Below are 143,754 nucleotides of genomic sequence, written 5' to 3' on the forward strand. Positions count from 1 at the left end.
TGACAAATCTATCAATTCAGACACCTAAAGTAGGGCAGCATGAGTATTTACTAAATATCCATCTCAGGAGCTGAGGGTTTGGTTCCCCACTTCCAGTTTCACCACCGGGAAAGCCCCTGTAAGTGACTTCCCACAAATACTCCAAAAATTACCCAGACAGGAGTCAGGGTTTCTTTTAAATCTGCAAATCTGTGCTGCCTCACAAGCTCCCGTGCTGCTGGAAAGTGTCTCCTGTGCTGAGACTGGGGAAGAGGAAGGGTGGATGGTGATGGCGAGGACAAAGCCTCTTATCTGGGGAGTTGTGACACAATACCAGGCCCTGCTTTCATACTCCCAGGGAAAAGCAGAGGAGGTTTTGTCTTAAAACCACCTTCACAGCCCATTAAGAGTTGTGCCAGTGCCCACAGCCCCTTTCATAGCGAGGACACCCCACCTTTCTGGAATGGACCAATATGGGCCACAGGAGAAGATTTTACTGCCAAAATCATGCTGTGCACTGAAGCTGTGGTGACACCAATATTCTGACTCTCAAAGATGCTCTACAGGGCAGTTGGAAGACTTTTTCTAGATCGAATTAAAATGTGTCAGTGACCAAAAAATACATGGTACAAAGAGCCAGGCAGATGCTGATGTTCCAGCAAAACATGGAAGTCTGGTTTACGTGTATTGATGCAACAAACTTGATTCAAGCTTTACCTGTTTCTACCCTTTTCTGTTCAGAGAGTGTTTACATCAGGTTACATTGGTGGGCCTGTCTTTTATACTGATGTAAAGAAGGGATAACACCTCCCACTCACCACAGTTCCTTTTATTGAGAATAGCAGTTAGAAAGTATTATTTATCCCTAGAGAAAAAAACCCTGTTATAAAATCTCAGCAGTAGAACCTGAAGGTCTTTAGTTATGCCTTGAGCTCTGGTCTGTAGTCAAAAAACTGAAGAATATTATTGAACAAGTCAACTGATGCATGGGGAACAATGAGGAGACAGGGAAGAGAGTAGGGAAGATAAGCAGCCATGTTATACTCTTCTCAGTTTCAACAGATCCACATGTTCAAGCCTCAGAATGTAATTTTCATGCTGTCTCTAGACATAAGGATAACTGCTCTTCAGGAGCTACTTTGTGTGTTAAACAAATATGACATTTACAGATTGTTTTCTCTCAGTATTTATTTATTATGTCCTGAGCTAATGACCTTAAAATTTGCTCTCTCTGATGGCGCTAGTGTGAGATGATTTCCAAAAAGCATGAAACTGCAATAAGCTGTCGAGTTTGCACAGGTGCATTAGAGATTAAGAGATCAGCCACAGAGCCATTAAGATCTGTGGCAAAACGCCCAATGGGACCAAGATCAAACCTTGAGAGTGTTTTTAAAAATGTCATCATTAGGAGAGAGATGCCTTGCCCAGCAATCCCAGGAGCTCAACATGATGTTGGATTTTAACCATACCCTTCTGCAGCTGCCAGAATTTCCTATTCATCTCAAAATAGATGAAGGACATATTAATTCTTCTGGAGCAAGGATCGGTGGCACATTTCCACTGAGATGCTGGTATCCACTACAGAAGCCTTGAAATTCTTTCTCACCTGTAGGAAGAGGGTACCTTACAGTTGCAAGAAACCCATTCAAACTCATTGCAGAGGGATATATTTTTACCTACTATGAAAGGTCTTGGGAAAAACCACACTGGCCACCAAAAGGTGGTTTTCTCATCAGCAACTACCTTCTCTGCAGACACATGAGCTTCATCCTTACCATACTACCTTTCCTACATAGAAGGACTCTGGTCCAGGGAACATCTGCTTATGGTGTGGCCAAGGGCCAGGGTGATCCTCTGAAGTGCTGGTCTGCACAAAGAAGGTGTGAAAAGAAAATAAGCAGTGTTCAAAATCTCCCACTGCTTTCCCTTGATCTTTTCCTGGAAGGACAGGCAAGTTTCATTTTAACTGCCTGGGAAAGAGCTCCAGAGCATCCCAACCCCAGGAGCCTCCAGGCTTGCATGGGCAAATAAAGAATCCTTGGCAGAGCAGGAATGCAGAGATTTGCTGAGCAGTGCTCACACGTGGGGTTGACTCTGCATACGTGATAGGTAAGAAGCAGAGTGTTTGTAATGGCTTGGGAATGCCTTCTCTGGAAAATGACATCATCGATGCTGAGGTTACATTTTGCTTCAGTTCTCTGTTGGCAAAATCCCATTTCTGTCCTTTTGTGCCGTTGGTTTTGCTCTGTATCGTAAGTCTTAGCCCACAAAGGACAACAAAGAATAAAACCTAATCCGGCTTTTTCTTTCTGCCCCAAACTTTCTCAAGAGAAAACCTGGGATGTTCAAAGAAACTCGCACCCTGTTGAGCACATACCTTCAGTTAGCTGTCCAAATATTTTTGTAAGATAGAAAAGCCAAGCAGGAGGCGGGAAAAGACCAGACCTGAGGGCACACATGCTCAGCAAGCTGAGTCACCCCCGAAACCCAGCCAGCTGCCTGCACACAGCTCCTCTGCTGCTCAGCTGCAAATTAGTTCTGGCCCTGCGCAGAAAATTCGTTAAACAAGATGTAATAGGTGCTAATTCTGTAGCATTTTATTGTCACTGATGTTGTCCTCATCTCCTGCCACTGTGGCACAGGACCTGAAGCTCTGCAGTTGACAGTGTTATCTGTGTGATACTGAGGGTGCTCTCTGCATGCCCATCACACAAGTCCAAATCAGACCAGCATCAGGTCTAGCACTGCCGACAAGAGACATCTCTATCCCAGCCAACACAGCAGTTTTCAGACTTTTTTCAATACAAAGGCCCAAACACATTTTCTAGTGCTTAATGGCCAGGAGAGGAAAGAGCAGAACAGAGGGAGGTGTCTGTCTTCACAGAAAGGAGTGAAAAGGGCAAGAAATGGAAAAAGATTCCCATCATCAGACAACTATGAGAACTTCTTCCCTGTCTCTGTTGTTGCATCCTTGGCCTTGGCTGCTATTCTGAATTCAAGGACAGTGAGATTTTCAAGGTAATAAAAAACAAAGCATCCCCTGCAGGGCAGAGGAAGGAAGGGAACCACAGCAAGCCCTTGGGAGAGGGTCTGGATAAACAGAAACTCAGCACCTACCTGTCTGCCTGCCTTCCTCTCTGCAGGCTGTGGCCATGGGGTAGACAGAAGGCACCCTGCCACAGCTGGGCAGCTCCTGGTGCCCTGGCTCTGCTGCTCTAGACAGGCCAGGCAACTTCACGCAGCACTCAGGTCACTGCTGCTGCTGTTCTCCCTTCTCAGTTCTGCTCTATCCCCTGCTGCAATCCCACACTCACTGCTGATGCAGAGAAGCTGAAATATCAGCCTGGTGGGTTAAGACAGGATTTGCAGCCCCTGCAATACAGGGGAGCATCACTGCAGTTACCCTGCTGTCAGTTTGTCAGAAATACTGCCCAAAGGTACCAGCAGATCAGAGGGATGGGGAGGCTGCTCCAAGACCCTGTGAAAGGAAGGAAGGGATTTTTTGAGACCTGACAGAGAGATGAGGGCTGCAGGGGTAGCACTAAAATGTGCTGTGCTTGAAGGCAGCTGGGAGATGTGCTGATCCAGAGGCAGAACAATGCTGTAGACTCCAGCAGCTTCTCCAGGCTCTTGCTAGCAGCAGGAAGAAAACACATGGGACATTTTCCAGTTTCTAAGACACACTCCAAGTCTTAGGTTGCCTGCTCCCTGACCATACCTTTTACTTTCCGAGAAAGCTGAGCTCCTCAAGAATGAACAGATTCAATATTCCAAAAGCATCCTGCCCTGACCCCTCCAAGGGAGGGAAGGGAGCCAGGTCTGCCTGTGCTGTGGCACAAACAAGTGGACACAAGGGCCACCCCAAAGCCTGGCCCACAAACAGCAGAGCATCAAGGCTGCAGGCAGCACAGCCACAGACAGTGCTTCTGCCCTGGGAGAGAGCTCCCCAGGGAGCAGACCAACCTCTTTGCCCTGCTCCAAAGGACAAGCTTTCCTTGACAAACTCCTGCTTCCTCCCCCCCTCACTTCCTTTCTCTCTTCCTCCATAAACGGAATCTCCTTCTTTCTACGTCACTGTGCTTAAGGGTTGAATCCTTGGAAGCAAGTTTCTTTTTTTCTCTTCCTCTTGGTGCCAGAATGCCCTTTGTCCTTTTGTCTTCCCTCAAGATATCCAGAAAGGATTGCTTCATGCTCATTTAGGATTTTAGCATCTCATTTAGGATCTTAGGATCCAATCTGAATTTATGTGAACTCTCCTGGGCTCACACTCCTTTTGGCACCCACATAATGCTTTCACAGCATGAGCCCAAGAGAGTTTACACAAATTCAGACTGCTGTGTGCAAGCTGGGCTGCAGATGGGTAGGAACAGCATGCCCAGGGCCTTCTTTTCCACTGAGTTCTCTGTAACCTGGCAGGAGCAACATCTCCTGGGCTGGAAAGGACTTGCAGAGATGGGTCCTCTTGGAAGCTTGCACGGTTTTCACTCAGTACCACGGGTGGACTAGCAGGTCAGTACAGGCCATGTCACAGCTACACAACCAAATCCAGAGCCAGTGGGAGGCTGGGAGCAGGATCTTAGGGACCCTCAATTCCTCTGGTTCCTTATTTTCCTTCCCTCTGACACCCACTACTCAGAAAGCAGTACTAGCCAAGCAAGATGAGAGCCTCCTCCTGTCTGCCAGACACTTTAGTCACTGATCACAAAGACTTTTGCAATCCAAATAAAAGCAGTCAGATTAAGGCAGGAAGGAGGAGAGTTATCAGGAAAAGAGAACCAAAGCAAAAATCTAATTTGGAGGACTGAACCTTCCAGCATACTCCCTCTGAAATCAGGAATGCTCCAACGGAAACTCAGCCCCTGAGCAAATTTTGTTCATGTGGCTTACCGGGGTACACAGGGAGTCTGAGTGACTACACAGGGAACTGAATCCACATCCCCTGAGTCCCAGACAAGCCCAGCAGCTATGCCCTCATCCTGCAGGGCTGCATCTCCAGCCCCAGCAGGAACCACGGAGACAACATCTCCTGGCCACCAGTGGAGCACAAGCTGTATGATCCTGTGCCCACAGAAACTGAAAGGCAGGTCTAAGAAACTAAAATTTAGTAGCAGCAGAGCACTTCAGTGGAAATGCTTAGTTTGTGTAGTAATCACTGCTTTTTTGTGGCATTACAGCAGTGCCTTAGAAACATTTTCCTGCCCTTTCCTCTGTGCTTTTCTTATGGGAGGGAAAACCTTTTATCAGTGAGAAGGTTGCGGGTGGGCCACCCCCTGCTGCAGACAGCCGGTACAGTAGAAGCTTCCTATCACTTCAGAACCCTCCATTATAATTAAAAATTAATGGCAAATGCACTTTCTCCCTTTCTCAGTCCTGAAAAATGTGAATCATTCCGGGGACAAAAGCTTGTGGGATACCAAACACTTTCCGCTAGAGGCTCAGTACGTAGCTCCGCGGCAGCTCCCGCATCAGCGTGGCTGTGCTCTCATGCTTGTAATGTGCCCTTGAAACCTCCCCTCTCCCCACGCCACTGACAGCAGCACTATTGTTTTTAGCAGCCCAGCTTTTCAGCTGACTGCAGGATCCCCAGAGGCCATCCCCTTTTTCCTGACTGTGCTCCAGCTTGCCGTCTGTGCTGTTTGGTCCCTCGGCATTTACAGCCAAGAGGGCACCTCCTTTCCTTTGGCTTCCTCCCCTGAGATCTGGCTGCTGCCAGATGAGCTGCCTGGGCACTGGAGACGCTGGCTGTGCCCGACAAGCAATCTCTGAAGGTTTTCAGGGCAGTATTACACGCTGTCAGCTTTGTTAGAGCTGAAAGCTCGGTGGTGAATCAGGACTGCACAGGACACCATTGCTAGAGAGGCTTCCTGAAGGGGCTTCCTTACTGGAACACGGGTGAGTCACCACGCTCAGCTGCTCTTGTCTCCAAGAAATTAAGCTGCTGCTGCACCAGGGTACTGGTGATGTTCACGAAAATCATCCTGAAGGAAAAAAAAAAAAAACAGTTACTGCAACACAAAGAAGAGAAAGGATGTTTGGGAAGAAGAGCCATCGCTGTCGGTGGCTTCTTGCTGCTGAACAATTTCTGAGTGCATGCAGAGCTCTGTGTCTCTTTGTGTCGGGTATGGGAAGAAGTGTCCGCTGCATTTTCCAAAATCCTAGCACCACTTTCTGGCACAGGCAAGGCCCTGGTGCTTTTGGTCATCCCTCCAAGATAAGGCAGCTCCGGACACTCATTAAGGTCCACGTATCCCAGTGCCCCCCAGCTGAGCAGAAACATGTTGCCCCAAGGCTGAGCACTGCTCAAATCCCAACCATGTCTGTCCCCAGCCCTCCAGTCACATCCTCAGAGACTTCACTCCCTCTTACCACTGGCTCCCAGCCCGCTCTCAGGCAGCAGGGGCCAGCCACAGCCTGGGGTCAGGAGTGCCTGGCTGTTGGCTGTGGGCTTCCCAGGGCTCTGCTGGGTGATTATGGCTTGTCTAACCCTCTTCCATGGCCACTCACGCTGTGGTAGCAAGAGTGTTTGCTTTGAAAAGCTCCAGACAGCCCACACACGACACGGCCCTTTTGCCAGAAAACCTCCCTGATGTTTCCTCCCAGTGCCATCATCAGCTGCGTGGAGGAGCTGCCCCTGGTGTGCCAAAGCTGTCTGGCACCTGCTCAGCCCAGCCCTGGGGCACCTGCCCAGCCCAGTCACGTTTAAAAGCAGCTGAGGAGGCAGACGAGGACAGAGTGAAGCCCTGTGGGTCCTCGAAGCCACACGTGACAGTTCCTTGTTGTCATCCCACGGCTCCCTCCAGGTCCAGCCTGCTGGGGCTCCCTCCCCCTCCACCAGTTCTGTGGAAACTCCCCTTTCAGCAGAAGCTGCCTTTCCACCCACCCAAAATCAGTCCCTTCCCCATTCACTGCACTCCTCATGCCAGGAAGCCCCACTGGGAGCTCCACAGCCCTGTGGGCAAGAAAGGCACTGCCTCGAGGGGCCCCAGCCCTGTCTGCCCTCAGCACTCCAGAGCTCTGCTCCCTGCTTGGACTGGCCTGAGGACCCAGCCCCCACGTCTCTCTTCCCTTGCCATCACCATGGCATCACCTCGTAGTTCTTCCTCCTCTAATCCAATGTTCTGGCACATGCCTTGGAGTACTGACACAGACTCAGACTCCCACCACAGGGACTTGGAGGACTTCTCACCTCATCAGGATGCCCTGACTGTCCCTGGGCTTTGGATGCCCACCATCCTCTCTTCCCCAAGCCAGCAGGTACCAGAATCCTACAGCCTGAAGAAGTTCTCCTGAAGACCTTGTGCTGCACTGAAGGGCCCAATCAGCCCTACAACAGCTGTGAAAACACCAGGAGCCACAACAGTAAGTGCTCTGGTAATGCTGCAGCACATCGCTGAGCTGCCAGGGGCTGGTTGCATTCACCAGCTTTCACACACACCATGGCTAAGCCAAAATGCCCTTGTGGTTGCCCCCTCCTTGGAAGTGTTCAAGACCAGGCTGGATGGGGCTCTGAGAAACCTGGTGTAGTGGAAAGTGGCCCTACCCATAGTAAGAGGGTTGAAACAAGATGATCTTTGAGGTCCCTTCCAACCCAAGCCATTCTGTTAATCTATGAAATTTATTCTGGACACCATAGACCCTGCTCAGGAGGAAGGGGTACAGATCCAAGAACTGAGCTTTTTTTCCTACATTCTCCATTTCCTGTTCTGTGCTAGTACAGGGTGACTGCTGCACTTTATTTGATCCTGGTAGTGATATAACCACAGAATCAAGGAGGTATTATCTCTGCAGAGAGCTTCAAGCAGCTCACTTGCTCTCCCAACACCCAACCCATTCTCCTGCCTCCGTTCAAAGCAAGACATGAAAGCCTCTTAGGCAGCTCAGTCAGACCTGACCTTCTTCATCCACCTGGCAGAACCTCCCCCAGGTCACACAGCACCTCACCCCACGCTGAGGCTCACACCAGCCTTGTCCTCAGGGATTGCTGCCTCTCCTGACTGCAGCCCAACAGCACAGAAAGTGAAAACCATGTGCATTCAGAGGAACTCAGCACCTGGCATTTGGAGTGCTTTAACTGCTGTCACGCCCACAGTAAAAATTATAGTCCCATAAATTACACGTGTAACTACAGTTTGGTCAAAGTCTTTTCAAGGTTTCCGACCGAGCAAGTTATAGGTTGTAAAGGTCATCATAAAGCACTGGAGAAGTTAAAATGTGTATTACCACAGGAGTTCTCTAATGACTTTTTATCAGCTGTAACTTGTAACTCATGTATACGAGAAGAAACCTGCAGTTGCCAAAGTTCCTGCACACAAACCAGGAAAATTACAGAACAACACAGGCATGGCCAGATGGAGCTGCAAATGAGATGCTGTGAAGAGAAAGGAAAGGGGCAGCTGTGCTTTGCATATCTCTTAACTTGTAGTACAAGCCTTGGGCAGGGGTAACAGAGGAAACAGAGGTTCTTTATTCCCCAGTAAAATTCCTTTCTCCCGCATCCTTGCAGGACTGGAGGCCATAGGGGAGATGAATCATAACAGTATTGCAAGACTTGTAAAATCTTATCAATTCTGAAGTCCAATTTGTGCTAATCAGTGCATATCACAAGTGCAAATGATAACTCAAAGGAGCAGTTGAACGGTGCAACCAGCTGAAATTGAATCATCTGAAAAGTTCACTTGTGGCCACAGGACCAAATCGCCACCGCTTTCCATGATTCCTCCCATTTTTCCTTAAGAAGGACTTAGTTCCCTCTCTTAAACAACCATAACTGGGCAGCTGGTTGCTGTTCCCACCCAAAATCTCACAGTGCTCTTTGGAGATGCCAGGCCACTCATGCACAGGGCACAGAGCCACAGGGGGAGCTCTGCCTTCACACTGGGCCTTGCTTTCTTCTGCGGAGCTTTTCCAGTTTCTTTTCAGCTGGCCAAACATTGACCTGAGACACCACACAAAGAACTGGTGGGGCAAAACATTACATAGCTAAATTTCTCAAGTTGCAGGAAAAAAGTTTAGGGGATCCTAATTTATTTTCCTTTTGCATCTGATTTATTGCCAGCATCAAATGTGAAGAGCCAGTACCTTCCAGGAGCATCAGCACGGACATCATTTCAGTGCTCTGTATATAGACTGAAAGGAGCCAAGTTCAATTTTAATCATGCAGATAAAACTGTGAGTAAACCCTTTCTTCTAAGAGTTTACAAAAGAGATTTTTCATCTTTTGAGATAGCTCAGCATGAGAGTCAAACTTTGCTTTCAGTTACATGGGTATAAATCTGGAGTAACTCTGATAATCTCAAAGGAACACCAAACTCACGTTTTCTCCTTCACTGAAGGTCTGAGATTGTGCAACAGAGGAAACAGCAATGCTAGATTAACTCTGGACTTTGAACACAGCTACTGAAACCAGAGCTTTGCCAGTGTGAACCCCCTTTACTCCTGTGAGATAGTAATGCAGTTAATCAATTACTACACAGAAGAATCCCAACTTTTCAACAGGATCTAGAAAAAGCAACACTCCAAAGCCGGTGTTTCCCAAAGCACAGGCTGAACTCCTGATTTTAAATGGGTAAAACTCCCTAATGGTCCATAGTTTCAGACTGGAGCAAAGTAAAAGCTGAGATTTACACTGCATGTGTTGACCAGTCTTTAACTGCAGCAGCCCTCTGTAGTGTCATATTGTGTCCTGTGTGCCACCCATTGTTCAACTTCATACATAAAGCTTTGGCATGCTCTGAGTTTTCAGAGCTTCTGTATCTAGAGACTTTCTTTTATTCATAACCTGTCAAAAAAATACATCTTTCAGGGCAGAGGAAGATTCAAAGGAGATCCACAGTTATTTAACAGCCTAATTTCTAGCACTAACCACATGAAGACAAATTAAGCCTTTAAACACTCTTCTCCTCTGATCAGGGATTTCTTGAGCTTATCAGCACACAAGATAATGGCTCATAGTGCAATCTGCAACTAGTAATATCCATCTTATTTCACTAAAACATTTAAATATGAGACACTTTGATGATATTTCAACATTCTGAAATGTTAAGGGTTAATTAAGGCTTATCCCTAAATTCTATCCACTCACCTTCAGCACAGTTTGACTCCAGTGACACTTTCTTCCCCAACCCAAAAACTTTTATGAATTTGCTTCCCTGTAATAACAAGTTGCCCTCCCCAAATGTTGTCTTTTTTCTTTTCCATAAACCCACATAAAGAATAAAAACTATAACATTAAATGTGAACTTTTTCTTATTTATCAGTCTTGCATAAGGATACACTTGGTACAGAAAAAAGACTTTCTCAAGGTCAGTGGATCGTTTGACTCTGAAGAAACAGTCCTGGCAAGCTACACCTGAAAATAAATTCACCTGGGAGACACTGAAAGACTCATCATCAGATCTCAGCAGCTTGCCAGCGAAAAACTGTGGTGTCTGAAATCACCTATTTCAGCACAGCTTTAAGTGCTGACCATGCAGTGGGCACACAATTAAAATGAACAGTCATGATGGTTCTGTTTCCTGATTTCACATGGAAATGAGGTGCAATTGCACTGCCAGTCCCTCTTATAACATTGGGTTTGTCAGTGGCCCATCACCCCAGTTTACTAACCTGGCCCTTCACACTGACCCTTGTGTGGACTTGGTTTCAGGTTGGGAAGGGCAGGGAAATTTTCAAGAAATATCTCAAGGCCACAGGACACGAGGCTTCATCAGCTCTTCTGTTCACAGAATTACTTTATTCTTCTTCTGTTATTTACTGGCTTCCAAAAGTTTGATGAAAGACCTTCGTGAGCAGATAGCAATTAAATGGAAAGTGGATGCCCTTCAGTGTTTCTTAAAATTGAACACTTTCATGAGCTGAGATTTCAGGAAATTACCAATTATCATTTTGATCCCTTTAGGATTAAACTCTAGGAGGATTAACTAGGATAGCAAGATAAGAAAACAAATCCAAAGAAATCATGCTTTACAGAAGATTTAAAGCCTTCCAAAAACCTGCACTTGGTAAGTTCAATGTAGTGCTGAATCAGACACAGCAGAACCCCAAGCAACCCGCTCATGTGTGTGAGATCTCTATCTTAATCTTCATCTTACAGCCCCAAATCAGACTGCTACCATCTGTAGCATTTGAGCCAAGTAATTTTAAGCTGATTTGTTACATTTCTAACTCTGAATACTCATCATTCTGCAAACAGTCTAATGGGAGATGCCCTAAACCTTAACTTACACATTTTACATTGGTCTTCCTCCAAAGCTGTCTGTCAGTCAAAATATTTAAATCCTATGTGTTTTCTATATATTTGAAGTTCACGCTGTATTTTGTTAATACATTGGGTTCCCAGCTGAGGTGCAATAACTTTAAGTGTGGAAAAAGGTGCTACCCCAGCACTGCACTTCTCATTTGCTGTTCCCTCGAACAGCCTCACCTAACTGGCCCTGGTTTTGTCATCACAGAAATGGATGCTGTTTTTTTCTTAAAAAATTGTGAATTCCACCAATGCCAAGTACACAAGTGTTTGCATTTACCCCTGAGGTAAGAAAGCTCTACTCAGAGGCTCTAACAAACACCATGGTTGAGAGAGGAAGTGACGCTGCTCACGACAGAGCAGGAGTTCATTTCAGCCTCTTCTCAGCACACAACTACCATGGGCAACAGCAACTTATTTCCTTTCTCAGGACTTTTCTAAAAACAACAGCTCAGTTTCTAGCATGCCTGGCAGCCACAGATCTGGGCAACTTGCAGGTAAGAGTGGATCTGAATACAAATTTTGCAACCAGAATCCATTACATGCTACAGAATTTCAGTTTTCTTTTATTAGAATAGCAAAAGAGAGGTGAGAAATAACAACAATAAAACTGGAAGTGGGGTCCATTCTGACACAGAAGAGTTATGAAAGGCAGCAAAGTTTTCCTCCCAGTACAATAATTCTTCAGGATGGACCAAAAGGATTTTTATCACTGCCATAAACTATGTATTATCAGTGAATGAGAAGACTATTTTACTCCCTCCAGACAGCAAACTGACAACATAACCTGGACCATTTTGGAAACCCGTTATCAACAAAATCCTACTCAAAGAAATTAAGTCTGTCCCATCTCTACCAGATCCCCTAAGATCATATTTGGGCAGCTAAAACCCAACATGTTTTCTCAAGTGTTATTTCAGTCGGGTTACCTAATTTCCAAAAAGGATTTTGTCAGAGGAACTATAGGCAGTGGTCTTTTTTTCAATCAAGCCCATCTCCAACAACTCTTGCAGCACAAAAATATAGGAGAGACGTTAGCAGTTGGTGTCATAAAGCCCTTCTATGCTTCGTACTCAAATATTTTAAGATCTTCAAGTAGTTCTTTTGCAAGTGCTTGCAGATCTGCATTGCGGCTCTTTGACAGGGCAAGGATGCGCTGGAATGGCAGAGTATCCCTCATCTCGGGAGCTGTCCTGGCCAAGACTTCTGGCTCCAGGATCACCGACTGCAGGAGCCTCAGAGCATGAAGGCAAACTTCTGTGTCTGGGTCTAAAAGCAGGAAACAAAAACATCCAGGGTTTGTTACGAGTCCAAAAAGGCAGCGTTAAAGGTGGCATTCCTCATGACCCACCAGGCGGACAGGGAATAACCCAAGGGTCATAATTCCCAGCTGGCATTTGGTGCTGGCTGGTTGGCTCTAAGAGCAACCTGAAAACAGCATCTTGATCCTCTCTCAGCAGCCTCTGCTCAGCAGTGTTTGGGAGGGAGAGATAAGCAGGAACCTTTCCCTTGTTTTTCAAATGTTGAAAATACTATAAAGCAGGGAATTTATCTACTTGGATTTATCCAATCAGTACCCAGGATGTACTGTTGGATGGAATCCAATTTAAGAGCAGAACAAGCTACATCCCATGATTATTCAAACTTAAAAAACAAACAGACCAAGGAATCAAATCTGCAGTAAATCATCAGGCTTTTCTTTCATTTCTTTTTCTGCGAGCCTTCGGATTTCTTCAAAGTTCAATAAAATATTAATCTTCATAAAACTTTTTAGTAACCATGTATCAACCTTCCAAGTGCTTAATTCAGTCAACACAAAATTGAAATGGGTACTGGAGCTAAGCACTGCTGCTCAGGAATGCAAGCAAAGACCTTTGACTGACTTAAGCCAGGAAGACGTGCAATAACTCCACTGCTAAGAACACAGGATGCATTTTTAATTAACTGAACCATTAGGAGCACTGTATTTCAATCATTCACAACAGTCCATTTGCATTTAGTGGTTTACAGCTTTATCAAAAGCACGTGGGAGAAAGACTTCTCTATTCTGTATATTCCAAATGAAAATGCCTAATATATTTTTACGGCTGAAGCAGTTATTTGCCCCACGTGCCGTGCATTTTTAATGCATTTTTCATTAGCATACCTAGTCTTCAGCATGCTTTAGATAAAGCATTGTGCAGAAACACTGAGAAAATTAATTCAGATCCCTTTGTGCACAAAATCACCAGAGAGGCCAAAATCTCACTGAAGGAGCACAAATGCAGTGCAGTGATAAACCACTCTGCACACTGAGGGTGAAGGAAGCATTTGTTGGGCTGAGGTGAGTTCTTTCCTTTCCTGGCTTATTTAATACCTAACACTGGTGACCTGAGAAAGGACTGAGGAGAATTATTCATTAAAGCACAAGGGTTGAAAGCACCCAGGGGGCAGAGAACAGAATGTGATGGACAGTGAAGAAGACTATGGTTTTAAGCATGACTGCTAAGATGGGGATTTTTAAGTAATTCTCAGTAGCATGTGGCTGAAGTACAATATTAAAGATTGTGACATCTGATCTACACCCACAAGCCAGACACTCTCTCTCTCTTCCTCCATTTTCCATCACAAATGGAAAAAAATCAAACCCCTAAGAAAGGAATTCTACCTACTCTTGGAAAATCATCAATAAAACCCCAATGATTAGTGCTGCACACCCCACAGAAGTGGGCACACCCGTGGTACAGCCACTCCTATTGCTGACACCCAGGCTGAAGGCTCCAAGGAGTCTCTGTCCATCATCATCTCCAGCATGATGTGACTTTCTGAGTGATAAGCAGCCACAACCCATGGAGAAATGCTGCAGCCCAGCCTCCAATTTTCTGGGCTGCAACACTTCAGTGAATCCTTTTAAAAAAACACTTGGGTGCAAGTTTTGGCTTTCAGACTTATTCTGAACTAATCAAAATATGACTAAAAGCCTCAAATTCATTCTCTCATTCCTTCCATTTTTGTCTCCATACCTGTCACAGTTTTTTCGGTTTTTAATGCCTCTTTTTTTGCCACATATAATGTTCAAACTCTGCACACATCACCTGCCCCCTTTTCCTGTACTTAGAATTTTATGTTTATTCACCAGAAATAGCAGCCACAAACTATAGCCCCAGAAGAAAGAAGCTTTGGGGAGCAAAATTTACGTGGTTCATTACAATCTTACTCCTTGTGACATTATTCCTCCACGAAATAAAGCCATTAATACTTGTAATGGCTTGCAGTACTGCTGGGAAGCTTCATATATGTAAGATAAAAAGAGCTTTTTTATCAATACTGTTACAGGCATCGATGTTACTGTTATCTGCAAGTGTTTGAGGGCTGTGGAAAGTAAAGAATTGATCAGGGAAGAAGCGTTAGCAGGGGAGCCAACAAAAGTGAGGATTTGTAGGAGATCAGGAAATGATTTCCAGCTTGACAAGCAAGGACATTTTCCAGTAAGAGCAAAGAGGTTCTAGGAAGAACCTCCAGCAGCAGCCAGGGAAGCTCAACGGCTTGAGTCACTCAAATGAAGAACAGATCAGGCACGTGGGCACACAGCAAAGGAAGGAAATGATCGTGCACCAGAGGATGACTTAATACACATTTAACCTCAGATTGCCATTGTTTTGAATGTATTCTGAGATGTTCCCAGTTAAATAAATACATATGCCTTAAAATACACTCCCTTAGGATTACATGTGGTTTTGAGAATACTACTTATTATGGATAATCATGTTTCCTAAGAGGATTTAACAAAAAAAAAAAAAAATAAAAAAAAAAAGCACAAACCAGAGAATCCTTTCGCTTGTCTCCAATATCATTAGGGACTTTTTCTAAAAGCCCTGTCTACAGAGCACTCAGGAAAATGTAAGGAATCTTCATTATTCAGCATTATATTTATCTCAATAGCTTCCAGATTTAGTCATTTCTACACTAGCTGAGTAACATTTTGTTTGTACAAGATCAAAAAAAAAAAAAAAAAATCCTTTTAGCTGTAATCACATCCCTGCATCACATCCTCCCAACAACCAGCACACGCATCTCCAGTTAAAATTTCAAAACTAGAGCCGTTATTTCTGGGGAAGAGGGGGAGAAATCAAGCTGCTTGCCTCAGCCAGGGATCACAAGCGTAGCACAAACCTGCCACCACCACAAGATGCTGATGTAATTTTACCAAGGTGTTGAAACTGCTGGAGTTTGCTGACGTCCTGCCAGTTGCCAGCTCTACCCTTTGATGTCACTGGTTGTCACTCACTGACAAAAGTACCCGATGGCGTGGACAGATTTTAGTCACATCTGTCATTAGCACCAAGCTCTCAGATGAACCGTTCCCCGCAGCAGGGTTTAGGTAATGGCATTACATCAGTGCTGAACAGCTTATCCACAGTTGCCTCTGAGCTGTGTGAACTCAATTTACACGTGGCCACACCGCTCCCTGGCCACCTGAATGCAAGGTTTATTGCCAGCAGGCTGTTTACAGCTATATCTGAGCACAAGAGCAGAGGAGTTCACAAGGCCAAGTGCAAGGTTCTGCACACGGGTCAGGGCAATTCCAGGCACAAATACAGTAAGGGGATGAATGGATTGAGAGCAGCCCTGAGGAAAAGGACTTGGGGGTGCTGGTGGATGAGAGACTGGAAATGCCCCAGGCATGTGCTCCGGCAGCCCAGAAACCAATGGTGTCCTGGGCTGCATCCAAAGCAGTGTGGGCAGCAGGTGAAGGGGGGATTCTGCCCCTCTGCTCTGTCCTCTGTCCTCGTGAGACCCCACCTGCAGCCCTGCATCCAGCTCTGGGATCCCCAAAATAAAGAGGACGTGGACCTGTTGAAGTGAGACCAGAGTAGGGACATAAAGATGATCAGAAGGCTGGAGCACCTCTGCTATGAAGACAGGCTGAGCTGGGGCTGTTGAGCCTGGAGAAGAGAAGGCTCTGTGGAGACCTTAGAGCCCCTTCCAGCACCTAAAGGGGCTACAAGAGAGCTGGACAAGGACCTTGTACAAGGGCATGTAGTGACAGGACAAGAGGCAACGGCTTTAAACTGGAAGAAGGTAGGGTTAGATTAAATATTAGGAAGAAATTCTTTGTGTGTGTTGTAAGGCACTGGCACAGTTTGCCCAGAGAAGCTGTGCCTGCCCCATCCCTGGAAGTGCTCAAAGCCAGGCTGGATGGGGCTCTGAGCAACCTGGTCTAGGTGGAAGGTGCCCCTGCCCATAGCAGGGGGGTTAGAACTGGATGTTCTTTAAGGTCCCTTTCAATTCAAACCGTTCTGTGATTTTACAATTTCAAAAGCTTCCCACCACTGCTGTAGGTGTCATTCAACTCATTTACTGTCTGATTCCAGCAGGAAGGGGGGATCTGCCACTCAGCCTTTCTTTTTTATGAGCCTGTCACACTTATCTGCATTCACAGAATATATCTAACAGAGACAGCCAGGGCCACAGCTTCCCCCAGGTGAGATCCCTTTGCTTTGCCAATGCTGAAGCAGCACCTGCAGCAGCAGAGAGTTTTCCAGGCATTTTTGTACTGCTGATAGGTCTGAGGAGATAAGAAATGTTGCAGTTAAGACGCTCTGTGGGGAAGGAGCAGGGAGAAAAATAACAGGCTGAAACGTGGCAGAAAAATAACAGACTGAGCTTTGCTGCTGCGATTCCTACAGACACAAATGCCCTTTCTCTCTGCAAAATATTCGCCCCAGCTCCTGTGTGACAGCTGGGTTTCCTTCAGCCTCCTCCCTGGCCAGGTGGCTGCTCTCACATGGAGCTCAGCTAACAAGAATTCCCCACTCTCCTGTGAGGACAGCCAGGCTGCACCCAGCTGGAGCTCCATCCAGGCAAGTAGCTGAGTATGGAAAAGGACAAGCATTCAGTGAGACTCCCCCTGGCCTCTCCTCCAGCCTCTCAGCTCACTGTGGCTCGGGGCCTTCCTGCGTCAGAGCTGACATCTTCACATTTACAAAAAGGGATGTGATTTAAAGGGCAAGAAGGCAATCCCCTTCTTAAGATTCATTGCATAGTCTGAAGGGTATGAAAGTGTTGAGCACTTGAAAGACTGGTAACCTGAGGTTTTGACTTATGAACGAAAATTTGTTTTAATACAGACATCAGTTTATAAATATGAGGGTTCTGTTTGTCCAGATGTCTTTTAAATAACATGCTGCCATGAAAATAACCCGAATTTTCAAAAACTCTCACAGCCATAATGAATTCAGGCAGAAGAGCAAGGCATTAGAAGCCTTCAGGGTTAGTCATGAAAAGCAAATATTGAAGGGTGCAGGCAGCAAAATGAGAATGTGCTTCATACATGCATTTATAATAGAGACCATCATCTGCAAGGAATTTGGATAAACAAGGTTAGATTTCCATGTGGAACTGTGGTGGAGGAAACTCAAGGGCAAGATCTAAAATTAGTCATACATCTCTTTTTGTCTTCTGTTTAATGAAGTACCTGGAGCAATTTCTCAGCTATAGACCAGAAATATCACCGACATAGTGACTCTGAATTCCACACTTTCTCATGTATCTGAAGATTTTTTTAAACTGCATTCAAAGAAAGGGAAAGTGGGGAAAAAAAACAAAATAAAGATGCACAACAATTCAAAAAATACAATTAACAAAAAACTGCACCCAAATGAACAAAGCAGAGAAGAGCCTAGACTCCTTTTCTCCAGCACTCATTTGCTGGCAGATGTTCTGCATGATCAAAAATGAAAAATCTAGTCTTTATTATTAATATGTGAGCTGACTGTGTCTTCTTATTCTTCAAAAGATCCTTGGCAAAGTCCCAGTCTACCTCTTTGGGAATTACAGGACGGAAGTCTTATTGCATGGAAAGCACCAGAAAAAAAAACCTGACAAATCCCAGGTGGATTTCTACCCAAAATGATAAAGCTTCTTTTTCTGTTGCTGAGGATGGGGCTTCTTTAAATCTGAAAGTTATGTGAAACTCTCAGTCAAGACATCAACACAGGGACAGCAGCTGATGGAGGAAACTAAAGCTGCCTGTTTTCTCCAAGATGGGAGCAGCTGCTCTGCAAACAAATGGTGCTCCATGAAAAGAGAACTCTGTTGATGCCACAAGCTGCTCCACGGACAGAAATCTGAGTCATCATTCATGTGTTTTATGCTGGCACCAGGCTGGGAAGATGTAAGGAGGCATAGCTGATACCTACACAGAGGATATTCTTCAGTGATCAGTGTTGCTTATTAAAGGGTGCCCATCTTTTAGACAGTTTTTAAAAGGCAGAAAAAAACAGAAGAAAAAGATAGCCCACTTCATAAAGTGCTAAAACTACAGAGATCTGCATTACCTTCAAAAAGTGTGTAAAACATTTGGTTTTCTCCTGTGATCAGTACAGCCTCCAGCAGAAAGAGCTATTAAGAGTTCTTGTTAGTGAACATGAAGCCAGCTCATCCACATTTTCCAAAGACAGTAGGACAGTTTGCTGTTCACATTCTTACTCCACTAGAAGCCTTCATTAGATTTTTTCTTCCTTTCTCTTCAATCCATGTACTCAACGTCAAGGTATGTCTCTGTCTCTTCAAAAAGCCTGCGAGACAACTTGAATCAAATCCCTCTTTGCTTCAGACACAACAAGGGGAAATAAAGAATATCAAGTCAATTATTTGCTCTCTTCACTCAATGGAAAGGACATTCTTCTTGGGGGGACAAGGATGGGCAGAGTCTGAGAATTCCAAGAAGGAATTTGAGGGATTTATCAGCTGCGTACAAGGCAACGGGAGAAAAACGGGTCTGATGTATCTGCTGAGGTCACAGACACTTGTAGATTGATGATGGAAAAGCAAACAGGATGATTCTCTGGAAATGAAAAAAAAAATAAATCAGAGGATGATTTTTGGGGCCTCTCTTAGTGGGAATGCTGATAAAAGCATACAAAACTGTGGAAAGCTGAGTCATCTCATAAGCCTTAATCAAAACACTCTTTGAAGAAGCTTCCTGCAGGCAGGCAGCACGTACAGGATACTCTGCCAACACAGTGTAGAGCTCTGCTCCTGCATGGAAAAAACAAGATCTTATGCTCTAGCAGCTCCAGGTGCTTATAAGCTGAATCATGACCAGCAGAGGCTGAAGATGCTGGCCAGGGAAACAAGACTGGGAGGAAGCTACTGAATTTTGCAAGTTGAAACATTCAGAAATAGATCGATCGTAGAGAAAGCTACGGAGATCCCACACAAAATGATGGGAACAAGGTTGGGTCTTGGATCTGACCTCTTATCTGATATACTAACTGATCACCTCTCTCCCTTGACAGTAAACAGACTTCCTCCAAAGTCAGGAATCTGAACCAGCAGAAGTGGTTTATCTGAGAATCTCCCTCCTTTGTTGTAACTGGAGAACTTTATTATCAGAAAGTGAAGGAATTAGCCATGCCTGTCTTTCCTTTCTACAACCCAGCCATACCCAATTAACACTTCCAAATTGCAGAGAAGCCTTTCCATTTCTTATTTGCATTAGGAGCTGCAAATTAATTACAACTGTGCCCCAATTTTCATCCTCTTGTGTGACCTAGGAGCCCTTTTCAGACAACTGACTGCATCAAATGATTATCTTGTTTCATCACAGCATTTAGAAGGGCATCTTTGGGAACTCAGACAGGATTCTGGAGGGTGTTTTGGATTGGTATTTTTTGACAGAACAGCTGATGAATATATTAGCCAACATGAAGTAAAAGGAAAACCTGGACTAACTTATGTTAAACTCCTAAGCACAGCTGAACAAAGGACGACGTATTTGATGTTCTCCGAGGATATCATTTTTCTCAAAATATATTTAAAAACTCTATAGAACTGGTGTTTTCCCTTACAAGGATTACTTAATTTCCTGAGACCTCAGAAGAGAGAGCCTGTGGCATTCCACAGCAGGAAATTATTTGATGAAAAGCATGAGTAGCTACATTTTCTGTAAAATAGTTCTGGGAACTGTGAGCAATACAAGTAGCTTCCACTTTACCAACCCAAACCAAAGCTTCAGTATCAAAATAATTTCTTCAAAAAAAGTAGAAGCAATCCCTCTCACTTCAGCTGCTCTTAGTATTTTACCAGTTGGATTGCAGCACAGAGGGATAATTAACCTCCCCAGTCCTACGAACTGCACACCAAAATCTTCCCACAAAAACCTGAGAAAGCCAAGACAGAGCAACTCCAGCAGCCATTCCTAGGCAGGAGAGTGTCACAGCTCTGTCCTCACTGCTGTCCTTGCTGTCCATCATGAGCTGTGCACACACTGGCAACGTCAGTCTCTGCTGGCTCCTGCTCAGGGATTTCCAGCCTCCCAAAGAGCAGAGCCTGGATGTCACTCACATACCTGACAGAGGCAACACGAGTCCTTGACGTCCTTCAAGTCCTGCACTGGCCAAAGACAGCTGGGAATAGCACTCAAGCCCTGCAAACCCAAATCCTATGAGAGCACAGGGCCTCTCCTCAGCTCCAAAAGGGTCACTTTTGCAATGGGTCAGTGTAATTACAGAGTTGGTTTCTTTCCCCAAAACGTGTACATTTTTCTTTGTTAAATGCTAGTGAACTGACACGTTGCTTCCCCTCAGGGTTCATTTTAAAGTTGGTATGTGAAGATACAGGTGGCTTTTTTTTTTTAATCCACTTCATCAAATTTCTCCATTCCCTATTTTTTAATTCTACCACCCACAGATTTTATATTAATGGAATGTTACACACAATGCCAAAAGTTTTGTGGGAAGTACACATCTCCCTCCAGCTATTTGCCCTTTTTGTTTACTTTTAATCTGTCACAAGCTAATCAGGTTACAGACACAAATTTCTGGTTTGTTATTTGCAACACCTATTGCAAATCTACGAAACCCAGAAAGTCACAATTTAAAAGGTTTTTAGAGCAACTTACCATTCAACAGCCACCAAAGCAAGGGAATAAAACCTGGACTTTCACTGATGTACTTCAAGCCTTTCAAGTTGATGCTCACATTGTAAAGTGACATTAGCATTAGCCTAGAATTGAAAGAAAAAAGATGTGAGGGCCTTTGATTTCTTTGCAGGTTTTAGCATTTTTTGCCACTTGTGTCAGGCATGTACTGATGCAGAGGCCCGTGCTAATAATTTATATTTTGGTAAAAGAGACAAGTCTCAAATTATATATAAGCAATGTTGTGCTTGTTTCTACTGTTTCTACTGTTAAATCGTGTATTCCAAACACAGGGAAAAACATGCTTTTCACACAGCCCCTGCAGCTCTTGGCTTCCAGAACACAAGCCCTGAAAAAAGGAGCACAGTCATAACTCCCTACAAGCAGGCAGACTGGAAATGCTCAGTAAACCAGTATCTTACAATGGCAATGTTAACATTTCTTGAGAAGGTCTTTCACCCTTAATCTGTCTGACATTTGCAGTTAGAAATAAAGTGACGCAAAAAGATACTGCTGTGTTTGTGTTTTTGTGTCACTTGTTTGCTTTGTGCAGACAAAAGGGACTGGTGGTGGTTTTCCAGGGAAGAGCTGAGGTTTTGGAGTGTTGGGAGATGACATAACCCCCAAGCCAGTGCAGTAGCATATTAATATCTAATAGCATATCTAATCAAACACACTCTCCTGGGCACAACATGGAAGCATTTCCAGGCCCTTTATACCACCTTCATCTCTAGTACCTGCACATTTTAGTAAGTATTTTTGGCAATATTTATTGCAAAAGTGCTTATTGAAGCAAACCCAACACACATAATTATGGGATAAACAATACTTTCTGGTTTGGGGTTTTTTTTTTTAACATGGAGGGTGTCTTAATCATGCACTTCATAATCTTCCTATTTAGGCAAGCCAAATTTAATTAACATCTTGTACTTCTGTATCTGTCAATCCTTTCTTTAAAATCTATAAAAGCACAGCTAAAGCCCCTTCTTGTCTGCCTAATACATGGGATTAGTACATAAAACGTGCTAATATCTACCAAAGTACATATTTCTTCTGGCTACTTTCAACAGCTGCATAAGCAAAGTTAAATGTTCTTAACTATTTAATTATAGCAATGAAAAATTACGTGTATGTTTACTGACTAACATTTACAAATGTTGAACAAACCCTACACCAGTGAGAAGAAAACCTGAAGTCTCTCACATCACTGCTATTTCAGAAAGGCAAGGACACCCATGAGATTTCAGTCCCAGCACTCATGTTGATGCCTTGGATATATGTATTCCATACATATATACAGTGGATATCATAGCAGCTTTGGAATAAATCATAGGTTCTCCATGTAATTTTTTTATTTATATATTTGTACAAGTAAAACACAGGATTGCTAGAACTACATAAGAGAATTCCTCTTTATCAGCTTGTTTTGATACTACTGTGTGTAGAATTAGACTCACGGTTTCCCCTGATTTGTCACACAGCAATGAAAAACATTTTTTAAAATAAAAGCTAGAAAACAATTGTAAAACCTCAAAACTAAGTAAAGGCCAACCATATCCCTTAAAATAAAAAGCCAAATATTCTCTTTAACTGATTAAATTACAAGTTGATGTCCTCCCATGTAACACCATGGTGTCTTTGAGAAAAATACATTGCATTTCCAAAATAATGAACAGACATTTTCAGTTGTGAGGTGTAGCTTTAAAAATGTGTCTGCCTGTGTGTATATGTATATAAGTGTATGTGTAAACATTATTTATGATAATTCCAGAGTCCATCTTCACATAACTCAGAAATTGCACTACAATTTATGGTAATTATCACATCCTTATCTCACAACTGTCCTTCATTTTGTCTTGCCTTATGTTCCTTATGGTCAGGAGAAGAGGGAGTTCTACTGACATATCTGCTTATGAAAATGTAGATTAAGGTTAATAAGCAGCTAAAGAAACTTAGAGGCAGAGAGCAATTTAAAAACAAATCAACCAACTCCCCAAACCCTTCTTTGCTGGGTTGGGAGACTGTAAAATTCCCCAAAAGGACAAGAAAAAAAAAATCCAGTGTTAGTAACTGAATAGTGACAAGACACACAGGGAGCTCATGGAAAAAAAGGAACCTGATCACGGACATGAAAGGCAAACACAGAGGAAACATTTTGCACCAGAAGATTTGAGCAAATTAGGCTCCCTTGTTCAATGACAAGGCCATGAAGAAACATCCTTTCTGGCATTTGCTTTAATGTCAGAATACAGCACTTTTCTTATCACATGACAAGTTCAGAGCAAGAAAAGAAAATGTTGGTTCTGTGGAACATCAGAAAACATTATCACTGCACTGAATTCAAGCTATTGTAACATATGCTTAACATTTCTCACTTATCAACTACCTTGTGCAACCTCTTTTCCAAGCTTCCCTCCATTTGTTAGCCTAAGAATCTGGCCTGTGTTGAATCCCTGGTCCCTGCTGAATCCCTCACAGGATTGTTTATGTTATGTATATTTTACCAGTAGTGCTGTATGGCAGCCAAGTTTATATTACCACGTGTAATTCTTCTGCAAGGCAGGCAGATTTGGAAATATAGTTAAAACCAACCCAAAACATAAATTCAAAAGAAAGGACCTCAAAATCCAATTACATCATCCAATTACATTAATACAAACTGAAATGCTAAAGAATAGTTTAACTGGACCCATATGCACATATTCACTTGAAATTCAAAGTGTGTGTTTGTGAGTGTGTGTAGGAATACTTTCCCCTCCCTTCTCCTCTCAAAGTCCTTTTTTTTTTTTAATTTACAGGTTCTGAAACAGTATAGGTGCTCTTTTCATGGTTGGTTTATTGTTTGAGCCTTTTTGTTTGTTTGCTTTCTTCTGTTTCATTTTACACAAATTACCTTTTCTTTCTTAAGTGGAGGTTCTCATACAAATATTTCCATTGAGGCTTAAAAAAAAAACAAACACCTACCGTTGACCTTCAAGCCCAACACCTGGGAAACACAGCAATTAACTGATCAAGCCACTACCTACAGCACAGGCTGTTCAGCTTTCCCCTCAATACCCAAAAGGGAAAGACAAACACCTCCAGAGGGCAACTTGTTCCCCTTCTCACACGAGCAATCACCTGACAGCACCAACTCCTTCCACTGACTGTGGGAAGAAGCCCAGGCAGTCAGCAGATGGTTTGACATCTCCCTTTCTGATAGCTGGGGTTAGGCCAGATAAAACCTCTCCAGAGTGAAGACTGAGCCTGATTCCTTGCCTATCCTATACAACCTGCCTAAATGTGTGCAAGGACATGGTCAGGCTACTGTGGCTGCTGTTTGTCAGCAGAGCTGTGACAGCTGGCAGGGGTGTGTACTGTTTGTGTGTGTGTGTGTGTGTCTCATTTATGAAAAAAACATCACAGTGGCTTAAACTACCTTCCTGACCAAATGAACCAGGTGTACAGGACCAGTGCCCACAGTTTAGCAGATGAGCCACTCATTAAGCCAAGGTAATTTGCTCAGTCAAGGCCATATACCCTCAGCTTGTAACATGTCTGTGGAAAAGGAAAAGAAAGTAATTTATTTAATCTCTTCACCAGCTGAAAACTACTTTCCAGTATCCAAACTGTGTAACATGGCCTTGCCTTTAATGCTGTATCACGAGGTCCCTTTAAAGGAATTATCTAACTTATTAACAAACTTTAGTTTGTAACCCTTACAAACTAAGAGGTGTGGTGAGTCTGGCTGCTAAGTAGCCTAAAATAATTTAATTTTTGCTCTTAGCAGATTCATAACTCACTTTCTTCACAAAGCAGATGTGGCATTTTACAGTCTTCATATTGGAAGGGAATAAATATGAGTCCACATTTCCCACATCCTCTGTTTTCAAATTCACATCTTCTTTATCTGCCACTCAACTCACGACCCCCTCCCAAGGTAGAAGGGGCATCCCCGCTCATCTTTACAGTATTATGGTGTTTAAGAAACTTCCAAAGAGACAAAAAAACTGGATAAAGCCTTGTAGCCAACTCTAGTATAGCTGCAAGGAATGCTACCAGGAAAAGAGCTTCCAAAAATTATGTTTCCTCTCCAGGAAAGGAATGATGGGAAAGTGGGAAAACTACTGTCACCACTGTGACCTACACTGCAAGATCATAGAATCATAGAATAGATTGGGTTGGAAAAGACCTCCAAGATCATCAAGTCCAACCCCTGATCCAACTCCAATTACTATATCATGGCACTAAGGGCCATGTCCAATCTCTTTTTAAAAACCTCCAGGGATGGTGAATCCACCACCTCTCTGGGTAGGCCGTTCCAATGCCTGATAACCCTCTCTGTAAAGAATTTCTTCCTAACATCTAACCTAAACCTCCCCTGGCAGAGCTTGAGCCCATGTCCCCTTGTCCTATTGTTGGTTGCCTGGGAGAAGAGACCAACCCCCACCTGGCTATAACCTCCCTTCAGGTAGTTGAAGAGAGTGATGAGGTCGCCTCTAAGCCTTCTCTTCTCCAGACTGAACAACCCCAGCTCCCTCAGCCTCTCCTCATAGGACCTGTGCTCAAGTCCCTTCACCAGCCTCGTTGCTCTTCTCTGGACCCGCTCCAGCACCTCAATATTCCTCCTGAACTGAGGGGCCCAGAGCTGAACACAATACTCAAGGTGTGGCCTCACCAATGCAGAGTACAGGGGAAGGATAATGCATTTCACTTGAAAGGGAAAAACAAGAAGTCATCATACACTTTAAATTTGTTACAGAGTCCTGGCTTCATGTCTCCCAGGAGGTGCATCATCGTGTCCAGTAATTCATGACTTGAGCTAACCAAGAACTCACGGCCACACGCCAGCGCGGCCACATCTGTGAGAGAGCACAAAACAGCACCATAAAAACCACATTTCAAACAAAGGTTTATGATAATTATCAGGACTGCTAAAAAGATATGCTGCTGTGAGGAATGAACTATGGCATTTATGTAAACTTCAAACTATATTCACATGTATAGCAAATACTGAAGCAGCAAGTTACACCAGCAGAGCTCCTTCCTAATTCTTCTTTGGTAATTAAAACATTTATTCAGAATGGCCGGTGTCCTAATAGCAACACAGGGAATTATGAAACAAAAGGCTCTATTCACCTGCAAATAAAGTGGAACTGAAGCAAAGCTGACCATTATAGGTTCCACTTCAAAGAAAGGAGATTGCAGATTGTTTTACAATTGCCCGATTCAATATCCTCAGCACATTACACAACCAAAGCTCTTTGCCCACCTCTCTGCAATTGTGGCATTACTCTTGCACAAACCAGAAAACAAAATTATTTCCAACTACTGCCCCAAAGCAGACTTGCCATTGGTATTTTTCCCTTACACCTGCCCCATACTTTAGGGCATCCTTATGTGCAAGAGGTGTCTTCCAGCAGCCTGAGCTCCTTCGTGCCGTGCAACTGGCCAAGCCTCCTCCAAAATTACAAAGCAGAAGTGTAACTAAGTAGTGACAGAACCTGGTAACCAGGTACCTGGTACAGCAGATTAAACAGGTTCCTGTTCCTGACTCCTCCTCAGATAGAACCCCAATTTCCCCTCCCCACCTCTCCCACCAGCCTTTAAACACTTTCTCTTTTCAGACTTTACTTTTGCTATTCCTATCTCCCTCCCCCCCCCTCCTCCCCCCCCCCCCCCCCCAGAACACACCCCCTCCCCCCCCCCCCCCCCCCCCCCCGCCCCCTTTACCCCTCTCTTTTCCGAACCTTTTGTTTTTTCTTTCCCCCCCCCCCCCCCCCCCCCCCCCAACGAAGCAGTTTGAGAGAACTGGATTCCTCCTCAGTACAGTGGCATAATGCATCACATATTGATTTTGTCACAACCTTTAATGGCACTGCAACAGCTGAAAATCACACATTCAGAAAAGTTATTCATGCAAGATTCACTTATTTGTATAAATAACCACAGCTTCATCTATCTTGCATCACGCCATTAGTGGCATTTCGATGGTTACACAGTTCCACAAAAATGCAGATGATGCATCAACCCTATTTCTCACAGCCTTCCAAGCCAAGGGGCGTCATACTATGACAGATCTGTGGCTTTCTACTTATTTTCTGGCCCTAAAAAACAAATACTTCACACAAAAGTCAGGTTTATTACCTTTTACTTTTCTCGGGACAGCAAAGGTACAGTCCATGTGACAGCAGCAAAATATTTAAGCAGTTTCAAAATACCTAGTCCATACCTTAAACTGGGGCTGATCTACTCACATCATCTGCAATCCATACATCTTGAGGGTGTTGGCATTACTGGCAATTCAGAAAGCAAAATTGCTTGACATTTACAAACAAAGGTGAGTGTGCAAGACCAGCAGAATGGTCCTTGTTTCGCTCCAGATTAAACAGATGTATTAGGTAATTTCAGAACTCAATGGCTCTTACCCACCTAATCCTTAAAAACGTCACAGACAGCACAGAGACTCACAGAAGTGGCAGTAACAAAAGCTGCTAGAACTCTAAAAGAACACTGACTAAATACTTAACTTTGAAAAGCTCTATTTACTGCAGCTTCTTTGAGGCAATATAGATTCCCAGTACACGTGGATTGCTGTTCTGAGGGATAACATGAACTTACTTGTCACAATCCCTGCCAAGGCTAATACAAACTGATTTTCATCAGAATCCAAATCCTGCTGTTTCATGTCTTCACTTAGTGACTTCACAAAGCTCTCCATGGTCTGGGCAGTGATTGTGAAAAACTTCCCTGCTTTACTCTGCAAGCACGGAGGAGAAATAAGGTTACACACACTACAGCAATTGTTATTATTAGATGATACAGTAAAACTAGACCATCTTCCAAATTATTAACACATCCAGTTACTCCAAAAAACAACAGAAAATACCAGGTATTCACTAGATGACGTTTGATCCCCTAAATTTGAAACAATTACCTCAGAAGAAAATAGGAAACTATTCAATGCTACATTTACTTATAAAACTAAACCACTACATATTTACCTCCTAAACTCCCAATAATATATATCAACCAGCAGAATTAAAGCTTACTTTCAAAAGTGAGAATATATCTCTTGGCCTTGCAGCAGCTGCACCAGGTGTTTTACATTTACCTGAGCTATTACAGCAGCTTCTGTCAAAACCAGCTGAAGACTGGAGACTTAACATGAAATTCCTAAGAAAACCAATGAAGTACCCAGAAAAAAGATAAGAAGTGAAAGGCAGAAGTGCTTTAAAAACGGAAATGGAGGTCTCTCTTGGGTCACAGGTTGAATTCAAGCCACCAATGTCACGTGAGAAAGATAATCATCACAAACAGGAGCACAGAAACAGGAGTACAGGCTGTAGTTATGTTAGAATCTTTTCCTCTCAGCTGGAATACTGCTCCATTTCCATGTCTCAGTTGAGGAAGCAGTACAAAGCTAAGGGCAGGTCAAGGAGCTTGGCCAGAGGTGCAGACAGAGTCCAGAAAAAAGGATGAAGAGACCTGTTTCTGTTTATTGGTAATTCTGACCAGTAAAACACTGTTGGAACGCTACTTCATGCTGAGTATGAAGGTTTTCATAACCAAAACAGGGTAGCAGAGAGCCTATAATGCTGGGTTTCCCAGTGTCTTTATTAATTTTTCCATTTGTTTCATGAAGCAGCTGAAACTCTTAGTCATTCCCAGCAGTGATCCAATGGAACAGTTCAAGAAACGCCTGAACTTTTATTCCTTTTTTTAAATCCACTGAAAATTTTAATACCTTTTCAAAATTACTGCTTTCACAATACATGCAAAGCTACTGATAACATTTATTTATTCCTCCACTGCTGCACATACACCACATCAAAGATGTTCAGTTGCTGTGGGGTGACTCCAGGAGAAACAGGGCACAAAAAGCAGGCTCAGCCAACACTCAGTATCTTCTGAAGTGATGCTGTGGTCCCAGAATAACAGCAACGAAGGGATCATGGGCAAAGAGGATGGAAACAACTGCATTTCTGCATGTGCTGGATGTAGTTTTTATACTTATATGGACACCACACCTCAAAGATGGTAATTTTAACACAAGCAGGGACCACAGTTCAGTAAGCAGAAGGTGCAAGAGAAAATGAAGAGAGCCTACTATGAAAATACATATTCACACGGGAACATAAGAGAGTAGTAAGCACACTGAGTAGTTGTTATTTTACACAGAAAACAAGGAGAACCTTCTCTGCTGATCTCCTGAGGTGCCACTGGTGTCCTCTCTGCTGAACCTCTTGTCCAAACAGCCATTACTTCACCAGTGCTGAGGTCTGAGGAGCTGCAGCAGAGACCCATCAGGTTTATAAATAGCAAACACTGCACACTCTGCACAGTGTCTTATTAGCTTGACAGTATTGTCATGGGACTGAAGAATGTCTCACCCGCAGACATTGAGATATGGGCAGTTCTGAGAGCAGCCATGAAGGTGCTTGAGCACAGATGGTGCATGAACCCTTTGCTGTCCATGTAACTCCTGTGTGAAACCATCAGTTAATATGAGAAATTGCTACCATAAAGTCATTTGTCACCACAGCAGACAACCAAAGTAGGAGAGCACCTTGTAGGATCCCAGATCTCTCAAGCTGAAGCAAATCAATGTCATTCTGAAATCAAACCTTCAGGCTGCATTTCCATGTGAGAACCACGTCATATCTGGTTGAAGCTTTTTGAAAGACATCTAAAACAATGTCATGGGAATTAATTTACTACTTTTTTGGCACAGGCAGGTAGGAAACCTTGAGAACTCTCTCTCACGCTGCTTCTCTGGATGTTTCTTCAAGTTCTCTCTAGGAACATTACACATGGGCAGAAACAGCCCCCAGTGCCTTCAAAACTTAGTTGTGTCACATTTCAAATCTGCTGCTGGAGTTTTGGTTTTCCCAGCCCATATGGACACAAATGGTGTACTGGTCACTGACACCATTTCAGTCCATTTGTATTACAGGACTGTAAGAAAGACCTACTTCTGTATTGCTGCAAATACAAAAAAAAAAGCTTGGGCATTGTTCCCTAAGGCATGAAATGATTCTGAATTGATGCCACCTTCCCCACACACTTAAACATCAGCATCCATTTTAAAGCACTCTTGGTGTTCTCATCCTTTTCTGTAGTTCATGGCACCTTCTCAGGGGAGGGGGAAGATGCTACAGGCTGTGAAACTCGTCCCAAAATAACCCAAACCAAAAGCTTTGTATGACAAATCTCCCATCATCTTTTAACGACCCGACTCATTGCCAGTTATAATCTATGGCTGACACAATGCCACACAATCCATTTGTGTTTTCCTAGTAGTCTTGTTGCAAACCCAGGCACGCTTTTTACCATGTTATGTGCACCATCACAAGAAAACAAAGCCCAGAAATGTTGCCATGAGCTTCACCAGAAGTTCAGCAGTTCAACGAGCTCTAATGGTTGCTGGAACTGACTACAGAAGTATTTTGCATTTCAAACCAACCCAAACCATCTACAAATCTTCAGGTAACAGTTTTGTTTTTACCTAATTCTACTGAATTTTAATACCTAAGAAAGCTTTCAACAACCTGCCTTTTGTTGTAAAATTTATCTGCTTTATATAGTGTTTTAGGAGACTTTTTTTCCTTAGTAACTGCTGCTGCTTGGATCTTGACTCACCAGAAGTTATCACCAAAAGGCATCATTGTACAGGTTTCTAATGTCCAATATTGTTGTAATTGTATTTTGGTGCATCAAAACTAGAACACCTCTTACAAACACAGTACTTTACCACTTACTATAATGAACTAATCCTATTCACTCAGCTGCTCACCATGCTACTGAAAAATCAAGCCAGAAGAAATTGTGGCTTCAGTTCACTCAGATTAAATACAGCAATTCCTTCTCATGTTGGCTGTGTCAGGAATGAAAATCATATTTTTATCAGGCTTGTTCCTCTGATCCCTCCTAATTCCATCAGCTCCACTTGGCAGTGAAACTGTGTTAGTTGTAATATTAGCACTGTCATCAACTGTTGTTGTTTTGGGGTTTGGGTTGGGTTTTTTGGTTTGTTTGTTTGTTTGTTTTTTAATAATCTACCTGTCCAGATTTAACATTGAAGATTTAATGAGATCCCCTAGCAGCAAGGCTCTCTTAAATTTCCAAGAGTTATGCAAGTATTAAGGCAGCACAAACACTTAAAGTAAGTTGAGAATCGATGGATCTGTCTTCCTTCCATGGAAATAGCTCCTCCAAGCTCCCTACAGGCATGGAAACTCCTGCATATGCCCAGGAATTATTTTCTCCTTCTGTTAGCTCATGAAGATATTTACATTGTGCTGGCTGTAGCCTTGCTTCCAGTTTAACTGTGTGTGGTGGGAAACAGACAATCCTTGTTTGGAAATGTGAGAATTAATTACTGCATTTATTCATAACACTTCATAACTCCAAAACTTCTTAAATGAGAATGGATGAACATGCAAACCAGAAAACATTCTTGCTGTCCAAAGAGTTTCTGAAATATATCCTGAAAGTGTGACACACAGCAAGGTCCTTATTTTAAAGGCCTGACAGCATTACCAGGGGTCAGCATTCACCTGCCATACTTACTCCTCCTAGAATGGTTTTCACAGCCTCCTCGTTGCTGGACACCCCCCACAGCAAGGTGCAAACAGCAGCCCCCATCTCTGTGCAATACTCTGCCTGCTGCAGGAGCTGCTGCTTGGCCTCGTTCAGCTGCTGCCTCAGGTCCAGTTTCTCCTGGAATAGCACAAGGAAATTTTGGTTGCACTTCCTATCAGCCACAAGTTTCCAGCCTAAGGGACAGAACAAGACATCATGGCCATAAATGAAATGGAGGGACACCCAGAGCAGTGGCAGACACGTACCTTCTTCCCCTGAGCTGTGTCTAAGCAGCCAGAACATTGTGGAGGCTGACAGTAACCAGAAGCCTGTCCACAAGGTCAAACCAAGTGACCCCCTGAGACTGAGTGGCACCCAGAGAAGCCTGATAGGAGAGTCATCTCCTCCTGAGCAAACAGCTCCATGTCTCCTCAGGAGAGAGGGGATTTCAGCATCAGGGGACAGCTTTCCCTGACACCTTACAAGAGATACTGGAAACATCTGACAGGAAGGGAGGGTTGCTCTGTTTTTCAAAATTGCTTTAGCCAACATGGCCAGATATCTAGAATAAATCCTGTTGTCTCCAAATTTTTTCTATTGGCATATTCCTGATCAGCAAAGTAACACAGAATCCCTGGAAAAACATATCTAAGGTTTGAAGTTTGGAGGCACCCCTGTGCATCCATCAGGTTGGATGGGGCTCTGAGCCACGTGGTCCAGAGGAAGGTGTCCCTGCCCAAGGCAAGAGGACTGGAACTGAATGATCTTAAAGGTCCCTTGCAACCCAAACCATTCTGTGATTTTATGATTCTATCATCACCTAAGTGTTTCAGTTTGGCAGCACTTTTTCCCAATCACATGAGAAGCTGGCTGGAAGAATATCCTGAGACCGGGTATGATTCCAGGTCTCATTGCCTTCCAAACAACTGCCACAGGGGGAGTGAAGCTGCTGCACTTCTCAGCTTAGAGCCAGCACAGACAGGGAGAGTCAGGCAGGGATTCTGCAGTCTGTGGTTTCTCAGGGTGGATGGGAGCTCCCTGCTGTCTCCAAGTAGGGTGGTATTAGACAGTGCTGCATGGAAAGACAAAGGCCAGTCAAGAAAAATGATGCTAATTCACATATTAGAAGAGAGAAAGAAAGAAAGAGAGAGAGATTTGCAGATCACACAACATCAGAAGAACAGAAGGATCTTACTCTGCCCACTTTACAGACATGGGATTTTCAGATTCATCACAGAAAATACCCTCCTCAGCCCAGCCTCCCCAGCGTGTTTGGATATCAGGATGTGAGAAACGAGAAGGAATCTTTTCTGTGTAGACTTTGAAAGCACCTAAACAGAACAAGACTTTCAACCATATATTGTCATCCAGATTTTAAAATCGTTGTCTTGTAATTCTGGGGGTTCACCTCAACGGTTTGTGTGAGGGTTTGGAAAGAACAGAAAAGCAAACTCACCTGAAAATTTATGTAATGTGATATCAACCAGCACAAAGCTGCCTGTTCTCTGTCTGTCAGCAATTACCTGCTGAGCCCCCTGATCACACCTGACAGCCTGATTTGTGCTGCTTTATCGTGCTGCTAATGGAACACGCAGGCGAGGATTTGTAAAGTTCAAATTAAATTTATCGAGTAGATTTCTGTGCATATTTACTCTCTGGAGTCTCTTTCACCTTACAGATCAACACATGCAAAAGACTGACACTTGCTGGTGATTTCAAAGGCACAGTATCCCAGGAAAAGTCTCCTATTTCTTAATATTTTGGTTGTTTTTAAGTAAATTGGCCAAATTCTGTCTTGTACATGACTCACTGCCAGGCCAATCAGCTTTTCTGCAGCCATATGAATCAACAAAATGTCCACAGGCATCTTCCTACCTAATCCCTATATTTTCCCTGTCTTTCCCACACTATCCTTTTCTTAGGAAAATGTATCTTTAATACATTTTATTTGCATTTTGCATTTGGATGCTAACAGTGAATAGTAAGACATAAAACCCAGTAAATACCAAAGCTAGATCCCCCAACAAGGATGTAAAGCCAGCACAAGAAATGCCAGAATTTTTTAATAGATCAAAAGCAGCATCAGAACAAAGATATGAGGCAAGGGAAACAAAATAGTACATTCAAGAGCCAGGAAAATAAACGGAGCCTGCAAAAGCAAATAACCAACTGGAAGCAACACTCCTGAGAGTTCACAGCACAACCCAATCCCTGTGCTGTGCAACACCACCACCTTCAGGAAAGGGTCAAGGCACAAGAACACAGCAGTGCTCAGGTATGGAACTACAAAAGGACAGACAAAGAAGACATCAAGAATAAGGTGCACTTCAAGTTTTGCTCAGGTTCAGAAAGCACAGCAACTCCCTGCTCAGCGATCCAGAGATTTTGGAATGCAAAAATGTTGATTTATGATGGCCTCAGAAAAGGACACTGCTCAACCAGAAAATTTATTTATTTTATGTTTGTTTCAGTGAATCATTTCCTTTTCCTTTAGAAGATAAATATTTAGCAAATAATTCAGAAACTTTATGGAAGGATGCCTATAGCAGAACAGCAACCAAATGAAAAACACCAGGCAAGTGATCAACAGGACTAAAAATCACATATATACACACACCCCATCTTCTTGCAACCTGAACAGCTAAAGGACTTCATATCATAAGCACAATCTGCTCATACCTTCCTGGCATATAACAGAACCCATTGTCTAAATGCTATAGTGCACAACAGCAAAGACATGAAGAGAAAAGCTTTGATCAGGAACACCAAAACAACTACTCCATCCATGCTTTAAGTAAAACTTATCCAAAAGAAAACACAAACCCAAACCACCTGCCATTTATTTTGTAGTGTTAACAAGAATAATGGGTGGGACCCACTTCATTAATATCTAAAGCAGCAACAGTAAATCTTAGAGAGATTTTGTCCTGGATGGTTACACAACTGAGGATGTGAGTGCACAGCAGAACTGTGTATCTATTGCTGAACTGCAATAGCTACCCCTGCTTTGAAGGAATATCCAGATAGACAACTATTCCATCATACCAAACTTCATTCCAGAACAGCTTGTCCCTGCAGAAGTTCACTAAAACTATACGTCCAAACTCTTCATTTATTCCTTTTCAAAAATGAAATAATTTCTGCAGATTCATCTATCTCTGTGCACTCTCAGCTGTAGAGCTCCAACACCACCAGCTTCTGCTGAAGATGGTTCCAAGGAAATGAACCTTTGCAGCCAATAATCACCACTGATTCTCACAGACACCCATTTGAACCCCGACTGCTTCACAGAAGACCCACAATCAGGGAAGTCACTGTCTTTGTTATTCCTTCATTGTTCAGAATCTCCTCTCTCATAATCACTAAATACAATATTGACAGAGCAAAAGGAGCCCTGTAATTGCTCTTTGAGTCGCAGATGTACATAGCAATTGGATCAATATGTGGACTGAGAAAGCCTACTAACACCAAAAAAAAAGGGTGCATAGCTCACAGAAAGCCAAAGAGAGGCTGGTTTCATCCTGTACATTGCATTGCTTAAATTATCTTCTATTGTCCTCTTTGAAAATACGTTATAGTTACATTAAAGTCAAAAGAACTGATTCTGTGAAGCACGTTTTCATACCAGCTATACCACAATCTTCCCAAACACCCAACGTTTTACTTCAGCATGTTCATATAAACCAAATGCTTGGGTTTTAATGTCACATACACCAAAACAAACCCTGCCAAGAACCTGTATTTCGACCCCATACAACCACACCCCACACAGTATGGACTGTGGGAGATTCATGCAGGTATGCAGGAGTTTTGTACCTCAGTGGTTGTACCTCTGTTTGTACACTTTGACTACTTTTTGGGACTGCATCCCACTGTATTTTGCCTAGGTACAATATTGACTCTTTTGCTTGCAAATACCAAAAGGGGGAAAACCCATCAGCTATGAACTTTTAGGTTCATAATTTCCTCACCACCTGACTATATGGATAGAAATCCCAGACTGCTTTTCATGTTCATGTCACAGAATAAATCCTCAGTCTGAAGAGCAATCATTACTGCTTTAATCATTAAAACTCAAGCACACAGATACCAATATCATGGCAGCAAATCTACCTTCTTCTCTCTCATGCAATCTGCCTGGGCCGTTTCCAGACGGGCTTTGAAGTGTTCACAATCCATTCTCAGCTGCTGAACTTCCTCCTCCTTTTTCTCCAGGTCTGTGACAGGATAAATCAAGATAAACGAAGTGACACATTACGACCAAGGGGCTGCACTAAGGAAAAGAGAATCCACCGAGTGCAGCTTTCCCGAGGTGCCGTGGCTGTTTGCTTGTGCGAGATCACCTCCCCGTGGCTAAACCGGGAGCTCACGATTTGCCACATCACAACAGTTCCGAGCAAGTAAATGAACGTGTTTCTGATTTAAAATTGGGAAAGACTGAAAGAATCACATCCAGCTGCAAAATACAGCGTGCTGATAAGGTTTTTGTTAGGATTTACTCATTTTTCTGCTTTGTTTTAATGATGGTTTTCATGAAAATTCAGTGAGTGGAATTTCACTCAATTCAGTGAGTATACTGAAAACCTAAGAAAAATACCAAGATCATTCAAAAGTGTGTGTTTCAATATATAACATGAAACTTCTATAAACAGTAAGAATGAAATGCAACTCTTCAAAATATTTTAAATTAATGTTTATAAAGTATTTTAAGTAAACTATTCTACTGAAAGATGTCCTTGCCCACAGCAGGAGTTTGGAACTGGATGATTTTTAAGATCCTTTCCAACACAAACTGTTCTGTGATTTTATAAACTATTTAAACTTTATGTTGGTTATAAGCAAAATTAATGATTCCCTTAAAAAAGTTAATGTTTGACATTATCAGAAATACATTCCAATTTAGACACTTTATTTTAGTGAAGAGAAATCAAGTTAAAAGTCTATTTCACCATCATGGTGCCAGTTTTAAAAAAAAAATCACTTCGAGGGATATTTTTAACAACAGTTGTGTATTGTATTTTACTTTAAATCCCATAGTCCTGGATGATTAGTATTTATATTGAAATAAAGGAAATACATTTCAGTAGTTCCAAAAAGTAATGTCCAAACAGCACCTACTGTAATTTTGGTCAGCTTCAAAAAAAAAGAACAAGTTACAGCCCATTTTGAGCCCCATACACTTGATCTTGACAGTTTGGTCTATGGCTTAATGCTTCACATGCTTCCCCTTACACGTGGTCAATATTTTTTAATGTAGTTACCAAAAATCATAAAAAGACAACATCACTAAAAAATTATCCAAAAAGTCAGTCCCATTCACCTCTGACTATTTGGGTGTGAGTCTTAAGTAGCTGACAGAAGGATGTCTTGAGCCTGAGTGAACCTGCTTATCAATAGCAGCCAAGAACCTCTTTATTCTGGTCAGGTACATCCAGTGAAAGTCTCTTGTCCCTTCCACGAAACAAGCTCTCCTGAAAGAGAAGAATCACTTCCAGCCTTTGAGAGGATGGAATCCAACCTGAATCCAGCCAGTAGATACACAAAGGTGCCACATCCTTCACTGTCAGACTTAAAAAGTCCTGGAACAAAACCTGAGCCAGAAGGGGAACAATATTAACTACTGAGTGTTAACACAATGTAACATTTATTTTTAAAAGTCCTTCAGATAAAAAAGGATGTGTCAACATCCTCTAAGGTATCATGATGTTTTATGTCAAAGGAAGAAAGAAGGATAATATTGGAAGCTGCTGAAAAGAGCCCTACTTGTCTGTGCCTCATTCCTGGAAACTCCCCTACTATGCCCAGTCAGCTCTCCCAGCTGTACCTTTGCTCTGAAGAGAAAGAAGCAGCTTTCACTATCAGCTTGGGTGAGCAAACAAATAAGAAATGGAATTCTTATACAAAGAGGAAATATATAACTTCACCACTGCAGTGGTAAATTAGGCTCTGGGAAGAAGTGGCATTTGCTCCTTAGACAGACAGAGACTCAACAGTAGGACAAGGCACTGGGCACAAGAGAGAAGAGGAGGCCACATTTCAGGTGTGAAATAGACTCATTCTCATCCATGCAGGAGACTTTCTGGACCAGAGATCGAATCTCAAAGCTCTGGGACGTGGAGAACTGTGCACAGTCAGGATGAATGCTGACAAGTGATGGAATTCCAATTCTTCCGATCCAAAAGCTGGATCCAGGTTAAATGCTATTTTTAACACTTCCCCGGTGGACTGAGTTCACAGAATCACAGAATAGTCAGGGTTGGAAGGTTCCTCAGGAGATCATCCAGTCTAATCCCCTGCCAAGGCAGGGTGACCCTGGAGCAGGTGACACAGGAACATGTCCAGGTGTGTTTGGAATGTCTCCAGAGAGGGAGACTCCACCAGCTCCCTGGAAAACCTGTTCCAGTGCTCTGACACCCTCGAAAAAAACTTCTTCATGTTGAGGTAGAAATTTCTTTTGTTTTAGTTTATGGCCATTGCTCCTCATCCTGTTGCTGGGAACCACCAGAAAGACTTTGGCATCATCCTTATGTTCCGTTAAACATAACACAGAAAGATTTTTGGAACTGTTTTTCTAAGTTTCCTGGAGCCAAACACTCTCCCTGAGGAGCGTAGCCAGAACAAAACACACCTTTTTTTTTTCTAAATGAACAATTACCCTGACAAAAGCCTTAATGAAGACCCTGACACCAGCCTGAAAAGCAGGTGTTGGCTGCACCAAGCAATGCCAGCTCAGATCCCAGACACCACTCAAGGGAAGCTCCCACAAGAAACAGGTATCCTACTGACCCAGACACACAGTAAGACATGTAAAGATCTCAAGGTTTCTTCAAGCTATTCAAGATTCATCTGTGTCACAACCGAATGGGCCAGAGGTGCTGAAAGTCTCTGACTATAATCTGTAGTTCTTGAGGAACATGAGACTTTGCCAAGAAGAGGAGGAACTTTGTGTTCATAGTGCTTAGAAAACTGCAACAGCTGATCAAAATCTGTAGAGAGATGCACAAATCACACATCAGGCTCCTGCAAGAACAACGTGAAAAACATCTCCAGGAGCTGCCAGGATTCCTGCAAGCTTCACATGCCACACCAAGAGACTGTATGTAATAAACAGCACCATTCTGAGAGTGAAGGCTGCTTGTGTCCCTCTTATATCCAGCCTTTTGTGATCTGTATGCTCCAAAGCCTGCTTTTGTCTTATGGCATGATGCAGAGGTAGGAGCAGATTGGAGCAGCAAAAATCACCACTTGACTTGTCCAGCTGCAGGGGCAAACAGTGGCCAGAGCCTGAACAAATATTAAATGACCTCATTAATTGCAAGAGAAAACTCTGCTGTGACAATATACTCTGTAGAGTTCAAAGGCTGACTCAGCCTCAGGTCCTCCCCCTGAGGACCCAGAGAATGCTGGATGGACAGCAGAACATTTAAGGAAGTCTTAAAATCCCCATGTTGATTCCACAAACCTGCTGCTAGAAGACCCTGACAGTGTCTCATTGATGCCTGGCACAAGGAGTGTAAGAAGGATCAGTGAGAGAAACAAGCAGTTAAAAGAAGGATCTGACTTAGTTGAGGATCTTGAACACTTAATGCAACTGGAAACAAGGTCTTGGTGCCCTGCAACAGCACAAAAAGAACACTTCCAGATCCTACCTCTCTGCTTGTGACATGGATGACATGACAACTAGCAGCAGGAGAGGTGGTACAGCCTTCCCACCTTTGTTAGGATTTGATGGCACAGAAGAATCTTTCCAAAATGTGGATCACTGAGGCAGCTGGAAGCTCTGCCCCAATGTTACTTGGTCAGAAACAGGCCTGGGGGCTCTATCTTACTCTTTCCTAACCAGCTGTGGCAAATTAATTTTCCATTTATCACTTGATATTCTAGAAGAGACACCACTCCATGTCATCTGTCTCACTGCTTGTCCTGTGTCTTTTCAGGCAAAACCAACTCCTAGGACAAGAGCTGAACTGTTACAGCTGCATGGAAGCTACAGGCCAGGGATGGAGCTGACTCCAATTTGGTCCAGAAGGCATGTTAGGAATGGTGTAATTGTTAAAAAATTAATGCACAGAGAAACATAACACTGAGAAACTGCCTGTGCAGACAGCAGTAAAAACACTTTTATTATAGTCTTCAACTTTTTTTTTTATTAATAATATTTATAGTAATAAAAATATGCACACTAAAAACCAAGATAGGCCAAATACAATGATGCTGTCTCTTCCTTTAACTTTTTATCCACTGCTATTTACCATCATTTTTTGTTTTTATTTTTCTGTGCAAAGTGACTTTTTGAAAACTAGCATGCTTTCACCTTCTGTCAAAGGGAAAACATTTTTTTCCTGGTACAGCTCCCCTTAACAGCCTCAACTAAGTATGTTTTTATCCACAGTAAAAACATTTTTAAAGATTTATTTCACGTGTCTGATGATTTCTAATGCAGTCTGTAATTTCCTTCACTATGAACACATTAATTTGCTGAAGCAGCCACTGGACAGCAGAGTTTAATCTGGAATAACTCCACAAACTCTACAACTATTTGTAGGGGCACAGCAGTTTGTTCTAAGTATGGGCAGAAACTGTAAGAGATTGTAACATGGTAGTACTCACTTGATTCAACAGCATCCAGTTTCTGGAGTGTCCCCAGGATATCTCCATTCACTATTTTGGGTAAGAAATCCCTCAATTGCATAACCTCAGTTGTCAGCCTTTCCAAATCCCTTCTTCTAACTTTAACAAACTCCTCTTTGGTCTCAGCCTTCTGAAATAAAACATCAAAACAAAACAAAACCAAAGAAACCAAGAACCAAAGACGCTGTTACAGCCTTGTGGTGCTTTTCTGCTTGAATACTTTTTCTATGACAAAAATATTCCTCTGTGTGACATAATTTCAGAAATTCATAACCTTTTAAAAGAGAACAGTCCAGTAATTAAACCCAAAAGTCTTTGAGATGGACCCTTTGCTGTAATCTAATTTTTGCCATTCTGGCCTAAAGTAAGTCATATTACCTGTGTTTGTTTCTTCACCCAAAATGTGTGCAATGCACCCCAGAATGCTGCAAAAATTAACACACAGACATTTTAAAACGTGAGCAGCCATGCATGTGCCAAGCTGTTGTTTCATGACTGTTGCAAAATATGATAACTCAGGTTTTTTTGGTTTTTTTTTTTATTTTTTTTTTTTAATTAATTCAAATATTTCCAAGATCCTCAGTCCTAAATTACAACAACTCTTCTGGAGGAAACTGCACTTTGTCAAACGAATTTAGCTTCTGTGAAGAGCAAAAATTATTTGCAACCCAATCCCACATAAATAATTTAAACCCAAGGTAAGACAGAAAATGTTTACCGGTTTCCTCTTCTGCCAAGATATTGCTTTAAAATAATTTTAATTCTATATTCCTATGGAATGTGTGTTAATCTTAAAGTTACAGAGCAGTTTTTGTACCAAAAAACTCCTAAATTCTGATTTCTGATGTACATGCACATGCACACTGCTGGATCTTAAAAAGGCTGCCACATACACTGACTTAAAATAGGTTTTAACGTGTTTTGACTAAAAAATCAATCACATAAGCTTTCACAAAGCAAGATTATAACATATCTCAGTACTGTTTTGTACTTGATTGAGAATTAGGCAAACAGAGGTCATCCTTTCCAACCATTCCCTATGATTCTGTCTTTCTGCTTCCCTACTTCCCGAGGTTAAACTTTTCCTTTCAGTTTTGCTTCCTACTCTATTTCTTTCCCAGCTCTCTTTCAAAGCCAGACAGTTTTGGTTCAGAACAGGTCAGTTCCACCTTTCCTGGTTCAGAGGTATCAAAACTGCAATGAAAATGTGGAAGACTTTGCTTTCAACTGGAATTACAAGCTCTAAGTTGCACTTAGGAAGTGCCTGTGGCAAAGTGAGTACGGTTAAGCACAACCATGTGACATGACCCAAGAAAAATGCAACTCATTTTGTCTCATGAAAGCATGGAATAAGCACATGGCAACAGGACTCTATAGAGGAAAACCATCTGCACGTCAGCAACCAGGAAGGACAGAGACAATCCAGTACTGCTCAGAATTAGGGAGCACAATTTGGTGTTTAAAAGCATAGAAGCAGCTCTGTTCACTTGCAGAAGCTAAACTCAAACAAAATACATTGTGAAGCACTGGGATGGGGATATGAAATATATGGTAAGGAGAATATTCTCATTTACAGTTCCCACTGTAAGCAAACATCTTTACAGTGCTGCGGCTACAATGGACAAGTTTTATTTTCTCTGCTTAAGCAGCTACTCAGCATCTCCCTGCACTACAACAGCGTGCTAAAAGCAAACACAGACAATGGAAGAGTTTTGTGCCCAGTTCTTACAGTAACACCAGGTGCCTGGATGTAGATTTGACTCCAGTCCTCCCAGAGCTCTTCCACGAGGGTCAAGTCACCCAGTTATGCACCTGAGGTCACAACCTGCGTGGTGTGAATCCGGTGAAGGGAATCCCCCTTCCCTATCTGGCAGTGGGATCTGAACAGGGCAGAGCTCCCAGTGAAGGGAATCCCCTTTCCCCACGTGGCAGTGGGATCTGAACAGATCCCAGCTGGCGATGGATACCCGGCATGGAATCGCTGCCAGCCCTTTCTCCACTCACTCCCCACCACCCCAGGGTGCCACTGGCACCGCTCCACAGCCCTCACCGTGCTCCCCTCTCCCCGCGGCCCCTCAGGGCCCCACAAGGCCCAGGACGACACAAACCCCTCCTCGGGACACCCCACAGCGAACTCCGGGCCGGGCTCAGCCCCGTGCGCCGGGCGGGCCGCTCGCGATACCTGCGCGTCGCCAGCGAGGCCGGCACAGCGCCACATCGCGATAGAGGCGACAGCGGGGACAGAGCGTCGTGCGAGGGGGGCCGGAGGGACTGAGGGCGGGAGGGACTGAGGCGGAGAGAGACTGAGGCGGAGAGAGACTGAGGGCGGGCCGGGCCCCGCCGTGGCCACACCCCCTTCGCACTTAGTGGGCGGGGTCGGGCCGTGGGCTGGGCGTGGTCTCCAGTCAGGCTCCGCCCCCAGTCCCGGCCGGAGCGGCCCAGGGAAAAACCGGGACAACACCGGGATAACACCGGGAAACCGAGAGCGGGAGCCCGGCCCTGCTGCGTTGACGGCTCCAGCGGGTGACATTACCGAGAGTACCTGCAGTAAATTCGCGAAAGACACCAAGTTGGGCTTGATGGGAGTGTTGATCTGCTGGGTCTGCAGAGGGATGTGGACAGGCTGGATCGATGGGCCGTGGGCAGTGGTGTGAGGTTCAACAAGGTGGAAGTGCCGGGTCCTGCACTTGGGTCTCGACAACCCCCTGCAGTGCTACAGGCTGGGGGAAGAGGGGATGGAAAGCTGCCAGGTGGGAAAGGGCCTGGGCATGGTGGTCAACAGTCAGCAGAACATGAGCCAGCGTGTGCCCCGGTGGCCAAAAAGGCCAGTGGCATCCCGGCCTGTATAAGTGTGACCAGCAGGAGCAGCACAGTGATTGTGCTCGGCAATGGTGAGGCCACACCTCGAGCTCTGTATCCAATTCTGGGCCTCTCAATTCAGGAACGACACTGAGGTGCTGGAGCAAGTCCAGAGAAGGGCAACAGGAGCTGGTGAACGGTCTGGAGAGCAAAAGTCTGATGAAGAGCGGCTGAGGTGTTTAACCTGGAGAAAATGAGGCTCAGGGGGGACCTTATGGCTCTCTACAACTCCCTGACAGCAGGCTGTAGCCAGGTGGGGGTCGGTCTCTTCTCCCAGTCAACCAGTGACAAGATGAGAGGACACAGCCTTAAGCTGGACCAGGGAAAGCTTAGGCTGGACATTAGGAAGATTTTTTTTTTTCACAGAAAAGGTGATTAAACATTGGAATGCGCTGCCCAGGGAGGTGCTGGAGTCACCGTCCTTGGAGGTGTTCAAGAAACAGCTGCACGTGGCTCTTCAGTGCCAGGGTCTGGCTGACAAGGTGTTGGATCGCTCACAGGTTGGACTCGATGACCTCAGAGGTCTTTTCCAACCTAAATGATCCTGCGGGGTCCCGGGAGCCCCAGGACCTCCCGTGTCCCCGAACCGACCGCGGTGGCCCTGCCTGGACGCTCCCGGGGCACTCCCGGCGCCCATCCCGGCGCTCCGCCTTCCCCGCGGTGACGGCAGAGCGCGGTGCCCGTGACGGCATCAGGCGGAGCCCGGCGCGGCGCGGGCAGGACGGGCCCGGCCGGGACAGCGACGGGACGAGGCTGGGCAGGGACAGGACAGGGACTGGGATACAGCCCGGCCATGGCTCCCGCCGCCCTGCAGCCGCCCGAGGTCCAGTTCGCGCAGCGCTTGGCCGCCAACGAGAAGCGCATCCGGGACCGCGCCCTCAAAAAGCTGCGGGGCTACATCGGAGTGCGGACCCAGCGCCCCGCCGGTACGGCTCGGGGGGGGGACCGGGACAGGGACCGGGATGAGGATCTGGGACCGGGACAGGGGTCTGGGACCGGTCCCGGTGCCGTCTGGGCAAGGGGGGAGCGGCGGCCCCGGCGGGCGGACGGGATGGGGAGGGAACCACGTGTGTGCGGAGGGCCGAGACCCGCCTCCTGTGGATTCTATTCTTTTCGTTGTTATTCTTCCCTTTTATTTATTTATTTATTTATTTATTTATTTATTCTTCCTTTTTTCTATTTTTCTTTTCTTTTTTTTTTTTTTTTTTTTTTACTTTTACGCGTGTATCTCATCAGTAAGAAGTATTCCCCCCGCTGCTGCCGCAAGCTCCCCCAGCATCCCCCAGCTGCCCTTAGAGAAGCGGAAAGACTCGTGTTTCCTCGCCCCCTGAAGTGTCTCCGGGCACTGGAAAGGCTGGAGGGCTCAGGGAAGATCTCCTTGGACCGCGGGAGGGTCTTGCTGGCAGCATTAATATTCCCGGGATGGGAGCGGGGTGGCTCATGTGCTCCCGTTGGCAGGAACAGGATTTAAATGCACTGAACTGATCCAGGCTGGAAACAGCCCCATATGTACAGCATAAGGTTTTATTTTCGGTTATTTCTGTGAGGTAGGAGCTGCCTGCTTCCATGAGTCATATTCAGGAGCATTGGAGGGAATTGAGGAAGGCTCAGGAGTGTTTCAGCACTTGTATAATTGCTGTTGATTCTTTGTTACCCGTCTGGGTTACTCATTAGCTCCACATTCATGATATCGAAAGCTTTTTTTCCCAAGTTTTTCCAAAAATCCTGCTTGGAGCTGTGTACTGGCACCTTAGATCCAAGAGTTCAGTGATGTCCCTGGAGACAGTTTGAATCTGGCAATGCCAGTCTGAAGCTGCCTGCACCTGAAAGTGCCTCCTATGCACTCTTTCCACATGGTTGCAGGTTATATTATATAATAGATATAGATTAGATATAGATATAGATAGATTATATAATCTAATCTATCTATCTATCTATAAAAGTATATATAACATAGATAATATATAATATATAAGTAAATAATTGCCATTTTCTGTGTAAGATATATATTTATAAGCTATTTAATAAATTATTTAATTATGTATATATTTAAATTATATATTACTACGTAGTGTGTTTATATTTTATATATTGGTATATATTATACATATTGTATTATTTATGTAAGTATATATTTTATCTTTCTATATGTATATTATACTTTCATATTTTATATTTATATATTTTATAAGCTTATGAGGTCAGTCATAGCACTTTGTGAAGTCATGGATCCACCTCAGTAAACCTTCCTGTTGGAGTGATCAGGAGCACAGTGCAGAGATCCCCAAGGGATCTTGGGCATCTCCAGTGTTTCTGGACTGCTGTTTCCAGCACAATGTGGTGTAAGCTGGACACAATGAGGAAGGGAAGCTGGTCATGAGCATTTTCAGAGCACTGAGTCTGACCTCATAAAGTTTCCTGCAGCATTTGGGAAACTGTTACAGAGGTTTATGCATCCACACCCCTTTGGCTTTGGGGAATTAGCCTAGACCTGATCCTGTGATCTAAACTGCACCTGGAATGCTGGTTGGAGCTGAGTCAATTCCTTGAAAAGACACTGAGGAATAGATGTTTTTCTTCCCTACACAAATAGTATTTGACCCTGTAGCCACAGAGGGAAGGGCACACAGAACAACCTTACAGGGTCAGGCCAGGGAGCCAGACAGCCCATTATTCCATTTCTGACAGTTATCAAAGACCTAAGGATAGCCTGGGGACTAGTACAAGCAAGTGTACATCATATACCTCCCAAGTACTTTGACCCCCTAGCTGTTTTTAGCTCTGGAGACTTCCTAAGCTGTTCATGGCTTCTCTGTGTTCAGTGGTGCTCTGTGCCTCCCACTGCAAAGTGCAGATTCCTTTGAGTTTGTGGAAGCAGCCACAGGATGGACAGGAATGCCCTGACTGAGGGAAGAGTCTGCAGGTGCAGCTACTCCCTTAAGACATTATGAACCCACCAGTGGGGAACTGCTCAGTTGGGATGTGAACATTTTGCAGGTTAAAATCAGCACACCATGACATGCAAATGAGCAGGAAACAACGGTGACTTATTTTCAGAGCTCTTAGATTTACTTACTGTCAAGTACTATTCAAGCTCATAGTATTGAAGTAAAGGTTTACTTCTTTGGGCTCGGAGAGAAAGCATGTTCTGGAGAGAGAATTTTTTAAAATTTATTTACTAATTAGCAGCCTTATATCCATCCAGTGTTCTGAGAGGATGAGACTCACAGCCTGGGTAAGATGCCCTAACTTGAGGAGTTGAGAACATGCTGAGTTTTGAGGGAAGTGCTGGAGTTCACCTGATGTTCACCTCAGTGAACAAGTGTTTCATAGGTAGGACTGCTCAGAGTGGTCTGTGCTGGGGAAGCTTCTTCAGAGAGCCAGAGCTCTTAATTTCCAGCGAGAAATTAAACTCTGTGGAATGCACAGAACTACTGAAGTCATCGTGTGTGCAGGTGAGCTTGGATGAGCACCTTATTCCTTGGAAGGGATCTTTTTTGGTTTTTTTTTCCTTGTTAGCTGCCTTGAAGGAGAAGAGCATGCTGAACTGTGCCACTAAAAATAGGAGGGTGTGTTTATAAAGGAATTGATGAAAGAATAGTAAAGGGAAATAACTTAGTAAAAGAGGAAAGATTGCTGGGTGGTTTTCTGTCTGACAGAGCTGCACTTACTTGGGCCCAGATCTAGAAGGGATTTACATAATTTCCACTGAAATGTGACTGTGTGGATCTCGTCCTTGGAGACTACCTAGAATAGGAAAAATTGCAATAATTTTAGTGGTAGCAATGTCAAAGCAGCCTAAGTGCCAAACAGAAATGCTGACGAGGCTTGCATTAAAGTATCAGTGAGAGTAACATTACTAATCCAAACCCCCACACTGGGGGACAGTTACAGTCACGCCCTAAATCCAAAATCTTTCTCAAAGTAGCTTTAAGGTAAAGAAGGCCTTCAGTTTTGTGCACCGTGGTTATAACACTGCTAATAACAGTACATTCAGGTTCTAAAGTAACCTTGTTTGAATGATTATTGTTTTCCAGCTGTGGCTGGGGACGGCACATAAAGTTGAAAAACAGAAAACACAATCTTGAAACTACTTTTTGAGTGAGTAGGATAAGAAATTTTTTCTGAAACCTTTTGGCTAAAATCCTATGTCAGATGCACACAGGACTGCCCAGGACACTTTAAAAAGCCCTTTATGTATGAAAAGCAACCTCATGGAAAGTCTGTTTTCTTCACTAAAAGGTTTGTCCAGCCCTGGAACAGGCTGCCCAGGGCAGTGGTGGAGTCCCCCTCTCTGAAGGGATTTAAAAGATATGTAGCTGTGGCACTGGGGGACATGGTGGCCTTGGCAGTGCTGGGTTAATGGTTGGACTTGATGATCTTAGAGGGCTTTTCCAACCTAAATGATTCTATGATTCAGTTCTATGAACTCCTGAGCCACCTCTGTGGGCAGCAAATGACTGTCCCATGTCTCTGTAGGGTTAATGCTGCATGTGAGGTTCAGCTTGCTTCTTACCAATGTGTATATAGCATATAATTCTGTTTAAAAATCTTATTAATTTTATTATTTCAATATTTTGAAATATATTAAAATATTAATATTTCAAATTTTAACGTTTCAATATTTAATTTTAATAAATAATGAACTAAATTGTTTCATATTTAATCTTACCATTACTGTCAAATCTAAGTTAAATTTATAATTAATGCTTAATATTACTGAACTTGTTGCTTCCTACATAGCATTTTGCATATTTCCCTCGCTCACCTCTACTTCCTTTCTTTTTAACTAAGCACAGCTGCAGACAATTCAACTAATGTGTTTGTAGTTTTTTTGGTCTAAGTGATGCAGTACTGATAATTGCTTTCAAATGAGTTGGTCCAAGGAGGAGGTGCACAATTTAGATCTAGCACTGGGTCTCAGGCTTTTTGATTGAGAGACCCCTGAGGGTTTGTCAAAAGTGACAGTGATCTTTTTGGAGCAGATTTGAGCTTACTGAAGATGATTACCTTTCTAAAGTGATTTTCTTGCAATTACTTGGGAGTACTTAATAGGTCATAGTTTGAAAATAGCTGTAGTAGGTCATTGTAGCTGCCTTGTAACAACATACTGTTATAATTTTACCTCCCAGGAACATAGTTGATGTCATGAAAGATCCAGTTTTTGAGCAGCTATTCCTGACAGTAGAATTTTATTTTCCGTGTAATACTTTCCTTCTTTGATGTGTGAATTTAACTAGAATTTTTATACTGTCAATAGTGAAAATATTACTTGCTAAGTATTGTTGTTAAAATTCAGGTATTAATACATCTCAAGACTAACTGTATTGGAAGTATTTTCCTTACAGTTGCTGAGGGTTTTTGATTTACAGTGTCATACAGAAATAAATGTGTTGATTGCTAGAAGTTTATTCTACCAGAACAGTCCCCTAGTAAGGAATAAAATTATTGGTAAAGTGGGAATTTACATAAAAAAACCCAAACAACCCAAAAAGCCATATCAGTTATGTTTGAGGATTGGCACATCACCTCTCTTGCAAAAATAGTTATGATGCCCTCATTAAAAATGTCTTTTAGACTTGGTGCTAAAAATATGCCAGAGAGATTTATCAGAATTATCTTGGTATTCAGCTCACCTGTGGTTTCTTTGAAGTCTTTTTTACTTTGGCACCAGGTGGAATCACAAGTTGCCTTCCAATTAGTGTGTTTACAGCAACAACCAACATTTACCCAAGAGATACAACAAAACCAGAGAAGAAAGCAGGGAACTGCATGAAAATATTTTCGTGAAAATGGGGGGCTTTTTTTCATTTCATTCCGACTTCTTCTGTACTGTAGGTGGCTTCAGCCAGGAAGAACTGCTGAAAATATGGAAGGGCCTCTTCTATTGTATGTGGATGCAGGATAAACCTCTGCTACAGGTGTAGTAACTGTTTGTATATTTGCTTGAGTGTGTCTGGTTTTGGAGTCCCAGCTCTCAGTAACCTCACTTCATATAGTTTTCAGATCACTTGTCTGTCTGAACATTTATCTCACACATGGCACAGACAGCTCCACAAAGACCTGTCTGAGAAGAGTGCCCCTAAAGTTTTATATCATTTGTTAATTCAAATACACGGGATTTTCCTCCTCCTAGTTTAATTTTGTCTGCTGTCAAAAAGATGATTCGTGCAGAGATCTGGTGAAATGGACCCCTGAAACTTCTCTTCCAACTGACCTAATCCCAGTGGAAGGATCACTGCAGTACTAAAGCAGCTGTTGAGAGAATATTTTTCATTTTGAGAGATGTTTCATGAAATTTTCACTTCCTGTTTTTTTCTAGTTGTCTCTTTAGTGAGGAGACCAAGCTCTGACACGTGCTACACTAACTATATTTATTTATTTTTAGGAGGAACTCGCAGCAAATATCTCACAGCTTATGCATGTGTTTCAAAATACAGAAGCTCGTAAGTACTATTTAAGTATTTAATGCTTTATTAAGGTACTTTAATTTTTGGTGATTTTTAGGCCACTATCACAGTGCCAGAATATAGTCAGACAGATAGGGATGCTCTTTGGTTTTTTCCTTTCCTTTTTGTCCAGCTGGTGTGTGTGATTGCATTAAGGGAAGCATGAAATGCAGTTTGTTTGTGGCTGTTGCAGAGGAAGAGTTGTATCTCCAGTGTGATAAGGGGGAGACTTTGCAGGATGAATAGCAAAACAAACTTCTTCCCTTGCTTCTCCATTCTGCACAGACTGTTCTGTGTATTTCCTGCTCAAAACCAACCTTGTTTCACAATTGTTAAGCCTCTAATAATTCAAAATGCGCTTGAAACAGAGTGCTCAGTCAGTGCTAAAACTTGCATGGATAGAAAAGGGTGCAGAATGGATATTTTGCTCTCACTTGTTTGATGTCATGAAAGATCCAGTTTTTGAGCAACTCTTACTGACAGTAAAATTTTATTTTCCATTAAATACTTTCCTTCTGTGATGTGTGAATTTGACCAGAATTTTTATGCTATTCATAGTGAGAATATTATTTACTAAATATTTTTTGTTAAAATTCAGGTGTTACTACATCTCAAGACTAACTGTATTGGAAGTGTTTTCCTTATAGTTGCTGAGGGTTTTTGATTTACAGTTTCATACAGAAATAAATGTGTTGGTTGCTAGAAGTTTATTCTATCAGAACAAGCCCCTAGTAAGGAATAAAACTATTGGGAAAGTGGAACTTTACTAAAAAAAAAACCAAAAAAACCCCAAAAAAACCCCCAGAAAAAATGGATACAAAGCAGTCCTGTAATTAAACTTTATAAGTAGATGTGTGTCTTTTCTTGTGCTATTCTCAAGTTTAATTGACTTCTTGTACCAGTCTCAAGCATGTCTTTCCATAGCTCTGTCCCTGTCACTGGGCAATTCCCTAGGGAACTTCGTCCCTTTCTCACATGGAAGGGATTTCCTGAGATTCTTTCAGGTGAGCAAGATAACCTGTTGTGCCAGACATGCAGGTATTTTTCCTCTCACTCTCTCCCAGGACACCTTTTCCTCCAGACATTTTGGCAGACGATGAGCCGCGAATGGACTGGGATAGACAACCTGCGCCTCGATAAGTACTACATGGTAACAGCACATCTAAAATATAAATCTGTATTTTAAAGTTTTTCTCCTAGAAGAGATGTGGTGGTGGTGGTGGTGTGTTGGAAGGCAGCTTTGCCAGAATGTGCATTTATGTATTTTGTAAGACAAGACAAGGGACCATCTTCATGACCCATTGCAAAAGATACTTGTTTTAAAGGCTGACACTCACCACTGCAAATCTAAAAGCCACTGCAGTTTATATAGTGCTCAAGTGCTTTCTTGTCTGCCTTTATAACATAGTGATTATTCTCATAGTATTTATATTCCATATACAAATCAATCTCAAAGGACACTGTACCAACATAATTATTTAGATCAGACTGCTTAAAGACTTCTTTATGGCTCTGTATAAAGTAATTGTAACTAGAGCTTCAATTTTCTACCATTAAAGTATCCACCGTAGTACATTCAGCTGTCTGAATTCATTCTATAGGAAACAGTATATTAAACCAAGCACTAAAATCAGTGAAAGAAGAATCTTAAAAGACCTGCTTTAGTAAGGAACAAAATCCCATTAATCTTTGTCTTTGAAAAAAGTTAATTGCAGCACATTCACTGCTGATTTTTGTTTCACAGTGTTAGCAGATACCAGTTATTTCAGTAAGTGAAGTGTTTTGAGCCAGCTGAATGTAGCTATTTTACATATGACTATCTCTTAGTGCAAGTTTCAAGTTAATTAAATTATTATTGTTGTCATCTGTCCCATGTTGTTTCTTCAGTTGAAGCTGTGAGTTTTCTTAGATTTGGCAGCACTTATGGAGAAATCAGGGTGATGGAGCAAGAGGAAGCTGATAGAGGAAATGATCATGGATGTTTCTATGCTTAGTATATGAAAATAGTTTGTTGCCTTTTGAGCTTCACAGCATCCTTCTGTTGCTTTACATGATAGACCAGCCTCTCAAAATGTTCACAAGGCAGCTTCCACCTTCTTGCTACAAAGAGGTTAACTAAGAAATCTGTTCTTGTTTCATTGACAGTGACTCTTTTACCTGTTTTCATGAACAACATGTATAACAAACTTTGTATTTTGCAGCTGATGCGTCTGATTTTGAGACAATCCTTTGAAGTGCTGAAAAGAAATGAATGGGATGAAAGGTAAGGAGATTCCTGAATGGAGTTGCATCATAAAGAAGTCACCTGATTTACCTTAAATCCAATGTATTTTCATTTAATAGATCCTTTGTTTCCATAGGTGGCATTGTTACAGTCTTAACATTAAGGATTATTTGTTCTTCAGATCACTTATGTAGTTTAGAAACATAGCCAGGTGTTACACTTCCTCAAGTTAAATACAGTATTTAGTGTATTTAATTTTCTGACTTAGCCAGAAGAACTATCAATACAATATTATCTGCAGAGAGATTAGACAGGGAACCTTCATCCCAGAAAATATGGAAAAGGAATTTGTTTGTTTATGTTGTTTTTCTGATTGGTTGTGACTTTTTTATTTTTATTTTTATTTTACTGTGTTTAATCATGGTGACTTCTCTTTCGATAAGGCAGAACTCCTTAACTGTAAACTATCTCCCTGTTTATTCTATACATCAGTGATTTGGGTTGTATTATACTCTATCAAAAGGCAAATAATTGCAGTCACTTGCCCTATCTAGAGCTCTTGTGCCACTTCTAAACCTTCTGTCTTTAAACTGATGGAGAGATTTAAACCTTTTAATTGAAAGTGCTTGATAACCACCTGTTAAGGTTATCCTTTCTCTCTCTTGCCTTCTGAAATGTGGAATGCATCCAGGCATGTTTTTGTGGAAGAACAAAGGAATGCAAAGCTAAAGTGCCCCACATTCCTCCTGTTCCACCTTAACTTTGAGTAAATGCAAAAGGCTGAAGAGATGAAAATGCTCCTTGACAGGAGCAGAAGGTGTGGGAGGGGGTTTGATACAGCCAAAGCCTCTCTTCCCCACACACATTCCCATGGCAGAGACATCATCACCCAAACTGATCTCTGACAAGGTTTCTTATGGCTTTGGCTTCCAGTTTTCCAGTACCACTGGAAGGATGGCCTGAAGGCTGTTCACCACCAGTGGAGGCATTGTGGGAAGAGAATCTCATGATTCCTTTCTTTGCAGAGTGAGGGAGCTCAAGGACTGCCTTTCCCTCCTTAAGTGGAGCCTAGAAGCTGCCTGGCATGTCTTTCATTTCTCTTTTCTTTTAAAGTGCTTTTGAAAGAAGGTGTATTAAACTGAAATAATCTTTGTGGATTTGGATGCTTTGAATTCTCTTTGGCGCTGGAAACATTTGTTCTGGGCAAAATTGTAGGAAGTGCCAAAGAACGCCACGGGAGAAAGCCTGGAATATAAATAGCTTCACTTTCCTGAAAGATAGCAATGATAGGTCTTGGGAAAAAGAAAAAAAAAAAAAAAAGGAAAAAGAAAAGGGAAAAAGTCTCAGTTGCTGCTCAGCTGCAGCAATGAGAGCATGTCTGAGCAATGTCACTCCAGCAGTATTTGTTGGTACCCCAGAAGTGAATAACTGGACCACAGAGCTACTCACACACATCTCAGTCAGTTCTGGCTTGAACTATTGCAATGGTGACTTTTTTTTATGCCTAGTTTCTCTCTCAGTCTGTTCTTCAGTGTAATTGTTTTGCTCTAAGGGACAGTGAATAACGTGATTTAACAAAAGCAAAGTCTGCACAGTTAAAATGAGTTTGAGAAGGTTCAGTATTAAATTTAGTCCTTGGGTGTGTTGACCGAAATGGAGATTGTCTCATGGACTTCTCTTCCTTTCCTATCATCATGTCTAACTGTAAAAGAAAATTACTGGCATCTCTGGTTATACAGAAGAAGTCCTGTATCTAGAAACTGGGTCTCATTTGTGCCTCTATAGGTAACATGCCTCTATAGAAAAAAGGAAAATGGAGGCATGTTACTTTGAATTTTACTGCACTGACTGTAGCATCCTTCACCTCACAGACCCAAGTGAATGAATTCTCTTTATTGCTATTTCCTTCTTTCTTTTATTCACTTCCCTCTATTTACCACCATTGGCAACTTCTATCTAAACAAGTTATGTTCTTTCACATTCTCTTCCCTTTCTTTCCAGATACCCTTTCTCTTCCCTTATCTATGTTCACCTCAACTTCCCACCTACAGCTTTCTCTTATTCATCATTAACAAGGGCAATTTTAATTATTCACAATAATGCCAGACCCAGCTTTAACAGTGGCAGAGAGTTCTGTCTTCAAATGGAAGGGTACAAGGTGCTGCCCATCAAGGATGGATGCATGTGACAGCTGCTCAAATGGCAGAATTCCTCCTCCTATCCATCAATAACATGGCATAATAACCTTCAGCCAAAATTAAGGTGTGAATTCTAAACCAGTGATTTTCATTGTAGCAAACTGAGTCGAGTGGATTGTCTGATGCTGCAAAATCATCTAGATTGTAAGGAGTTCTGATCTTTTTCAAAGTTTGCTTTAAATTGTGAAAATTGACCTCTGGATTTATTTCTCATGAATGTTGGATATCTGTCCAGAATTGTAAAGAGCTGGTAAAGCTGTGAATGACTAGAGTTTGTTTTCAAGGCAAATAAAGCATGAGCAATTGAATATGAATATCTTCTTTTTTTTCTCTTTTCATTTTTTTTTTTTAGTCTAGTTGAACCATTGCTGCAGCTACTAATGAAAGAAGTTATGGACCCAGACAGCAATTCTCCCACTGGGATAAAGTTACATTTCATTGATATCTATCTGGATGAATTGGCTAAAGTTGGTGCAAAGGAGGTTAGAAAATATGTTGTCATTTTCTTCCTGGTTAATGTTAACCATAGCATGCAACATTTTAGAAGAAATGTCATTTTTGCATCATGTATTTTTTAACAGTTTTAATTGTAACCTAGACACATTGAGTAAGCATGAAGAAAGGGACTTACTACAAGTTATGCTTTTACTTTTATTCATGTCTTTGACAGTGAGAATGTGGTAGTTTCTCTCAAGTTCCTGAGTACTGCTATGCTGCTCCAAATTGAGGTTGGAAATAGCAATAGAAAAGTTAGACCAGTCTCATTTGTTTGTTTCAACAGAAGGGACTTAGTGTCTTCTCCCTTGTGTGAACATGTTTTCCAGTCTTTGCTTTTGCAAAACCTGACATCAAGCCTGCTCTTGGCTCATTGTGTAACACCTAAATAGAGGAAGAAAGTGAGCTTTCAAAGCTGTCTGATATTTCCTTACTGTTGCCTGTGCATTGTGCAGTTTACCCTCCACATCCAGTTATTGACTTTGCTGGTGACAGTCTGTCTTGTTCTGCTGTATGTTGCTGTTGCAGTTGCCCTTAATTTTGGCTGATGTTCCAGTTTTGCAGCAACTGGAAGCCTGTTACTGCAGCTGTCACTGCTGAACGTCTTCCAAAGAGCATTTCTCCTGTCCCTCCACTCTGCCTGCAGCCCCACACTCATCCCAGACTCCTGCTCAGTCACCTTCCCTTGTCTCTGGCCTCTGATACTTCTCCTAGCAATGGGCAAAGCTGTTAGCAATTTTCCATTTGTATTCCTTGCAGTATTGCAGGCAATCCTGCCTGCAGCTTTTGTGCTTCTGGATTGTGGAGCATGAGAGAAAAGATCTCTGCAACAGATCTCTGCCTGTACTTGGAGCCCACATCATTTCTGCAGCTCCACAGACACAAAACTGTAGCTAAGCCACTCACAGGAAGCCTCAGGAGTTAGTCCCCTCAACTATTTGAAACCACAGATGATGCTCATAAATTGAATTCAGGGAAGTATATTTATCTTTAGTGCTACTGGAGCTGACAGGGTTTTGGTCCAAGGAGTCCAGTTAAGAGACACCTAGATCTTATTCTTGGCTGCTACAGACCTTCTTTGTGAAAGTGCATGAAGTTATTCAAGCTTTCTCTGCTTTGTGTTTCCATAATTAAAATAAGAAGCTTTGTTATATTTTTGTACTCAGCAGAATAAAATCTGCAGGACAGTCACTGTTTTTATAATACTTACAGGGAATATCTGGGAGTTAATAGTAGCAGTGGTAACAAAAAGTCCCTAAATACTCCTGTCAGTTGGACTTAGTATACTGAAAGACTTTGTTTAAGAAGATCCCCCAAACACCAAATATTCAGGAATTTGAGTCTACACTTAAAATATTTACTGTACTCACTGCTTTTTTCTTTCTCATCATGCAGCTCACAGCAGACCAGAATCTCAGGTTCATTGAACCTTTCTGCAGACTTGCTGCCAAATCAAAGGAGTAAGTTTAATGAAAAGACAAATATTTTTTAAGAATTTAGAAAATCTGAATTTACCACTCCACATGGTAATAAATGGATTGAAGAAGAGTCTTAACCTCAGAATGTAGAGAAAGAAGGTTATTTTAGCAGCAATGTGCACAGTCATTTGAAGATATTTTGTGTTTATCAAAGGTGTAGGTAACATGGACTTATAAGGACTATAACCAACCTCTGTTGGTTAATATATCTCATTATTTTATTTTTTTAACATGCATAGAGCAGCTGAACTGGTTATCTTCTTTGTTGTTGCAATGTAATATAGAGCAACATATAAGCAGTGAAAATTAAGAGAGGGACATTAGCATCCCGTTTGGACTGAAGGACTTCTGTTTAAGGAGTAACATGTTCAGTTCCCTCATCTGAAGAGCTAGATGTTCTTCCACTTCTTTCTCTGTGTCCCTCAAATTTCCACTTTTTCAATGTGAGAGGGGAGGGTGTTTACACTCCTACCTTTCAGCTCTGTCCCTGCTCTCTCCTCACACAGTCGGTGTTTGCTGCACGCTGTAGCCACTGGAATCTTTGAGCTGATTGTGGATCAGTCCCCCTTTGCCATCGAGGACCTGATGAAAGAACTGGGTAACTACAGTGATGAGGAGGATGTTTCTGAAGAAGACAAACAGGAAAAGGAGGAGATGCCTAAAACCAAAGGTGAGGAGGAGGTTCTAAGTTGCCCTGGTAAGACTTGATAGGATTGAAAAATCTGCTTCTGAAAAATACATTTCTGCTCTGTTCAGGGTGCTGTAAGGATAATTGTGTTTTCCTGTCTTCCCTTCAAATGTGCTCAACAAAGCTTGCCCTTTTGGATTTACTATCTCAAACAAACTAAGCGTTAACACTCAATCTTTTTTCTATAATTGCAGACAGATGTTTTTCAAGAAAATCAGTGCAGAGCTCTGAAAAAACAGAGTATATTGATAAAAAGGCTGATGACGGGATTGGGACTGTTCTTCAGGTTTGTGGCTTCTTTGCTCTCTTATTGATACTCCTCTCTCTTCTTTTTTCCCCATCCCTTTCAAAAGGTACAAAAATAAAGGGCATTAATGGATAAATATTACAAAATTTTAATTCTCTTCTGATTTAATGTAAGGTGATGTTGGTGTAATGTGTACTCTGTGAGTTGTAGTAAAATAAATCCAAGTCTAAATTCTAAATTCTTCTTTCCTCTCTCCCATGCCTTCTGTTTTCTGCCTCTCCCTTCCTGTTTCAAGAGTTAAATGCCAAGTCACTGTGGGTGGTGAAGCAATCAGCTCTAAGTTTCATTGACAATAAGGGCAAAAGTAATGGGTGATGGGACACATAGGAGCGAGAGTAGTATGCTACAATTTGGGTTTTCTAGACCCAGTGCAGTGTAGTGTTTTGGACAGATCCACCCATCAAACACACATGCAGGTAGATGCACTTTGTGCTTCTGTGGCTTTCAAGCAAGAATTAGGACGTGACACACTTTAAATCTGATATTTAGCTAAATATTTATGGGAGTTTTGAAGTAGGTTGAGCAAGAAATAAGGTTAAGAACATCTGAGACAGTGATACTGAGTTCAGCTGTTCTGTTAATGAAGCAACAATCTGGAAAAGTCAGTATATACGTGTAAAGGGGGCGTAAACTTCAACAGAGAAAAATATTTGGGGTTTAAAAGAAGTGGCTGAACTCAATACTTGAAGTATTGGTAACATGAGTTGCACTGGGTTACCTTGCATGAATAAACTTGTTGTGGCACTTCCCTTCTGACAGTTTGATTACAAGGCTGTTGCTGACAAACTCTTTGAATTGGCGAGCAAGAAAAACACACCTTCCCGGAACAGAAAGCGTCTGTACAAGCTGGTCAAAAAGTGAGTTCCGTGGAAATACACCTTGCATGTGCCACCCTGTCCTAAACAACTATCACTTTGCTTCCTGTCCACCCTCAGTTGTCCCAGTGACAATGTCACGAGAGCAGGTCACAGTCCTGGGTGATGTGCATGAGCTGCCTGAAGCCTGTGCTGCTGTTCCTCACTGGTGCAGCTGCAGCCAGCTGAGGTTTTGTCTGCACAGGGTGGGTTTGTGCTGCAGGATGTGACATCAGGTTGTGTGTGATGCAAGGCACAGATACAGAAGTGTTAAATTGCTGTTTTCTCAGTGCTTTCGGTGGTTTGGTTTGAGTTTGGGGATTTCTGAGGCAGGTCTCTTCTGAATGGGCTCTTCCTGTGCAGAATATGTTGTTCCTGTTTTGACAAAATCATAGTAAGTACAGTGATACTGTTCTGCTACTGTTATTATTGGTACAAAACCAGTAATACTGATTTGTTTTTTCTTTTCTCCCTCCCTCTCCACCTTCAGGTTCCAGGACTTAGCAGAAGGTAAGGACAGAGACAGTAATTAAGCACCAGACAGAGACAGTAGTTTCTTTCCATTAAAGGATATATAATGTTCCCATACCATGTGTATTGGAAATATTTTTTTTTTTTTTAAATATGTATTTCAAGAATATTATTTTAGGGGGTTGTGTTTTTTTTAAATCTCTTTAAGATACATTACATGTTTTTGGTGAGATGGCCAAATCCCTCTCACAGTTTGAGCAACCCCATACTTTGTCCTTAAATGAAAGATGATTATTTTTACTTAAACAAATAGGAATCCATCGAGTGATTTTCCTTCAGGTTGAGTGGGGGAAAAAGGAGTTGTTTTTTTCTTTCTGTGGGAGTTCTGCTGTATAGGAACAGCACAACTGTTCATAGAAATAAAACTATTAGTTTTCTGATACCTTATCCTTCCTCAACAGGAATCTTCCCCCAAGATATTCCTGAAGATGTTTCTACAGATGAAGACGACGATGATGAATTCAGCAGGCGAAGGCGAAAGAAAAAAGCTGTCAAGCCTTGGAAGAAAAGCGAGTTGGAAAAAGTAAAAGGTAAGGCAAGATCAACATTTGGAAGAGAGACAATCTGCAGTGTCTTGAGCAGTTTGGCCAAGTGTCAGATAAAAGCTGTTCTGAAGAAGGCAACGCTGTTGTTCAGGATGTGCTGATTTGTATCCTGTTGAGATGAAGGTTAAATGTGAAAATAAGTTCCCTTTGAAAGTGGTGGGAGTTCTCTGACCAATTTTGAGGCAAGCATCACCTCAAAAATTTCTATCAAAAGCAGAACTGGAAGCAGTTGTTTGCATTGCTCCTTTGAGCAGTTGCATTTACTGTAGGAAAACAGAAACATGTCAGTCTTAAAACAGGATGACTTAGAATATTGGGGGTGTTTCTTGAAAGGTGAAGAGGGTTAGTGAGAACAAGGTGCAAGTATCTTAGCATTGTGGCTTGTACTGATGTGACACATGCCCAGCCATGCCCAAAAATATCCAACCAAACTATTGAACCCCTGAGTTGCCCTTCTGATGGGCTGGACAGGTGGGTAATAACAACTCTTTCTAGAAATACTGCTATAAAAAATAGGGTTGCCACAGGGAATGGTTTAGAAGTTAGCTGTGGCAAGGCAAGATTGGCAGAATATTAATTAGGACAGATGTCATTGGACTGCAGTGTCCTGACCAGGTGTAACAGTAAAACTGTTATGTGGATTGATAGCAGGAAAATGGTACACCTGTTTCAAAAGAAAAGGAAAAGAGCAAAAACAGGATAGAATTAAATTGTTGTAAGTACCTTTGTGTTTCACGTCTGTGTTATATGGTATTCTTTTTGTGATGGATTTAGAGGATAAAGAAGAGCTGTCAAGTGTGAAGATGCCATCAGTTCCCCAGAAGAAGAGGAAAAAAAGGAGGAAGAGGGATGGCCCAAATGCCGATCCTGGAACAGCTGATGGAAATTGTGAGAAGGGAATAGCTGAAACATCTGGATCTAATGTTTCTAGCCAGGAAAAGGTGCCAGAAAATATCAAGGAGAGGAAGAAAAAGAAATTGCTACTAAATGAGGCCAGTGAGAGCACAAATGTAGCAACTGACACCGGAGAAAATCACAGTATCTCTGCACAGAACAGTCTGACCAACGCAGAACAGAGTAAAAAGAGTCAGCTGAAGAAAATGAATCCAAAAGTACAGAACGTTCCTGCGAAACCAGCGTGTCAGAATGGACCAGCTAATGCCAGTGCAGCAGAGGGTGTCAGCCCATCTGTCACACCCTTAACTCCTAAGGCTGTGAAGAAGAAACAGAAGGCAGGAGCTGTCCTGGTGAATGGGGATCCCCTCCTGCAGCAAAGTGACAGGAAACCCAACAAGGAGGGATTGCTGGGGACCCTGCCAAGAAATGCAGGGTCTGAATCTGCGCCCTCCGGGAAGGTCACATTGAAGACAAAGACAAAGCTCGTTGGCTTGGAAGGGATGAAAGTCTCCAGTCAGAATGCAGCAACCTTGAAAAAGAAGAGAAAAGTGAAAGAGGTGCTAAACTCTGTCGAAGCCAACGGGATTCTGGAGACTGCATGCAAGAAAAGCAGGAAGGGGGTACGTACATCTCATTCTTTTCTCTGCCTTCTTCATGAGCTGCCAGGCTCAATTTCAAATTTGGCTTTAGTTTTCTGAGTGTGGGGCTCCGTGGGCTGAATGCTGATGTCATCATGCATTGTCACCAAAAGAGCTCAATTCCCTAGAAATCCACAGCTGCCCTCCTGTGCAGTGACACTAAAACCTGTGCCAGATACTCCCCTTGAAGAACCCATCTAGCTGAAATTTGGGATGTTACAGGATGGAGTTGTCTTTTTTTTTTTTTTGTCTTTTGGTTGGTTTTTTTTTGGTCCCTGGGTTAATTATTCTTTTGCATTGTGTCTCTGGTTGGTCTCACAGCATGTTCACGAAGGGCATATTTTGGCAAAACAATGAGAAATGGGAAGATGGAGCATCCTTTTTGCAGCAGCAGCACACACTTAGATTAGTATAAACTCCTTGTGAAATTGCCCACAGCAATTCCAGGAGTGGCTTCTTTAGCTCACTCACTGCCCCATCTTAAACAAACTGATAGGGCTGTCTGGGAAAAGCATTTGGGGAAAGATGGAACAGAGAATGTGATCCTGTGACCTTTAATGTCATTAGTGCCTGTATGATCATATTCATGAGCAGTCCAGTTTCTTATAAAGACAGTGTTTTTTCATTAGGAAGGTCTGATTGTAGTCTGGTTCAAAAATGTATGCATTGCAGGTTGGAAACAACCTATTTTTCTCCCCCGCCTCTACCTCCCACCCCTGTTTTCTTCTTGGCAATAAGTAGAATAAGGTTGATTTTTCTCAGTGGTTTGAGAGTCAAAAAGCACTTTTCACTGTATATTTTTGATAGTGTGGCTAAAATGGAGAGTGCAGGGTTTGTCCCCTCCCCTGCCACTGAAGCTCTTTTTAACTGCTCATTTCCCATGTGCATATTCACCCTAACACTTTTAGGGGTTCAGTTACATTCCTGAAAGTCTTGCTGGCAGTCTCACTTTAGTGGAAAGAAGATTCATAAAACATAAATGAGATTCTGAATACAAAACAACTCCATCTTCCTCTGACTTAAAAGTGCATGTTTTTAGCCCATCAGCTCACCTCTGACTTAAAGCTGTAGGATTAGTTAAGTAATGCAGCCTGGTAAATGAAGTTGGTATAACTCCTCAGCCCTTCAAGGGAGAAAAAATGCATCTTGAAACATTGTTTAAATAGTAATAAAATAGCTTTGGCATTTTCTGGTTTTTGATAGTAAAGTACTGAGCAGGAAGAACCAAAAACATTTCTCTGTCCCCACTGTGCAAACTGCATTTCTTTCACTGCAGGGCTTCCAAAGCAGGAACCATTGGCTTTGTCTCCTGTAACCTAAATATTCCATGTTGCATACCTTGTCTTTGTCTCTAAAAATGTAATTTCTAAGAAAATATGATTCTGCCACCCCCATCTATTTCCGTAAAACTTTGCTGCAACTGACCAACAGGCTCCAAGACCTGAAATGGATTCAAGATAAGAAGTTTCTGCAAACCTCAGGGAAATGAGTTGTTGGCACAAATTAACGTGGGCACTGAGGGGAAAAGCAGCAGCACAACCCCAGTCCAGGTGGTTCTGTGTGTTGAGTGGGAGCAGGGGGGGTGGAGACTAGGAGAGATGTTTGGGAGTCAGGAAGAGAGTGAGAGTATTGGGATAAGAAACAGGAGGGCAGGGTAAAGCTAAAATGCACAAATGTGGAGGAAATAAAGCTCTGCTAATTTTGCTTTCGTTGCTTGAGAAATAATATGTTGTTTTATTTCCTGGTTTTAGTTACGTAATCCTGGCCTTGAGCCCAGTAATGAGGGGAGTGTTTTGATTCTTGATTTCAAGGGCAACACACAGCTCCAAAGAATTAGCTTCAAATCCTGAGAGGGAGGAGGAGGAGGAGAAGGGGAAAAAACAGACAAGATCAGCATTATTTCACAGGTGTATCCAGATTTCAGGAAGCTAAAACTCTTGTGATTTTTCACTTTATTGAAAGCACAAGTGATTTTCAAATCAAAAGAGGTCATATCCCCTGGACATTTTCCACAGCTTGTCAGTGAACTGCTTTTGGAATTTCACATCTGTAGGTTGATGTAAAGCATAACTGTGGACTGTAGTCCACAGGTATCTGACTGGTCCACAGTCTGTAAACAGCAGGTTAGAAAGCTCTGCCAGTATAGGCCCTAAGAATTGCCTTCTGCTGGAAGGAAGAATTACTTTAAATGCCACAAGAGTATGAATTTGAGGCAGCAAACTAGAAGCAATACACAATAGCTGGATTTCTGAGAGTGCAAAGACTTCGTACTCCACTTTATTTTTTTTCTCCAAAATCTCCATCTTAGTCCAAAGGTGGGTTTGTTCATTAGTTGTGTATCTTATGCATCCAGAGGTACCACAGAATAGTTTTTGCTTCTGCTCAAGGAAAAAAAAATGACTTGTGTGTAGGAGACCTGGATCAATTGCAAGGCAGCCTCATCCACATGGAGAAAACCTTGTTTGTTTGCACTCTGATGGGCCTGGCAAATCTGTTACTGGTTCTTCCTTCTGTGCTTTGCACTGATAGTTTCCTCTTTCTCTACAGAGCTTGCCTTAAATTTCTGCTTTCAGTCGTGCTAATTGCACAATTGCATCTTAAGAGCTCACCATGATGACGAGCCAATGTACTAGGTATGGTTAATTGGAGTACTGTTGTACTGAAGCATTTTTCCCTTTCCCTCCTTCACAGGAAAGCAGTGATGCCCTGTCACCATTAAAGAAAAAGAAAGCAAAACCAGGGGGTGATTTTGTAAAATTTGAGAAAACAACGTTACCAAAGGGAGTGTTCTTCAGGAAGGCCAGAAACGCCATCTCTTCCACCAGGACATCCTTACAGGTCAGGTGATCTCACAGAGGGACAGGCACAAGTCTCTTCCCAAGAGATCTGCCCCACCGAAGGGTGTGACCTCCCTCATGCTGTCTTTTCCACTCTGCTTTAGTCTCTTACCATGAGCAGATAAAAGTGGAAATGTTGTTGCATTTCCCTGTAGGCAGAGTCACATATGGCTCCAGAGTTTCAGAAAATGAGTTATAGGCACCTCTAAAACCCCCTCCTACCCTCCCCTCTGCTTTTAAAGGTACCTTCTTGTTGAACACCCACCATTCTGAGTCTGCTCATTTCACAAGAAAGCAAAAGCATAAACTGACTTTCAGTCTTGCAGAGGGACTTTGAGCCTCCATTTCTTCCCATTTGTGGAGATTTTAACAGCACAGGGCTTCAAAAGACTACCCTCTTTTCTGAACCTTTTTAACATGTAATATCTGTTCAAGCCCTCTCAGCACTTTGAGGCCTGAGTGCAGTGGGGCCACTCTATTTAATACACAAATATGTTCTTGTTTGTTGTTGAATTATGTAATGACATTAAGGAGAGTATGTGATTTCTCCACAAATGGAGTATGTTTGCTTTTGGCTAGAAAAACAGTGCTGTCTTAGCAGGGGTCAGTGCTAGAGGATTGGGGCAGTTCCAAACCAGATGAAGGAAATAGGCTGCTTTACACAGGTAAAAGAAATCATAGCATTGCCTCAGCAATCTTATTTCATGTCTCCATTTTGTTTTATAGCTGAACAAGCTGCAGTCACCCAGCTGCAAAAAAGTCACATTTGGCTTGAATAAAAACATGACTGCTGGTGAGTCTGATATATCTGTGTGTGTCCACAGTCTCTCTTGTGGCTGAGGGAGGGGGAAGCTTCATGCATTCACACACATCTAGAGAACACCTCTAGAACAGCATGATTCTGATCCCTTTTTGTTGCAATAATTGTATATAGTTTACAAACCCTCCTCAAGTTCCTTTTCAGAGGAGATGGGAAAGTTTAGGACATTCAGCCCAACAGCTAGACTTAAGCAATTCCGGGGTGCTGCATTACTGACCTGCAGAAGGAGCCTCATAGGTGGAAAACTGCAGGAGAGTGATGGAGTCGTGTTCCTGAGCTGCCTGTTTGCAGGGCACCTCTGAGGGAAACACGTGAGTTTCACAGCTTTCATTGCTCACTTGTTTCCCAGGACAAAGAGTGCTGATGTGCTGATAAGATCAGACTTTAACATAGCAAAGTTTCCTTTTTATCTTGGCTGCCTGTGGTTTATTGATGGTCACGAGTAGATGTGACCTTCTGTAAGCAGACAGTGTTTTCCCTGTTAAATAAATGTCTTGCTCCATAGCATAGAATTGTATTCCATGTATTCATTTAGCTAATTTTTAACTCACCGAGGTGTGCAGTAAATCAAGTTTAAATTGAGAACAGTATATTTAGATATACGTCTTTATGTTAATACAACACAGCTGCACAAAATGAAAGATAAGTGCTTCTCTGCTGGCAGAAGGGATGACCTTGAGACACTAGAGCAGTGCTGTTCAGCAGTCAGAGCAGAGACATTTCTTAGCCATCATCATATTTTAAACTCAGGAGTGGTGTTCTTCAGGACAGCTGGAACACTTGTGTCTCAGGAGTAGGCCCAGGGTCTCTGGTGGTCTGTGGAACCATGGGAATGGTTCACAGCCTCTCAGTGGATTGCAGCAGACCCTGTTCTCCAAGGGACTCTGCTAAGAGATGTGCTTCACCACCACCTCTTTGTTTTCTCTGCAGCCTTAGGCTTCTGATCCTTAGTGGAATTAAGGATCTAGGGCAGACTTGCAGGGCTGGGCAATTCCACAGTTGTTTGACAGGCCCAGTTGTTCCAGCAGCTGCATTTCTTCTAACTTGTTGGCTTGTTTTTCCAACAGAATTTAAAAAGACTGACAAAAGTATATTAGTGAGCCCAGAAGGACCCTCCCGTGTGGCTTTCAATCCTGAACAGAAACCTCATCATGGGGTGCTGAAGTCACCCACAGTTACCCCAGCAAGAGAACCCCAGATGAAGAAACCATTTACTATGTCAGCTAAGAAGAGACCAACTGCTGTGGACTTCTTTTAAACCAACAGATGTGGCCTACTTTTGTACAGGACATTTTGCTAAGCTAGAATGTTCTCTGGAGGTATTTTGAACTTCTTTATTTTTTTAAGTTAAATACAAATTGTATATACAAAATTCTGATTGTGACCTGGGTCATTGCTATTTTGAAACCACTTCAGCTGTATCTTGAAATACTTGTTTTGTCTATTTACAGAAAAGAAACAAAATCCAGTCTCTGCTCAGGTTTGGTCTACAAAAAATATGGTCTCTGCCCATGTCATTCCCAAAAGACTTGTCCATTTAATTAAGGAATGTTCAGGGTTTGATTGTTGCAGTGATTTTTTATTTTTTTGAGCCAGTGTAAGACAACTTGCACTTCATGCTGTTAGAATGTCTTTCATTGGATAGGGCTTAAAAAGGAAAAAGGCAATGTAGATTTTAAGCCTACGTGTGTTCATTATTTTAAAATTTTACTCAGTCATTTTTCGTGTGCCACCCTTGGCATCCTGTTAATTCTTCTGGAAATAATGATTACCTCATGTCTCTGTTTCATAACAGCTGGACTTGAGTAGCTTTACAGGTAGCAAGCAAGCTTTCCCTGGGATAAGAAATGCCTCGCTGCTCAAGTGGTCACTGCTGCAAGTAAACCTTCACAGCTGGTTGCCTGCTGAGTTGGGGACAGCCACCACATTATTTTCAGTAACACAAGTGCCAAAGCTGGCTTGTGCCTGTCACATTGTAAGCTGGCTTCTTCCCTCCACTGTCACTGAAATCAATCGTGCTCTTGCGCAGGAGAAATCTTTGATATTTCCAGGTCTTTCCCCCACCCCTACTGTTGCCTTTCCCGAAGGTCTGACAGGACTCCTGGTTTTCTGCTTTAGCAGCTGCTGTGTCACCACATGGTGCCAGAACTCAGATCTCATTCAGTGAATGAGCCTCTGGTTGTACTGAAGTGTGCTAGATCCGTGCAGTGCATCTTTGGGTAGGACACACGTCTCTCTGAAAGCTTTGGTGCTTCTCAGTACAGGTGAAACTTTAAAGCCCAGGCAGCTTCGTTTTGGTTTTGATGTAGAACCAGAAGAACTCTGTCTGCAGCGTTTCCTGGCGTTAAGTTTTTATTTGGGTATTTTATCGCTACTCTGCATGTTTTGTTTTTTTCTTTACTTCTTTGGTAAAGAATGAGGTGCCTTTCCATGAGAGACCATTAATGTTCTCTTTGGGGGAACAGTGAGGAAAGGGGGAGCAAATGAAAATAAAAACTCTTTTGATATGATTGGAAGACTTTAAATTTTTTTTGAAGTTTTGCTAATGCAAATGAGGCAAAGGCTTTGCAGCAGGTCTCTACATTAGAGCTCAGCTTGAAGGCACAACCTGGTGTCAGAGCAAAGCTGTTCCTGAAGCTTCCCCCCAGTTACTTCTGGAATTCTGTAAGAGAGAGGGTGGACCTGCTTCATTACCTTGTCGTATAGTAACTGGATTATCAGTTAAATAAACTGATAAATGTTTATTTAGCTATTTCAGCCAGCAGAATTATATTTTGTGTCATATTTGCATACTTCAATACTGTTTTTTATCAGTCCTTGATGTTTACTGTCCTCTGCCAGACAACTCCTCTTAAGCAACTGGATTGAAACTGTTCTTTTGTAGCTTATCTAGAATTGCTTCAGAATACTGGTGTACCTGCAGATTGCTGGTTGGTCTCAGCTGCTCAGTTCTTATCCATCCCAGTTCTTGCACAAAGTTTGCAACAGTCCATGGTTTGTGGTACTGCCAGAAAGTCACTTTACTCTTGTCTTTTCTCATTTACAGTGAAGGACTGAATTTCATTTGGTTTTGGTTTTGTTTTAGGCTATATTTGTTTGACTGATCAATAAAGAACTCTGGAGAATACACTGATAAAATTAATGATACTTGTTTGAGCAAGTATTGTTCATTTATGTTTTAAAAAATTCTCATTGTATATTAGCATAATGGATTTATTTTTTTTTAACAAGATGATGGTAAGTAGGGTGTGACAGCCTGTTCAATATGTTGTACTGTTATTTTGTACTGTGGGTGAAAAGTCTACTGTGGAATATGCATAAAAGCATTTGTATGTGCATGGTTGTTAATGCCTTAGGTTGAAGATGCCACATTCCTCCAAGGATACAGATGCAAACAATCAGTCGGTGGATCTGGTGTGCACAGAACAATCCAGGATCAGAACACACTGGGGTTTGTTTTGGGTTTGTCTGGGTTTGGTTTGGTTTTAATACATATAACTTATTATGGAAATGTATTTAAATGGTTGTCTGGATCCTCCTCTGTTGATCGTGGATCCATTGAACCTGTTGCTTGTGCAAATATTTTGTTGCCCACGGTGTTAAATGGAGAGGCCAGAAATGGCAGTCAGATTTTGATCTATAATTTTAGTGATGTGATTGCTTGTTGGGATTCATCCTTAATCCATCTGTGCCATGAAACTGGTGGAATGTTTTGTAAATATTACATATATAGTGTGTATTGTCTTCAGTGATGTCTGGAATTTCATTCAGGACAACTTTACCAACAAAACTCACTGTCAGTGCCGTTTGGTTGGGTTAAATTGAATAAAATTACACAAAATATTTGGATAGTGACAATTCCAATAAACACTGAAGACAAAAACAAATGTGAAAGAAATGTAACATCTGGGATATCCACTGCACAGACACAATGGTACTGTAAGGAGAGATGTATTGATGGGAAAAGAGAAAGGAAAAATTCATCTGATCTGTTTGATGGTGTTTCATAGATTTTTTTCATAGTGTTATTCCATCTTTCCAGCTGCCAGCTATGCTCTGAGTCAAAACTAATGTGACATAACTTTTAAAGGACAGTATTTTGTAATGATTGTCTCTGCATTTTTGTTACAAATCTGATCAACTTTCTCAAACTCTTAATAGTTGATAATTCTTTATAGCTTCAAGAGAACTCAAAAGCACAAAATGAATTCAGCAAGGCAAAAAGTTGAAGTTGTATTTAAATTATTGGATATGCAAGGTCTTTTATAGTCTATGAAAGCTATGTGACTTGGAAAGCATCAAACACCCTTTGTCATTTATTACCTGTGCTTAGATTTAATTATAGGCAGAAAAATATCATTTTGTGTACCTCTGCAAGAGCATTGTTAATACAAATACAGTGTCTAAGCATTGACATCATTTAATCTAGACCAATAAACCATATTTTTTGTGGACACTGTATATTGGCTAAATTTGTAAATTTGGGAAATGGAGGGTAGCGTCTGGGGGGCCACTTGAAAGTACAAAAAAAGTTGTTCTTGCCCATGTGCACCTGCTCTCTCTCTTTTTATTTTATTTTTATGGTATAAAAAGCCCAAACTGATGAAGACTCAGACACATTAGGAGTAGGTTTGCAGTAGGATATACCTGTTCATACACCTTGAGCTGCTCCCCATAGAGAGCAGCACCTAAAAGATTGCTCAGAGGAAGCAAGTAGATCACACACTGTCATTGCTTGACGATGAAAACTGGTAATTGGAGTGATAACATGGCAAGATGTGTATTGCAGAGGGCCAAAGCAGGTAAGAGATGGACACTCTGAAAGCTGTTGGCCTGTTTGTTGCCATCAGCATGCCCCATGGAGTTATGTATAGAGAGGAATCCCACAGAGAGCTGCATCCCCACCTCAGGTGCTGACAGGTCCTGCACCTGCTCAGGATCAATTACAAAAATTAATCAGGGTCTCCTGACAGGCACAGAATTTTCAGAAATGCAGAAATAATTATTCAGACAAAGAAACCTGATCTGTCCATACCGGTGGCACTAGTGAAATTAAAACTTAAACCTCCAGTTAAAATGGGAACAGATTTCCTTCAGAACACAGTCCTGTAAAAGAGGCCAGCCCGGAGCCTGTGCAGCATCCTGAGGGAGCAACAGGGTGTGCCTTCATCCATGGACATGTTAATAAAAGACGCTGATTTTCTAATCATGGTCAACTCTGCCTGGTCCATTTTGGGAGGAAGGCACTAGAGGTTTGAAACCTGATGGCTGCACAGTCACTGTGGCCAAGCCTGTGTCACTGGTAAAGACACTCCAGAGCCCTGGTCCCAAGGCCAAGCCCTGAGGGACACCCCTCATCCTCGGCCTCCCCCTGGACAAGGAGCCACTGGCCACAACTCTGGCTACATCTCTGCATCCAATTGCTCATCCCCCGAGTAGCCCACCCTCCAAACCCACGGCTCTCCCGTGTGGAAATCAGGATGTCGTGTGGGACTGTGTTGGAAGCCTCCCACAGGTCTGGGCACACCAGGGCCTGCAGGTCTGGGGGCTGGTCTGGAGGACCACGGGCAGTCTCTGGAAGAGGAGCATCGTGCACTTCTCACTCCCAAGGCACAAGAGTCGGCACAGGCAGCAGCTTCTCCTGCCTTGTGGGAGCAGGTGAAGGCAGCAGGGGCAGAGTCCGGGCCCTGCCCCACACAGCCCCTGCTGCCCCCTCAGCCCATGGCCTTGACACCTGGAAGCCCTCAGGGCTCAGTGGGAGGGAGCAGTGGTGGAGGGCAGTGCTGCCAGTGCCAGAGACTTAGGAGGAGCCTTGGTCTAGGAGAAGGAAGATGTGTGGAAATGCTACATGGACCAAGAGCTTTCCCAGTGGGAAGATGAGAGATGAGGCTAGCACACTGGTGAATTTAATACTCAGTGCAAAAATATGCATGCGGAGTCAGAAAGATAAAGAATTAAACTGAACTGATGGAAAGAGTTCAAGATCTTCTTAGTGAGAAAAAAGCCAGACTTCTCTAAATCCAATAATATTTCTTAGAATTTCCTTCTGTTGTTGAATGCTTAAGTTCAATGAAGGCTTGGTCATGCTCCAGCCTGGACTCTTCTCTGTGATCTTGCTGAAAGGAGGATACAATACTAAATTAGCTCTTTGTGAGGAAATGTTGCTCTTTACTAAGTAATGGGGATGTGGAGAGAATCCCTGATTAAATCCTACCTTGTTCAGACAGATCTGTGAAAAACCTGGAAGTACCAACAGTTAGGCTCTTCAGGGAAGTGAATTCCAGTCTCAGTTTAGGGAGCAGATCTCATTCCAGTCTTGACCCATCTTTTCACAGGCTTTGCCACTATGGTAAGCATCTTGGAGACATCTGCTATAAAATGAAGGCTAAAACTGTAAACACTTGTATAATCCAATAATGTGTACTTGCCTCTGCAGAATATTGTCATGGGATAATTTTATTTCTGAAAAGAAAACGCTCAAGTCTTTCCCTGCCATTAATCCCTTTGAAAGAAAGGACAGGAATCATTCAAGATGTCTGCACTGCCTTCCAATAGCCTGTCAGAGAGCAGAGAGTGCCCACTGTTTCTTCCTTAGAAATCCACTCAGGAGCCCTTTATGGCAAGAGAGGAAGAAATTGTTGTTCACAAGCTGCAAAATTGGCCACTGAGGGCCTGAGCTCCACAGAGTTGCTTGCCAAGAGTAGAAAACATTGTGTTGCACTGTAAAGCCAGACACAGGAATTTGCAGTTGGCCACTGGCATGTTCAGAGCTTGCACATGATACAGAAATTTCTGCTGATTATTTCTAACCAGCTGTGGGCAATGATGTCAACTGCCCAAGGAACTTACAACTGCTGCTGATAGTATTGCACAGCTCAAGTATCTGCCAGGACCAGACGGCTACTTTTTAATTTTTGCCCATTTATCTCACGCAATCTTCACATCTTTTTTATCAGTTTCCTTCATTTAATTATAGAGATTGTTAGTTATCCTGGAGAAAAATCTTGTTAATGGGGAAAAATCTCGTTCCTAAGGAAGAATCTCTAGTGTTTTTCACTATGTTGTGCCGGTAATTTTTCTGTAAAAAGTTCTTTCTTCTTCCATCTCAGAATACCAAATTTACAAAGATGAAAAGTCCTCAGAAGAAATAATCTTGTATGAAGCATCTTGCATTAATTTAGGTGGGGGACTGAGTCCAAAAAAATGTTCTGGTTTCTGGCCCTCCCTTACCAGAAGTGTAAATACAGATTCTATTTCACACACGCAACTGTTTTGCTCATATTATGATAATGGTCTGTAGTTGAGTTCTCGTTTTATCCCTCTTGCTTTTCCTAGAGTTTTGGGGGACTACCTTTGGATTGCTGCTGTTTGCTGAGAGGATCTTAATCTGGGTTCCATAAAGGAATTGATCATTACTCACATTCCAAGAATGGAACCTCATGATTAGTGTTCATCCAAATTTTTGCAACTTTGGCTGTTTGTGTGAATTGCAGTTCTCTGTATAATATGTGTGTGTGTGTGTGTGTGTGCACTTTTAGGCTTCTCTTCTCTTTTCTCTATTTTTTTTTAGAGACCTTTTGGGTGCTAAACCAATGCTGTACCAGTAAAGGGTAAATCTAGCAAACTCAGGATAACCCTGAAACTGCTGATGAAATTTTGAAAGTCTCTTATGAAATCCTGGTCCCACTAATGTCTGCTAACTTCATCCTACCGTTATGTTTTTGTACTAAGGAGGAAGATCCTGGAGATTTTCAGAATTACATAGGTTAGACTTCACTACTGGTCACAATGGTCAAAACTACAGGAGGGAGGAGAACTGTCCTCTAATAACAAAGAAAAGCAAGAGCAAATTAGAAAGGAATTTCCACCCTGAGACAGAACTAGCCCCTCTCAGACTCCTGAAATCTGTCCTCTATTATTAGGGAAATTAGAATAACTGGAAAAATTAAGTAGCTCATTTCTGAACTTAGTGTATTTCATTCAGGTTTTCAATTCAAAGCTTAATTTAAAGTAGAAAATCTTTTTGTAGCCACTGAAGGAAAAGAACAAAATGAAATTACCATTACCCAGGTAACAGGACTAGAAAAAGCCGTGGTATTAGTCTTAGCATGTACACCCTGCAGCTTGAACTCAAATGCAAATCTGTTCTGTTTCCAGCACAGCAGTGGCCTGGCTTCCCACTGCTTTGTGTGCACATTTCCCTAAGGAATGAGGGAATAAGCTATGTAGCTTTGCCAAGCCGTTATCCCTGAGCAGTGGGAGCTGAAGCAAGTGACTCATGACTGCAAGACGACGGCATGTGATGCAAGACACGCACAGGACAAACTGCTGAGAGATGCAGTTCATGGCTGAGAGGTTTATTCCCACTGCCAGGAAGGGCCTTGCTCTTTTCCAGTTGTTATCATGTTTTATAAAGCAAATATGCAGTGTGTGGCGTTTCTGACCCAAAATCTAAGTCAAACAATTTTCAAGGTTAAATATCAAAAACCAGGTATGAAGTGTCCATGAAATCGAATTAATAAAAACAGGGAAATATCACCAATTTCTTCACACTTTCCCCAAAGATGCCTTAAAAACAAAGCAAAACAAAACCATTTATATTAATTTTTCTAAAGCTGTTATCATGGCATATGTTGTACTGTATTGCCCTGTAACTGCATCTCCTATGCCTTTGTTTGCATCTCCTATCCCCTCTGGTCTGCTGCTGGAAATAAACTGGTTGGCAAAGAGATATTTGCACTTACCCTGATACCCTTTTAATGCTGGTGAATGGTTATTCAAGGACAAACAGGGTTAAATGGCATTAAACTACTAAACTAATGAATTGCTTTTCTCCAATATTACATAGTGGATACTAAGTGCAATAGAACTGGATCCTGGGGGTGCAAACACCAGCATTCAGGACAAAACTGCAAGCTGATCTGAAGCACTTCAGCTCCCTTAGCCAAGCAAAGGAGGCCTCCTGGCTTTCTTTAACTTAAATAATTCTGTTAAATGGACACTGCAACTTAAACGTGCACCAGACATCAGCACCAGCCAAAATATTTGTGTGTAGTTACTGGGAATTGCACCAGTGTAAGGAGTGCTTTAGCTTAGAATTACTTTCACAGCAGAGTGGTCTTGTATGATTTTTATAAAAAGGTGTGGTTTAGGTTGAGGATGTATTTTAGGCAATGAGGATCAAGAATACTATGCTATACAGTGCTGTTCAGCTGCAGCAACTCATGATAGCAATATGGCATTTTAAACAGAATTTTGTTATCACTGGCCTGTCTCTCAGCTTGACACCCAGCCCCGTGGATGCCATCCCAGAAGCACTTCCAACAATGGACATGAGGATTGCAAGACTGGGCCTGATATTTGGAGGTAAAAATGCTCAAAATATATGGAGATTTGTCAAATAAGTGAAAGAGAACAGGTTTGAGTCAGAGGTATAAGTGAATAGATAGCCCACTTGATCTTCTGATCATCCCGTAATTTTGACAATTCCTGACAAAGTTAATCATTTTAATACAGGCCAAGTGAAAATTTGGCACAAAACAAGGACAACGGTCCCCTCCTACATCAAATGTTGCTAACAGCTTATGGTTACTATCACAATCATAAATTGGTGCTTTACAATCTGTCTTAGCAAACACTGAACTGAAGCAAAAATCAGTATCTTAAAATACAGATGGTCTTCTGATTGAGGAATGCACAATTGGATGTTGTCTAGATGTTAGCAAAGGCTTTGACACCACTTCCCACAGAATTCTTCTGGAAAAACTGGCTGGTCATGGCTTGAACAGGTGTACTCTTCAGTGGTGCTGGGGAAGGGGCTGGAGCAAGAGTCTGGTGAGGAGCAGCTGAGGGAGCTGGGGTGTTTAGCCTGGAGAAAAAGAGCCTCAGGGGAGACCTCACTGACCTCTGCAACTACCTGGAAGGAGATTTTGGCCAGGTGGGGAGTCAGTCTCTTCTCCCAAGTAACAAGCAACAGGACAAGAGGAAACAGCCTCAATTTGTGACAGGGGAGGTTCAGATGGGATATAGGAGAAATTTCTTCACTGAAAAGGTTGTCAAGCACTGGAACAGACTGCTTGTGGCTGTCACCATCCCTGGAGGTATCTAAGAAACGGGATGTGGTGCTTAGGGACATGGTTTAGTGGTGGACTTGGCAGTGCTGGGTTAATAGCTGGGCTCAGCCATCTTGAAGGTCTTTTCCAGCCTAAGCAATTCTATGATTCTAGTTATTACTCTGTGCTGGTCCGATTCTGCTGCCTTGAAGACTTTTTGAGGAGAGGGTATTGATACTACTTTTACATAACTGTCACCTTTTGTTTTCTGTCAATGTCTGCAATGATTTAGAGAATCCATATGCAACGTACAAAATCTGATTTAAGACCTTCTCTCTGTGCATCTTTTATCAAGCTCAGTGTGTCATATTCTTGGCAGCTCCATATCTTTTCTATTGTGCTGAAATAGAAAATCTGGGCTTCAGGAGACCTTGGTAGTTCAAGTCTGTTCCCCATTCCAAGATAAATTTAAATACACCTATCAATATTTATAAAATATTTCTTCCAGTTGCTATGAAAAAACAAACAAACGGAAGATAAAACCGCATCAATCTTCCCAAGCAATCTCCTCCTGCATATTTCATAATCCTTTGCAAAATGGCAGCAAGCCCTCCATCATGGACATTGGTTTATTCCCTTCTGCTCCCTCATAGCCCTGTGTTATATGTATTTGTAGGCTGCTAATAGAGTTGAGTTTTCATTAATATAAAGAAAACATTTCCTCCTATGTTGTGTGTCCTGAGCCTTGGATCCTTCTTATGACCTCTCCCATTGTGCCATTTTTTCATTTTGAATGAAATGTCATTCCAAAAACTTGGCAGTACTTCACCAGAGACCCAACCAGTGCTCAGTATGCTACAAGGACGAGTTCATATGTCTGACAGACTATAGTGTTGTTTATGCAGTCCAAAAGGTGATTACCTTTATTGCAATATCGTGACATTGTTGATCCATGTTAAGCTTGTTATTCACCATAATCTCACAATTTCTTCATGCGTGGTGAGCTGGAATTCCAAAGGGTAACAACACAGACACAGGAAGGCAGCAGCCTGTGCAACAAATGGCCCATAAGGATGTTTATCCTGTCTGCCCAGAAGCAAAGAAGGCAGGTGAAGATGTGTATCTCCCAGAACTGCAGGCTGGATGCCTGTCACGTGCATTATTGCCTCAGGTCTGCCGTGGGGTGATTTGCTCTGTGGTTACTGACAGGCTGAGCACAGCAGTGGGGGAGACGTGAGCAGGATTTCAGCGAGTTACAGAAGGAGGGCACAGGAGGAACAGGGAACATTTGTGGAAGAAACGTTGACAGTTGTTGACAAACTGTGGTCTTTTTAACTATCCTCTCGATCAAATTATGATGATCTTCTACTCAAAATTCACCATTTCCAGCAAATAGTCTGCTCTGACCAAGGAGATCTGATTTGAGTGGTCAGGTTACCTTAAAAAAAACCACCATAAAACTCCATGCACAGTCCACTGACAGGGCAGGAGCTCAAAAGGTATCATCACAGTGCTGCTGCAGCAGCTGTAATAGGAAGCCCAGAACAGTTTCTCTATTGCCTACACTTGATCTAACCTGCTCTGCCTTTTTCTTTTTTCCCAGTGAAGCTTTCTGTCACCCATTGAATGGTTATTTGCTCCTCAAATAGTCTTAGTAATCCCCAGATTTGGAGGAATACCTGGGAGTTATTTTCTTGAGAATGATAGAATAGCAGGATGCATGATCACTATGGAATCGAAGCTTCACTTTTTCCTGGGACACAGAGTCTTTTATTATGAGGAAGAGGCCTGATTTCTTAAAGAATAAATAGGGAAAAGTCTTTAAAAAAAAACACTGCTCAGAAACTGTGCACACTTTCAGATGAGCTGCTTTCTGGAAGGGAAGGCAAATTGTTTTCTAGCCTTTGCTTTGCTTGTGGCAACTTTTTTAGTATATGGATGTACAGATTCCCTCATAGTTGGAAAAACATTGGCACTTGATACTGCTGAGTCACCCCCTTGCTTACTTTTGTGTGTGCAGGTTCTACTCCTCAATTCATTAAAAATACTTCAATTTTTACAGCTTAGAGTACAAAGGGAGGCTTCAGATGTTCCTCTGGGAAAAGCATAAAGTTTTCTAGGAGTACTTGCCTTTGTTGGACCTTTGTGAACATTAGGAAGAAAGCAGCAATCTTGCATAGAGTGGATTTTTCCACTTGCTTGGAGAAACAGCATGTGGTGTGGGAGCAAGCAAGAGAACTTTATCCCAGGAGAACAGGGATAGGATAACAGGAAATGGCCTCAAGTTGTGCCAGGGGAGGTTTAGATTGGATATCAGGAAAAATTTCTTCACCAAAAGGGTTGTCAAGCACTGGAACAGGCTGCCCAGGGAAGTGGTGGAGTCACCACTCCTGGAAGTATTTAAAAGACATGTAGATGTAGCACTTAGGGACATGGTTTAGTGGTGGATTTTGCAGTGCTGGTTTAATAAGTTAGACTTAATGACCTCAAAGGTCTTTTCCAACCTAAACAATCCTGTAATTGATACCCATGCTGCAGTTTCCTTGCTCAGGTGTACAAGCAGTCTGGGGAAAATACAATTGGTATAGGCACTACAGAGACAAACCATTAATGCCACTACACAACTTCCTTAACTGAGACCCAGTCTCACCTGACAACACTGTGGAACCCACAAGATGGATCTTGAGTTATTCCCAAAAGGAACCTAAGACAGTGTGTGTGTCATAGGCTTACAAGGTCAAAGTGGAGCATGAAGCCCTATTAGTGAGGAAGGGAGGAAACACGGGAAAAAAAGGACAAGATCTGTATTCCAACAATTGCCCTCTAAGCTAGAGGAGCAGGAGTATAACATGATGCAGATTCCTCATTGTTCTGGCCCTTTTATAGGGCCCCCATGGAGATGCACTGATTTCTGCAATTCAAGAAATGCATAAATTTATAGGTGGTGAAGCAACTGTTAGTAGTTAGGCCAGACTAGAATAAGCCCGAAGTTTTTTAACTGGAGTGATGACTGAAAAGAGGACAGCATGTTCCCTCATTTTCCAACAGATTACTTATGATGAGGAAAATACTCTTTCACCTTGCTGAGAAATAATCACGCTATTTCAAGAGTCGATTCAAAGCTATCCACAAAGAAGAACAAGAGGCATCAGGCGTCATTTCTTATTGTGATCTGTGACGGTCAATAATGACAAATGGCCAGAGAAAGATGAAACTCCCAAACACACCATCAAGTCCTGTCTCAGCAGAGTCTTGATATATTGTAGCACTTGCCAGCCAACACATACATCTTCTTTTACTCTTTGTCAGCCCTCCGAGGGTTTTTTTTTTTTTGGGTCAATAACACACAATTGCACTCACTTCAGAACTCGACTGCGAGGGTGGTGCTCTGTCAGGGCACCCACAGCTTGGGCTTAAACACCTCCATGAATGGTGACTCCACCACCTCCTTGGGCAGCCTATTCCAATGTCTGACCACCCTGACAGTGAAATTTTTTTTTCTATCTAATCTGAACCTCCACTATCTCAGCTTAAGGTCATTTCCTCTGGTCCTCTCACTGTGGGCATGAGCAGAAGACTCTGACCCCTACCTCACTGCAACCTCCTTCCAGGTGGAAAAAGCTCATTTACCAAAGCCCAGGAGTTCTGGGCTCCTCAGGACAACAGAGACATGGAGCTCCTGGAGAGGGTCCAGTGGAGGGCTAAGAGGATGACTGGGGGACTGGAGCATCTTTCTTATGAATAAAGGCTGAGGGAGCTGGGCCTGTTTAGCCTGGAGAAGAGATGACTGAGAGGGGACTTCATATATCCACAGGGTGAGTGTCAGAGGACAGACCAGGCCCTGCTCGGTTGTTCCAAGCAATAGGACAAGAGGCAATGGGCAGAAACTGATGCCCAGGAAGTTCCACCTGAACACGAAGAAGAACTTCTTCCCTGTGCAGTGGAACAGAATGCCCAGAGAGGGTGTAGAGTCTCCCTCACTGGAGACATTCCAGAACCGTCTGGACACAACCCGCTGCCGCGTGCTCTGGGATGGCCCTCCACGAGCAGGGAGGTTGGGACAGACGACCCGCCGTGGTCCCTTTCCAACCCGACCCATCCCGGTGACTCCCCAGGCGCCGGGGCGAGGCGCCCACCCATTCCCGCTGCCCCCGCCGTGCCCGGGCGCTGCCCGGGGCCGTGTCCGCTCTCGGTGCCCGGTGTCGCCGGTGCCGCCGCCGGGCGGGGCGGCCGCTGGGGCGCGTGACCGGTGACGCCGCGGGGGAGGCGGCGGCGGGACCCGCGGCGAGAGCGCGGGGGGCGGATCTGCGGTGGGCACCGGGCGCCCCCTCCGCCCCGCACCCAGCGCCGGGCAGCGACCACCGCGGGGGGAGCCTGCGGTGCCGCCGCCCCTTCCCTCCCTGCCTCCCTCCCTGCCGCGGGGGGAGCGCGTGTGTGTGTGTGACAGGCGGGCAGGGAGGGCGAGCGCGTCACGCCGCCCGCGCTCCGCCCCCCGCTCCTGCTCCTGCTGCCGGCGCCGCCGCCGCCAGCTCGGCCCGGCGCGGGCGGGAGGGCGGGCGGCGCAGCCATGGAGCCCGAGTGCCGGGTGCTCTCCATCCAGAGCCACGTCGTGCGCGGCTACGTGGGCAACAAGGCGGCCACCTTCCCCCTGCAGGTGAGCGGGCGCGGGCCTGCCCCCCTCCTCCTTCTCCTCCTCCGTCTCTTCCTCCTGCGGCGCTGCCGCTGCTCCCCTGCGCGGAGCCGGGCGGGCGGTGTGATGGCAGCTCTGCCCGCCGCGCTCCGGCGCCCGGGCGGCCCCTGCCAAGTCGGGATAAGGTCAGGGCACGGCGGAGCGGTGCCCTCCCCGCCCGCCGCGGTGCCGGGCGGAGCGGGCGGCGGGGACCGTCCCGGGGCTCCGCGCACCCCGCGGCCGCTGCGGCCGCGCTCCCGTTAACGCAGCTCCTGCTCCGTGCCGTGGGACGGCGAGCGGGATTAGCGAGGGAGGCGGTGTTGCTGGAGGGTTTGCTCGGCTCACGGTGGGGCAGAGGCGGCACCGCAGGCGCATCCAGCCCGGGCTCCTGCCCCTTCAGGGACGGTGGTCGCGGTGTCCCGCGCCGGGGTCTGGAGGCACCGGTGTCCTTGTGCTGGCACAGAGCTCAGCCCCGTTACTCCTTGGAGGCGGGGTGGGGCGGCACCCCTGGGTTTCTGAGGGTCTTGGGAGGCTGTAGTGGAGTGTAAGGACTTGGCTGTGTCAGGGGAACTGGCCCAGGGCTGGCGGGTGTAATTGGATCTCGGCCTTCATGGCTGTCATGTGCTGCCTTCGGAGGTGCTTGCTTGGACCTGGCTGGTGGTGGGAAAACACTGGGTGAGCCTTTGCAGGTCGCACTGTTGGCTCCTGTGAAGGGTCTGTATCCTAAAGGGCTAATTTGGGGCCTTCACCATCCGGAGGTCTTTGTTCCTTGAGGGCGTGTGTCCGTAGGAAGCTCTCTAAGAACCTCACTGCCAGAACACGGTGTGTTGTGACATTGGTTATCTTGGTACGTGCTTAACAAACGATGGTGTAACTCACTTGACGAGACAGGAGCGATGGTGTACTCTGATAAACGATGCACGTGAGACCGGGCCTGCAGCAAGCCAATGTCACACCCCGGTGTCACCACCCAGTTATAGTGTAACCAAGCCTCTTGAAAATTAGTACATGGTGAAGGGTGATGTATATTTGCAATCTGAGTATTGTGGAAAAATCTGTGTATGTGGAGCCCCAGGCTTGAAAGGTTGTCATGATCTACAGGACAAGTGTCCCTTCTTTCCTAACAGAATGATCCTGAAATTCTACTTCCCCGTTCTATTTCTGTGTAGCAGAAGAGCACAGAGTAATACTTGTTCCAGAAGTCTCCAACTGTTGTCTCCATTTAATTCTCTGTCCAAGGTTCTCTCTATTTCTCTGTAACTCAACCTTTCTGTGACATATGAGCCTCTGCGTGGCTGACCCATGTGACTTGGCAAATGGGTTCCTGTAAAGTGTCTTTAGCTCCTTGACTGTGATAGTATAAAATACTACTGGAGTTTAAAAAATCCTATTGATGTTGTAGCTGGGTTGTGTTTAGGAGGCAGTAATATTCCTCAGAGTATAGCATAAGAAGAAGTTTCTGGGGTGGGTGGAAAAGAAATTCACTTGAGGCACAACCAACCTGCTACTAAAGGCTGCACTTGAAAATCCTATGCAGGCAACCCTTAATGAACTTGTGCATGCTGGAAAGTTATGTAAACCCTTGTTTTGCTAGAAGATCAGATGAAGCAAAGTGCCACCAAGTGACACTTTCCCCTTTTTTTTATGTTTTCTTGAAACGAGGAAAGGAATTACAAACCTGAGTCTTTCTCTTTTATTTTTTTTTAATATGTGGATAAAATGGTACCTGATGCTATTTTTGAGGATGGGGGCAAGTGTGGCATGCTTATTGCCCATTCTCTTTTTTTTATTTTGGTATTCTGAACCAATAAAGGTTAAGTGAGGCTTCCTTCTGAGCTCACCAGTATTGAGTTTGCAAGGCAGGATGTGTGTCTATGTGCTTGTGAGGCCTGATGGGCTGAAATCCTGACACAACAGTTCAGGAATCTGTATTTGGACAGCAGCATCCAAATAGAAAACCAGACATGGTTTCATCTGCTGTTTGCAGACTTCTGCAAAAGGACCAGTCGTGTGTAAATGGCTCGTTCTTTGGTGGAAATCTGTGACATTATTATTTATTAGCAATAGCCAGCAATTTGCACAGCAGAGAATTCCTTAATGTCTTTTTTTTTTTTAACCAGTTGGTTTTGTCAGACTTCCATTACACTAAAAGCTAAAGTATTTTAAAAGGAGGTATTGTGGAAAGACTTCCTCTGTGGAGTTTATGGTAAACACTTTCTATAGGGCAAACACAGCAAAACAAGAGTTATATATTAGAGCAACTGTAATAATGAAAGTAACAGTCTGAATGGGAAATGTTAGAACCCTTTACACCATTTCAGGTTGAAGTACCTTTAAGTAATTGGAGAATCTAGATTAACTAATAGGTCCTAGAGTAAATGTAGACCTGAGCTTGCCAGAAGATGAACTGTCCTCACCTCTGCTTTGAATTCTGCCTTGTCAAGAATTTAAGTAGTTTTTACTTGCATGGTTTTACTATCTCTTAAAAAAGTTCTGAGCATGGTTCAGAATAATTTTTAAGCTAGTCATTAGTTATTTCACAGTAATAACCTGAGCAGCTTCTGGTATCAGGAAGTGGTTCAGGATTATCCAGCATTTAAGAGAGGAAGAGCAGTAGGGTGTACATTAACTTGGGGAGTTTCCACTGTTAGTCAGATAAATTCTTTTAAAACACCAAAAAATGTTTCTTCTACTTGACTAAGAGTTGTCCTAGTTTTTATGATATAAAATAAAAAATGTATGTTTTCACCATGCCGTTCAACATTACTTTTATAATATGTGGTTTCTTCCTTAGAGTCACCTCTTATTTGTTGATTTTAAATATGATTTTAGGTTACCTTTCCTGCCTCACCTTCTAGATAGGTAGAATGTGGCAGTAAGAAAAAAAGGGAGCAGTACTGGAAAACAGAGAGTTGCAGTCCTTCTCAAACCACAGAGAATACACAAGGACAGGCTGATTTGTGTTCTGCAGAGGTACTTTTCATTCTGACCATCAGGAAAATTTTGGTAGGTGGATGAATTTAAGATTCATGTACTGCACCCATCATAATATCAGCTCTTGGGAAAGAGTGTGTCAGTCTGTATGTTCGTGGGGCCTCCATGAGCTTCCAAGAAAGTTTTGAAAGTATAAGGAAGAGGCAGGAGAAAGTTTGAGACAGTTTTACTTGGGCACTGGACATTTGTTTGCCCCTGGACTAGTTTATACCCCTGTCTGCAAGCCAGAGAATGTTGGTCTCTGCTTTTATGGCTTGGTAACAGTGAGATCTGGAGAGTTCTGTACTTCCTGTTCTTACTGATAATGGTAATGGAACATGAATATGTTTCGTTGATCTTTTTTTTTTTCTTTTGTCTGCCCTAACACTCAGAATTTGAGAAAATCATGTCTCTGTTTTGAGTATTTAAATCTTGACTTCCTTTTATATCTGATTACCTTGAAGATGGAGCTAAAAACATGGACAAATACCCTGAACTATTTGGGTCTGGAGAATGAAATTGCCTGTTCTGAACTGTAGAACAACACCATAAACAGTTTCTACAATACAAGATAAAATGGCCTTTTGAAATCTGTTAAATTATTTTATTTTATTTTAAATATTATTTTACCTGCTCAATGGAAATAGTTGTCCAGGTATTAATAAGGGCAGATGAATCTCAGTCTTAGGCTAGTTTTCAGTAATTATCTTCTCCAAAGAAAACCTTCAGTCTACATTTTTTATCTCTTTCTTAATTGTAAAATAAAACATGGGAAAACGACTTAGGTCAGCTCAGACTATAATTTCTTTGATATTTATGGATAGTCTTGAACTGCACTATCCAGCCAAGAGATTACAATTTACTTTCATATGCTGAGAGCAAAACCAGTATCAGTAGATCTTTGCTAATTATCTACTGCCTTTGCAAAAAAGTTTTAAGATTTTTTTAAGTTTATTTTGTTGAACAGAGTAGTAAAATGGATTAAGTATTTTGCAGAAAGATAAAGTGTATCTCTTAAACAAAATGATTGCTTTTTCTGTTTTTCAAACCCAGCTCCTATTGTGTTAATAACATGAGTCAGAAGAAGGATGAATCAATCAAAAGTCTTTTCAGAGTAACAATAAGAAATGCTCCCACTGGGTAGCCCTTATTTTTGTTACAGATCAAAGGCTGAAAAAGCCTAATCTTAAACAAACAGTAAATACAAAGATAAAAGAATGTATTTTCTCTTTGTAATAGCCAAAGATTGTCCTAAATTACATATCTGAAACAGGAATTATTGCTCTAAAATCAAACTTCAAATGAGGCTTGCAGAAGCATGGGTTTTTTCCTTACCTTTGCTTTTGTTCTTTTAGGAAAGGTAAATAAGGGGTGGATGAATTAAAAAAAAAACAAAAAAACCCAAAAAAACCCAAACCCAAACAAAAACATTAAGAAAAAAAATCAGGACCCCTCTGGGAAGGTTTGTTCATAGCTGTATAAACAGCATTTACTTATTGTGTGGATGTCAGTACTTGTAGCTACAAAATGAATACCAGTGAATACCTTGCTCAAGGTGAAGTCCCAAAAAAGACTTGTAATCCAGAAGGTCCTAACAAGGTGGTTCCCCACCTGGCAGTCTGGATTTCTGGGGAAAGACTTTACCAGAACTTTCCAGAAGTGTTTGTCCAGATTAACCCACCTATGAAGGAAGGAAGGATGGCTCTGGCTGTCTGTGAGCTCAGGTGAGAACTTTGAACTTCTCTGAGAAGACTGGAGGAGATGGACTTTCCACCTGCACGGGAAGCTGGAAGCCAAGGCAAGTGGGATAGGACTGAGGACAAGAAAATAGATTATTCCTCAAATGACAATTAAAAAAAAAAAAGAAAGGAGGGGGGTGTGTCGCTTTCAACCCTTAATATTGCTGGAAGATGGACGAGACTGAGGCTTCTGAGGTCTCACTACTATGTAATAGTAGGAGTTTTTGTTTGTGCAGAACTCTAAACTAAAAGAGGCCTCAAATTTCTCTTCGAACTTTTAACGGAATCTTTTCAGCTACTAATGCAAAATAATCAGTTTGAAAAATTAGAGTAATTTCAACCTGCCTAAAAGACGTGCAGCTGGGACTGCAGATGTGCTGTGGACTCTGAATGACTGAGCAGAGTCTCTAATAAACAGAGAGCCAGACTGACTGAACCATCCTCATCCAAGGTCAAGTCTGAGTGTGTGACTGTAGGATTCATAACTGTTCCTTCAAGTCACTCAGTAGTGGCAACTTGTCAAATAAGCCTTTGTCACGAAAATACAAAAAATGCAGTCATGAAAATACAGAAATGCTGATTGTATAGTACAGTTGAAGAGCTGCAAAAAGCATCTTAAGATGCATTAAAAGTTATTTTGCAGTGTGTGGATGAGGCCAGTTGACCAGTTGGCATTTTGGACTTTTTAAAAAGGTGATGATAAATGTTTACAGTGGTTGATGATTATGATCATTTGCAAACTTTTTCATAGTACATTGTGAAAATTTGAGCTGTACAGATGCGTATGGTGCTACTTGACATGATGGTTACACTGGAGAGTGTGTAGTGACATGTAGTGAACAAACAGTAGTGCTTTTTTTTGACATAAATGTAGTCTTTTTGTCTACCACAACACAGCAAAGTGAAAAGATTAAGGAGTATTCCATTTGGTGTCTATAAGTATGTGCAAATATTTGATTTCAGAGCAAGCAAAAATGCTTTACCCTGATTCACCCACTGCCTTTGGGGGGAAAAAATGAGTTGTCAAGAAATTGCAAATCTTATTAAAAGACTGGAAAACCTTGCCTAAAGGTGGATTTGCACTGTTTGTGTGGAGAATATAATGTACTCAGAGCAAGTGTTTACTTGCTTAAGGCATTTTTATATTAGGAATGGCCTTATTTTCTATATTTAAGTCTTAGTATTTGTTGGGTTTTTTTTTAATTCTTGAAGTAGTTATGTCTTATTTCTGCTCCAGATGAGGTATTCTCCAGTTGGGAGAATATTTTTTTTTCCTATTAACAAACAAGGAGAGATAACAGAGACAATAGGGATCAGATTTTTGGGAGGAAAAAAGCTTCAAGTGAAAGTTAGTTTCATACTGAAATGTACTAAAACGTATTAAAAATAAAAGCATAATTTGAAATAATAAAATGTGTCTTTAATGACATATATAAAAATTGTGCAAAGGTACACCTGAGAAAAATAGGGGACAGACAAAGCTACTGATAGTTCTCTAAAATCTCCCTTTAAGTCAAGTGTTGCTTTTTACTTTTCACTTTTTCTATTTATATTCAAAAAATTATGGTCACCCTTCCTTGAAAAGCATATTTAGTCATTTTAGATAAGGGATACAGCATTATCCATGGCTGACTGAACACACACCAGGCAGGTATTTTTAGCCTCTTTAGGCTGAAAAGATGCAAGTGGAAGTTCCACTTCAGTTGCTTGTGTTGTATGGAAAACAGGCTGGAGTTGGTGAAGCAAATTAATGTGAGGAGCTGGACATTAGTCCTGGAACATAAAATGTCCATTCTTCTGAAATTACTATATGTGATAGAGTGTGCAGCTCCATAGTAATATATACAGAGGAGAAAAAATGATGAACATAATGGTTGAAACATGCCAAGGAGGTCTGTGTTGATAGATAATATGAGCCCCAGCAGAAGCCAGACGAGTTCATCATGTTGTGATGTAGCTAAAAAAATACTACTGGGCTGAACTACCTGAAATGTTTTCAAGCCTTTGTTGAGAACTCGAATTTTTTGGTACTAATTCATCCGTGACACCTCTGAGCTCCAGTTCCCTTAACATCTGGAACAATTATCCATAGAACAGGTGAGAGAACTGTGATACCAAAACCTCTTAGGTGGTTCATTTGAAAACAAAACAAACCTCTCTTCACCCTCTGTCATCCTTTGTAAATTTTGAGCATATGGACTAGTTTGAGCTGAGTAGAAATCCTTCCATGGTGATTTAACTTGGCTGTCTTGGGAATGCGGAGCACCTCTTGCCAGCTGGATGTGTGGGATCAAGGGGGTGCTGGAGCACACACTGGAAAATGGAAAGTCTCTCCCCTGTGGCAAAGCAAAAGCTGAGAGAGAGCTGCTTTCTGATCTGTGGATGCAGTGGTTCCCAAAAACAGCAGTAAGTGGTTTTCCTGACCTGAAGAACCTTTCCAGTCTGATCACAACTGTTCCAAGTTCTCCCCACCGAGGGGTCCAGTCACGTTTTAGCTCCCAGAAGAGAATGTGTGTGTAAATGTCAAGCAAGGATGACACACCTATCAATGACATTAATAAGTTGAAGGAGCAATCCATGACAGTCTTCAAGAACAGCATTCATTAGGTCATATCACTGGAAACTGCCAAGGAAGTGAAGTTCTGGTCTGTCCCACAATATCAGAATACAGCAACATTTTTTTTCTTGCCAGATTGACAGCCAATAAAGCCAAATGTGTTATCTTTCATAGTCCCCTTAATAGTTCTCTGCTTTATTGTTAACACTAAATTACGTGATATCTTCCTGAATTTTACCATGTTTCATCATATCTGCTATACATTCTGTCCCCATCTTCTCTAAGCAAAAAGAAGTTATAACAGAAAAAAAAAATGTTGTCTAAATTCTCAAAATTTGATACTGTTTTTGAAGAATTACACACCAGAGCTTCTGGTCATGTATTTAGTAAAGTTGGGTTTAAATCTAATTAATTTAAATATACGTATTTTTTATAAATCTGTTTGTGGTATTTGCTTTGGGTGATGAGTACTATTGAGCAAGGTTAGGCTGATGGAAAACTCATTTTTCCATCCACCTAACTCTTCACTGTGGTTATTTTCACTTTTTTGGCAGGATACAGCCCCTGTCTCACAGGACTGGGCACCACATTATGTGTGGAAACCATCAGACATTCTGAGTAGCTAAAGATGAAAAAAACAAGTTTAAAAAACAATTAAAACTGAGGCCAGCAGGGACAGTATTTCCTGCAGCACAGTAGTTGTTTGTTGCTTCTGTTTGTGGACCAGCACAAGCTACAACCTGTGTCACAGCTCATTCCTTTTGTAGATAAATACTGCTTGTAGCTTTATTTTGGGGGCAGTTGTTTCTGTTCTCACTGTAGTTAATGGCAGTAACATTGTGCCCATACTCATTCATGCAACAACCAAACCAATGCTTGTTTAAAATTAGTTTTTAAATTTGAGAAGTTTTAAATTGTCACCTGTGCTCTGGGGTGAGGTTTAACAATCTACTGGTTTCAGTAGAGATGCCAGATTGAGAAGCAGTTGCTCTGTCCTCACCACTGACAGCCAGTCCTTCCACCTGCACTGTTTTGTGTCCACTTCCACGCTCCAAGGAAAGTCATTTCGTGAGGCCATGTGGTAAATGGCTCTGAGAAGCCATCCAGGTTTATTAATGAATTGACAAAGAGAGAAAAGGAGCAAATGTGTGTTTATTTTGGGAGCCAGTTTCCTCATCCAGTTCCCTAATACAGCCCCACACACAGCTCTTTTGGCACAACTGAGGTGCCAGAGCAGGAGCAAGCCTCAGGCTCCTGCACCTGGCACCTGCTGAAGGAATCATTCCTCAAAGTGTGCTGTTATCTAAGACATCTGCTTATTCTGAAGGAATTGGTCAGACATTTATGTGTTCTCTAGAAGCTTCATTCTTTCCCTGTCATGGCCTTGGTATGATCTTTACGTAATGTGTCACCTCTTTCAGGGCCCTGTTTCTGTTTTTACGAGTATCTGTTATTGTACAGTTTAACATTGGTAGCAGAGTGGAATCCATTCAATAGTCTAGCTAAGAAGTCCAAATAAGGCATATGTGCTGGATAAAACAAATCTCTCTCCTGTAGGATGACTCCAACTGAGATGTAGAAAACGTTCCTGCGACATCTTGCTAATGAACTGGTGGTTAGAGGGACCTGTCTAGCCACAATATGAACAGTAGGGCTAAAGTAAAGTAAAAATCAGAGGAAAAGAATGTGTTGTGGGATCCTGCCCCCCATTTCATTCACTGAAATAAAAGTAGATTAATTCCATGCCTGTGGGACCTATCGCTGCTATGTCTGCCTCTTCTAATCAGTGTTTGTAAACTTCCTCCTGTAGCACTGTAGGATTCCAGCTGGCAGAGTCTGCAGTGACAGTATGGTGTTTTTGTCAAATTACATCCGAGTGTAGAAGGAAGAAACATGAATATGATGAATCTGAAATTTGTGGTGAACCTGCGGATTTTATAACTCTTCAGAAGAATTTGTGAACTGCAACTTCTTGATATGGTTTGAAGCTGGCTCCCTGCCAAGTCTCCAAACCTTACCACAAGAGTTGTTCCCCCCCCAAACCTCAGGGAGAAGAGGGAGAAAAAAACAACTAAGAAAACCCGAAATGAGAGAGAGAGCTAAAGCAATATATATAAATATATTTACACCTATATTACAGTTATATACAATTGAAATATATATACAATTTCACAGGGGAAAGGGAAGGGGGAAGGGAAAAGGAACAAAACCAAAATTATATATATATATATATTTATATCCCAATCATCAGTAGCCCGAGATCTAGTAACTAAAGAGTTAGCAAAGAAAATATCCCACCACTCTCCTTGGGACAACCGAGAGTCGCTCCGGGACGATCGCCGGCAACCTCCGCCTCCCAAGGTCGACAAGGCCTCACCAGGCCTCGCTCCCCAACACGGCAGAGTCAACAGCAGGGAACCTGCACCTCCAAGCTGCCGGAAGGAAAGAGAGCGAAGGCCTTTCCTCCTTTCTTCTTATGGTCTGGCTTATGTAAAAATCGTAGGGAATACTGGGTAAATCTGGACCCTTCCTTGGCTACAAACTGGTCACCAAGGAAGGCCTAGCCCAAACTACCACACTTCTCCATCTGAAATTGGTGTCTGAAGTCACTTTTGCCTGACAGCAAACGCTCTCAGGATGGGGGTGAAGTGTATTTCCTAGGTGGAAGGCAGACAGACTCCCACAGCACCACCTCATTCTCCTGGTTTTAGGTTTGTCCTTTAGTGGGAAGAATGAAGGGGGAAGCAGAAGCTGTTATTCCTTAGTCTTTCTAAATTGGTGTCGTGCAGATCCATCACTTGATCCCACTCCAGATGGCAGGAATGGCCTCCTGCCCATAGGAAGGTCAATAGAGCAGCTATACCACAAATCTTTTGACTCTACAGTCGGGTCTGTCCTGAACAAAACTGTTGTGGTGCAGGGAATAATGGTGGATGAGCATGTGTGTCTTGCAGGGACAAGAGGTTGTTTGTTTGAGTAGCCTGTGGAAAAATGATGATGTAGAACAAGGAATTTCTTAGTGCTGAACAAAATGGCTTAGAGGGAATTTTGATAAACACATATATTTTATGTCATCATCTTGGTTTGCATTAAATGGTTAGCAGTGCATACCAATCAGTCTGCCCAGATGCAAAGTAAAACTGAGTGACCTGGTGGTATGGGCTCTGAAACATTCCTGTGTCTCCAAAGCTTATTTGGAAGAGCATCTTTAAGGCACTATTGGATAATCTTGAATTTGGCCTGATTATTTTTCAGATAAGCATTTAAATTGCAAGCCTTTTCAGAAAAATCAAGAAATAAACTATTTGAGAACATATTCACTGCAGTCTCAGGCTGTTCTAGTTTTTTCTGTTCAGATGGTCACGACATTACAGCTAGATCAGCCCATCTGCAAATTCTCAGTGAGTACCAATTTTGCCAGAGCACTTTGACAAAAATTGCAGTCTGCTCTGGCAGAAGATAGAGGGTTTTTTTCTGCTTCAATCTTTAGTATGTCCTCTGTGGTGTCCAGTGCTGAAGCCAGCTTGGAAATCCTGAAAATGGGTATGGGGTTGATCAAAGATGAAAAGGGAATGTCACTCAAGAAACAGGCATAACACTACCTGAGGTGATCATCTTGTCCTGGTTTTGCTGATTTGGGACTAGTTGGTTTTGGGCCTGAGAACTGACCCTGGAGCAACAAAGAAGCATCAAAGCTATGTGGCTGCAGCATGTATGAAACACCTCAGTCTCCTCCCCAGTTGGCTTCTTCTCATGTAAAATCATAGAATATCCTGAGTTGGAAGCATCATCAAAGTCCAACTCCTGGGCCTGCACAGGACACCCCAAGAATCTCACCATGTGCCTGAGAGTATTGTCCAAACAATTCTTGAGCTCTGTTAGGCCTGGGGGTGGGACCAGTTCCCTGAGGAGCCTGTTCCAGTGCCCAGTCACCCTCTGGGTGAAGAACCTTTCTCTAATATCCAGCCTAAACCCCTCTGAGACAACTTCAGGCCATTCCCTCGTGTCCTGTCCCTGGTCCTCACAGAGCAGAGATCAGTGCCTGCTTCTCCTCTTCCCCTCTCAAGGAAGGTATAACTGCAATAAGGTCTCCCCTCAGTCTCCTCAAGGCTGAACAACCCCAGTTCCCTCAGCTGCTCCTCACACAGCTTCCCTTCCAGACCCTTCACCATCCTCATAGCCCTCCTTTGGACGCTCTCTAATAGCTTAATATCCTTCTTACACTGTGGTGCCCTTTTCTCAAGGTCATCTGGTGTATGATTTTATTGTATGCTTTGTAATTATCTATTTCTAACCTCAGAATTTGAATGGTCTGTTTGGTACCTGACTCTGGATTAATGAATCACCAACAGTATGTCCAGCATCCCTGTTCCTAGTTTATTTGCTCCAGTATTTTTATCCTGGCACAATATCCCCAATATCCTACTGATTTTTCTTTGCAGTGCCTTGTCAAATGCTGCACTAAGGATACAGCTGTATTATGTATACTGAGTTCTCTTTAGCTACTTGGTATGGTTTATTAAAAGCTCAGAAAGAGAAAAAAGAGATTGGGTTAGTCAACAGCAGTTTCAGTTCAGTTTATCAACCCACGCCAGCAATTATGCCTGCTTCACTAATTGTCAGGACATGCCTTTTCTTTTTCCCAAGTTCCTTTTTCTCAAATTGAATTTGTGTTCTAATTTTCTGCACCCTGTACAATGTATGTTTTTCAGTTCAGCAGTAAATGGAAGGAGCTGCAATTAAAGTGAAAGAGCTGGCACACGGTGAGAAGTGCAAGCTGGAACTGGGAAATTTTTCTCCCGTTCCAAATTAGTTTTATTACAGAAATTCAGCCTTTTGAAATATGTTTCTGTGCCGTGTCCAGAGGAATACACTGGAGCAGTGGTGTTCACTGGAACTACAGTGATGAGATAAAGTTCCAAATTGTAGTACATTAATGCAAACAGCTTGTAATACAATGGATACATAGAGTGTTTCATGGCCTGACATGGAGACTTCCTTATTGGAAAGTATTGCTGCTATTACCTAGCAAAAAAAAACCCCAAACCTCAATTACCTCATTTGAGAGGGTAATTTTAACAGTGGCAGTAAAGTTAATTCTGTTAATGACTTTCAATTAAGCTTGGGTTTAATATATATACATAAAATTGGAAGGAATAGAATGAGTTTGATTTATGTGATAGTTATTTTTTTAGACAAATACAGGAATTCCAGCTTATTCAGTTTGTGGATTGTATACACATTCTGTTCAGAGTCAGCAATTTTGGGTCTTACCACAAGATTTCTTGAAAGTTCCTCATAAATTGTTTATTATCTGTAACCCCTTTGGTTTATATATGTCTTTGTACTATAAAAATTTGTTCTCTGACTGAGGCATCTGTCAGTGTTACGTTGCTATAAGAGCAATTTTCTAGTTGATGTAGGGCCTACCATATGTGTGTCCTGTTAATAGCAATAAAGCCAGCTGTGATCTAAATGTGGATGAGGAGGGAGGTCCTCTGGAGAAAATACAGGATCATGTAGTGGGGCTCTTCAAGCCTTCGACTGGTTTTGTGTTGCCATCACATCCTCTCAGATAAGGCCCTCTGGAGTTAACCAGATGTGCCTTTGCAGCCCTGAGCCAGCCTGTTTTGCTTTCAGTACAGACATTGTGGTCCTAGTGAGCTGCTGGTTGATATTTTTAGATGCTTTCCCCTTGCATGGGGCACCAATCCCTCTTGTTAGTTTGCCTGTCTACTATTAACTTCTTTTTTTTTCCCCAGATCTGTTTATTCAAGTGCCTTATGCCAGTGCACCTTGTTGCTGAATTTACTTATGTTAACTGTATTTGTGGAGGCAGAGGAATAAGACTCTGATTAAGCAATTACAAAGTATTCATTAATTAAAATTGACAGTCATAGGATGTTTGTTGGGATAAGCCTCACATGGTCTTAATAAAAAAATGGCGTGAGGGGATATATTTGTATTTTGTGTGTATATATTTGAGATGCAGGGTTTGCTCTTAAGTACTCATTTATTTTTTAAAATGCTGCTGTGTGCTTTAAGTGACACAAATCAGAGCACTTCCCTGCTGCTTGGAAAATTTGACTGACTCTTGAAGCTGAGGACTTTTTTTTCTTTCTGTAGAGCCTTGTGGCTTGTCATGTGCTGCCATATTTGAAAATTAAACACAACTTCACAAGATGATTGAGGGACTGGAGCACCTCTTATGAGGAAAGGCTGAGGGAGCTGGGGCTGTTCAGCCTCCAGAGGAGACACTGAGAGGGGACCTCCCCCAGGTCTGTAGGGTCTGCAGGGAGGGGGCAGAGGATGGACCAGGCTCTGCTTGGGGGGGCCCAGCAATGGCACAAGAGGAACGGGCAGGAACTGATGCCCAGGAAGTTGCACCTGGACATGAGGAAGAACTTCTTTCCTGTGCAGTGACCCAGCACTGAACAGATTGTCCAGAGAAGGTGTGGAGTCTCCCTCAGTGGAGATATTCCAGAACCGTCTGGACACAATCCTGTGCCATGTGCTCTGGGGTGGCCCTGCATGAGCAGGGAGGTGGGACCAGATGACCCACTGTGGTCCCTTTCAGTCTGACCCACTCTGTGATCTTGTGCTTTAGAACTTCCATATCTTGATCACGAGTGCAGCTCCGTGAGAAATCTTTCAGTAGCATAACTGCTTGCTTTTACCAGGAGAATAAAATGCATACACTGAAAGGTTTGAGGGTAGTATACTCTTTTAGAACTGGTTTAAAACAACATTCTAATATCTGTCGTGGTTCTTTGCTGCTCATGCTCTCTTGAAGGATGTATTTTTCTGTAGAGGGATTCACTCTAGAGTTCAGAGGGAGATTTCAGTGGAGTGTACGTCAGCATCTGAGCCAGTTGCAATAAAGATAAGCCTGACTATCACTTCTAATCTACCTGGGTTTCCTGACTTAATGAACCATTCCTATGCATAACAGTTTAGTAATGGAGAAGGAAAGCAGCTGAAATTAATGGTTGTTTCTGAAAATATATTTGCATGTTGATCTTGCCCAATAAAGGAAAACAAATCAGTAGCACAGTTGAGTTTACATACCTGAATCCTTGTTTTGGATTCTGCACAGAATTCACTGTGTTGACTTTTTAAGGTCTGTCTGGGTGGTTTTGATTCACTTATTCAGTGTGTGTTAACCTTCTTGGTTTTTTAAATAATTTACTGCTACTTTGCTCTAACTCATCAGTGTGTTACCATCTGTTGGCACAAAGGACAGGACATGCCTGGCTTGGATGCTTCATATTTGAATATTAATTAGAAACAGAATCATCCTTTTTCCATAAGTTTTACTTACAAAATGAATATCTTGCTACAAAGCAGAAGAAATACGAAGAAGTGTTATAATACAAGGCTGCATTTATTTCAGGGAGAGTGAGATGCATGACGGTCAAATTCTCCTTCCAAAAGTGGAATCTCAAAAGTTTTCTTCTCCTGGTTAGCAGAATCTTGTTCCTTCTTAGACAGTGCCCTTTTCTTGTCAAACTGCTTTTCCCTTGGAGATAAATCTACCTTTTAGACATGCAAACAAACAAACAAACTATATAGCAAAATTTTCACCAGTGGGACATTTGTAGCTCAGATCTGGATGTGAAGTTCTAATTATGCATACAATAAAGAATTCACAATAAAAGAATTTATGTGAAAGACTGGCTGAGCTTGATTTCCAACTTCAGCCTCTGATACTTTCCGTGGATTTGTGATCCACTTTGTGGACTCAGCTGAGAAAATTGTTTTTGATGTGTTCTGGTATGGTAAAGCTAACATTTTCTAAAATTAAGAACTTTGAAGGAACTGGAGGGTTTGGATGGAGGTCTTGGCTTTATTCCATGAAACAACCTGTAAACATGTATCAGGAACATAAATACTATGGAAGAAACATGTATATAGTTCACACAATCTGGTTTTATACAACCTTTTTGTTTCCTTTTCTTACATTGCCTTTTCTTTTTCCACTCTGCCTTTTACTTATTCCAGATTTTTCCTCTAACCTAAGCTGCAGTACTGCTTTGTGGTTTTAGTTTCAAACCTTAAAATGAAAATGCTGCTGGATGCACAAAGCCAGTGCCCAAAGAGGGCAGTATGGACTGGCCATGTTGTAGAATGGAGAGGTGTTTTTAATTGAATTTCATTCTTGCAGAACTAGGTCATTGTTCTCTAAGGTTGCCTAAATTAAATACAAATTAAAACATTGCATTTAAATCAGTCCACTGGTCATTTAACAGCAAAGGACTTATCTTTACTGTCAAAGCTGGCATAGTTCATAGTGTAAACATACCCTACCACCGGGATTTAACCTTAGAACCACAACTTTAGGGTGGTGAGCAGGTGGTGATACTTTGTGTGATTTTACACGTGGAAATCTTCAGTGGGTAAAGCTGAGCTTTTTCATTGATGATGGGGTGACCCAGGCTGGAAGGGACCTCCTGAAGTCCCAGTCCAGCTTTTGGCTCAAAGATTGGGCAGCACTAAGTTCAGCCCAGGCTGCTCAGGGCTTTGTCCTCACAGGTCTTGAAAACCTGCAAGGACAGTAATTCCATAGCATCTCTCTGAGCCCCCTCTAAACCTCTTTTCTCTACATATGCACAGATAATGCAATGGCAGCTGGGATTTTTGTTTGTTTCTAATGTTTAGTACCCAGGAAGCCAGTAAAAGTTCAGTTCAGAAATTCATGTAATCACAGTGACAGTTTTTCTCACCCACTTAGGAGATATAAGATACTTATTTGATTATTTTTCTAAAAAAACCCCCAAACACCCTTCCCCCCTTTGACACTTCCCTAAACTGCATCCGAGCAAGGAAAAAGAATTTCTTGAGTACTATAAAGTGTGTGATACTTTTGAAAATTTACTTTTTTTCCCCTGCAGGAGCATAGTAAAGCTGCAATACAAATGTTAAACAGAAGCAGTTCAATAATAGCTTTTCACATTTCTCAAAGTAAATAAAATTATTAAATGAGAATTTATATTAATATTTACCCTAAGGCAGAGCTAATCTTTGAAGTGAAGTCTTCTGTTTCAAGTGGTGTTAACAATCAAATGCCAAATAGTATTAGGAGGTACAAATGAGTACTTTTATTTATCTCGAGATCATTGGTACATAATGTAGATTACACAAATATAAACATAAAGCTTAGCAATCATTAAAACTGGATTTGAGATGTTGCACTTTCTTCAAAGTCTCCCTGTTCATTTCTCTATTGCTTAGGTACTGGTTTGTTTCAGTGTTTGTAAATTGAAATGTTTTCTGGAAGGAAGAGAGGCTGTAAATTTTAAACAAAACTCTAATTAGTGTGGTAACACAGTGGCAGAGTCCAAAGAGTTACATTATTAGAGGTGAACCCTAACTGTGATCGTGCTATTTATGTAACTTGCCCAACTTAAGACATTTTCTATCTGTCTGGGTCATTAGGTTGTTCTTCTAGTAAAACAACTGGTATCACATGTAAAATTTGAATCCTGAAGGGGACCCATTTCTTGGCTTTTTATTTGTGGCTTAAGTTTAAATTCTTCTGTCCCTTTAGATAAACTAGTTGGTCGTATTTTCAAAAAAGAGATGACACTTTTAGAGGTTGTCATCGTATTTTGAAGTCTCTTCCTTTCTGTTGTGTTGATTTTTCCCTTGAACATTTGCTAGTTTGGAGAGGTGCATTCAGATAATTCTCTAGACCAGGTGGCTGCCCAGGTGATGCACCTTCTCTTTACAAGGATGGGATAGCACTGTCTGCTCTGTGGGAAGAATTGGATGATGTTTGTCCCTTTCCTTCAGTTATTTGTGATAAAGAGATCAGCCTAACTTCATCTCATACATAAATAATGTTGGCATGTTTGCTTCATGCTGGCTGTTTCTTCTAATGCATTCTGCTCTGGTGTGTGTATTTTGATTTAATCTTCCAAATATTTTTCCGAAATGTGTCATTCACATCTGCCAGCCATGCCTTCCAAATACAGGACTCCTCCAGTTTTGATGGTTAGTGGTTTAATTTTAGAAGTTTAACAGTTCTGCCTCCTTACTTGAAGATACTTAAAAAATACATTAAATTTGCCCATTTTCCTCTGAGATTTCAATTGCAGTAAATGTCACTGTATGATGTGATGTAGGCAATTTTAATTTGTGTCTTAAGAAGAACAGTGTTTGACACGTACTTAGACTGGAGGCTGAGAGATTTGGGACGAACTTAGTCATCTTTTTCCTTTGAAGAGCTCTTATCATCCTTACCCAAACTGGTGATGGCTTTAGATTTACCCAAGATTTGCAGTTCTGTGGGCTAATGATGCTTACACAGAATGACAGCAGAGGGAGAGCGTGGAAACCTGGAATTGTTCTCTGCTGGAGGGCCTATAGGAGAGCAGATCATCCAAATCAGGGGATGGTGGTAACGTAGGTGATGTGCATCCCTGGCAGCTGGAGCCCTTGGACACTTGCAGAGTGTCTGATGTCACCTACATTTCTAAAACCAGAGGCAGGAATATCCCCACAGGACACTTGCTGTAGGGAGCAGGGTAAGTAGCACGGGTGTGGACTATTTCAAGATGGTATAGAGAAGCAATAAATTAAGTATTATTGTGCATTTCATAGTAAGCTCAGTCCTGACACTGATCAGATATGCTCTGAAGGCACTTCTGCTATAAGCAAAATAATCAAAATATCCAAGTGAGGTGAATTTCTCAGTTTATTTACACAGAAGTACAAGGAACACAAGCAAGAAACTTAATATATATTGACTTTAGTCCTCTTTTGAATTTTTACTTTCTAGTAATTTTCCAAAGAAAAGATGGATTTTTACTGGCTTATGACATTAGAAAAAAATGCTGGTATCCAACCAAAAGCATACTTTGTGATATTTGTACTTTTGTGTGCAAATATGAGAGGCTGACTTTTTTTTTTTTGTATGGTTTATCTGATTCAATACATTTACTCTATCTCAGTTTTCTAAGTCTGTACATAAGAAACCCCATGTATTTCTAATTAGGTAGTTAACTTAGAATTAAGATTTATTTAACCTCTGGTTTGAGTAGAAATTCTTAATTAATTGGAAAAAACCCCAAACCTCAAAATCACTTCTTTTAGTTAGCTCTGCCCGAGGAATTAAAAGGAGTTAAATTACATGTATTAAAAAGGTTTAACAAGGCATCTTTTGAACACAGCTCCCCTTGTAAGCAGGGAAAGTATTCATCATTCAGTACATCAGAAACTCTCTCTGATGTGTGAGGTCCTTTAGCTGTGCAAGGATGACAGTTACTAATACTGTTTTTTAAACATTGATTGAAGGAGAAAACATTTCCTTATCCACTATAAATGATCTGGCTGTTAAAATGAACTACACAAACCAAAATAAAGAGTTTTCTCTGCAGCCCCAGAAGAGGTGATTGCTGTCAAAAGCTGCTTTCAACACATCAATATACCCTGTTTTCAGGTCTTCTTCTGGTGACTAAATTCCATTTTAATGGACCTCTCCCTGGTAGCAAGCATGACCTGGCTTAACATGACTTCAACATTCTTTTTGATTATTCTACTACTTTATACTGGGCCTAGGCCTTAACATCTGTTGGTCTTCTTTCAAAGGTAGTACTAAATAGGGAGTTTAATTGTATGTAGTTTTTAAATAACATTTAGTATATTTTAATCCTCTGTTTTTATAAGAATCTTTATAAAAGGCAATACTTTGGAGTAACTGTGGCTTATTTTGAGGGTTGAATGAGATGTGTTAGATTTTAGTCATATGTGCTTATTCAAAAAAAAACAAACTTCAGAGCAAATTAGAAACTGTGACAGAGTAAACTAACACCACTGATTGTTCTGGAGACCTTTAAAGGCTTTTTAGCCTGTTTTGCACTGGTGAAAAAAAGTGTATATCCAGCTCCTTTGCAGAATTTGAGTTGTCTGTGGCTTTTCATCAACTATTCAAAGCATTTTCTTTAGTACCAAGTGCACAGCTAAGCTAACCTGGCATCTGGCTGTCTGCAGGAGAGGTGGCCTCACTTGTATTTTCCCTTCTGCTGGTTGAAGCAGATTAACTGGCCAAAACAAACCAAAAGTCCCTAATCCTGCAGAAAAGCTTGCTGAGAAATCAAATGATAGCTAGTGCTGGTGGAGACAGAGGAGGGGACTGCTGTTTTTGGTGGCCATTGTGTGGGACAGTGCTTACCTGTGTTATGGAACTGCCCTCTCTTCAGCAGCTGTGCCTGCTCTCCTTCCCTAAAGCCCTGTGTGAACCTGATTAGTTAGTAAATCACAGTGAGTGTGTTCTGTGGTGTCATGTATTAAATAGTTGGAGAGACATGATCTGAAATGGTTTAATTCACAATTGTTGCCAAGACATTTGAAGGAAATAAGAACTACTTAGGTCTGTTCATTCCAGGGAGGGGAATTGAATATGGGGTGACAGTCTGGTTAGAGGTCATATTATCATTTATTGCTTTGAAGAGCATGTGCAAACATCAAGGTTAAGGTAATTACAGAATGGTCATGTTCTCATCCCTTTTAATTCCTGGGCCTTTAAAATAAAATCCACCAAGGTGAAACAAGAACCTGGGCAAGGAGTAGAAGCTGAGGTTAATTTGAACTTGAACAGATTGAGGCAACCCTCCATTCTGTCTGTCATTATCAAAGGATTAATTTGCTTTCTGGTGTGGAATGAACAGAAACCTTTATTTAAATACTGAAATAAGAATTCTGTGAAGACCTGTGTGGACTCTGAGCTGTGAAATGACAGAAGTGTAGCACCTGCAGGGAGAAGGAGTGACCTGTCGCAGCACATACATCCTTCTTGTAGCAGCACAAGGATTGGAATAAGGGGCTTATCACGGAGAAAGTACATGCACAGGGAAAGCCTGACATCTGGCACATACACCCAGAGATTTTTAATGTGTGTGGAGGGGTTGCCTTCGTGCTGAAAAGGGAGAGTCGTGAGTCTCGGTGAAAAAAACGTGACTGAAAAAGCTTTGTTTCTTCACTCACCCCTCCCAGCAAATTGCCTGAAAGAGGATCATACACAGTGGTGCATCATTCCTTTTATCTCCCAGTATGACTCACTGAGCCATACATAGCAGCTCGTCTTTTGAGGAGATTTCTTACTCAGAGAAAGCTGGATGTGGAAACAAATATTCAGCGTCAGACTGTTAATGTCACTTTTGCATTAGAATTCCTTCCATGAGAGATAAAAATGGCTTGGCCAGCAATGCCTGTATTAAGCAGGTATTGTGAGGTTAAAAATCCTCATTAGTTTTCTCCTGATTCAGTGCTGTTATTTTTATAATATTCATATATTTTCAGGCAACAGGAATGCTTGTTGATTGCATTAACAAATTCTTGGATATTTTAATATTTGGATTGCTGGTAATGCAAGGTACCAGGTAGCTTTTGGAACATGCTTTAGGCCTTTTCTACTCTGTTTTTGAGAGCTTTCTCCCTATTCTGCCCAGTCATGCCCCAAATAAATTCTCCGGCATTTCTTTCTATTCATTTTTAGCTGTTAAGAAACTGATTGTGACATCCAAGTATGGCTTGTAGCATTGATTCCCTTTAAGATTCTTCTGTCCTCCTTTCAGAAAAATTGGCTTTCTGGAATACCAGCAGCATCCTCCCTCAGTATTTTGCATTAATTTAGTACCTGAGAGATATTTTCTTACCAAGAAAGGTTCTCTTCAGGGTTTCAGTGATTGCTGCTGGACCAGCCCATCCGTCCTTATCCCCAGATGAACTCCAGCCTGAGGATCCAGAGCTCTGTTTTCCTGGTGCTGTTGCCAGCGGCACTTCTGTTCCATGTTGGTTGCTGTAGTAAAGCACTTTGCTGTTTGTGTATGTTGCATGTTTGTTGACTCAGCTTTCAAGATTTTTAAATATGCACTGGAAACTAAGAGTACTTCCTTGTGTTTTGTGACATCGGGAAATTAACGAAGCTGTGTTAGTAAAAGAAATATCCCTGTGTTCTGTTACAGGTTTTGGGATTTGAAGTTGATACGGTGAACTCTGTCCAGTTTTCAAACCACACAGGTAAAAATTTACAGATACTACTCCACAGTCACTCAGCTCTGCTCAACACGTGGCTCAACTCATCCCATGGCAGTGGAGAGGAGATTGGCCTTATGTTTTTGCTCACATTTTCACGATATAGCACGAAAATGTAATTTTCATGTTTTGAATAAAGTCTCTCTGAGGTCTGGATTTGGGAGTAGGGAATGATATGAGGTGGTAATGTCCTAATCTGCCCTTCAGAGTGTGAGTTTCTCTTTGTTAGGCAGTAATCTAATTAACTCAGACAGTGAAATAACACAAATAAGGCCATTTACACAGCCAGGCCTGTGAATGAGGGAGTCTTCAGAATGGTTTTCTGTATGACAGTTATAATCACATTACCAACCCAAACATCAGAGAATACTGAGATAGACTCAGTGTTTCCTATCTTTGTGTGCCTACCAAGATGGCTAGCAAGTATCCTAAAATTTGGAGGGAGGATGTTAATACATTTGGGTGTTTTTTTATTTTTTTATTTATATGATGCACTCACATAATACTTTCAGACTTATTAATATTCAGAGTGCTAGAGAACTTTTATCTTTTGAAAGAAAGATGAAATTTATGTTTATTTTAGCAATACCTTTCACCCAGAAAGGAGCTCCAAGTGACTTGCTGTTTCTGGATCAAAAGGGACATATTTACTGTCTTGGTGGTGATGAGTTGTTTGAGGGGAGATCTACTCTAGATAAAGACATTCTACAGGTGTCTTAAGAAGCAAATCCAGACTTAAATATCTTGAAAAAGAGAAAAATTTGTTTCTGACACAAAAAAAACCAAAAAACAAACCCAAACCAAAACCAAACCAACCAAACAAAAAAACCCCCCACAAATGTACTTTCTTAGTATCTCACAGGAACAGCTGTGTTAATAAACTGCTCATTTTTGGAACAGAGAGCAGGCAAGGAAGCCTCTGTCTTCTCTCACCGTGTTGAGCTCCATGCAGCTTTCAAGAGATTATAAGATGCCTATCATGGAAGGAATTTAGTGTCAACCTGGGAAGAAGAAATTAATGTTTCAAAGGTAGCTTGAAAGCCATCTCTGTTTGTTAAGGAAAGGCACAAAAGAGGTAATAATTAAACAAGGGGGTGGGTGCCTTTCCTGGCTCAGTCAAAAAGCTGCTTATTTTTCTTTTCCCCTTTGGCACAGTACAAAGGTTCTGTCATGTTTTTCAGAGGTACTTAGGTGTAACTTCCATTTCTTTAATGTGTTTAGGTTTGGAGTTTGGGATTTTCTGTTGTTTGGTTTTGGTAGCTGGGTAAAACTCCTGTGATCTTCCAGAAATTAAGCAATTTTTTCATGTTAAATAACTTGGCTCTTAAGGTGCGTGAATACATGTTGTTTGTTGGCTTTCAGTTTCAAGATTAAATCAGCTTTACAGGGCATTAAAAGAGCTTAGAAGAAGTTTTACTGACCATAAACTGAATGTGTCTGAAGGTAGGAAAATTACATTACCAATAGGATGAGCAGGTTCTTAAAACAGAAAAGAAAGAAAATTTTTAAACTTTTTTTAATGGTATCACAGCTGGAGAAAGGAAACCAGTGTTTCATTCAAGATTTGGCAGACATTGGAGGTAGTAGAAGGGTAGTAGATAGTAGTGAGTAGTAGAAGGGTCTTCCCCCAAAAGAAGACCTAAATGAACATCCCAAACCCCAAAATGTCTCAAAGGTCACAAGTCTGTAAAATATAAACACCAGGAACTAGTCCTGGTGTTTAGCAGTGACATTATTTCTTTTTTTTTTTTTCCTGTAATCTTGATTGTCTTAGAAAACGTGTTTAAAAAAATCCCAAAGGTTACCGCACAATCTCATGGCTTTGGGAAGCAGAACTTGTGTCTGGAGCGGTGCTACAATACACAAGCATTGTGTGCTGGGTGAATGGGTGAAGGCAACTTGATTTTCCTATAAAAACAAAATCTTATGAGAACCCTTTCTGGTATCCTCATTAAAGCTGAAGGACAAATTCCTCCTTCAAAATCTAGCTGTGAACTGTAGTTTCTGAGAGAATGCCACATACCGGAGGAGCACAGGTAGAAAAGTCTGTGAGGTTTTGGACATGGTGTTCTTTCTTTCCTTCTTTCCCTGTTTTTAAACTTGGTCCTGGCAGCAAAAGATAAAATGCAGAGAGAATTTATGACTAACAGACTTTCTTGGGTGAATCATTATTGCTCTTTTTTTGCCCTGTCTTTAAATTAGTAAGCTACCACGGGCAACTTTCTGCTGACTCCTGCTCAGAAAATTCAGCTTTCTTTAGTCTCTGATAATCCTGAAATTTGGAAAATGTGCTTTAAATCAGTCCCCCTGGGAGAACAGTTTGTCATGTTGCTTCGTGAGGATCTTTTGTGATTAGAGTGACTCACACTTGAATGGCATTGTGCTTCATGTACAAATAAAAGAAGCTGTCATGCAGCCTACAAAGACTGTGCTTTTTATTCTATTTTACTGTACTATTTGCAGAAGCATTTCATTGTCTGATGTGCAAAAATTAAAATCTAGATTTTTTTTTTTTTTTTTTAATTCTGTTGTCGATGTTTTGGGGTGCATTTTTAATTCCTCAGGGATTTTCATTTTTGTTTTTCATTGGTAGGTTACCAGCAAGCATATAATGTGCTTACTTTGCTGTCCAAATCCTACCTTTGAAACTGCTCTGGAACAAAGAGCCCAGGGTTTTTTTTTTTTCCTGTTCCTTTTTATTTCTAAGCACTTTTTTTGACTTCCACTTAGTGGGTGTGTTGTGGGTGGTTGGTTTGGCTGGTAGGTCTAATACGTGATAAATTATAATTATGTCTTGATGTGATTCCTCATAGTCTGCCACCCATATGCAGTCACTCACACCTGTGTGTGCAGGGGCAAAAAGAAAAGATCTCCACTCATGCCTAACACTGCTAGTATTTCACTCCCACACTGCCCAGCTGTAAAAAATCCAGTGGGGAATTTGGTACTGTATTTCTGTTTTTGTTGAAGGCCTCCTGGTAGCTAAAGATTAGTCATATGTTTAGACCAGGTTGTCTGCCAGAGTTTACATGTGAATTTTGTGACACTGCTGGAACCAGACTGCCTGTCCATCATGTGCCTTAAACACTTGATCTTTCTTCCTTTTTCCCATGTGAAATACTTGGGTAGTGAAGCCACTTGGAATAGTTTTGCAGGGAGCACCACAGGAGGAACTCAAACCTCAGAACAGAGTGTTCTGGGTTGGAAAACAAAGAAATCTTACACGCCTTGCTGTTATGAAATGGTAGCTTAATTTTTGTTTTGCTGTGTTGCTTGGTTGGGTTTTTTTGTTCCTTCTGATATGCTTGGGACTCTTATTTTCTTTCTAACTTGGTTTTGAAAGTAATTAAGAGGATTATAAATACATTCCAAAAGAGAAAAAAAGTACCAGTGGAGGAAGGCAAGACAAAAAAGTGTGTAAATTCATCTTGGGTGTAGTATTAGCTACCTCTCTGGGTTGTGGTTTTGTTTTTTTTTTTCTTTTTCATACAGATGAACCAAGATATTTCCCTGGAGACTGATGAATACATATGTCCTTTTAGAGGGATAAGTGACATAAGTCATGATATCTTACCTGTTTTTCATTCCCTTATGTGCTAAAACCAAACAGATAATTGCAGTAAAAGGTCATAACACAGATAAGCAGAAGGGGTATAAAGTTGTTTAAATGCTTGTGCTCTTGTGTGTGTTTAAAATTACTTACAAATCTGGGAGACTAATGCAGTTAGTCTGAGCCAAGTGGTCTTTTGGAGAGCTGGATCATGATTTGCAATGATCTCTCTGTTCTCTCAGTCCAGCACTGAGGGGAATTATTTGGTGGTTTTGCACATAAAACAAGGAAGACACAGGGAAGACCAGACCCCTTTCAAGATAGTCCCTCTTCCTGGGACCCCAACTTATCCATTCTGCAGTTAGTGAAACACTTTTTGAACATTAGTAACTGGCTTTTCCTTCTGTCCCTCTACAGAAGCTGATTTTTGGTTGTATATTCCACGAGGAGAGCAGGATTAATGCAGGATCACGGGGTTTGCAGCTTGTTCATCATGTTACATGACATTACCCTGGGGAAAGGGCTCAGGGTGATTTCCATTTTGCTGCCAGTTTTGATTTTGTTTGTTTCTTCTTACTCCAGCATAATTCAGTTCCTAGTGAAATCACAGTTCTCTGCAGATCCAGTGAAGGCATTCGCCTTTTTTTTTTTCTGTCTGAGTAGCTGGGGCTTCCCTGAGAGCTTCCCTAGGGTTTTGTTTTTCCCCTGGCTGTTGTGTGATTAGACTTTAGGTTGTATTACACTTTACCACGTAGTAAAAAGGCTCCTTTAGAACCTTTGGAAGTCATTGCTACAGAGTTCAATGTCCCTGCCCCGTGTGGGTGAGTTACCAATTCCTGAGCTAAGCTGGGCTGCTGCCTAATATTGTGTTTCCACATTTATTTCTTCCCCTCAGTGGAGGGATCAGTGTGACATGAACCCCGTGCATTGAGTATTTAAGGCAGCTTGGTACAGACAGCTTGACACAGTCATGTGAACTCTTAGTTAAATGGTGAATTTGTAGGGGTGCCTCCTGAGAATATCTAGATTGTCTGGGCAATCTATCATATTTATATTTATGGCCACGTGTGAGGCAAAAATCTGCACTTTTGCCAGCAGACCTTGCTTCTGGGTGAAAAGTGCACCCAGTTTCATTCATGGCCACAGTGGAAGGACCCTGTTGTGTCCCTGTACTGGCTTTGCAGTGCTACAGAGATTCAAGGAAGAGGAGAGGACAGATGATTTCTCTCTGGCACTGCAGGTGTGACAGAACAAACATCTGCATATGTGTTAATTAACCAGCTCCTGGGGTTAGGTGTAGTCAAGGGTTCCTCATACAGTCAGGGGCATGAAGAACTAGAGGTGTGCCTGGGTGTTGACTGTTGCAGTTTTGAATATCACTGTCTTCTGCTATGAAACCACAGCCCTGACATGTGGAAATCCCCTACTTTGTCCATTTCTTCACAGAGACTTTGTGGGAGGCATTTGCCTGGGAGAGAGTGGTGGTGGCTGATGTGAGTCAGGCCCCCAGCCAGCTGGCAGCGAGTCGTGTTTTAGAGGCTTGGCCTTTGTGAGCTGAGGAGAACAAAATGATCCATCTGCTCACCATACTGTGGGTGTATTTGCATTCATAAGAAGGGAAAACTGAAAAATGTGCTTAGACTAAGCTCCAGGCACCTTTTGGCAGTTACTCTAATAACACAGTTTAGAGTGATAATCAAAACCAACAGTTTTTATCACAGAATTGCCTAACTGCAAGAGCAGAAGTTATCACACAGGGGTGGTATGGAAGAAGATACATGATTTTAACATTTCACTTTTCCTAATTCCAGTTAATAAAAAGGTAAGCTTTTTAACAACCTCTGATTTTATGGAAGTTGGGAGAGTTAAATCGTGGGTACTTCATCTAAAATCCTGGAGGAAGCCCCACTCTTACATATAGGGAAGGGATTGGTGCCACCTAGATGGGCAGTAGGCTTTGACAACAAGGTGCAAGGTGCATTTACATTTTTCAATAAATATTTAGATTCTGTTAAGGGAAATTATTTTTCTTTTCCTTGAAATTGGCTTCCATGGAGCTTGGTCCACTTTGCTGAAATCGTTTCAGCTTCTCCCGAGTAACTTCACATTCCATCCTCTTCTCGGCTGAGAATATTGGCTTGTAATTCTTAAGAGATCATTCAAGGATAAGAGTGTATGGATATTATTTGTCTGTTTATAGTGTCTTTCTGCTACTCATTTCCTCCTCCAGGATTCTCAGTACTAAAGCTGTGCTATTTTGGGAAGAAAATCTGTCAGATGACATTATATGTCTCTTCGTTACATGCAGGTCCCAGCAAGCACCACATCTGATGGGGTGCAGCAGTGCTGCATATCTCGGTATGGACAGATCCACAAGCCTGTTAAGCTTGTCATCTAACTGTCAATTTTCTCTTTTTTAATATAGTATAAAATAACAAAGATATGTTGTGCTGACACCCTCCTCCAGTGAAGCCTAAAACATATGTTTGTCACCCTCCGCACAGGAAAGGGGTAGTTGCAAAGGCTCCATGGGAAATCTTGCAGGAGCTTGTGTGTTCTCAGCTTGATTTGCTGGTAAATGGACAGTCTCAAATTGCAGTGTAGTCATTCTTTGGGAGACAGAAGTGCTAAGAAGAAGCTGAGCACATCCAACTGTTCTGCTGACAGCAGCTTTTATTTGGCAACAGCATTTTACAGAAGAGGTGAAAATGCTTTTTGATGCTGATAATTGATGTGGTCCCTGCAAGTGTATAATGTGTGATCTGAGATAGAAAATCCAACTCTTGAAAAAAAATTATCTGGCATTTGCTTTGCAGGTTATGCCCACTGGAAGGGTCAGGTGTTGAATTCAGATGAACTTCATGAACTGTATGAAGGACTGAAGCTGAACAAGGTCAACCACTACGATTATGTACTCACAGGTGAGATGAGCTGCTTCCCTGGAGTTCTCATGAGATGTAAACAGAACTAAAGAAATATAAACCATATCCCTCCTTATTGCAAACCATGCAATTAAAATTTCCCTCCTTTGGTTCCTCCTGCAATTTCATCTGTATATTATAGTCCCAACCTCTTGTGCTGTTTAACTTGGAACAGCCAGAGCTCTCCAGCCTGCAGGTTGTAACTGGGTGGGTAAATTGATCCCCTTGTATAATTTACAGACTTGTACAGGCCAGTCATGTGCAGGCATACAGTCATGTTTTGGGAGTGCCTCTACTGGAAAAAAAGGATGAGGAGTGTCAGAGTATTATTTTAAAATTTATTAGGAAGACACGAGTTTAACCCTTTCTCCTAAATCTGCAGCACTGGCACTCTGTGCTACTGCAACATGATTTTATGCAGAATTGTATGTCCTTGATTTTTTTGCTTGATCTTTGAGGCATAATGCTTGGACACAGAGCAAAGTATAAGCAGGGTTGGATTTTGGGTTTGACTCTTGTCCTGTCTTGATTTTTTGCTCTTGTTACTATGTAGGTCATCTGAGTAAATACAGTTCTGCAGTGTTTTCCTTTGCTAGCACTAAGTACAAAGTGTTTATAAATACAGGCAAAGAGAACTTCTTGTAAAACATTTTCTAGAAATGAGAGATTCTACATGCAGTTTTTATTAAAGATTGCTTCTCATTCAATTCCTGCTTCTCAAAAGTAGGTTACTAATCAGGTTTCACCTCAGTAAGAGTTGTGCATCTGGTTTAGATTACAGTATCATTTTTCTATAGCAGTGAACAGTCACTTTTTAAAGGTAAGCAGAAATATATAACCAGATTTAACTGATTTCATGGCTTCCACATGTAAGGAAGTTCTTTATATACAGGGAAAATTGGAAACTTTAAGTGTATGGATTATAACTCCACAACAGTCATTCTGGCTGGAAGGGTATGACATGTCTGAAGAGTTATTGTCAGGGCTTTTTCAAGGAATATCTCCAAAATAAAGGAGACTAAATAGAAAGTAGATTGAACAGGTAGGTTCTTAACAGTAGGTTAAGAAATTAATTTTGGCATAAATGAGTTCTTTGTGATTGAGAAATAGATGAACACCTTTTTTTTCCTTGAAAGAACTCTCTCAGAGGACATTTCCAGGAAGAACACACTGTATTGCAGGAATTTTCAGGAGATGCTAGTATGCAAAAATTCTAAATAGTGTTTGAGTATTCTTTTAGCTGAAATGTTCCTTTTTTATTTTACCTCCAACTCTTGGAAGAGACCTCTACACCCTTTCTATCACAGTCTTGTACTGGCAAAATGGATGTAAGAGATTAAAAGTGGAAGAATGAGAAACAGAAATCTTCAGCAAAAGAAAAGAAATTTCGGAGAAAAAGGGAATCTTTATTAACACGCCTTTTAAAATAGGATTTGTGGGTAGATGGATCAGTGTGTTGTTCAAGTTTGTTTTAACATCTCATTCACTGTAGACATTTTCAGCATGGACAAAAAGAAGGCATGGGTAGAAATGTCAGTAATTTCTTAATATCCAATAATACTTCCAGTGTTTTATTCTGCAGCTGCACTGTGACTGAACTTAAAATTCAGGTTTTTTTCATTCAGGGCCAAAAGTCAGATTTTTCTCTTCAAACAGGAAGAGCCATTCACTATAGTGGGCAACTACTTTGTACCTCCAACAACCTGGATATGATTATTTACACACTGAAAACAAATTGATTTCTGAACGGACAGGATTTTATTGTTAATTGTATGTCTGGTGACTGTAGGTATCTTGGCTGAGAAGGAAGTTATTGTCTTTAGGCCACTTAGACAAAGTACCACTGTTAACTTTTGTGACTGTTGTTATTTGTAGATCTTCATATACTTGTTTCATTTACAGTAAAAGACTCAAAGTAAGAGAGAAACTCCAGTTCAGTGTAATTGTTTTAAACACCTCTGTCAATAATGTTAACCAAACTGTGTATTTTGTTTTTTTCAGCCAGTCTATAACAAAAATCTTTGCTTGGCTTTTTCCTGATTATCAGCATTTCATAGATGTAAGGCAAAGCATTTTGGCCAAAAATCTTGGAAGCTTTTTCCATTTCTCTGCAACATCTAAGAATTGATCAATTTTGCAAGTTTAAAAAAAAAAATCTCCAAAATGCACTTTTAAATATTTTAGTAGAGCGGACATTTCCAAGCTGAAGGTTTGAAGATGTTACCTGGCTCAAAATAATAGTATTGAATGAACTAAAATAAATTAAAATAAAATTGTTAATTTATATATGCTGCAAATTAAGTTGATATATAAATATATAAATTAAGAAACATCTATAAAATAAAGAAATTAATTATTAAATAAGAATATTGTGGTGCTAGCAATGTGATTAAGTCCTTAAAATATAGTAAAATTTATTTCCATTTTTTTTCACTGCTAAGCCTAAAAACCAGGAATTTTATTCGTCCTTTGGCCATTGCTCTAAAATATTCAAAATTAAAACTCCATTGCATTAGTGTGCTAGACTTTATCAGCACCAACATTAATAATAAGAATTAAAAAATTGCTTTAAGACAGAGTATGGGAAAAGTATATGGAAATTAAAATATTTACTACATCATAAATAATACTTATTAGACTGCTGTTTTGATGAAAAGGAAAGGTTCTTTCCTTTTAGCCTGACCTTTATTTATGTATGTTCAAGCATTTTGAAATTGTATGAGCCCTTTATATATAAGATATTTAGTAAATGGATTTTTAAGGTTATATTTGTAGTTGTCTGAATTTGTTTCCCACCAATTTTTCCTGAATGAACTACTAAAATGCCTTTGTTTTAAAAATGCATTTATCCAAAGAATGAGAAGTATGCAGCATTCCTATCAAAAACTACAAACAGAAGAAGTGTTCATGAAAATAGACTTCAGAAATGTCTTTTTTTTTCCCCCAAAGGGTATACAAGAGATACATCATTTCTTGCAATGGTGGTGGATATTGTCCAGGAGTTGAAGCAACAGAATTCCAACCTTGTATATGGTAAGGAAGTGCATTATAATCCTTTCTGTTTCATCACTATGTTTTTATTAATTTTATTCATTTTACTGTTTTAGGATGACAACACTGCTGTGATGTTATGCAGCATTTCACAACCATCTTCTCCTCTGATCTGGGGGCTCTCTGAGGCTCCAGTGGTGTTTCATTTCAGCTTTAAGTGTTGAGGGACTTGGCTTTTTATCTTTCTGATTTTATGCCTTTCAGTATGTTTCTTGCATTGTGCTGTCCAAGGGAGAACGTACCTTGAGGTCTGACTGTCTGTATCCAAGAAAGGATAAAAATCCCAGCCAGCTGCTGCTGGTGGTAGTTCAGAGGCTGCATGTGCTGATGGCTGAAGCCTCTCCTTGACTTCCCAGTCAGTCAAAAGCAGGATAGACTCTCCTGTGTTGCCCTGCCATGGCTTCATGTAACATCCCATAAATGTCTTACTTTGCCTTGTAAGCTTCATGATTTACCTTGAACTCCAAAGCTTTTTTTAGCTCTGGTGCCTTCTGCTAAAATATGGGAGCAACAGGCTCTAGCAACTGTCCTCATTAACATGGCATGTCAGGCTTAAACCTGTGGAAATAAAATTCTCCTCTTTCCTTCCTGAATCTCTTTTGGGACTTTTGAACATAACCAGCGTAGGCTTGAATTGAGCAAAATGTTTAGAGTGGCAGGGCAAGGTCAGGGAGGATTTAGTGGGATAAAAAGCTATGAATTATGGTCTTTAGCTGTCATCTTCAGTAAACTTCAGTAAACTGTGTGGTCAGGAAGCATTTAGAAAGATTGGCAGGATTTGCAGGTGTCTACTGCTGATGACTTAAAATTAACAAAGCACGGTGCTCATTTAGCAAAATGTAGCAGAGAGATCTTCACTGGGTTTTGTTGGATTTTTACTCTTTATTAACACTGTTGCATTGTCAGATTCTCCAGAGCCTTGTATGAAAACTAAGGACTGTTGGAATATGAGTAGAAAGGAACATCTGACTGTATAGAAAAGGAAGGAAGAGGTCAGATGTTGAGATCACAGCTAGGCTTCCAAGACCCTTTATATTTAGTAAATAGACTGTAAGGAAATGTAAGGAAATAATTTTAAAATGTAAAACAAATTACCCTCTTTTTATTCATAGAAAAACTTCCTTAAATACTGATTGGATTTGTATTTCTTTTTTATCTTGCTAAAGGCTCTTTTAATATAATGAACAATGTTCCTTTTTGAAGTTCACTGTGGCTATTTCCATGCTCTGAAACTGAGGACACTTGGAATACATTGTTAATGCTGCTGATGATACAGAACCCATCCCAAACACGTTAATATTACTACACCAAATATGAGTTCATGTACTTTGGCATGGATTTTCTTACTGTTTCATTATAATACACTTTTTATTTAATATACACACAGCATTTTGGTGTGTACATTTGGCATGTATTTTTTTACACTAAAGTAGAAATGGGACTCTTTTCAGACCTATTAGCTTCTCCCACTTTTCTTCCCAACTGTACTACCATTCCAGAGTTTAGGGTTGGGGAGTGTTTGTGTTCTCCATAACAAAAGGCCCTTTACTCCCAGCACTCAGATCCTCTCATCCTCATCATCTTCAGACATAACAACGTGGAAGCAGGCAGGAGAGGGTGATCCCAACTTGATAACTGTTTAAGACATGTCCTGCTCTTTCACGATTGGCAGCCACCAGTTACAAATTTCAGGCTGAGTGTGCTGCAAGAGCTGTGAAATTATATAAGCTATGAGATGCTCAGTGCTATTACCTAGAATTTTTCCCTCCAACCAGGGTCTCTATAACTGTACCCCATTTCTAAACCTAAATTTATTCTATTACAGTGTGTGATCCAGTGATGGGTGACAAATGGAATGGAGAAGGCTCTATGGTTAGTATCCATCTGTTTGGATTCTCTGTGCAGTGAATGTTTGTTTTATGAAGATGTGTAAAGGTTTATTAATTTTTAAACACCCAAACTGAGCTACTTTGCCTAAGTGTGGCTTTGAATCCCAGTAAGTAAGTTTGTGCTTTAATTTCTTGTATTTGAATGAGTTTAGTATGTGGGAGGAATGACAGCTGCATAGCCCTGGGATTATTTCAGGCTCTCTGCTGAGACAACAGAGGGAATACAGACCATGTCTGCAGGAAAATATCCTGATACTCTCCCTCCCTGTGTCACTGGAGTTCTCTCATCTTCTGTCAGGACCTCTGTTTTGGCTGGTAGCCTGGCTGGCATTGTCAGCCATCGTGTGAATTGTCACAGCACTGGAACCTAAATGAAGATGAGTTTTTTCGTGTGGGATCCAACAGCTGTTAGGATTGGGCTGTGATCAGTGATGGAAAAGCTCCATGTGCCAATACCAGGCTGCACACTGACAAACATTCATTTTTGATCAAAACTAGCAAATCATTTCAGTAAAAATACAGTGAGGGAGAGTTGCAGTCCCACATTGCAGATCCTGCATTTGACACTGTTTCTTCTTCCCTAGTATGTGCCCAAGGATCTCCTGCCAGTCTACAGGGACAAAGTTGTACCTGTTGCAGATATAATTACTCCTAACCAGTTTGAAGCTGAGTAAGTGCTTATTTCATTTTCTAGCCAAATAAACTTGGGGACAAAAGCAGGGAAGGCCGATACCCCATTATTTTATTTGTCTCACTATAGTGCCTTATGTATGTATGTTTTGGGTTTTGGTTTTTAGCTGTTACTTTCAAGTGGTGCTTTTCAGACAACCTCAAATGTTCCATACTGAAATCAATAAAAAATCTGGAAGTTATGTGAGGAAAACATTCTTCTTGTTTTCTCCAGTCTCTCATTTTCATGATTACTTCTTGTTATCCCCAGAGGCCTGTATCTAGGGCAGGTTGAAAAAATACCTTCCCCATCCTTACCCATTACTGTGGAAACTTTTATTGTATGTTAGAATATCAAAACTGAGATAGTTGGGTTCAACCCCCCAAAACTAGGTTCAGAAATACCACCATGTCAACATCTCATAGGAGCTAAGAATTTAAATGCCTGCTGCTTGTCCTGTCTACATAGGACTGTGACGCTTTGGTCAGGAGATAATCTGTTGTGATACATCACAGGCTGTCCCCTGAGGGGAGGGAGCAGCTACATGGGAGATGGAGAGAAGACACTTGTAAGGGAATTTTTGTGGTACAGGGATCTCTAGAGGAGGCAGGTTAGGGCTGGTGTGAGTCCTCTGCAGAAGCACTGTGTGTCTGTGCACGTAACCTTTAAAGACAGCGGTCTGGTCCAGCAGACCGTGAAGCTACAGAAGGTTTAGGCCTGTTTGGTGCAGTCCAAGCTTTTCTCCTTTCAAAGGATAAACAGAGCAGTCACTGCCTGGAGAACTTGAGCTCTTCTAAGATTTCTGTTTCATTCTCAGGTTACTCACGGGCAGGAAGATTTACACCGAAAAAGATGCTTTAGAGGTAAGTAGGGAAAGGGCAGGGTGTGTAAGATCTCTTTCTGCATTCCTGCCTGCAGTGCTGCAGTTTGCAGTTTGTCTTTAACCTTGAAGTCACTTTGGCCTCCATCCTTTCTTTCTGTATATCAAAAAAGTTCATGCACTCCAGGCATAAAACATGTCCTATTTTAGTGTCAGACTTCGACAGAAACTTCCAGAAAGAGCTACAGCTAAAGCCATTACCTTGGTAATGAGTAGATCTCTGTGAGGTTGCTTTCCTGCAGTGTAAGAAGAGAGGCAGCAGCACATGTGGCAAGTACCCAGACACTTGTCACTGCTGTAGAAATGCTTTGTTTGGGGTGAAAACCTCGGGTGACCCTGGGCATCAGGAACCTGCTCAGGTCTCTCTTTTTGCTGTCCACGTGTGAGTCATGCAGCAGCAAGGCTGAGTGTGAGGACAGCTTTTCCTCCTTCTCCCAGACAAATCCACAGCATTGACAGCTGCTGTCATTGCCATAGAGAGATGATAGATGGCCTGCAAATATATTGCATCGAGGTGTAAAGATTTACCCTTTCATACAAACTGAAGAAAATAAAAAGCTGCAGGGTTTGGTGGTGAAGGACAAAATAGGAATGTGGTTTTATTGATGTCTTGAGAAGGTCTGAGCTCTTTGTTTTGTTGACTAGTCAAGTGCTTTCATAATGGACTGATGTTATTCCTCCCAGTTTGGTTTTGAACTTCAAAAGAACACAAAATCTCTAAACAAACAGCAGCTGCAGTGGCACCCTGGAGAGTAGCTGGGGGTCTGTCAGCCCAAATGTTTGTTGTTTTTTTGCTGTAGCGACGTCAGACAACATGGGTTGCTTACCATTGATTCACTGCAGGAAGCATCTAAAAAGATCTCAGCTGTTTTATTTTCCCCCCCCCCCCCCCCCAAGTTTTACAACCCCAGTTTTACATCACCCCACTGTGCTGGGTGAGGGTGATGAGCTGTGCTTTATGCCACTAACTGCAACTCAGTTCTTCCATTCTCATCCTCACCAGTGGAACCACGGCCTTGAGGAGAACACAATTAGCTGGGCAGCCATTGTTTTTAGATTTACATGTTTCAGCTGCAAACACAAGTTGCATGTGCTGAACAGTTGTGCAAGTTAGTTTTCTGACTGTTTGGTGTGATAGCATTTGTTTGTGATGGGGTTTAAAAAAATCTCTTCCGAAGAGGTGGAATTATATTTAGGAATGAAAGCATTTTTAAAATAGTTGCTTGCAGGATATTATATTTTAATCTGTCTGTCTCCCCAGCTGCATATCGTATATAGTCTGTCCTTCTGAGTAATAATCCATGCTGGAATTTGCCCCCTTTTGAGGTGGTAGGAATTCTGGCATCAACTTCCATGGTGATATGCTTTCATTTCTTCAACAAGACTAGTGATGACAGTATAGTCATCTAACATAAAATTAAATATGATGTAATATTAATGTAGAAGGGACTAAGTCCTATGACTAGAAATAGTGGAGATTAGGTTCTTGGTGAATTGTGACTGAGAAATGAAATTTAGTTTAATACTATTTCACAGTTTGATTATGTCAGTGTATGCTGGTGGATTTATTGCTTCTTTAAAACCCAACTGATGTCTGTGCAAAGAGGTCTGACAGTTGAAGAAACCTGGAGGCTTAGACAAGAAAGAAAAGCAATAGAGAATTAAAAAATAGCAGAAATAAATCCGTCTGCTCATGAGTCATAGCTAGCCTGAGAGGATTTTTAGTTAAACTCTGCTGGGAGAATTAATATTTTATCTGTGTTTTATGCTAAACTCATTACTGAAGTCATTCTTTCTTCTGTGAAATCAAAATCACTTCTTTCTGTAGTAACCAATTATGATGTCAGAAGTAGGGTATTTATGAGTTTAAGGAACACACAGAGTGAAAATACACATGCAAAGGTATGTAATTTGGAAGTGTAATTTGGAGGTTGAAACAGAATGAGAAAGGAATATTGAGACAGACACACTTGAACCTCTGATTTGACTTTTTAATGTTTTGTTAACTCTTAAAGCGGTACCTAAATAAGATTTCAGGGCCTGGATTTGTTGGCTTTCTAACAGGTGTTTCAAGATGCCAGCTCAGGTGAACATGTCTGTGTATTTGTTCTCCTGTTCTTTTGATAATACGTTCTGAAAACGTGATACAGGCAAAAAATCTGATCACAGCTGAAACAGAGTGTTCTTTTCAGAGGAGCATCCAAAGATAACACAAACAGAGACGCTTGTTTATTTTAACAAGTGTGTACATTTAAGTGTGGATGTTTTGATTCCCCTATATCAAAGTAATGCCTCTAATTCAAGTGAGTTATTTGAGCAGAAACTGTTTTTTCTCTTTACAAAACATGCCAAGATAAGGTCAAAAATCCTAAGTATGATGCAAAGTTTATGCAACACATACTGCAGTCACTGATTCCTGCCTTTTTGTACATGGAAAGGTAATGGATATGCTCCATGCCATGGGACCAGAGACTGTGGTGATCACAAGCTCAGATCTACAGGCACCTCTGGGAAATGACTACTTAATTGCTCTGGGAAGCCACAGAAAAAGTAAGTCATGAACCCCTCCCTTGACTGTACTTTCTTTTAACTTGTCTCTTGATGAAGCAGTTTCACCACACCCATCTGTAGTGCATGGAAGGACCATAGATCCCTAAGGGAACAGCTTTTCCTACAGTGATATCAAGGAGTGGTAAGACTGGGGCTGCTCCATGAGGGAAGAAAAGCTGGGAGCTGAGTGTGATCACAGCACAGGCAGAACACCCACAAGACTCAGACCCACTGTATCTGAATAAGGTGAGCAGGACAGGTCCCACTGAGAGGCCAGTGGTCATCAGAGGAAGGTGAGACAAGCCAGGTCTGAGATTAATCTGGAAAATCCAATCATTAAGTCAGGACAGCAGGGCTGAACACAGGAATACCTGCAACAGAGCTCAGGCAAGAGTGCTTGTACCCAGGCCTGAGCTTCTCTGCAGCTCCTGGGCAGAGGGTGCAGGGTGGGGTATGTCCTGGGTGAGTTTTATCAGGCCTCTTACAGCCCCTAGTAGTGCCCTGAGAGTAGTGGTGATATAAAACAGGAACTTGGAATGTTTTGAATACTTTTCTGAAAAGTTACAGTGTACTGTTAGCAGACTGTTCCTCCCCTGATAGGTTATAAAATATCCTTCTGTTCCTTCTTTATATTGCCCTTTATTCCATCACCAAGATTCACTGTGTCTCAGACTGTCACACAGTGTTTCCACCTGAGAAGGGTACAGTTTTGAGGAATGAAAAATGAAGGTGCTATCTACCTCCTCCCTCTTAAATGAAGTATGTAGAGTATATAAGTTGTAAATGCTACCCCAAGTTGGCCAAGTTTTTGAAGGTTGTGCCTTTTAAAACCCCTCTCTTTTAAAGTACAAAGTTTACAATACTCCTTAGCAGCTTTACATTCCAAACTACAGAAGAATTCAAATCTGATGATCACTTTTAAAATTATTTCTTTTTAAATTCTAGTAAATGCTATTGTGGTAGTTGCTGGGTCTGTTACTTAACTGTCTGTTTGTGTTATAGCTAAAGCAGATGGTACCAGGATAACACAAAGAATTCGAATGGAGTCTCCTAAAGTGGATGCTGTCTTTGTTGGAACAGGAGACCTGTTTGCTGCTATGCTTCTGGCATGGACACACAAGCATCCAAACAATTTGAAGGTGTGGGAGAAGTTACTCATCTCTCTGCAAGTTTAGACCATGTTTCTTCTGGGTTTTTTATGACTTTTAATCTATGACATTGTTTAAAGACTGTCTTCTGTTTTGGCTTTTTTTCCTCACCTCAGAGGAAAAAAACCCAGAATTTCCCTTTTGCCAAAAGGAGCATTGAACAGTTACATTTGCATTTCAGTTGGATTGATTTTGTAATTTTTCCAAATAAGATGTTGTTCTCTCTAGAGAGAGAGACTGCATGCATGTTTGTAATTACATTTTTTTATCCTCATGTCATAATAAGCCCTGAAGACAATTTCTCAGATCTATTTTTCTGTTCCTTTCCCTTAAGTACATAAAGTCCTCGATATGGGTATATGGTTTCTCATACCTGTTTTGGGAGAATTAGCTCAGTTGGTTAGAGAATTAAGTCAAAAACTTTTTTCCCCCAAACTCTATATTACATGGTTGTCATCCTGCTTGTGTCATCAGTCATGTTTGCCTTTTAATAGCCGTGTTTTTGAAATAATAGTAACATTAAACTAGGCAGCTGAAGTTTTACTAAAACCTGAATATGTTATGTTGATGCAGGTGGCATGTGAAAAGACTGTGTCAGCCATGCAGCATGTTCTGCAGAGGACCATTAAGAGTGCAAAAGGTAATTAATTCAGACCTTGTTCCCGTGTTCTGTCTGCATTTGCATCAGAAGAAACATTCAAAGAGCTTTGTGGGTTTCCTGACTAAAGGCAGCTCTCAGTGCAGAGGCAGCCAGAGAATTTACAGGATGAGAGCTTGTTAGTCTTGTCTGCATGTTCCTGACTGTGTCCTCCAAGCTATCTTTGACAACAGCTGACTGAAGATGTCACTGTTTAGCTTGTAGTGGGACCACAGTCGTGCTGACTGTGCTTGACTCAGCTCTGCAAAACAGAGGCAGAAGAACATGAGGAAATGCCGAGTTTGATGTGCAAAAGGGCTTCTGCTTTAAGTGTAGCTCACTCACTTTCCCCTTGAGTGTGTGTTTAGTATTGAGAGGGGTTTATCAGCAAATAATAATTTCTTTGCTGGGTTGGCCATGTGAGGAGTGATTTTTTTCAGCTTCTGTCCCCTTGGACTTCCCATGTCTTTCAGTTCTAAGGAGATCCAGATGGGATCTCTGGGTTCTCAGAGCATGTCTGTGTGACTTTCTAATTAACAGCAGAGCGGTATTTTTTGCCTGGAGAGAGGTGCTGAACAAGGATTATAGAAAATCACAGTGCTGACCTGGATCTTGTACCTTGGAAGCCTTTAGCAGGGGGTTGTAAGGGAGACTGGGGAGGGGAAGGGGGGAAGGTAGAGAAAATCGTGGGATAACAGAAAAATGCAACTTGTTTCTTTTTATATTTCTGTTTTTAATGACATTCTGATGTCATCTTTTTAGCACAAGCTGGAGAAGGAAACAAACCAAACTCAGCCCAGCTGGAACTGAGAATGGTCCAAAGCAAAAAGGACATAGAAAACCCAGAGATCATAGTGAAAGCCACCGTGTTATAAAGGCTGTACGTCTCCAATAACGCACAATGTATTGATGTCCTCATTTCTTTCCTGTAAATTGTAATATTTGCCTTAGATCTGTGACAGAAACCTGACTTTCATGAAATAGTGCCCAGCATAGGCAGATATCCACTCTCAAACATATGTGCTGGCCTTGCTCAGTTTAAAAAACAAAACAGTTAGTGTGCATTTGAGCATATTCCAGGTATCCAAATGGCTGTCGGATTCACTTAGTCTGCGTAATGACCCAGGGCAGGAGAGAACAATGTTCCTGCCTTGCTGAAGACTTTAGATGTGAATTTGCTAATGGAATGCTTGACTGACTGGAAAATGTATTTCAGGATGGCCCCTAGTGCCAATGGAGCTGGCTCCATGCTCCCTTTTCCTGGAGATACCTGGTTACCTGCTCAGGTATTCAGTATCTCAGCTGCTATGAGACTAAGCAGGGTTAAAGCTACACACAAAGTTCTGGTTGTGTGTAGGAGTACTTTGAAGATGTTTGGCATGTTCAGTACTCTGAAGTGACCTTGAGGTGTCATTCATGTTGCTGATTTCTGCTCCTGCTTCTGGCCTGTGAACAGCTGCACAGTTTGGGACTGGCTGCTTATTTCTAATGTCCGTGGGTGCCCACATGATTTTCTTCCAAAAGCTGCTCCAGAAACACCTTCATTAATAAGATAATACTTTTTTATTCAGTAGCATTGGTTAGGAGTTTGTAGTTCTACCTCCAAGGTCAGGTTTGATTCTCTGTTTTTTAACTAAGGACAAACATTCTGTTAAGGACAAAGGAGAAAGCAGCTCTTACTCTGAAAGGTGGCTGCCCTGGTTTGTACTTAAAAACTACATAGAGCACTTCCACAGTAGTAAGCACTGTAGACAGGCTTATCAATGAAGCAGTGTGGGAAAAGTATTATTTTTGTTTTAGTAAGTTACATGTGTTTACCAAATGCAGCAAAACATAGAAAATTATCTTGTTCATAATGTAACTCTCTGCAGCCAATTAGAGATCACAGAAATGCATTGTTATTAGTAATGCATCTTAATTTCAAAATTCTTCTTCATAAAGCTTCAAAATGGAATTTTTTAATAATTTCAGTGTCCAATACATCACAGCCACATCCTGAACCACTGGGACAGACATGCAGACGAGATCTGTATGGGACCCATGTTCTTGATGTCCCAAGATGAGGGAGGTCTGGTCTGCTGTTCACATTCAGTTGATGAGCTTTGTTTGTCTCAGACTGCATAAAGGGATTAAAATTGCATTTCTGATTGCAGGAACATGAAGAAAACTTGCATTAGAGGAAAATTTTTCTTGATTACCCAAATAGGCTGAGGAAACTCACTCTTGGGTATCTCCCAGATACCTTTCCCTTATCTTCCTCCTCACACCTGCCTAACCAATAAGTCTTCACTTATCCCATCATTGTCATGAATTTCTGCCATTGTAAAAGTTAATTGTTTTCACCTAGTAGAAGACTATTTTATTCTTGATGTAAATTTTTAGCTGAATAGGTTTTCTTTAATAGAATAGTTATCATAATTATTAAGTTTCTGAAATCCCTAATTTTTAATATCTTTGAAGCAAATGAAATTTAAGAGGAACGTGTTTTGCAGTAAATATAAGAGCCAAACTTCAGGCTTTCACTCTCAACAACCAATATTAATTTTATTTCCTCTCGTGCATTTGACATAAAAATGGAAAAAAAAATCATATGACTCGAGAATTTTAAGGAAAAAACCACCAACAGAAATTATCTACAAAATGTGACTCTACTGCCACTGTTTTTAGTAATCACTGTAATGAAATAACTTTCTAGCAATAATAATTTTGGTGGTGTGAACAGTTGCTGAAATTAGCAGTCATTAACAGAGGTGTGAGCTCCTGGCTGATGTGCAACATGTAAAAATATATGAACTTCATTAACAGTGTGTATAAATATTGATGGGAAGCAGTGAAGAGGGAGCCAGGCTCTTCTCAGTGGTGCCCAACAAAGGGATAACAGGCAATGGGCACAAACTGAAATTCAGGAAAATCCATTTAAAATGTTAAAAAAACCATAATTGACTGTGAGGGTGATCAAACACTGGCACGGGTTGCCCAGAGAAGTGGTGGAGTCTCCATCCTTGGAGATACTCAAATGCTGACTGAACACGGCCCTGAGCAACCTGCTGCACTTGGACCAGATGGTCTCCAGAGGTCCCTTCCAACCTCAGCCATCCTGTCATTCTGTGAAGCACAACAAACTGCCTTTCTTTGCAGTGCTGTGTTTTTAAATTGATGCAAATATATTTTTTTTCTCCCTACCACACACATGCTTCCAGATAGGCCAGGAAATAGCTGATATTTTAATATTTTGCCCCCTTCTCAGATAAGCTGCTGCTTGCTTGGGCAGTTGTGCCAGGAAGACAGTTAATTTTTTTGAGATAATTGCTTTCAGCAAAGATATTTAAATACTGTAGCTAGTGGTGCATTTCAACAGTTGAACATTAAAAGGATTTTAACTGTTTCTAACATTGATTAACCAAGTGTTGTGTGCCATATTCCAGACATAACTATGAGTTTATTTATCTTTTAAAATCAGACTATTTCATGTGGAAGTGTATAATCCCTACCATCCTCTTGGGAAGAAGGGATCAACATACTGAACTTTCCCTACCTGTACATACAATGGTCGATGCCCTTTTAGTAAGTGTGGGACAGCAGGAATTTCTTTTGCCACTAGAATAAATAGACCTTTACAAAAGGATTGAGAGAAAAACAAGGGCTGTTTCCCTGAAATAAAAAAGCCTAGAATTCAGAAAATTTAAAGCTACCTTGCAAACAGGGTTTTAATTGTAAACCATAATGAACAGTGATCTTGCCATAAAAGAGAAGGTGATATGTTTGTTGGAGCAGGTTATGTCTGTCAGGTGTGGTCTTTTCCCACTGCTTCAAAGAATGGATCAGTTTGGTAATTCACACCTTCCTTAGAATCTGTGACATATCCATGCTAACAACAACAACAAAAGAATATTAATACTAATATGCTCAATTTGCAAAATTCCTATTTCACAGTAGGTAGATCCTGTAGCAGTAGGCTGCTGGCTTCATCTGCTTAAGAGTCCCTGGGGGTTGCTCATGTGATATGTTTTAAACTCCTGCTGACCTGGCCTAAATTAGGTCAGGTTTATGTCTTCACCGAAGAATTGGGCTTAACATCTCTTGCCAGGAACAAACATCAGAAACTATCTGTAAATATAATCTGTAGCTAACATTTTGTAGCCACAGCAGGCTAAGTTATTTTTAAATGCCAAGGTATACATACTTAATACTTGGATGCATTTTTATTTGTTCAGAGTTGCACAGAGCCTGTGTGCAGAACAGAATTTCAGACTCAGCTCAGTCCTGTGTTTTATTCCCTCCTCCTGCATATAATACCTCTGTCTTTTTCTGAGTTCCTGCTGTCTGTCTGGTGCAGCTGGAAAGTGTCTCAGTATCAGACAGCTGCCCACTATTTATTTGAGGGCTTGGAGGAGACTTTTCAGGGTTGTGTGATCCACTTGCAAACCTTTAGTTAAAGATAAATGGTTAATCTAAACTAGCCTAGCTCCTAACTGATTACAGAACAAGCACTTTAGCCCAGAGATTGAAGTCTATAACCAATGGATAATCTTCCATGACCGTCCTAAGAGCATGAAAGGTGTCTGTAGCCCAGAGTGCAGCACTCAGCAGTTCGGGACCGGTGACTTCATGTGTCCGTGTGAGGTCAGTGGCACAGGACATCCCTCATGCTGCAGTACCTGTGGGCATGGGAGAGGTGAATGCTTTGTGTTTGCATCCAGTCAACTCCTTTCGTTCTGCTTACTGGAACTAATTTTGTGATGGGTCCCCCTTTTTTTTCTGGAATGGTTCACAGTGCATGTGCTCAGCCATTTGATTACTCCAAGCCACTCACTCGTTGGCGGAGCCATCGTGCAGGAAAGACCAAAAAGTTGTTTACAAAACCATCTACTCAATATTTCAGGCTCGGATTAGTCTCTACAGGAAAATCCCCATATCTTTGGGAGGCGTGCATAAAGACATTGTGCTAAAATCAGTGTTGTTCCCACTCGTACAAACATCTAAGAAATCTGCAGTATGAATTGTTGATGTTTGTTTGCTGATTTTTATCATAAGAGGGGAGAATTCTATAATTAATGTGTTAAGCAAAAGAATCAGAGGACCAAGGTTTCCAGCTACTCATACTGCCTTTTGAGTATCTTAACTGTGTCTTGATTGGATGGTGTTAATTTGTTGTCTGAGACTGTTATGGTGATTGTATTGATTGACTTTACTTTAAAATACGTGGCAAGGAAGATTGTAATAAAAGCATCTACGTTTAATATTCTGTGCACACACAAATCGTTAGATCCTGTTTTTAAATATGTTAATCATTTTAGAATCAAACAGCACAAGAATGGTTTTATAGTCTTGCTGAATAAAGTGGATGTAATTAAATATTTCCTTAGTTATGTCCTAGTATAGAGGAAGGGTAGTTAATGGAAGAGCACACATTTGTGCCCTGTAATCATCTTACTGTAAGATATGGATGTGGAAGTGAGTAACATCCTTGTTGTCTTATTTTTTATTTTTTTTAAAGTTTCATGGGAAGACAACTACTGGCATTCTGCACGACTCTCTTGCATTCCTTTTACTTGTATATGTAGGAACTTATTGTGTTGTGCTCAAACAAGGTGAAAAGAGGGGCTTGCAGTAAGAACCATAACTCATTTTGAGATCTGTTTCTTGTACAGAATGTAGCTTCACTCCCCTTCACTGAATTTTTACCTCACTATGTGGATTAGAACATACAGGACTATACAGTGGGAAACAGTTGTTCCTCATGTGGGAAAAAGTACTTCTGCCAGCACTCAGCAGTGTCCCTGCAAGAGGGAGAGAGCAGGGATCCAGGTTAGTGAGAACACTGGTCATTGGAGAAGGTGCTGTGTCATTACATTTAGCTCCACTGGAGAATTTTGTTTTATACTAAAGAACCACCCCTCCTGAGTAAAGGTCTTTGCCCAGTTAAAGAGTACTTTTAAAGGCTGAGGCGTGTTACAAATAAAATATTCCTTCATAAATGGAAACACAACCCCTTCTTTTATATCCCATTGCAGCCTTACTGGCTTATTGGCCACTCCTGTTAGAATCCCAGGATAAGATATTCAGAGAGCTGTTCTTCATGAAAGACATTTGCTTCTGGTAAGTGAGAGCCTGCTGAACAGTTCTGTAGCTTTCTAAAGCTCATCCATTAAAGACATATATCAGCCATGGAAACTAAGCTTTGAGATGTTCAATCACAAGCCCCAACTCTTCTCTTTTAAATAAGTGAGTAAACGAGTTTATACCTGCATGCAGGAGCAGATTTCAGGTGAATCCAGGAGATTCAATCAGACAGTGGAGGAAGGGCACTGAATGCAGAGTGCAAGGGAGCTGCTATTTTGTCTGCACAGTTTCAGGAGAGACCAAGCTGGTTCTCACCATTTTCCAGGAGGGAGGAACGTGGTGTGGCATTCCAACAGCCAAGGAAGGCTCCTGTCTGCCTCACCAGGAAACCAGTGCCACCAGTTTGGTGGTTTTACTGCTCCAGCAGCACTGGGCCTCGAGGCAAATGGGATGCTCCTAAATGTGCATGCATTCCTGACTTAGTGCCTCCACAGTGCAAATAAAGGTAATAAACCCCCAATCTGCAGAGCAGTGAATAAGGCAGCACATTATTCAGAGAGAGAAAACCAGCAATATGAGAAGGCTGTGCCATATGTTTACCACTGAAATCACACTTACCTATTGCCCTCGTGGTTGCATTGCTGTTTAGAAAAACTCTGTGTGTAGAAGAGTGTAATATATGTAGTCTGTGTGTGTGTGTGTGTGTGTGTGTATGTTGAAGCTTTATTTGCAATGTGGTTAGGCGTGGGAAACAGAATTTTGGGGGGCTGGCTGAGTAGGCCTTCAGGATGTGAGCAGAAGGTCTTAAAGAGATATATTTTTATAGACTGTGCTGAAGCTTTGGGTCCCAGCCACACATAGCCTTTTCTTCCAGAGAAGTAAAATGGTTTGGAAAGAAAGTCAGGTGGCTGTAATACAGTAGGGATAGTACAACCCCACCAGCCCTGGACAAACTGAATAACTTAATAAAAGATGCCTTTTTAAGTAATATTTTTTTAGTGCTGAATTGTTAAACAAAGAAATATTTATGAGCAAACTTTCTATGTACTTAAAGTTTGTGTGGTGCTTTGTACTGACTAGGTGGACCTGTTATATGTTTACACATCTTAATGATTGTCCTCGAGGCGTATGTAGTAATTCAATGACTTTTATGCCAGAAAAACAATGAAGTTCTGTGTAATATAGCAAATTATTTAATTTCTAATGAAATTGTAGGCTTTTTAGTGTTTGTGTACTTTTCTGGTTGGCAGTTATGAGTTGTATCCCTCTTGCAGTGAGGCTTGTACGCTTGATTGTAGAGAGAGGCAATAGGATGGTAGATACCATTGTTTATAAAGAAAACCCTAAATATTGCTACCTTATCCATTTTAAAAATCAGGTGAGCTTTGTGGTGTAAGACTGAAATTTAGATTTTTGCATTGGAATAAAGTCTCAAATACATCTATGATAGGTTAACAGTTGGTGATGGATTTGTGTAGTTAATTAAATAAGACTGGGAGGTCTTAAAAGTATTTAATAAATGTACAAGCCAGGAGACTGGAACAAAAGTGGATTGTTCTAATTGTATGGACCTGACTAAGCTAACTCATAGCTCGTGCTGGACGTGTGCACAGACAGATGAGTAACCTAAAGGGGAGAAGGTAAAGATTTTTTTTCCTTGTGGTTTGCCAGCTGTAATAATGTGAAGAATTTTAGTTGGGTGTTCTGAATTCAAATTCATAAATACCTTTCAGAAGAGCTGAGTTACCGATAAAATCCCGTTCAGTCAAGAGGCAAAGCTGTTCGCGTGGTTGAAAACCAGAACGTGATTTTTATATCTTGCTAGACTTAACTGAGTCTTTGTTTCTCATGGCTGGCAGACCAGCACTAAAGCACAACTGTCCAGATGTATTTATTTTTTTGATCTCCCTATAAAGTGCAAGGTCTGCAACATAAAGGAGTTTTCTGAGCAGGGCCCTCTGCTAAACGTTGCGCTCCTGCCGCAACAGTTGGTGATCTGGAAAAACTGAGCATCACTTACTGTGTCCCTTTTAAGAAACATGGCAGCATCCTCACCACTCTTCTGAATAAATCACTACTGCAAAAAGTAGAGGAGAATTTAATTTTTTCTCTCAAGGGTTCCCAAGTTCTGGATGCTTTAAAAGAGAGGTACTTCTGCTTTGCCGAGTCAGCAGGAAAAATGTCACCGGGATGAATAATGTATTGTAGAGAGAGGCTGTGGCAGGGAACAGCTCTGTTGTATGTGCTTCACTGTGCCTGGCTTTTCCTCCCCTGGGAGTCTGGGGGTGCAGTATCCCTGTGGTGGTGGTGGCAGAGTGACTATTTGCCTGAGTCCTCCCTCTGGGGAAATGTGGAGGAGTTTATTCCAAGGTGAGGTCGGTGTGAAGTTGTTGGGCTGGTTGTTTCACAGGGCTGTACCAAAGCTGTGCTTTAGCACAACTCTGTGTGCACTCTAAAGCTTGTGATGTACAGTGTGCTGCTTTCCTGGCCACGGTGTAATCTCCTTGTACTTCTTCTATAGGCCATGGAGAACCATGAGACTCTGAAAGTGCATTATTCAGATTACTCAGGCTAGGCTCTTGTTTTTAAGAAGAGAAGGATAGAGAATGATCAGCTGCTGTGATATATCTAACTTACCCAGCTCAGCTACACCCTGAAACTGTGCCCTAACCTTCCTCTGCCATCACCTGTCCTGGCCTTGGCATTTGCCTGTCCCCATAACAAGTGAAGTGAAGGAACTAAAACCAATGGGGAATTTATCCAGTCAAAACCCCTGAGGTTTCAATCTCCTTTAGTTCCCTTAACTTTCTCATCCTGGGAACAGATAAGTGCTTCTGCTGCTGCTGGGGAGGCGCTGGGACGATACAGCTGCTCAAAACAGGGGAGAATGGGGTTGCCTCTTTCCCTGGCAGTGAGATGCTGGGTAATCAGGGCCTAATTACAGAGCTGCACTGCTAGTGGGAAAGAAAAGAAATCTTTGTGAGCTAAGTACTTGAAAGAAGAGCTGCAGATTTAGTTGATGTTCTCAATCCAGCCCCATTCCCTGTAGGGCAAAAACATTATAGCACTAAAAGATTTGGCGTGGGTTTTCTTAATGACCTGTGTGATGCTTGTGCCTAGCAGAGTAGAAAATGGCACTTAATAAAGCAGTGCTCTAAATAGGGAATATAATAGGAAGATCCAGGTGGAGAAAGTTTCAAGTCTGCTTTCACAGCACTTGCATGGTGTCAGAGTTGTCCAGGTCCGGCTCTTTAAATTTCTTTAAATAAAGAAGAAATCACATTAATAAGTCAACAGATAAATAAGGGAACTCACCTGTGAATTTATGTGGCATTAGCATTTATTTTTGTCTGCAGATGTTTAAATCTTTCCACACCAAAGGTCTCTGGCTCATAAGGGGTTTTCAGAAGATGCCTTGCCAAGTGGAGTGACAGAGCCTGTCACAGCTGCCTGGGAGCACAGCGGGGTCTTGTGACACACCTGTGACAGATGGCATTGGGGTGCCACCTGCAGACTGGCACTCCTGTCGCTGCATTTGGTACAGCACAGGTATTCACGTGCCTAAGAGGTGCTGAATGTGGATACCTGCCTTGCTAGGGAAGGAAACCGTAGGGCTTGTTGCTGGAGCTGCAGTGATGGAAGGAAACACTGGAGAATTCAGCACCATCCAGTGATTTTGCCATTTGCTGTTAGTGTTTGTTGGTGCAATGTGTCCCTTTCAGTGTTGTTTTCTTTCTGGAAGATGGGAGGATGACAGCCTGTGTGCTGGTTTAATGTGCTTTTAGCTGGCTGAGTGTGAAACACAAATCAAGATTGTTAAAAATGGAGGGGAGGGATAGCTGTGAATATGCCTAGGACCTAAGTGAGTAGAGAAACTTTGAGATTTGTCTCTAATTCACAAATAATTCAGTATTGACCAAAGGAGTGCCATGTCTTCAATGGGCAGTAGCACCTGGAAGAGGCCAATATTTAGGGTTTTTGCCCAAAGCACATTTAGCCCTGCTCTACTGTTTAGTGAAAACGCCCAGTGCAGATGCCACCAGAGCCTCATCTCGTGGAGTAATGCTGTAATAAAGAATGTGGTTTTCTTGTGCAAGTCTTAACCTCTTCTTATGAAAATAACACACAACTCAGTATTTTCATGGTGTACAAGTGAAATGTAATTTTTTTTTTCAATAAAATACATTTCCTTTCCTAAATGTGGGTCTGTTTGGTTTTTCCCCCTTGGTGATGTTTCGACTCTTAATTGAGCTTTGGCCTTTTGTGTCTCCTCCTTATATATATAAACCACAGCTCTGTACTCTTCCTGAGAAGCCTGACCTCATTTCCAGAGATCATACAATTTCTTTTTCCCCTTGAGCTCCACTTTCCTCTTTAGCCAAGCTGGCTTGCTCCACGTGCTTGACTCAAAACACAGTGGAATCACCTGCTCCTGTGCTTCTGCAAGGTGATTCTTAAAGCCTGACCAGCACTTGTGGACTCCCTAAGTGCTCAAAAGCAGACTCTGAGGGTACTGTATTATAAACAGCTCCCTGCATAACTTAAAGTTTGCTCTCCTGAAGTCCAGGGTAGCAACTCTGCTGTCCTTTTTTCTCATTACACTGAAAATTTTATAGTCAATCATTTCATGACTGCTGTGGCCAAGGCAGCCACCTACCATCACATCCCACACAAAGTCCTCCTCTTTCCACAAACAGCAAGTCTAGGAGGGCAGCTTTTGGAGTTGTCTCAACTGTCTGTGTTAAGAAGTTATGTCCTACAAACTTCAGGAATTTCCAAGAGCTGCTCATCTCAGCAGTATGGTATTCCCAGCTGATTTCTGGGAAGGTGAAATCTTCCACAAGGATGAGGTCTATTAGTCCAGAAATTTCTCCTAATTGCCCATTTTATTGCAGGTTTTAATATGAATATATGAAAGTGCAACTTTAATAAAGTTCAATGGCAAGGTTGACTCTATTACTACGTGCATGAAACACACATAAGAAAATCAGATTAGAATCAATTTAGGATGATTTACACAGAGATCGGAGATGCAAAAGGACAAAGGATATGGATACAAAAATATAAGGGTAAAGAAGGGTTGAGCAGCACTTAATCATTGACTAATATAACATTTATGAAGTGATTCAATAGGATTAGCTACAATTTTAGCAGTGACTTAATTATAGATTCACGATAACAACATTCATACCATAATCTATATTTATGTATCTATCTATCTATTTATCTACATCTATATGTGTGTAACGGTACCTCTCAAAAATTCCCCTTGAGTTCAGGGACACAGGTTGGATCCTTTAATATTTCTCAAGAGGCCTGGATTGCCCCTGGAGTGTGAGGGGAGGTGGATATCAGCCCAGGCCTCGTCAGTGATGGCCTGTGGAGTACCCACATTTGGGTGTCGTCAAGCTCCAAGAGACATCCCACTTAGTGGGAGATGCTGGCACAGCTGTTGTGGTCCAGGAGAGCTCAAAGGGCTTCACACTGTTCGTGGGGTCACAAAGTGATTTGATTTCAGTCACCAGCAAGTTTCCATCCTCAGATCGGTAATTACCGGAGTTACCAAAACATTCAGAAATTGTTTCCAAAACCCCAGTAACAATGGTGCCATTCCACTTGGGCTGTGATTCAGATAGGGGATGTTCCAAGGCTGTCTGAGATTGACACCCTTGTTCCCCACCTTGGTCAAGCAGCTGATGTTCCTGTCACTGTCAGTGTTGTTCCCACACATGTCATGCAAGAGCACCTGGTATGGTCAGGGACACTTCACAGAATCATAGAATGGTTTGGGTTGGAAGCCCAACAGGTACAGTCAGGGCTTGTCAGGAGCTCCTGAGATTAGGGGAGGCCCAAGGGTCCAGAGGAATACACCACCACAAGCCTTGTTGTCCTCAAAGGTGGGCACTGTCCCAGCTGGGGCTCTCTCCTGTCATCAGCAGCAGCCCTTTCACATTTTTCTTGTCCTTCTCTGCAATTTGCTTTGGGGGAGAATTGGAACACGTACAAAATAAAGAGAGGCTTTGAAAGAGTGGCATCCCCCCTGGGGAAATCTAGCAGAGCCTCCAGCAGGTCTCTGCCACATCCTCTCTCCTCGTCCAGTCCCACCTGCCACCCACTCCAGCAATACAATCTGGGGGGTCCTGGAGGGAAGTGCCATCCTCCAGGGGATCTGCGTGGCTGATGAGAGACACGTGGCTCTCACATGTCACAAAAAAAAAAAAGAGTGTTCCCTGCAAAAAGGAGCATTTCGTGCATGCACAGGAGGTCACTGGGGCAGGCAAGCCTTCCCCTGAGTCAGCTGGCAGCCCAGAGAGCTGAGGATCAGGTGACAAACGCTGCTCTTGCTGCCTCCCTTGTGGGTTTGAATGCTGCTGTCATGGAATAGAGACAGAGCATCACTCACCGTCTGAGTGGACTGCAGGGGGGGCAGGCGGTGCAGCTGTGACAGGCAGCGAGAGGGAACAAAGGGAAAGGAGGAGAAGACTCGGGAGGTAGGTGTGACTCCGGGGAGTATTTTTGGATGTAACTCCGCTTCTGAAAGGGGAGTTTAACTGCTACAGAAAGGCCATGTTCTGCCTTTGAGCTCTGTGTGTCCTATTCATGCCCCGGGAGCGCTGGATCAAAGGAGCTGGAGTCCTCACATTCCTGTTCCAGCCATGGACAGTGACTGCCCAAAGCCGAGCCCTCTCCACGGAGCAGGCTGGTTATCCCTGTCATACAAACATGGGAGATTTTTTTCCCTAAGTAGGGTTATTTGCAGACACAACAGAAGATTGTTGCAGGCCACATAACCAAGAGGAATTTTAAAGAAATAATAGAAGCTACTACCCTCTCTACATCCCCTCACCCCCCCCCCCTTTTATTCCAAAGACTAGATTGAATAATAAGCAGAGAAGTCTGAAAAATGAACAGAAGGGTAACACACAGCAACTGGCAGCCTTTTCATTTGAGCTGAATTATGAGTCAGGTCTGGTGAACGGCTTCAGGAGGGCTGGAAAGACATGGCATTATTCATAACACTCATTAGCTGCCTGGTAGGACAGAGGCAATTAAATCCCCTGCTTTCAGTAATACATTAACTGCAGGGAAGCCAGGGAGAAATATAATATCCCCCTTCCACTGGTACCCAGCATTTTACAGCTGGGTCCCAGTGCTGCAGGTAATGGTATGGCACCAACCCATTCAGGTGCCTTCAGCCTGGGCTTCTACAGCTTGGATTTTTAGGCTGTGCTGTTGATCCAGCAAATCTACCTGAGTGCAAGAAAACAACTTTACTAAAGCTACTAAAGGTTGAGCTTTGTGTTTAATATTTAAACGAAGGTTTGCTAAATTAGCACTACAAAAGAACAGGTGCCCTTGTCAGTGAGAGCAAACACGCCAAAATAACCTAAGGCCCACTTTTAGAGGTCACCAATGTTATTCCCTGGAAATGAATAATTCTTGAGAGTTATTGAGGCTTTTTTATCCCCTTGGCACAATTCAGGTTTTGCAGCTTCCGAGCAAGCAGACAGTTAAGGAGCACTGGCTGCCACAGAGATTCCTCGGATGGGTGACATGGGCAGGGAGAGATGAGGTTTTCAGGTGTGGGGTGAATTTTCCAAGTCCTCTGCTAGTTAAATCCACATGGTTCAAAGCAGCTGAGGGTGCAACTGTGCAGCAGTGGAGGTGGATCCAGTGCAGGGCACCTCACTGACCCCTGCACCTCACCCCAGAGCCCTGCCTTCAGCTGGGAAAGAAGCCCATGGTGAGCTGCTTCAAGGAGCTGATCCTGCTGGAAACCACAGCTAGCAAAAAAAGGGATTGCTTTTCAGCTGGATCAGTTCCCTGACTCACCATGATGCTAAGGGAAGTGCAGTCCTTAAAGAGCAGGGGTAAGTGGGTGGAAGGAGGGACTGCCCAGCATCCTGGTGCTAGTGGGGACCAACACATCACACCAGGTGCCCCAGACATCACAGCCAGAGCAGTGCTGCTGAGCTGTGCAACTTCTACCTGACCTCGTGCCAGAGCCCCTTCCTGGCTTCCACTCAGCAAACACCCTTCACCTCCTTGCTCCCTTCACCACCATGGCTGAAATCAACCCACAGATGAGCAGCACATGTGAGAATGGGCATCTAGACTTCCATGGGCATCCAGACTAGTGATGTGCTTTGAAGTTGGAAAATTTATCAGAAATCACCCTCCCACCAGGTGCAGAGAGATGTTTATTTGTTTGTTGCAGTCAAAACAGTCAGCATGGCTACAGAGGTCTTTAAACAAACCCATCACAGATATTTAAGAAATTCCTTGGGACATAATCCTCAAAGCATCTCCAAGAGGTTTGTTTCCATCCTCTGGAGGAGGCTGAGGAGCTGTCACACACTTTCCTGGGAGGTGCCCAGCAGGACACCCAGCAGAGAGCCTGTCCCTCACCTCCAGCTGCTTGTGGAGTGTGAGCCAGAGCCTCCTCATAATCCTTCCCCAGCTCAGCCTTAACAGCAGGGAGTCTGCCCTGAACTCCCCAAGCAGCCAGCACTTCTGGGGCTGTGCCCAAGCAGGCTCACCTGTCACTCAGGTGGATAAAGACTATTCTGAACACCTGGCTGAGCCCTTAACAACTCATTAGCTTGCTGGGAGGCCTTGGTGGTCAACTTCCATCATAAAGGCTCTTTCTGCAGTAATTCTGGCATTTAAATGAGGTTGAGAAGTGGGTTGTTCCTGCCTTTCCCTTGGGACCGGGGACATGGTGATTTTGGAATGATTCTGGAGGAGGGAGGTGACTTGTTCTGCCAGTGCTGCCTTTGGGCAATGTTGTGAGAGAGCCTGGGTGGAGCTGACTTACCCCCAGGGACCTTCTTATTGCCTGTTAAATGGCTTCCTGCAGAGCAGAGTAAGTCATGAAATAATAATGATGCAATAGCTGGGAAATAGTGCAGCTGCTGATTTATTAGCTAAGTAGGAAATGTTTGACTTCACCTTTGCCATGGTGAAGTGCTCTGGTGGTGGTCAAAATCTGGGCTAACCAGCCCCTGCAAGGCACCTGGCAGGTGAATGGATTCCCTGTTTTTGTCCCAGTGCCCCAGGGAGAGCCTGGGGAGAGAAGCAAGGATTTGAAAGCTTCCACATAAAGGAAATGTAATTTTTAAAGATTTTGTTTATTTATTTATAAGTGACAGATATTTATTTGACATTTACCAGTAACAACTAATTCAGTGACTTGCAGTTTTGCTTTGCAGCAGCAGCCCCTGCCTCTCTTGCTCCTTCTCCAGCAAAAAGAGACGCCCTGTCCTGATCTGGTGGTTTTGTGAAAGTTAACATTTATGTGACATTTATGCAGCCAATGTCATCTCTATGTGTCCTTGCTCTTGTGCCAGTAGACAGGGATTAGTATTTCTCTGTCCTAAAGGAGAGCTATGGGGTAAACGTACTTCTCTGCAGCACATTTGAACTTCACAGAGATGAGGGATTTCCAAGCAGGTGAGCCAACATAAGTGGGATGGATTCGTGGTGCCAAGGTATGCTTGGGGTACCGTCCTTCACCCTCTTAATTTTGGAGCCCAAGACCAAGTCTGATATCCATTTTCTTAAGGAAATCCTGGCTTTGCTCATTGTTTGTGATTTCATAGTACAGTTGTTTGGACATTATCCTCCTACCTTCAGTCCATGAAGGAAAAAAGCCCCTCTAACCCATCAATGCTCTTGTGACACTTAAATCCAGCACCTGTGGGTCAGAGTTTACTCCATCCATTTATATTACATCTAGAGTAATTTGGAGGGTTAGTCACAGCAGCATTGCTTCAGGGGACTTGGAAGAGTCAGTGATTGCTCCTCAGTAGGCAGGATGGAGCTGGGTATGTGCTCCCTGTCTGCTGTAGGACAGGAGATGCCAAGCAGGTCCCAGCTCTTTGGGTTTGGTGGCACAGCCATGCAGATCCACCACAAGCCCTCGGGCTGGGGCTGCTTGTCCCTTCCTCCTGGTGACTTGGCATGCCACAGGATATGCTGGGGGGCTGTTCCCCATCTGTTTCCCTCTTCCATACCTCCCTGCCCTGGACCACACCTGCCCATGTTGGTGTGGGGCTTAGGCTGTCAACCTCTGCAGGTCCACGTGCCCTTGCCAGCAGGATACTCACCTCCACCGGGAGCTGAGGCAGCTCTCAGGATACGGTTTGACTTTCTGTTCAGCTGCTGAAGAGGCAGACGGGGACCTCTGCTCAATTCTTGTTGACTGAGATGTCTGTCAACAGGCAGCAGGTGAGATAAAAACACAGAAAAAGTGAGTTCAACCTGCTGTGGAGATGGTGTGGAGAGAGGCTTTAACTGAGCCACCAACCACATGGACACCTTGCTGCCTCTCTGCAGCTTGGCCCTTGCAGTGCTGGGGATGGCACAAGCAGATGGAGTGGCTCATGCTGCCCTGCCAAAAGAAGAGGGGGAAGGTCAAATGAGCCTCCAGCTGTTGGCTGCCTCCACCTGAACATCGTGGAGCTGTGGCCCTGGTTTGGTTTCTCCTAGGCTGGGTTGAGTCCTGCTGCTGTCACAACGATGCTCCTGAGGCAACACCTTGGCCTGATGGGGTCAAAGGCAGTGGTTCCTTTCCCTGAGGACCAAATGTTTGTAAGACCCTGAAAGCCCTTGTGTTTTAGAAGTAGTTTGACTACAGACCAAGCTGCGTACTTTTACTGCAATTTATTTATTGTTTAATTTTCATTTGTCTCTGGTGAATGCGCTTTTTAAGGGAACATGTGCAAGTGATAAATTCTTTACGTTTTTGTGCATGAGGGAGAATCATTACTGACTGGGCCTGGTTTACTCCCCAGACTTACCATTGGAAGAACAGAGTAATTGTGTTGATCTGACACTGATAAACTCTTCATGTCCTTTGGAGGTCTCCTGGCAGTCCTAGAGATCAGAGAGGAGGTGGGAATATCAAAGAGTTCTAACCAGCTGACTGAGGAAATCGCCCAAGACCATACATAATGAATCTAAAATTTGTCACTATAATAGAGATGCAGAAAAACAGGACAAATCAAAGTAAAGTAAAAGGCTCCCATCCTTTTGAGAAAACTCCCTTGAGTCTCTCTGCCAAATATGACCTTGATATGTAAAGCATGCATTTAGCTGTCTGAAGCTTCAGCCCACATGAGAAATCCCAGTGCTCCTGTGGCAGTCCAGGAACACACATCTCTCTCTAGGGTGCTGTGTAGTCAAGAATTTCAAGTTGTTGTTTAGCAATTAATGGACTTTATCCTAAAGTGCTGACTTTGAGGACACAGGACGGTCCTATGTGCTGTTCTGACCACAGAAGCTGAGTGTAGCATGAGGGTGCTGGGGAGAAAATGAGCAGTTGGCTCTTAGAAAGCCCTGTTACCCTTTTTACATCCCTAAGTGACATTTTTAATTAGCTGCTACACAGACTGTGGGGGCTTGCAAAAGGCTGAGAGAGAAGAACTGCAAATTGGTTTTGATTTTAAAATTAGGAGACTCATAAACCAAGGCATTAACTCATGACCTCAACAACTATAAATTGATTTTGGACTTGATTCAATAATTAAATGACTGGGGTTTTCTTAATCTTTTTTGTGAAGGCTCTTACCCCACCTCAGAACTGTGGGGTCACCCTGGAAAAATAATTTATTTTTTAGCCTGGGGAGGGAAGATGGAGCAGCCAGAAACCATCCTAATGTGCACTGCCTTGCCAATGCCCATGCACATGGGGGAAGCCCCCAGTGCTGCCTCTTGGAAGTGTTGTGGCTGCAGCCAGCAAGTTCTGCTCAGGTGCTGCAATAACACTGCCCAGATGATGCCTGTTCTCTCACTGCCCACTCAAATTTTCAATTTGTTCAAACGCTGTTTCCTTCCAGCCTTGGGACTGGAGCAAGAGCTCTCTCACCTCATTGAGCTCTTGTGTGCTCTGAGGTGGTGGGAGTATTTTGTCTCATGCTTGAGCCAGGAATGGGCTAAACAATGGGAAACTGAAGCCTAGCAATTCTAAAAGAAGGGCAAAATTGTTTGTTGGATCCCAAAATCTACTATCTGCAGAGAGAGATTTGAGTGGTCTTTGCAAAAAGCTGTGGGCCACGAAAGTTGGGGAAAGAACCTCAGTTTAAGAAGTAAATGAGATATCATCAGTGTGGAGTGCCCTGCCCAAGCCAGAGTCTGCATCCTGATTTCATCAAACCTGTGCAGAAGACCTATTGTGCTTTATCTCTCCCTTTGTATTCCCTGGATCCTTGCATTCTGTAAACCGAATTCCTTTTTCCCCTGTAATTCCCCCAAGATAAAATGGGTTTTCCCCTATGGTATATGTGTTAAGACCCCAAATTTGTTAACCTTGTTTTTCCCCTTCTACCTCACCCCTGTAAAAGCCTCCAATTGTATTAGAATGAATATGCAAACCCCTTCATGAATATGTAGTACCTCAGATCTATAAAAATACCAGTTTTTGTATGAAGAAACCATTCCAGTTTCTTGCCCCCAAGCTGGGATCATCTCAGCTTTATTGACCTCCGCAGTTGTTCACATCCCAGAGAACCTGGGGAGCTGATAAGTATAATTTGGTTATTAGCACCTAGACCTGCTGTGCTGCAGAGCATCATGAGCCCCAGACAGCTCTCACTTTAAACTGGAAAGTATTTTAAGCATAAACATTTTAACAGTGGTATCCTATCCACAAACTGTCCTGGCTCAGCTTTTCTGCCCTACCTGCTGAAACTCCCTCCAGGTAGATTTTCTGCTGGTTTTACACCTGCTGATGGGAGCTTGTGTGGCTCTGTGTTGCTCTGGGCCAGTAAATAGCTGTAGCTGTCTGCAGTTGGCACCACTGGTATGGTGAATGACAGTTGTATTTGGGGTCAAAATCCTCCTTTAGACAACCAGCTGCTGCTGGCCATAGACCCTCCAGCACAGGGGAAGTTGCACAGCTGTAGGGCACTTGATGACAGTCCCAGCAGTCTAGATTTGCAGTAGGGGACAGTGTGTTTAGAGCAAGGATCAGAGAAGGCAATGGGAGCCAGCAGGTGTGTGTGGTGGTGCATTTTCCCCACCTCCTTGGGGCCACTCCACAACGTCAGGAATTCCTGTTAGGCCTTGGTCTTTGTGGTGAAGCATTCCTTGGCTGTACCAGGAACCTCTGTTGCATGGCTAAGATGAAGGACGAGAACGGGAACAGTCAGTATTTCACTGAACTCAAAGGGAATTTTTAACAGCTTTTATCTATTATCCCTTTATACATATATTTCTCTCTTTTTTTTCCTTTATGCGTGTGCATGTGTTAATTGATTTAACTCCCCATGGCAAGTATAATATAAATATTGGGATCTCAGATCTGTAATTAAATCACAATTGTGGCTGTAGTAAATTCTGTTCACTCACTCTGTAAATGTTTAGTTGATGATTAAGTGCTGCTAAATCCTTTAGATATAAACTGTTGACAAAGTCTGAGACTAAGACTCAACCTAGCTCACCTAAGCTCCTATCAGGAGCTTAGAAAGCAAGAAGATCTGCTCTTATCAACAGGAGGGTTGCCCTTACCCTTCTGCATCCTCAGTCTCCTTGTAAATCATTCTAAATTGATTTTAACTCAAATTTCCTTTGTATGCTTGACGAGTGTAGTAAGTAGTAGAGTGAAACTTGACATTGAATTGTTTAAGTTGTACTTCTACAGGTTCATATTTAAGCTACTTTTGTTAACACCTTTGATAGTCAATCTTTGAGCAACCCAAACCCACTCATTCACAACAAATTGTCAGAGTCAGTAGGATGGCAAGTGATATCACTGATCACTTACAAAGGCATGGAGTAAGTCCGAGTCCCAAATCCTCAGAAGAGGGGGATTGTGATAACTGGCACGATTGGAAAGCTGTGGAAGAACAGCCAAAGGTGGCCAGGGACCACATAAAGGAGTGAAAGGGAATTACTTGTAAAATGTTAGGCAGCTACTTAACAGCTGCTTGCCAGTTTATGAAGAATGATAATAAAAGGGAACAGGACTTAAAGGAAGAACTAGAAGGCAGGAAAGCAGCTGAGTTAATTGCTGCCTTTGAAAACTGAGCAGCTGCAGAAACAGTTACAGGAAGAAAAGGAGAAAAAGCAAAAGGTGGAAGAAAAGTTTGCATCTCCTGAAGAATGGGATGGAAACACACGGGGTGACCCCAACAATAACAAACTGGGGGAAGACTATTCTTTCAAATCCCCCTGAATATGAAGCCAAACTGACTGTAAAACCAGAAGAAACTGATGGACCTCAGGATGGAGCAGGATGCACCTGAAAGAAAACCCCACTTGATCAGATTCAGATGGTTCATTTGCAAGAGCACTGTGGCCATAAGCCAGGAGAGACTGAGGTGGAATATTTATAATGTGTATGTCTAACTGGAGGAGACAGAATCATACTAAATGGTGAAGAAGCCAAAGGATTTTGAGGTCCAGGTATCTTTTTAAATTCTGGCCCCAAGTCCCCAAACGATCCCCACTTAATAACAAGTAGAGTGGCATACAGGGCTGGTGGAATAGATAAACTGGAGAGGAGAGCCTCTTCCAATACACATTAGATCCTTGAGTGAGCTCTCCACAGCTGTTAAAAAAGCTGCCTATCCAGACCATGCATGAGCACAGCCCTCTTGACATTCCCATTTTGGCACATGTCATGCTAAAAACATTAATTAATGGAGCCCCTGCTGTACTCAAACCTTATCTCATTGCAAAACGAGATGAAATTAGGAGAGACACTCACTTCAATTCCCTGTTTGCCACGAGGGATTTTGGTGATGACCAGGAAGAAGCCATAGAGTGCGGAGATATCCCTACCTGGGCAACATCAATGCATGACATCATAAATCGTGGGCAAGAAATGGGATGGGGCTGTCTGCCTAGTAAAACCAAAAATACAGGTCGTAAAATCAAGCAAATTAAACATTCAGCCCAACATAGTTCCCAGGAACAGGGATCCACTGGTGCCAACTCAGGTGGAGAGAGCCGTGTAATCATGCAGTAGCATTAGGCATTCCAAGAGCTCTAATTCAGCCAGTGTTATCCAGAGTCTAATTAATGCATTTCAGAGACACAATGACAGCAATCAGAGAGAAAACACTCCAAACAGACACCAACAACAACTCTGAGAGGGAATGATAACGCTTCCCTTCCCCAAAATTCAAGATAAAAAAATTACAGTTTGGCTTGTCTGTCCATCCAGCAAGTGGAATTCTATCAATGGATAGATAGTAATGGCCCATACATGTTTTGGTTCCAGTCAGTCCTCAACAACAATTAATGAAATTTCTAATGGATATGAGAGCACAAAGTTCAGTACTGACCCAACAGGACTCCGAGAAGCCAAGTGTACAACCTGGACAGCAAGGAGCTAAAGTCAACGGAGCAAACAGAGCAAGAGTTATTTGCAAAGCTGCAAAAGTTGGTTTATGTGCTCCCAGGTGAGAAGCAAATGTCTTCTACTCACTTTGCAGTTAAAAATCACAATGAAAGTATGTTGGGTTTTGATGTTCTGAGTGGCTGAAGCTGGCACCCCTTGGATGGCAGAGTCTGCTCTTTATGTTCAAATGTTGACCCTGACCTTAAAATAAACCAGGAGGCTGCAGTGCATGTGCTCTGCACAGCATCAGCACTCCCCGACTGAGAGATAACCACAGTAACCAGCTTCTGCTTCAGTGCAAAATACTCTTTCTGAAGGCATAGCTGATTTGGAGAAAAGACAAACCATCTCCAAGAGCCCCCCTCCCCCCCCCATACAACTCACCAGTTTGGCCATTTGAAAATCAAACAGGAGATGGTGATTAACAATTTATTACTGCACTTGAATGCCAACCTGCATGAGAAACTCCTCTTCATCTGCCTGACCTACCTGTTCCCTGTTTGAGGCTCCACAGGATCACTGGACTTTATTATCAACACCACCTTGGCTCTCTGGACAGCTGGGACTTGTGCCACCCAAAGCAGAGAAGCTGATGAGGGGGCCTGGGGCTGTGGGATCTGTGTTTGCTTCTTTATCATCCTTTATGGGATATGTGGTAGCAAAAAACTCCAATCCAGTGTTCAGCACAAACTTTCCCTCGTTCATGAAATTTCCCAGGTTCATTACCTTGTCCAGTAATAGCCCTCAATGATATAATAACATCCCAGTAGGGTACCAACAGTATTAGACAGTGCCACAGAAACGGGTAAAAAATTTGAAAACCATGTTTCCTGTGTTTTGCTTTGATCTGTCAGTAGAGAGCAGTGTTAATGCTGTTATTTGTTCATGTACTGTTGATATATTTTGAATTTTTATATTCCTACTATTTACTCAGATAAAAATCTGAATTTTTTACGTTTCTGCTCTCCCATTCCCACCCTCCAGCTTTACCAAGGGAAATGTGTATGTTGATGCAGGGAATTGAAACCCTGTCACCAAGCAAATGCCCATTGCAGGTACTCCAGCCTCAGAGGAGTCCCTGGTTTCTCTCCTTGTGCCACCACCTTTGCCTGTTGAGGATGCATTTGCTGTCAGCCACTAGTAACTCCTCTAAGAGCATCTTGTTCTTGAGTCAGAACCCCCCAATTTACTGTAATTCTTCAATGCTTTCCTAAAGTTTCTTATTTGATCTTTTCCACAGGCTCCTCTCTGTTCCAGGTACTCATCACTCTACTTCAAATTCAATGATATTTATTTGCCTTCTCTCCTCTTCCTGCTTTGCACCCACATGGAAAACAGAGAAAAGCAATGACTTTGTGAGCTGCTATTTTTTCCCCTGTTGTAATTTTGAGTTAAAAAATATCCTCGGAGCAAAGCAATGGCAATTTCTAATTTAGTAATAATTTGCTAAAGGAAAAAATAGTAATTAGTGCTCTTAGAAGTTATTTTTCTCAATCTATTTAATTATTGTTAGCTGGGTTACTTGAAGTCCTCATTAACTAAGCATCTGGTCTTAAAGATGCAGTTCTTAAGGTCTCAGATGCTTCCTGCAATTATCTAGCCATGACTGGGAACTTATTAACATATAGAAATAATTAATGCAAGACAAGTAAATTCCTTCTGTTCTGTAAAGCCTGAATGATTAATGTGTTACCTGGGTAAAGGACCACAGGATAGGAGCACTCCCTGTCTGCTGTGGGACAGTCATTACTGTTTTCTCATTCCCTAACATAACTCTGTGCCACAACTCAGACAGGTTCCCAACACCTTCCAATGCAAGATTAGCTACTTTCTTCAAATCTCCTAAAATCTAGGCATTTTAAACACCTTTCCCTTGGATCTCAAACACATATAATGGATGAGGAGCTTATTTTCTGGAGTCTAAACCAATTCATGTCACCCCTTCATAGCAGCTTGGAGAAGATGGGATAGTGTTGGCAATATTGAGGAATGAAAGGTCAGTTTTAGTTCCTGCTTTTTCATTCTCTCTCCTTTGAACAGAGTTTGTGAAATCCCCAGTTCTCCTGGCTGCCTTGCAAGCAAAAGGCCCTTTCTCAGCCTTGTCCCTCTACACATTGAGACCCTTATGTCACACTGTCATAGAGCCTTGACCCACCTTTAGCACCAACCCTCACAAATGGCCCTGTTTCCTCTTCTGATTTTATCACACTCCTCAGGGTGAGCCTGGCACTGAAACCTCCCAGTCTTTCCTAACCAGCATCTCCAAGCTGTCCTTCCCAACATCTCCCTTGCTTTTTCCACATAGAGCAATTCCCATGAGGAAAAGCTCAGCCTCATCAGCACTCAGAGGCAGCAGGATGGCACCTCCTTGGAGGCAGCAGTGCCCTTGACTGCCTGTGCTGCCCATGGAAAGGTGCAGCCACAACAACTCTGGTGTGAAGAGCTCACCCTGGGCAGTCTGGGGCACTCTCTCCCATTTCCCCCACGGTTTGCTACTCTGTTGTGGTTCCTCCCATGCCAACCCTCCCCCAAAACTTTGAATTCCAGTAGTCTCTGGTGCTGCTGTCCACCTTTCTCAGATCTACGCTGTGCCTGCAGACAGTGTGAGGTCTGCAGCTCGTTGTCATTTCAAGTCTCATATTTTGCATTGCTGTTGCCAATCCGAGGGGCTGGGAAGTGCTGTGAGACTTCTGGCACCCTGAACGTTGCTCGCGGGCTTTCAAGCAAGAAAGCCCATGGTAACCTGAGCAGACACAGCCCAGCTGTCAGTGCCTGCACACCTTCTGCAAGCTGGGGCTTCATCTTTAGAAGTAGAGTCTCTAATTACCTCCTGCCATTTGTTATCTGGTAAGTCCTGACACCTTTCTCACCTGTTTCTCTGAAGTGTAATTTTGGGGAGTATAGTGAGAGACCATTCTGACGTGCCAGGGACTGTTTGACCCTAAATTAATTAAAAGTATTTTCAGCTCTACCCCCGTTTTAGCAGCTTTCCAATACACTTTAACGACCTACACCCTCTAATGATCATTTCACTCAAGATTTAATTTACTAGAGGAGCTTCATTCAGGGTACTATTATGGACAGAGAAGAACAGCTTTTAATCAGGGCTGTTCATTAGCAGCAGCAATCAGCGTGGCAGGTAGCACAGGCCACCACTCTGCTCTTGATGCATGTGCTCATTAACAGGGGAGAGTTTAGACCCTTTGTCTTTAGAGTGTTGTTACAGGCAGGATAGCTTCTCAACTTGGAATTCAAACACTGTTATCCAGGGCTTACTGGGCAAACTAGGTCTGGTCCTCATGGTGGGCTTAGTTAAAGCAAATGCTGAAAAATCTAATGCTTTGTGTAGACATTTTTTTCACTGAATGTTTTTCAGATGTTGGGATGTGTATGTATGTGCATGTGAGGATGTGGAAAGGAGTCTGAGGAAGGTTGAACAAGCTTTTGTGACCCAAAGAACAGGCCTCCTGGGAGGGGCCAGGATGCTGGCTAGAGGGTATTTAGCATGGCTATCAGGAAAACTCGATGATTTCTCCACCAAAGCAGGACTTTGTGTGGTTTTGTTAACAAATAAGCTGATATCAAAGTCATCTGATGCTGGTCTCCCTCTCTTCTCACACCTAGAATAACCTGAGCTCCTCATTTGGTCCTAAAGGAAAGCAGATGAAAAAAGACTGGAGCATTGAATCTATCCAGGAGCCCAGCAGTGGTCTGCTTTCCTCAGTGGTGGAACTCCAAGCCTTTCATATGGTATCTGTCAGATAAATGAGGCAGGGACAGTGACATATCCTTCTTGTGGGGAGCCAAAAACCCTTTAGGCATTCAGGAGGGGCTCTTGAACCAGCTGAGGATGGTGACTACCACTCACTAATTCAGAGTTCTGCTGGTAGAAAGGCTGCCTTCAACAAAAAAATTTATCTTTTCCAACCAAAGGTTGCTTCCTCCCCCACAAGTCTGCGGGAGATTTTTTTTTCAACCTGCTCTAAACATGTACTATGAGAGCACAGACTGGGCACTGTGTGCCTGCGGGGGGACAGAGGGAATCCAGGTGTCATTGGAAATTTTCTTACCTTATAAGAAATTAACCGGACTTAAATACCCAGTGGTGCTGCCATGAGATCTGTTTAAACTAAAGCTTTTCTCAGAAGAGCTCATTTTTTACCCCAGGCACTTTGAAATGAGAGGATTAAAGTAAAAGGGTTTGTTACTGAGACGTACATAAAATAAAGAGTGCTTTCATATCAAGTTTCACAGCACATCAGCTGCTTTGGAAGAGATATGTTGGTTGTTCTTTTTTTTTTCTAGTAAGAACCTTGATGACCTAGATGTAACTCCATTAAGAGGGGATGTCTCATCCCATTCCCTCTGGCATCCCTGCACCTCAGGGAAGCAGCTCTGCTCCACCGCAGGGCGACCCACAGCTCAACACAGCCCTGTGTCTTCAGTGGATCCAAAACCAGCTTTCTTTTTATATCCTCTCCTTCCACAGTCTTGATAGAGGCCTGCCAACCTCAAGAGTTTTGTTTACCTGCCAGAAACTGCCTGTCCCTGCCAAGTTACCCACAATGAGCTCCAGAGGCTCAGCCTGCCAGCCACGCCTTGGTCACAGTAGCAGAGGGGCAGCGCTGCAAAAACCTGGCAGGTTTCACAACAGGACAGCCTGGGTAGCTTCAAAGTGCCTTTTGCTGTGGCCTCTGGTATGTTCAATAACAGGTCTTCCCATTAAAGTGCCCCAAACGGTATTTTTCTTGTTAAATGTTTTCTTTAAAAGCCCAGGCCGTGCATTGTCTCTCAGAGCGAACCATAAAACCACGGATGGCTGCTCACTGGGAGGTGCAAAGGCTTCATGTAGGCTGCTTCCACCCCTCCAGCTCCATCCTTCTCCC

The 143,754-nt window shown here is 42.3% G+C and overlaps 3 protein-coding genes and 1 long non-coding RNA gene across 7 annotated transcripts; 2 read left to right on the forward strand and 2 right to left on the reverse strand.

The window, feature by feature from the left end:
• Positions 1 to 11,759: 11,759 nt before the first annotated feature.
• Positions 11,760 to 42,666, reverse strand: HSF2BP (heat shock transcription factor 2 binding protein). Of its 4 annotated transcripts, none has more exons than XM_027635615.1 (9): positions 42,645 to 42,666; positions 42,502 to 42,612; positions 40,299 to 40,446; positions 35,802 to 35,905; positions 31,677 to 31,826; positions 27,726 to 27,864; positions 25,849 to 25,966; positions 21,108 to 21,211; positions 11,760 to 12,490 (listed from the first exon to the last, which is right to left on the reverse strand). In XM_027635615.1, the coding sequence occupies exons 2-9, from the start codon at positions 42,535 to 42,537 to the stop codon at positions 12,282 to 12,284; spliced, it is 1,008 nt and encodes a 335-aa protein (XP_027491416.1). In that variant the 5' UTR covers positions 42,538 to 42,612; positions 42,645 to 42,666; the 3' UTR covers positions 11,760 to 12,281. The 4 variants fall into 4 exon arrangements, with proteins under 4 accessions (XP_027491416.1, XP_027491405.1, XP_027491437.1 ...); XM_027635604.1 differs by having other exon boundaries at positions 40,299 to 40,449; positions 42,645 to 42,665; XM_027635636.1 differs by lacking the exon at positions 42,645 to 42,666 and adding an exon at positions 42,049 to 42,144 and having other exon boundaries at positions 42,502 to 42,587.
• Positions 42,667 to 43,903: 1,237 nt separating this feature from the next.
• Positions 43,904 to 68,593, forward strand: RRP1B (ribosomal RNA processing 1B). Its single transcript, XM_027635590.1, has 16 exons — positions 43,904 to 44,104; positions 49,017 to 49,099; positions 49,567 to 49,624; positions 50,692 to 50,777; positions 51,829 to 51,890; positions 54,402 to 54,531; positions 55,940 to 56,004; positions 56,529 to 56,692; positions 56,905 to 56,996; positions 57,777 to 57,874; positions 58,362 to 58,381; positions 58,804 to 58,932; positions 59,722 to 60,464; positions 63,174 to 63,320; positions 64,046 to 64,112; positions 65,207 to 68,593. The coding sequence occupies exons 1-16, from the start codon at positions 43,972 to 43,974 to the stop codon at positions 65,395 to 65,397; spliced, it is 2,268 nt and encodes a 755-aa protein (XP_027491391.1). The 5' UTR covers positions 43,904 to 43,971; the 3' UTR covers positions 65,398 to 68,593.
• Positions 57,870 to 78,415, reverse strand: LOC113943620. The gene is made up of 3 exons (XR_003526395.1): positions 78,328 to 78,415; positions 63,542 to 63,552; positions 57,870 to 58,246 (listed from the first exon to the last, which is right to left on the reverse strand). It is a non-coding gene; the product is annotated as an uncharacterized LOC113943620 (long non-coding RNA).
• A 239-nt stretch (positions 78,416 to 78,654) lies between these two features.
• PDXK (pyridoxal kinase) lies at positions 78,655 to 118,358 on the forward strand. Its single transcript, XM_027636695.1, has 11 exons — positions 78,655 to 78,845; positions 100,094 to 100,148; positions 106,530 to 106,634; positions 109,584 to 109,667; positions 111,511 to 111,557; positions 112,159 to 112,244; positions 113,062 to 113,107; positions 115,563 to 115,674; positions 116,677 to 116,813; positions 117,396 to 117,462; positions 118,222 to 118,358. The coding sequence occupies exons 1-11, from the start codon at positions 78,759 to 78,761 to the stop codon at positions 118,332 to 118,334; spliced, it is 939 nt and encodes a 312-aa protein (XP_027492496.1). The 5' UTR covers positions 78,655 to 78,758; the 3' UTR covers positions 118,335 to 118,358.
• The last annotated feature ends 25,396 nt before the right edge of the window (positions 118,359 to 143,754 follow it).

This window comes from Corapipo altera, unplaced genomic scaffold (assembly GCF_003945725.1).
Source record: "Corapipo altera isolate COAL_440 unplaced genomic scaffold, ASM394572v1 0, whole genome shotgun sequence".
NCBI lineage: Eukaryota > Metazoa > Chordata > Aves > Passeriformes > Pipridae > Corapipo > Corapipo altera.

Coding starts and splice junctions, on each gene's coding strand:
- HSF2BP (XM_027635604.1), bottom strand. CDS start 42,537: ATGTGGCGCTGTGCCGGCCTCGCTGGCGACGCGCAG. Junction 27,865..31,676: donor TGAAAACCATTCTAGGAGGA/GTAAGTATGGCA, acceptor CCGTGCTTGCAG/AGTAAAGCAGGGAAGTTTTT. Junction 25,967..27,725: donor CTTGGCAGGGATTGTGACAA/GTAAGTTCATGT, acceptor GCTCTCTCACAG/ATGTGGCCGCGCTGGCGTGT.
- RRP1B (XM_027635590.1), top strand. CDS start 43,972: ATGGCTCCCGCCGCCCTGCAGCCGCCCGAGGTCCAGTTCGCGCAGCGC. Junction 63,321..64,045: donor CCACCAGGACATCCTTACAG/GTCAGGTGATCT, acceptor TTTGTTTTATAG/CTGAACAAGCTGCAGTCACC. Junction 64,113..65,206: donor GAATAAAAACATGACTGCTG/GTGAGTCTGATA, acceptor TTTTTCCAACAG/AATTTAAAAAGACTGACAAA.
- PDXK (XM_027636695.1), top strand. CDS start 78,759: ATGGAGCCCGAGTGCCGGGTGCTCTCCATCCAGAGCCACGTCGTGCGC. Junction 111,558..112,158: donor GGAATGGAGAAGGCTCTATG/GTTAGTATCCAT, acceptor CTTCTTCCCTAG/TATGTGCCCAAGGATCTCCT. Junction 112,245..113,061: donor CCTAACCAGTTTGAAGCTGA/GTAAGTGCTTAT, acceptor TTTCATTCTCAG/GTTACTCACGGGCAGGAAGA.